Here is a 144,179-nt window from a genome sequence, read left to right as displayed (position 1 = left end):
ATTTGCAACCTGATGGAGGTCAGTATAGATGGACTAATAGAGAAAGTCCCACACACTGCTAGAAGGCCAAATATTTTTTCAGAGCTAGATGCAGACAAAAAATTATTTTCAGTTTGCAACCTGATGGAGGTCAGTATAGATGGACTAATAGAACAAGTCCCACACTGCTAGAAGCTCAATATTTTTTCAGAGGTAGATGCAGAAAAAAAATCTATTCAGTTTGCAACCTGATGGAGGTCAGTATAGATGGACTAATAGAGAAAGTCCCACACACTGCTAGAAGGCCAAATATTTTTTCAGAGCTTGATGCAGACAAAAATTATTTTTAATTTGCAACCTGATGGAGGTCAGTATAGATGGACTAATAGAGAAAGTCCCACACACTGCTAGAAGGCCAAATATTTTTTCAGAGCTGGATGCAGATAAAAATGATTTTTAATTTGCAACCTGATGGAGGTCAGTATAGATGGACTAATAGAGAAAGTCCCACACACTGCTAGAAGGCCAAATATTTTTTCAGAGCTAGATGCAGACAAAAAATTATTTTCAGTTTGCAACCTGATGGAGGTCTGTATAGATGGATTAATAGAACAAGTCCCACACACAGCTAGAAGCCCAATATTTTTTCAGAGGTAGATGCAGAAAAAATAAATATTCAGTTTGCAACCTGATGGAGGTCAGTATAGATGGACTAATAGAACAAGTCTCACACACTGCTAGAAGCCCAAAAATGTTTTCAGAGGTAGATGCAGAAAAAAATTATATTCAGTTTGCAACCTGATGGAGGTCTGTATAGATGGATTAATATAACAAGTCCCACACACAGCTAGAAGCCCAATATTTTTTCAGAGGTAAATGCAGAAAAAAATTATATTCAGTTTGCAACCTGATGGAGGTCAGTATAGATGGACTAATAGAATGATGCTATGCCCAAAAGATTTTACTTCACTAGGTGCAGTAAAAAAATTGGTATTCTATACACAGGTGGTATATCTTGCACCACAGATAGGCTACTCCACTGACTAACACACTCTGCAATAGGCCAAAAACGATTAGCTTTGCTAGATTCAGCCAAATGCTGTGAAAAAAACTTGCACAGCACTGGCACAGACCTGCCTGGCAAAAACTGATAGGAACTGATGTAACCTAGTCCTGAAAAGGACTGCAATTACAATTAGTCTTTACTCCCACAATCTATCTATTTAAGAGCACAGACCTGCCTGATAAAAGTCATAGGAAATGCTGTAACCTAGTCCTTAAAAGGACTGCAATCACAACTATTCCCTACTCCCAAGCTATCTGTAGATTTGTGCGAAAATTGGCTTGAAATTAACAAGGTATAGCGCACACAGCAACAGCGGTGCCGTCTAACACGCAGCTGCAGCAGTGAGAAAATTGTGGCGACGGGGAAAATGGCTTGGTCTTATAGGGCAAGGACATGTGACATACACTGCCAATGACACATGCCCTTGCTTGTGTGAAAAAAGCACTTCGCTCCGTGTGTGCGCTGCTGATAGGCTGACAGATTGCACCTCCCCACTGTAAATGCGGGAAAGAGAAAAAAAAATGGAGATCTTCATTATTCCTGCAGAGATCCATCCCCTGCCCCTCCCCCCACCCCGCTGTACACTCAAACTGCGTATTAACATTAATTTTCATCATTACTGAGAAAAAATCCAGTTATGATTTTGGTGCACGAACAGTTATCGAACATAACCTCGAACAGCCAAATTTTTCTCAAATCGTTCGTGTTCGCCGAACGGCTCGAACACCGCCCAAAACAGCTCGAATTTGAGATTGGCGAACAGTTTGAGTAGAACAACGCTCATCTCTATTGCAGAGTGCTTCTATGGACAGATGAGACAAAAATTGAAGTTTTTGGCAAGGGACATCAGCTCTATGTTCACAGACGGAAAATGAAGCATATCAAGAAAAGAGCACTATCCCTACTGTGAAACATGGAGGAGGCTCTGTTATGTTCTGAGGCTGCTTTGCTGCATCTGGCACAGAGTGTCTTGAATCTGTGCAGGGTACAATGAAATCTAAAGACTATCAAGGGATTCTAGAGAGAAATGTGCTGCCCTGTGGCACAAAGCTTTGTCTCAGTCGCAGGTCATGGGTTTTGCAACAGGATAATGACCGAAAACACACAGCTAAAAACACCCAAGAAATGGACTATTCTGAAGTGACCTTCTATGAGCCCTGACCTAAATCCTATTGAGCATCTTTAGAAAGAGCTGAAACATGCCGATTGGAAAAGGCAACCTTCAAACATGAGACAACTGGAGTAGTTTGCTCATGAGGAGTTGTCCAAAATACATGTCGAGAGGTGCAGAAGTCTCATTGACAGTTACAGGAATTGTTTGATTGCAGTGAGTGCCTCAAAAGGTTGTTCAACAAAATATTAAGTTAAGAGTGCCATCATTTCTGTCCAGGCCTATTTCATGAGTTTAAATTTTTTTTAAATTTCTGTGGAAGCAGGGTTGAAAAGCAGTGACTGACGTTCATTTGTTTATTTTCATAAATTTTTAATTTATTATTACTTTTGTCAGATTCAAGTTATTTCTGTGACCATTGTGAGTTTCTCTTTCATTAAAGGAGGGGTACCAACAATTTTGACCAGCACAGGAACATTTTATTTAAACACATACAATTGTGGAAGTTATTATTATTCCAAGATCTGGTGATTAAAATTAATTTTTGTTTGTGGGAAAACCCCTTCAATCATGTCAATACTGTAAAATTAAAGCACCACTCCAGCATTTTTTTATTTTAGCACTGGAATGGAGGCGTTAATGTAAGTTCCCTGACCCTAGTAATATGATTACTAGCTCAATTACTTACCCGTCTTTAGTAGAGATGAGCGTTGTTCTACTCGAACTGTTCGCCAATCTCAAATTCGAGCTGTTTTGGGCGGTGTTCGAGCCGTTCGGCGAACACGAACAATTTGAGAAAAATTCGGCTGTTCGAGGTTATGTTCCATAACTGTTCGTGCACCAAAATCATAACTGGATTTTATCTCAGTAATGATGAAAATTAATGTTAATACGCAGTTTGAGTGTACAGCGGGGTGGGGGGAGGGGCAGGGGATGGATCTCTGCAGGAACAATGAAGATCTCCATTTTTTTTTTCTCTTTCCCGCATTTACAGTGGGGAGGTGCAATCTGTCAGCCTATCAGCAGCGCACACACGGAGCGAAGTGCTTTTTTTCACACAAGCAAGGGCATGTGTCATTGGCAGTGTATGTCACATGTCCTTGCCCTATAAGACCAAGCCATTTTCCCCGTCGTCACCATTTTCTCACTGCTGCAGCTGCGTGTTAGACGGCACCGCTGTTGCTGTGTGCGCTATACCTTGTTAATTTCAAGCCAATTTTCGCACAAATCTACAGATAGCTTGGGAGTAGTGAATAGTTGTGATTGCAGTCCTTTTAAGGACTAGGTTACAGCATTTCCTACGACTTTTATAAGGCAGGTCTGTGCTCTTAAATAGATAGATTGTGGGAGTAAAGACTAATTGTAATTGGAGTCCTTTTCAGGACTAGGTTACATCAGTTCCTATCAGTTTTTATCAGGCAGGTCTGTGCCAGTGCTGTGCAAGTTTTTTTCACAGCATTTGGCTGTATCTAGCAAAGCTAATCCTTTTTGGCCTATTGCAGAGTGTGTTAGTCAGTGGAGTAGCCTATCTGTGTTGCAAGATATACCACCTGTGTATAGAATACCACTTTTTTTACTGCACCTACTGAAGTAAAATCTTTTGGGCATAGCATCATTCTATTAGTCCATCTATACTGACCTCCATCAGGTTGCAAATTGAATATAATTTTTTTCTGCATCTACCTCTGAAAAAATATTGGGCTTCTAGCTGTGTGTGGGACTTGTTCTATTAGTCCATCTATACAGACCTCCATCAGGTTGCAAACTGAATATATTTTTTTCTGCATCTACCTCTGAAAAAATATTGGGCTTCTAGCTGTGTGTGGGACTTGTTCTATTAATCCATCTATACAGACCTCCATCAGGTTGCAAACTGAATATATTTTTTTCTGCATCTACCTCTGAAAAAATATTGGGCTTCTAGCTGTGTGTGGGACTTGTTGTATTAGTCCATCTATACAGACCTCCATCAGGTTGCAAACTGAATATATTTTTTTCTGCATCTACCTCTGAAAAAATATTGGGCTTCTAGCTGTGTGTGGGACTTGTTGTATTAGTCCATCTATACTGACCTCCATCAGGTTGCAAACTGAATATGTTTTTTTCTGCATCTACCTCTGAAAAAATATTTGGCCTTCTAGCAGTGTGTGGGACTTTCTCTATTAGTCCATCTATACTGACCTCCATCAGGTTGCAATTTGAATATAATTTTTTTTCTGCATCTAACCCAGCCAATAGTTTTGGCCTAATACCACAGTTTGGCCACTCAGCTCTGCTCGGTTCCCATCCATTGTTTTTTTGTGCAAACAACTCCAGAGTTGTTAATTAGTTAACCACCAAAATGAGTGGAAAAAGGCCTGCTGCTGGTGGAAAGGGGAATAGGCGTGTTGGGAAGGGGAAAAAAGGTTGTGTTCGTGGGGTAGGTGTTAAAGCAACAGTAACATCTGCAGAAGAAAGACCATCTTCCAGCCAAACTAAAATGTCTACTTCTTTTAGCGGACAATGTGATAAGATCCCTTTCTTACGGACACGCCAATCGCTACAAATTCCAGATGAGGCACAAAAACAGCAGGTGCTTCAACGGATATCAAGTGCTCCTTTAAGTGGGCTCTCCTCCACATCAACTTCAACATCACAAATACTCCAGTCCTCAAAGGTGTCACCCCAATCGCACTTGCTTCCTCACAGCTCCCAAATCTCCAGCTGCCCGTCTGAGTATGAGGTAGAACAGATGGTTGAGTCTGCAGAGCTGTTTACTCATACTATAGCCTGGGAATCAGAGGTCGACTCTAGCGCTTCTGTGAATCCAGACGAGGAAATGATCTGCACTGATGCCCAGAATCTTTATGAGTCGGATTCAGGACCAGACGCAGAAGGTTCTGACCATAATGTAGACCCTCATTCCCAAACTGTAACTCCTGTTGGTGGAGACAATGAGGAAGACGATGATAAGACTCAAATACCTGATTGGAGCGACAACTTTAGTTTTTTGTCAGGGCAGGAACAGGTTGGCTCTGAGGACGACGGGTGTGATAACGCACAGGGTGATGATGATGAGGTTGGAGATCCCACTTACTGTCAACCCACAGTCAGCCAAGAGATGAGGTCAGCAGAGGAGGTGGAGGAAGATGCTAGTGACGACGAGGTCAGTTTGCGCCTTCCTGGACAGAGACGTAGTACTGGAAGCACGTCAACAACTGCATCCTCAAACACAACTCTGCCTCTCACCACAAGTCGTGGTGGCTCTTCAGGTCGCATGGGTGCTAAGCCTTGCATAGCCTGGGCATTTTTTCAGATCGATAAAGATGACCCAACTCGTGTTATCTGTAACATTTGTCAGCAAAAGCTAAGTAGAGGCCAAAAAATACATAGTTTGAGTACTTCATGCATGAACCGGCACATGGACATGAAGCATAAGTTGCAGTGGGAAGCTCAGTGTGCTACAATGCGGCCTAGCCGGCCGGGCCAACCACCGTCTGCCATATCTTGTGCATCCGCGGCCTCTTCATCCTCTGTGACTGGGGGGACAGCAGTCACACCTGTTTTGGGGCGCAGACCTGCCACCTCTTTACCCGCAACAGCCAGAGTGATTATCAGGTCATCATTTTCTTTGGAGGTGGTAACACCAGCTGGTGTTGAGCGCTGTCCGACATCGATAGCACCACCTTTGGATCAAGGCAACCTAACATGTCCGCCTGCATCTTCCTCACAGACCGGCAGTTTGCCGGGGACACCCTTATCAACCCCGTCTAAGCACAATAGCCAGCCCTCGGTCCCTCAGATGTGGACAAGTAAAAGACCATTTCCTCCTAGCCATGAGAAAGCTAAGAGGTTGAATTTCACCATCTGCAAGTTCTTGGCTACAGAAATGCTGCCTTTCCGCCTGGTGGACACAGAGGATTTTCGAGACCTTATGTCCGTCGCAGTTCCCCAGTACCAGATGCCCAGTCGGCACTACTTCTCAAAGAAAGGTGTGCCTGCGCGCCACCAGCATGTCGCACACAACATCACCGCTTCTTTGAGAAACTCTGTGTGTGACAGGGTGCATTTCACCACAGACACTTGGACGAGTAGGCATGGACAGGGGCGTTACATGTCGCTGACTGGGCACTGGGTAACTATGGTGACAGCAGGACAAGGGGCTGCTGTCCAAGTCTTGCCGTCCCCATGAGTTGGGCGTCAATCCTCTTTATGTCAAAGTTCCTCCACTGCTTCTGCCTCCTCAACCTCCTCTCGGTCTTCCACCTGCACCCAAAGCCTGTCTGGTCATGCCACAAGCTTTCTAACTGCGCAGAAGGGATCCTGCACACCTCCTTACTATGCTGGCAGTAGGGCTCAACGTCATCAGGCGGTTTTTACATTGAAATGTCTGGGAAATGTGAGTCACACAGCTGAGGAGTTGTGGTCAGCTCTGGAGAACCAATTTCATGAATGGTTGTCTCCACTGGACCTGAAACCAGGGAAGGCCGTGTGCAATAATGCTGCAAACCTGGGTGCGGCCCTTCGCCGGGGCAATGTCACACACGTGCCTTGTATGGCTCACGTGTTGAACCTGGTTGTCCAGCAATTTTTAGCCCACTATCCCAGACTAGATGGCCTTCTGCAGAGGGCACGGTCGCTGTGTGCTCACTTTCGCCGTTCGCATCCCGCAGCTCAGCGACTTACATCTCTACAGAAGTCGTTGGGCCTGCCACTTCACCGGCTAAAATGCGATGTGCCTACCCGGTGGAATTCAACTCTGCACATGTTGCAGCGACTGTGGCAGCACCGACAAGCCCTGGTGCAATACGTTCTGACGTATAGCCTGGGCCAACGAGATCCAGAGGTGGGGCAAATCACGCTGGAGGAGTGGTCTCAGATCAGGGACCTATGCACCCTTCTGCACAGTTTTGAAATGGCGACGAAGATGTTTAGTGCTGACGATGCCATTATCAGCATGACTATTCCGGTGATTTACATGCTGGAGCACATGTTAAACAGAATTCGGAGTCAGGTGGTGGCACAAGAGGAGGTGGAGGAAGTAGAGGAGGAGGAGTTGTATGCGGAAGGGCTAACATCTGCAAGGTCCAGACGGTCGGCAGCACCAAGGCGGCAGGCATGTGAGGGTGGGGGAGATGGTTTTACCAGGGCGCATGGTAGCAGCCAAACTAGTGAGGAAGGTGCAGGAGCCCAGGAAGAAGTGGAGGACGAACTGATGGAAGACTCATCATATGAGGGAGACCTTGATCACATTTCTGTTGTGCGAGGTTGGGGGGAGAGGACAGAGGAAGGAAGCATGATTGTTACCTCGCCACCAACACAACAGGGACTTGGGGCTCCTGGATGCGCAACACACATGAGTGCCTTCTTGCTGCACTACCTGCAACATGACCCTCGAATTGTGAGAATTAGAAATAATCCTGACTACTGGGTTGCCACACTGTTAGATCCCCGGTACAAAAGTAAATTTGCAGAAATTATTCCTGCAGGAGTATCAGCAGAGACTGTTGCAGAATCTTACATGTGCTTTTCCACAAAATACCAGTGGTGCACGTAGTGAATCTCACAGTTCCAACTTGCCAACCGTGGGACCGTCAAGTGTTCAGCACTCAAACCGTAACAGAACCACAGTATCTGCTGGTAACATCAATTTTGCGGAATCATTTCACCACTTTTTTAGCCCATCCTTTGCAAGGGCACAGGAGACAAGAAGTCTGACACATAGTCAACGCCTAGAGACGATGGTACAGGAGTATCTCCAAGTAAACATTGAATCCACGACTGTGTCACTGGACCCTTGCTCTTTTTGGGCTTCCAATCTGGATAAATGGCCCGAGCTAGCCACTTACGCCTTGGAGATCTTGTCATGCCCCGCAGCCAGCGTTCTGTCTGAACGTGTGTTCAGCGCTGCTGGTGGTGTGCTGACAGATAAGCGCACGCGGCTCTCCACTGATAATGTAGACAGACTCACGTTCATAAAGATGAACAAATCATGGATCCGAAACGACTTTTCTACCCCTGTGTCATCCTGGGGAGAGTAAAAGCTTGATGATTGGTTAAAATCACCCTACCAACCGTTTTAAGCTTTCAAATTACTAATCATGTTTATCTGTATCTTGGCTGGAAAATAATTTGGGCTTTGTAGCAGTGTGCAGCACTGATTCTATTAGGCCATCTATAATAAGCTCCACCAGATTTAAAATTACTAATCATGTTTATCTGTATCTTGACTGGAAAATAATTTGGGCTTTGTAGCAGTGTGCAGCACTGATCCTATTAGGCCATCTATACTAAAGCTTCACCAGATTTAAAATTAATAATAATTTTTAGCTGCATCTAGCCCGGAAAATAATTTTGGGGCTCCGAGATGCGCAAGACACATAAGTGCCTTCTTGCTGCACTACGTGCAGCATGACCCTCATATTGTCAGAATTCGAAGTAATCATGACTACTGGGTTGCCACACTCTTAGATCCCCCAAACTTTTCGATCAACCTTTTCATTTTAATAAAGACCAAAAAAATGGTCATTTTTGAAATTATAAGCATTAGCAGGTTGTTAGAAACTGAAATCAAACAGTTTTCAACTCAAAACTTTATTTTAGGTGATGTTACATTTTCACATAGGACCCCTTGTTCGAAAGGAGCTTCTGAACTCTCTCGTCCATTGAATTTGTCAGGTTTTGGATGGTTTCTGCTTCAATTGTTTTGCATGAGGACAGAATACCCTCCCAGAGCTGTTGCTTAGATGTGAACTGCCTCCCGCCATCATAGAAACTCCTTTTAATGATGCTCCAAAGGTTTTGAATGGGGTAGAGGTCAGGGGAGCATGGGGGTCACACCATAAGTTTGTCCCATTTTATGCCCATATCAGCCAGAGATGCAGATGTTTTATGTGCAGCATGAGATGGTGCATTATCATGCAGAAAAATGATCTTGCTGTGAAATACACGGTTCTTCATCTTGAACCATGGCAGGAAGTGCTGTTTGAGAAAATCCACATACATTATGGAGTTCATCTTTAGCGCCTTCAGGGATCCTAAAGTGGCCGACAATCTCTCTCCCCATGATTCCAGCCCAAAACATTACTCCACCTCCTCCTTGTTGGCGCTGTAGCCGTGTTTGCGTGGGGTGTCCATCAACCAGCCATCCTCCACTCCATCCATCTGGACCATCGAGCGCTGCACGGCACTCATCCGTGAACAAAACAGTTTTGAAATCAGTCTTCATGTAATGTTTGGCCCACTGGAGCCGTTTCTGCTTGTGTGAAGTGGATAGAGGAGGTCGACAGAATGGCGTATGCACAGCTGCAAACCTCTGTAGGACCCTGCATCTTGTTGTTCGGGGGACGTTGGAGGCACAAGCAGCTTCAAAAACTTGTCTGCTGCTATGACAAGGCTTTTTAGCCGCTGCTCTTTCAACCTGACGTAATTGCCTGTAGGAAAGAGTCCTCAATTTGCCCTTATCAGCACGCACACGTGTGTACTGTGAATCAGCCACATACTTCTTGATTGCCAAGACACTTCATCCTGATCATCGCACAATGTTGATTGTAGTCATGCCTTGACCTAAACACTCCACAATTTGTTGCTTCTCAGCAGCCGACACATCCTTTTTCTTTCCCATTTTGGCAGAAAATGTAGGCTGCTTAATAATGTGAGACAGCCTTCTTAAGTAGTCTTGCCTTTCATTGGACACACCTGCCAAACTAATTAGCACAGGTGTCTGCAATTGCTTACAGTGATATAAAGAGCCCTGACACACATCACCATCAATGAGTTTAACTGACAAACAAACAAATTCTTCCCTTATCACTCCTAAACACTTTTTGCATAATAATTTGGAACACAGTGTACATGTGCTTTTCCACAAAACACCAGTGGTTCACGTAGTGAATCTTACAGTTCTAACTTGCCAACCGTGGTCTGTATGGAGTTGTTCAATAAAGGGCCCAAAATTAAGATAACATAGATGGGAGAGGTCTCTATGAATAGGAATTCCTAAGTATTTGATACCCTGTGAGGGCCAGGCAAAGGGAAAGTTGGACTGGATGGAATCCTGTATGGATTTGGGGAGGGAGACATCGAGGGCCTCAGACTTCACTGCATTGATTTTAAAATTTGACCATGTAACAAAGTGATCTATTTCAGCCATAACAGCATGGATGGATATATGTGATTGAGTGATATATACTAGGACATAATCAGCAAATAGAGAGCACTTGTACTCAGTGCCTCCCACCTCAATCCACCTAATATTGGGGTTATGGCGAATTGATGAGAGCAGGTGCTCCGTCAGTAGGATGTATAAGAGAGGGGACAGAGAACATCCCTGCCTTGTCCCATTGGTGATTGTGAAAGGTGATGAAAATGTTCTGACGCGCCCCCTGGGCCTTGGGACACCCGGAGCCGGACCCTTTTTGGTGGATGCTGGTGGTTGTAGTCTCCGTGACGGCAACCCGGTTCCGTGGCTCAGGGCGGTCAAACCAGTGGCGGAACTATTTATGTGGTTTTGATGTTTAAATGTCCGACTACGCCACCCGTGGATTGCGGTCAGAGTGAACCGCCGCTCCAGGGCAGACCGCTGAGGCTGGTGTTGTGGGTGCAGCAGAGCGTAGCATAACTCCCCACGGGAGGAGTATAGCCTCAGGGCAGTGTATGCGGAGGATGGGGGTGATGGTGCAGGGCAGCAGCAGTAATGACACGGAGTCAGTGATGCAGTCCAGGGCCTTTACTCACAGTTCTTATTATCCAGACCACGTCTGCAGGTAACGGCTGCCCACGTCGTACTGTGCTCACCAGGTGAGGGGCTCAGACAACTCCCAGATAACTTTGGAGTGCTTCACAGGACCCCCTTTATGTGTCCTTTGTCTGGCCTTTCTTACCAACCCTTCTGTCCGGCTGCCTCGGGCCTCCTCTTGGTAAACTTGGCGCCAGTTTCCCTGACCCTATGTGGTGCCTTCCTAGCGGGTGTAGCGAGGGGCTGCGCCACATAAAATGTCACAGCCTCCTGTTTCTATCTGAGGGTCGTTTCCTGCCTCCACTAGTTTCGGGGACCGGTCTCCCCCTTTGGCCTGACCCCTCCACGCAGGTGGATTCGGGCGTGCGGTGGCGACTCGCCCATCCGCACCCCTGAGATCCCTTCTTTCCTCGTTCCTGGAGCCTTCTCCGCTCCTCTTCCTTCCTTCTCCCTCTTCCAGGCCTGGGCCTCTGTTACTAGGCCCGCCTCCGGAGCAGAGCTCATGCAGAGCCCCTGCTCCCTGCCACTTCTGCTCAGACTTCTCTGCACTGAACTAAGATGGTGCCCACCTTTTATACTCCCTTCTCAATGCACCCAGGAACTGCTTCCTCCCTGCTCCTGCACTACAGGGTTCCCCTTCCTCAGTGTTCCCTCCCCCCACTCCAGCCAGGGACAGGGACTGTCGTGCCCATCTCAGGGGCATATTGGTCGCCCTGCCCCACGGCAATGTGGTGTAATGCATGCAGGTGTCGGGTCCTGATCCACACTACATCCTTACCTGAGAGTGAGATATCACACCTCTGGGTGAGGTGCAATACCTCTGTAGCAACCGAGCCCTCAGGGTGCTACAGTTCCATTTATCTTCAGCCTAGGTGACGTATTGCGATACAGGGCCGTGATTTTGGCTATAAAAGGGTCCCCTAGACCCCTACCCCAAGCTTTTTAAGAGAATCATATATGGCGTGCCAGGAGACTCTATGGAATGCTTTCTCAGCATCCAACGAGAGTATCTAATTACAAATTTTTAACTGCATCTAGCCCAGGAAATACTTTGTGCCTAGTAGCAGTGTCTGCTAGTCAGCGGATTATCCCGGCTGTTAAGCAAGCTACACCACCTGTAGTTTGGACACTTCATTTTTTCAAAGGAAATGCTTCGGGACCACGGGTTACTCAGTGAAGAGCATCAGGAGGCACCCCAAGCCATAGGGGCTCTGACTGGCAGTAGGATGCCTTGCGGTGGACAGCCGAGCTCGATCCTTATAAAAGCTTTTTAACTGCAGCAGCTTTAGTGGACGCTACTGGAGCTGGAATTACGCGGCTGCTGGCATGAGACTTGCCCTCCAATAGATCCTTGTAAATGGATTTAAAGTGTATTTATTCAAATTAGAGAGACAATTTAAATTAAAAAGCTTAGAGCTGCCTCCACCACAGGGGGGCTCGCTCGACCCACCAGCGGACAGGCACCAGTATTGGGAGAGGGGGGCTGGCCGTCAGGGTTCACCGCGGCTCTGGCACAAACCCGGCGACACGGAGGTGGCACGGGCAGGAGCGGACTGAACCTGTCGGCTTCTCACTTTTTGGATTTTAGAAGGGCATGACATGCCTATATCTGTGTCTCCCCCTCCTTTTACTCCTCCACCTCTTTTCTTTTCACATGACTATATGTACTTGTCACTTTTCCATGTGTTAGTTGTGTCTTCTGAGCAGTTTGTCAGCTTTTGGACACCTTTTGAAGGTGTTTTCTATGTGTTTCTATGTGTTTTTGTTTGCCTGCCATTGGTTTTAACGGTGTTCGAAGGTGTTCGACGAACAGTTCGACGAACAGTTCGGCGAACACACGGGTGTACGACGAACCGAACCGAACTCGAACACTACGGGGGTGGCTCAACACTAGTCTTTAGCTCTTCCCAGTGCCGCATTGGTCCAGGTCCGCCATCTTGTGACCGCAACTTCTAACTGAAGTAAGAGATAACGGTCATAAGCTCTCAATGTAAGTCCATGGGAGCCTCATACTGCTCTCGTTCTGGCTCTCATAGAGTTACATTGAGAAGTGACTACCAGAAGATCCAGCAAACACAGGAGTGATCCAGCAGGCCAAAACCTCCAGAAGATGACCGGAGCAGAGCCGATAACGGATGAAAATGGCAGCTGGTAAATATAATACTGGGGGCAGGGAACTTAGGTTAGTTGCACCACTCCAGCTTTGAAATTTAAAAAAAAAAAAAACACTGTAGTGGAGCTTTAAAGAAAATTTGTCATACTAGAAAATGCTATTTACCTGTGTTAATCTGCTACCACTCACAGTATAGTGAGTGCTATGACTTTAGCCGCTCCTTATACTCCCCTATAACTGAGGGACTCTCCCGGGAAATAAGTGAATTTTCTCCTAGTAGTCGAATTTTCAGTGAGGCGTTGGAGCATTTTCACTTTTGTCTTTTTTTGGCTGCATTGTAAAACTATTTACCTGCAGATTAACCCTATATCTGCAGGTAAATAATGTTTTCCAAGGAGATAGGTTCACTATAATTCTGACCTATAATTTAAACCTTTGAAATTAATTATTTATTAAGTAAAGCACATCTATGGCTGCCACCATGGGACCGTATAATAACATTTTCAATAGCATGAAAGGTGAATCCAGTCGAGTCTACAAAGTGGTGCCTTTTAAAATGTTTAGATACTGTGACAAAGTCACTGGCAAGGTGCTGGAGGGGAAATATGTTTGAGCGAGGCTATTAGCTTCAGTGATTTGAAGCCCAGAAGTTTTGCTCTAGCACATTAAGTATTTCAAGGGGTTAAGCAGCCATTTTAAAAGGGCTGGGTTTTTGTGAATGACCATAGAGTGGGTCGGAGGTCGTTCACCATGTCTCCATCCCAGGGTGTGGTCTGGAGTTTAAATAGGCAGCCTGATGAGGCATTCAGTGTTCAGTGTATCTGGAGAGGCTAGCTCCAGAGAGGTGGTTGTGGTTATTGCTAAACTGAACCATGGGTTTGCTAAACTATGAGCAGGTGGACCCCCAATATCACAAGGACTTTGTTTTGTGTTACCACTTTGTTTTGTTTTCCTGTTTTACCCAAAGAGCCGTGTTTATTTTAATGAACTCTATGTTGGTTTATGCAACATTATAATAAACCAACAAGAAATTTAAATAGACAGCATACCTGTGTCTACCTCTGTGTGCAGTCGAGTGAGCCACTCTATCACAATACAGTGGAAGGGTTAGCTGCCTCTGAATTGGTTGAATCCCAAATGTGGAAAAATATGGATGGATGAAACCCATATTTGTTATCACATTTAGTAGAGCGTTTTCTCATACAGTGCAGACCAAAAGTTTGGACACACCTTCTCATTTAAAGATTTTTCTGTATTTTCATGACTATGAAAATTGTACATTCACACTGAAGGCATCAAAACTATGAATTAACACATGTGGAATTATGTACTTAACAAAAAAGTTTGAAACAACTGAAAATATATCTTATATTCTAGGTTCTTCAAAGTAGCCACTTTTTGCTTTGATGACTGCTTTGCACACTCTTGGCATTCTCTTGATGAGCTTCAAGAGGTAGTCACTGGAAATGGTCTTCCAACAATCTTGAAGGAGTTCCCAGAGATGCTTAGCACTTGTTGGCCCTTTTGCCTTCACTCTGCGGTCCAGCATCTTGATTGGGTTCAGGTCTGATGACTGTGGAGGCCAGGTCATCAGGCGTAGCACCCTATCACTCTCCTTCTTGGTCAAATAGCCCTTACACAGCCTGGAGGTATGTTTGGGTCTTTCTTCTGTTGAAAAATAAATGATGGTCCAACTAAACGCAAACCAGGTGGAATAGCATGCCGCTGCAAGATGCTGTGGTAGCCATGCTGGTTCAGTATGCCTTGAATTTTTCAATAAATCTCCAACAGTGTCACCAGCAAAGCACCCCCACACCATCACACCTCCTCCTCCATGCTTCACGGTGGGAGCCAGGCATGTAAAGTCCATCCGTTCACCTTTTCTGCGTCGCATAAAGACACGGTGGTTGGAACCAAAGATCTCAAATTTGGACTCATCAGACCAAAGCACAGATTTCCACTGGTCTAATGTCCATTCCTCGAGTTCTTTAGCCCAAACAAGTCTCTTCTGCTTGTTGCCTGTCCTTAGCAGTGGTTTCCTAGCAGCTATTTTACCATGAAGGCCTGCTGCACAAAGTCTCCTCTTAACAGTTGTTGTAGAGATGTGTCTGCTGCTAGAACTCTGTGTGGCATTGACCTAGTCTCTAATCTGAGCTGCTGTTAACCTGCGATTTCTGAGGCTGGTGACTCGGATAAACTTATCCTCAGAAGCAGAGGTGACTCTTGGTCTTCCTTTCCTGGGGTGGTCCTCATGTGAGCCACTTTCTTTGTAGCGCTTGATGGTTTTTGCAACTGCACTTGGGGACACTTTCAAAGTTTTCCCAATTTTTTGGACTGACTGACCTTCATTTCTTAAACTAATGATGGTCACTCGTTTTTCTTTACTTAACTGCTTTTTTCTTGCCATAATACAAATTCTAACAGTCTATTCAGTAGGACTATCAGCTGCGTAGCCACCAGACTTCTGCACAACACAACTGATGGTCCCAACCCCATTTATAAGGCAAGAAATCCCACTTATTAAACCTGACAGGGCACACCTGTGAACTGAAAACCATTTCCGTTGACTACCTCATGAAGCTCATCAAGAGAATGCCAAGAGTGTGCAAAGCAGTCATCAAAGCAAAAGGTGGCTACTTTGAAGAACCTAGAATATAAGACATATTTTCAGTAGTTTCACACTTTTTTTGTTAAGTATATAACTCCACATGTGTTAATTCATAGTTTTGATGCCTTCAGTGTGAATGTACAATTTTCATAGTCATGAAAATACAGAAAAATCTTTAAATGAGGAGGTGTGTCCAAACTTTTAGTCTGTACTGTATTAGAAATATTATTAACATATATAATCCATTCTTGCAACTGGATGAAAAACTACAAGTTAGTGAAAAATGGATGTGTTTTCACACCCTGCAGGCTCCTACTTTAGCCAACATTTTATTACCTAGTTTATTGTTAAAGAAGAATCAAACAAAACAATGGGTAAAATGTGCAGGTTTTTTTAAATGTTGCAAGAAGAAAGAAGTTCTCATGCTCCAAATTTATAATTACAACTAAAAACATTAGAGCTGCCATTAGTGACAATGCTAACAATATAAAACAATTAATACATTGAAATGTCACTTATGTGATTTATTATGCTTATTGTACAATATGTGACTTATTCTATATTGCATTGGTCCCCAACCTTTCATACCTTGTGAGCCACATTCAACTCTTAGAGATAGTCACAAGCCACATCCAGTGTCCCATTACCGGTATAATGTCTGACCAAGCATACCCAAAGAATGCACACAAAGACCATGTATCCATTATAGGTGGTATGCGTAGATCCAAAGGTTCACACTTTAGCCCCATTTGGTGCTCTGGCATCAAGCACACTCAGCACTATTGCATCAAAGAGGTTGTCCACCATTCCAGCGGTGTCCGCACTCACATTCCCAGGACACATGTGCAGTTGTTTTGACACATGGGCAATGCGCCCAATCAGTGCTGGCATCACATTGTGCATATTAGCAAACAAGAGGAAGTGAGCGGCAAACCGCAGCTCTCGCTTCCTGTTCATTACGTATACATCCAAAAGCAGGGACAGTGACACCAGCACTGATTGGGCACAGGGCTCACATGTCATAACAACCACATGTGAGCCCCAAGAAAGCGAGTGCTGACACCACTGGAACGGCGCTGGCACGGGAGGTGAGTATAGGTGTTTTTATTTCAACCAAACATTCAGATTGAGAAGGTGTAGTCCTAGTAGTGGAAAACCCCTTTAAGGACCGTGCAGGTCAGAAACATTTGGTCTGATACTCATATTTGATGTGTTAGTATTGTTACTTTGTGCTTTATGCACTCTGTTCTTTGAATTTTATCACTAAAGATTAACAAATGTGAACATTTTAATGTATGAGTGTCGGCGATTTTCTTATATTTAAGTACTGTTGTAAAGAGCCATCATACCAGGTACTCATTAGGTAAGTTGAATTGAACAATTTCAGTTTCTAATATTTTTTTTTTTTGCATTCACAAATGATAATCCAAAAATGCAAAACAATATTGAGCTATTCAATTTACTTTACATCAATAAAAAAGGAGGGTTTATATGTATGGACTCTGCAAGAAACCCATGGCCGCCATGTGATGCCATGCAGGCTGTGTTGGTGCTGTACAGTTAGACATATTCTCTTGAAGGAATGCTTGAGAAGAATACCTTTCTTTTGTATCAGAAACCTACAGAAAAAAAGTCTGTATGCTTCCATATCAAAATAGAAGACATTTAATGGTTTACTATAGGCTTCTTGCATCACTGTGGGAGAATTTCAAAGGAAAGGAACTAGAAAGGAAGAGAGTGTGTCTAAAATTAATTTTTAATTAGAAATTATTAAAATTGATAATTAAGATATTCCTCATACACATACAACCTTTGCGGATGTATATAAGATCACAGATGCTAAAGTCAACGTAAAAAGGACTGTGATCCAATAAATTTAGATGAGATCCAAAATAATTTATCAATCAAAAGAAACCTGACTCTTGTCCCTTATAAATTGTAGGTCAGGTATTTTATTTTCATATATGGAGAGCCATGGAGCTGATCACATTGGGAGTGACTGTTTAATAACTTTTATGACTCCTCAGAAGTTAGTTGATACCGTGTATGACTGACATACAGCTCCTTATGGATATATTTCATCCAAAAGTATAGGATACTGTATCTATATATTGAATTTATCACCCAAAACTCAACCCATGCAGTCATAAAGTATCTTACGTCAAATTTTATAGTCCTGTTTAATGTGATTATAAGTAATTAATACCTTGATGTTAACCTGCATGCTTTAAATTAGACCATTTTTGTAAGAGAGCAGCTATACTTCATTACATGTGTCCAGCCGATGAGAAACAATAGGTGCGGTTCACATTGTCAATCCTACATGCAGTTGTGCGGCAGGATCGCAAGTGAAGTTAAATTCTGCCGACCAAGGTGTTTCTATGCTGGGCACACAATTAGGCAATCCGCATGATCAATATCAGTGCGGACCACCACAGAGGCCACCCAAGTCGGCACGTGTCTGAGCCGGCTAAGAAAGACCCACCACGTGCAGCAAGGTACCGCTCGCACTATGCCTGCGAGCGGGCAGCAATACAAGCTCCGTGGTGCCGCCAGCTGATCCAGCCTATAGATCAAAGGCTGTCAGTACTAAAGCAGAGCTAGCTTGCTCATATGGTCATACAGCATATATTTGTTGCATCAGCTGCATAAGACTCCCACTCCCATATGTATTAATTATTTGTATTGATCACCATCTAAGTAATGTCACTGACGCGCGTTTCACTGGAATACCAGCTTTTTCACTGTGGGAGCCTACACAGACATTAGCAGGAGCACTAAAAGTGTCAGAATAGCATCACATTGGTGTCTCTCATTAAGGGGGCTCTCTTAATTAATGGGAATCTATCAGCAGACTTTTGATCTGAGGGCAGCATAATGTAGGGGCTCAGACAGATTTCAGGGATGTATCACTTATTAGACTGTGTGCTGTTGTTTCCATTCATTAAAGGTTTTATCACCAGGAGATAATCACTTCCCGGACTGATGCTTTTGTGAGCCCTGGTCCGACCACACTCCCTCCTCTGATAAGCAGCTCACTGTCAATAGGCAATGTACATAGAGAGCCTGGTGTGGGCAGGGTTAGCTTTCTGAGCTCTGCTGCATACCACATCTAAAAACTCTGATTGTGTCACAACTGCTGCACCCAGTAATCTAAGTGATACGTCTCTGGAATCAGGGTCTCTTTACCTACAATATGCTGCTCTCAGATGAGGTAGCAAAAATCAGGTGATAAATTCCCTTTAAATTTCTTAGTAATATGTAGCATATACATACACAAGGATGAACTTTTTTGAACATGCCGATATATACTGTACATACAATACTTTTACAGAAATTTTTTAATTTAATGTTTTATTTATTTTTAGTTTTCAATTACTTCTGTCTGGATGTATTTCTTCTATTTTAGAATAAATGATTTGTTTTTACTCTAGATGCTATCATGTGGATTCTTGTATTTTGAGTAGAAATCTCCTTTAAATCAGTCCAGAGGATAAAATATCTGGGAACAGACACAAAGAAGAAACTACAATAAAATTAATAACTGACACATATAGCACATAAATAAGATCAGACATGTATCCCATGGTGTTAGAAAATAATGAGCAGACGGGAATGTAGAGAGGTGATATTTATTAGCCAATACACAAAAGCATTAGATTGTCAGTCTAGAAGAGAAGTACTTTGGAAAATATGTCTTTCAAAACTACTAATTTTAAGTTAGATTCATGAAAAAGAAATGTTCAAATGTAGAGAAATCTAATAATAATTACAACTATATTAATAAAAATATATTATTATTATTATTATTATCATCATCATCTGCAATGGGGAAATATTTATTTATTACAATTTTAATCATATATTTAAGTACAAGATCAAAACTGAAAATATCCTAAAAAAAACAAGTGACTTTTCAGTAAATTAACAAAACAACATACAAAAATCTATCCTGAAATGTAACAATTATTCTAGTTAGTTGGCATCTAGGCCAATATATTGAAAATAGTGAAATTTATCATTTTTATAATTGCATTCATATACTTTCATTAACAAAATTACGTCTACTGCAAGCAGTATCTGAAGGTGTTGAAGAACAACCAAGGGGAAATCAAATTCCCTATGCTTGCCCATAGAGATTATTGGCTGCCTCTCAAGCAGTCTTAAATTTTCCTACGGGGTGCAGAAAACAGATTGTCGTAAACCATTTGTAGCCTGTCAAAAAGGTTCTAGAAAAGCTGCAGCAAATTAGATTTTCCAATTGTTGCTCTGCTCTACATTTTTAACTTGATGGTTTGTAATAATAATAATAATAATAATAATAGCATCTATGATACTAAATACTATCATTTTGGAAAAGGACTCTAGATTGTTAAAGGTAACTTGTAAAGTGATATTTATATTAGTTGTTTTTTTATCACTCCAATAAACAGTTAAAGGGGTTGTCCAGGAGAATTATATTTTTTTTTACTATGGACCTAAAAACTAACAGCCAGGTAGTTGCTAACCGAGGCAACCACCTGTCTGCTCTACCCATGTTGGCTCATAGTGGTCACTGACTACTCCTGCCGATGATTCAGCTGCTCCACGTTAACAGAACAGCTCTTCTTCTTCTGGACTGCTCTGTCGACTGGGCGTGACTGTCGACATTATTCTGATTGACAGCCAGCTCGCCGCAGTAAAGCAGTGGGGAGCCGGCTGTCAATCAGTATGATGTTGGCAGTCACTCCCTGTCAACAGAGCAGAGAGGAAGAGAACCTGTTGCTTTGTCAATTTGAAGTCAGTCGAAGCCACTGAATCGCCAGTAAAAGTGGTCTGTGACTTGGTTGTGCCGACAGACATTGAAGTGGGGCACAACAAAAGTGATAAATATTCTCTATGGGACAACCCCTTAAATTATAACCTACCCTGCACTATGTAAGGAAAATTTTAAAAATGTTGAATTGAAACTAACTATTTTAGAAATGAATTTGCTTTTCACTTTTCTTAATGTTAAAATTTCCTAGAAAATTTACTTTAACCCCTTCCCCACATGCACCATTCATGTACTGCTCTGCGGGAGCTGTGTTCCTGCAAATAGCAGTACATGTACGGCTCGGTGATTAGGCAGGCTCACGTTGAGCGCCGCTGTGATCACGTGCAGGTGCTGACACCCCGCAGCACCGATCATGGGCGTTTAACCCCTGTGATGCCGCGGTCAGTAGGGACAGCGACATCGCAGGGCATTATAGAAGGAGTGGGCTCCCTCTGTGATCCAATCAGCACAATGAGATGTGATCGTGTTGTGTTGATGATCTCCATGGTGACCCCCCGGTCCCAAGATGGCCGCGGGGTCCTTCAGGGTCCTGCAGGAAGGTGGCCACTCAATGCCTGCTCAGAGAGGAGGAGCTGAGACACCTCCTTCCTGCCTGTCAGACACTGCTCTGATGCTCTGCATTGCAGACGCATTGCAGGGCATCAGATCAGCGATTTGACAGTTTCAAGTTGATGTCCCACCCTGAGACAATGTAAAAATCTAATAAAACATTTAATAAAAATTATAAAAATATTTTTTTAAAAAAATCACAAAATAAAATAAAAAAGAAAAAATATTAATCCGATAAATATATTTATCTGGATAAAAAAAAAAACAATAAAGGTACACATATTTGGTATTGCCGAGTCCGTAACGACCCGACCTAAAAAACTGTCCCACTAGTTAACCCCTTCAATGAACACCGTAAAAAAAAAAGTAAAAAGCAAGGCAAAAACTATGCTTTATCATGATACCGCCAAACAAAAAGTGGAATAAAACGCAATCAAAAAGATGACTGTAAATAAATATGGTACCACTGAAAACGTCATCTTGTTCCGCAAAAAACAAGCCACCATACAGCTCCATCAGCAGAAAAGTAAAGAAGTTACAGCTCTAAGAATAAAGCGATGCCAAAAGAATTATTGTTTCTATAAAATAGTTTTTATTGTGTAAAAGCGGCAAAACATAAAAAAAATATATAAATGTGGTATCTCTGTAATCATACTGACACGAAGAATAAATCTGCCTTATCAATTTGATTGCAGTAAGGCTCAGCTCACATTCATCCGGTGTTCTGCGCTGAGTGCTTACACCGGGGTTTCCATGTAAATCTCTGAAATATGTGATTCAGAATGAACCCCCAGCAGAAGATTCCCTGTAATGAGGCAGATGGAGGCACTGTGGATGCCGTAGGACCTGTGATTCCACTGTGTCCATCTTTTTATTAGGTGTGCAATAAAGTGCTGTCGGCCACAGTTCTGTGCACTTCTGAAAAGAAGGACAGCGCTGAACAGAGGCCAGACGGAGTCCAGAATACCTCTGCTGCCTCATTATAAGGAATGGATCCCTTGGGTGTTTCATCTAAATCACATCACTCGGAGATTTAGATGTAAGTGCTCAGTGTAGAGCGCAGGAAAAAAGTGATCCAAAATGTTATGTAAAATGTTCCCAATAAAAGCTTCAACTTCATTCACAAAAAAAGCCCCCACTCAGGTCCGCCATCTGTTAACAATAATATAGGGGCTTCCACACTACTGGTAGCACAAAGGCTCTGGAAAAACTAAATGGCTCTTCACCCTCCAAAAGAAATCCAGCAAATTCTGAGCTCCCAAATCCAAATGTCCCCCTCCCTTCTGAGCTCCAGTGTGTGTCTAAACCACAGTTAATGTCCACATGTTTGGCATTCCTGTAGCAATGAGAGCCTGGCTAATTTATGAGTGCATGTCACCGGAAGAACAAGCTGGGCATAATGTACTGGTCACTACAATGTACTGGTCACTACAGTGTACTGGTCACTTCAACTGCAGTTTGCAATCTTCACTTAGCAACATCCACTGTGCTTGCTTCTGGAAAACACACATGGAGTCAAAATTGTCACTACACCTGTAAATAAATTCACAAAGGGGTATAATTTCCAAAATGGGGTCACTTGAGGGGGATTTTTCTCTTCTAGCATGTAGGGTCTCTGTATATGGAATCCGCAAACTATTCTAGGAAAATCTGTGCTCCAGGAGGCAAAAAGCGATCCGTCCCTCCCGAGTCTCCCCGTGTGGCTAAGCGGTACTGTACAGTCACATATGGGGTATGTCTACATTCAGCAGAAATTGTGGGACAAATTTTGGTGCCATTTTTACCTATTCCTGAGTGTGAAAATGTAAAATCTGAGGCTAAAACTAAATTTTTGTGGTAAAAATGTAATTATTTTTTCTTCACTGCCCAATGGTATAAAATTCTGTGACACACCTGTGGTGTCAATATGATCACTGCACCCTTAGATGAATTATTTGAGAGGTATAGTTTGTAAAATGAGGTCACTTATGGTGGGGGTTCAGCTCATCTGGCACCTCAGGGGCTCTACTAATGTGACATGGCACCCTCAATCATTCCAGCAAAATCTGAACTCCAATATGGTGCTTCTTCCCTTCTGAGCTTTGCACTCTGCCTCAAAAGTAGTTTTTGACCTCATACGGGGTATCTGCATACACAAGAGAAATTGCACAACACATTTTGAGATCCATTTTCTCTTGTTACCCTTGTGAAAATGCAAAATTTTGTGCTTAAAAACATTCTTGCAGGAACGTTTTTTATTTTTTTTATTTTCACTGCTCAATGTTGTAAACTTCTGTGAAGCACTTGGGGGTTCAAGGTGCTCACCACCCATCTAGATAAGTTCCCTGAGGGTTCTAGTTTCCAAAATGGTGTCATTTGTGGGAGGTTTCTACTGTTTAGGCACATCAGGGGCTCCTCAAACGTGACATGGCATCCGCTTATTATTCCAGCAAATTTTACATTCAAAAAGTCAAATGGCACTCCTTCACTTCCAAGCCCTCCCGTATGCCCAAACAGTGGTTTTTCCACACATATGGGGTTTCGGCTTACTCAGGAAAAATTGCACAACAAATGGTATGGTGTAATTTCTCCTGTTACTCTTATGAAAATGCAAAATTGGGGGCTGAAAACATTTTTGTGGGAAAAATGTGAAAATTTTATTTTTACGGCTCAATGTTCTAAACTTCTGTGAAGCACCTTGGGGTTGAAGGTGCTCACCACTCATCTAGATAAGTTACCGGAGGGGTCTAGTTTCCAAAATGGAGTCACTTGTGGGGGATTTCCACTGTTTAAGCACATCAGGGGCTCTCCAAATGCGACATAGGGTCCGCTAATTATTCCAGCAAATTTTACATTCAAAAAGTCAAATAGCGCTCCTTTAGTTCCAAGCCCTTCTGTGCGCCCAAAGACTTGTCTTCCGCCACATATAGGGTATCTGCGTACTCAGGAGAAATAGCGCAAAAAACTGTATGGTGCAATTTTTCCTGTTACCCTAGTGAAAATGCAAAATTTGGGGCTGACAAAAACATTCTTGTGGAAAAATTTGATTTCTTTATTTTCACAGCTCAACGTTATAAACTACTGTGAAGCACCTGGGGGTTCAAAGTGCTCACTACTTATCTAGATAAGTTACCTGAGGGGTATAGTTTCCAAAATGTTGTCACTTGTGGGGGGTTTCCACTGTTTAGGCACATCAGCGGCCCTCCAAACACAGCATGATGCCCGTTAATTATGCCAGCAAATTTTACATTCAAAAAGTCAAATGGCTCTCATTCATTTCTGAATGCTGCCGTATGGCTAAACAGTGATTTTCCCCCACATATTGGGTATTGATGTGCTCAAGAGAAACTGCGCAACAAATTTTGGGGTCCATTTTCTCCTGTTACTCTTGTGAAAGTAAAAAAAGGATCTAAAATAACATTTTTGTAAAAAAATTAAATGTTTATTTTTTCCTTCCACATTCCAAAAATTCATGTGAAGCACCTGAAGGGTTAATAAACTTCTTGAATGTGGTTTTGAGCACCTTGAGGGGTGCAGTTTTTAGAATTGTGTCACTTTTGGGTATTTTCTGTCATATAGACCCCTCAAAGTCACTTCAAATGTGATGTAGTCCCTAAAAAAATGCTTTTGTAAATTTTTGGGAAAAATGAGAAATCGCTGGTCAACTTTTAACCCTTAGAACTTCCTAACGAAAAAAAATGTTGGTTCCAAAATTGTGCTGATGTAAAGTAGACATGTGGGAAATGTTATTTATTAACTATTTTGTTTGACATGTCTCTCTGATTTAAGGGCATAAAGATTAAAATTTTGAAATTTGCAACATTTTCTAAATTTTTGCCAAATTTCTGATTTTTTCACAAATAAACGTAAGTCATATCAAATATATTTTACCACTATCATGAAGTACAATATGTCATGAAAAAACAATCTCAGGAATCACTGGGATCCGTTGAAGCGTAATTACCTCATTAAGTGACAGTGGTCAGAATTAAAAAACATTGGCCTGGTCAGGAAGGTGAAAACAGGCTATGGGGTGAAGGAGTTAAATGACACCTGTCAGCAGGATTGTGCTCAGTAAACTACATACGCTGTCAGGTGGGAGACATTACACCAATTAATATGATACCTTGGCTGATGAAATCCATCCTGTGGTTGTTGTGAAATCTTTGCTTTCAATTTGGAGATAATAATATGCCTGTACTTTGGGGTGGCCTGAGGGGGGCGCTCTATCTGGTGCTCTGCTTGCATATTCATCTGTATGCTCTTATGACAGCTTACTGTGCTTTCACTGACCTGCCTCCTATTTTACATAATGCATCTAGTAGTGCTGGGCTAGGTAAAATAGGAGGCAGGTCAGTGAACGATCAGTGATCTGTCATAAGAGCACACAGATGAATATGTAAACAGAGCACAAGATAGAGCGCCCCCCACAGGCCGCCCAGGAGTACGAGCATATCAATATATCCAAACTGAAAGTCAAGATTACGCAAGAACCACAGAATGGATTTTATCAACCAAGGTATCATTTTAATCAGTGTAATGTCACCCACCTGACAGTGTGTGTAGTTTACTGAGCACAATCCTGCTGACAGGTGCACTTTAAGTAAAAAATAAGACAAATTCAGACATAAAAATTTTGAAAAACTCTTAATATTAACAGATTTTTATTTTATAATAATTATTCTTCTTTGTAAGAGCAAAATACCAAATGATTCTTGTTTGTAAAAGCAAAATACTTACAAGTCTTTGTACAATTTGTCTGTACATAGTGCAATTTGAAAATAATTTATTGTTGAAAGGGTGTCAAATAATTTTAGCTATAGATTAAAGTTTTGCAATTCTCATGAAATTCTATTTGGACAGATTTGTTCAGATCAGTTGGGAAAATTGATTTGGACTGAAGAAATTAGAGGCAATTTTAATCTGTATTGCTCATACCCGTCCCACTGCTGCTAATTCTGTTTATCTGTCTTTTATCTTCTGTCATTATCCTCTAACTTCACTCTGGGTCTCCAGCCACTTTTAACCAGATATTCTGTTCATTAGGCCCAACGACATCATGTAAGGAGTGATGGACGCCTTCAACGTTAATGATCTGTGTCTGTGTGCCACATGTGATGTTGTGGAGTGTGGCACAAATTATTGACATCAGTTGTGTCCCATGTGATGGCATAAGGCCTAGTGTACGAAATGTCCGGAGGTCTGGAGCGAAGATTGAAGATAAAAGACAGCAGAGCTGATCGTTCGACTTTCAGTTGTGGTACACATATGGGAAGAGCCAAAGATAGGTGACTATAAGATTTTTTTTAATCCCTTCTCAGCCGCCATTTTTCTGGATTTGGGCGCAGCGAATCAGAAAAAAAATCAGATTCAAGCAAATCCAAGATGAATCTGATAGGCCTCAAAACTATTTGCTCTCCTCTACTGTAAGATGATTGGAACATGTATTGTTTTAAACTCTTTTGATCCTTATCACATATTAGGATCTGTAGTTTTTTTATCTTTTGGAAAACGCTACAGAACATTCTTAAATTAGATATTTTCTAATTGTATTCTTGTCACATTAACTTTTTATTAAACTTCATTGAATGGAGTAAAAGATGAGAGTGTTCCTAACAACTGAACTCAGTGTCATTGTTGAAACGAAACCTCTAATAATCTGAAAAATATGTACGTATTAACTAAACATTAGCAGATGCGGTATCATTAAATGGAAATCAATAGAATGGCTGGCAGCAACTCCAGTTTATTGACTAACTTCAGATCACTGGTTCTGTCCATTAAATGAAAATTTAAACTGCACTGTATTAACAGTTTATAATCATCACCTAATGGTAGCCAGATTCAGCTTATTTTAATTAGGTTCTTACTTATTGCATTGATACATTAGCCACACGCATTGAATCTTAACTGCTTTGAATACCATGAACTGTTCAATCGGACTTTACATTGGAAGCTCAAAATATTCAGTTTTCCAAATAAAAAGAATTTATACTGTAGTGCAAGTTTAAACTACAGTACAGACCAAAAGTTTGGACACACCTTCTCATTTAAAGATTTTTCTGTATTTTCATGACTATGAAAATTGTACATTCACACTGAAGGCATCAAAACTATGAATTAACACATGTGGAATTATATACCTAACAAAAAACTGTGAAACAACTGAAATTATGTCTTATATTCTAGGTTCTTTAAAGTAGCCACCTTTTGCTTTGATGACTGCTTTGCACACTCTTGGCATTCTCTTGATGAGCTTCAAGAGGTAGTCACCGGAAATGGTTTTCACTTCTGTCAGGTTTAATAAGTGGGATTTCTTGCCTTATAAATGGGTTGGGACCATCAGTTGTGTTGTGCAGAAGTCAGGTGGATGAACAGCTGATAGTCCTACTGAATAGACTGTTAGAATTTGTATTATGGCAAGATAAAAGCAGCAAAGTAAAGAAAAATGAGTGGCCATCATTACTTTAAGAAATGAAGGTCAGTCAGTCCGAAAAATTGTGCAAACTTTGAAAGTGTCCCCAAGTGCACTTTTGGTCTGTACTGTATATGTCCAATTGTGGCGTTAAAACTAGTAAATGGTAGTACTGGAAATGAGCAAAGCCAAATTTGCTAAAATTCAGCTTGGATATTCGATTTGCATTGAATTTATTCAATGTGAAGCTAAAGACCCCTGATTGAAAATGTCTTCTGACTCCACAGCATAATTAACGGATGGGACCGGAATGAATGATTAATAGTGTTGAGCGAGCATGCTCGACACTGCTCGTTACTCGCCCGAGCATCACGCTACTCGGGATGTTCGGCGAGCACCGAGCATTTCTGGGTTACTCGGGCGGGAGCTCGCGTCTCCGCCCTGAACGTTTGGCGCTCTTTACAGAGCCAATAAACATGCAGGGATTGCCAGCCAGTTACTGTAATGCCGCAGCCATGTTGTTTGTGGGCATTACAGTGATTGGCTGGCCGCACAGCATCACCTCGAGTATTTAAAACGGGGCGCCGCCATCTTGGACACAGTCGCTCCGGATCAGCCAGTGTAGGGTCAGTGCTGCTGAGTTAGCGAGAGATATATAGTGCGAAATAGGTAGTGTAGGGTCTCTAAAGGCTGCCAAATCAAACAAACAGTCCTTATCAGGACTAATATCCATCCCAGATATCAGGCAGGCAGGCTGTATAGGAGATGCAGTGGTTATACCAGCAAATGCTGCATTACAGTCCTGTGTGCTCCTGTTGGTCAAATTGCTAGACTTATCACCCCGGTCTCAGGGGCCAGGAAAAATTATTTTTTTTTTTCATCTAAATCCTGTATTTTTTTTTCCTCAGTCAGACTGTCCAAATACCCGTCTTATTCACCCCACAAAAAAAAAAAAAATTGAGGGTGTCTGTGACTGTTCAGACACCAATATATCTGTTTAAAAGAGTCTGGTGTAGGCTGCTCTTTTCCTAACACATTGTTTGTTATTCCTTTTATGGACTCTTTACGAATTTTTATGGTGTATCATAATATTTAATAAAATACTTTTCTACTTTCATCAAAAAGCTCCCTTTGTCTCTTGTTTCTATCTGTTTAAAAGAGTCTGGTGTACGCCACATTAGTAAAACTGTGGTTTTGCAATTCCACGGGTCAAATCTCTGTTTTAATCTGCTTTTGGCATTTTTTGCCGTAAAAAAAACTGTAATAGTGTCTCCCTGACTGGTCAGATACCAATATATCTGTTTAAAAGAGTCTGGTGTAAGCCACATAACTATAACTGTGGTTTTGCAGTTCCACGGGTCAAATCTCTGTATTATCCTGCTTTTGGCATTTTTTTCCGTAAAAAAAAACTGTAATAGTGTCTCCGACAGGTCAGACACCAATATATCTGTTTAAAAGAGTCTGGTGTAGGCCAGAAAAATAGAACTGTGGTTTTGCAGTTCCACGGGTCAAAGCTCTGTATTATCCTGTTTTTGGAATTTTTTGCCATGAAAAAAAACTGTAATAGTGTCTCCCTGACTGGTCAGGCACCAATATATCTGTTTAATAGAGTCTGGTGTACGCCACATAACTATAACTGTGGTTTTTTCAGTTCCACGGGTCAAACCTCTGTATTATCCACTTTGGGGTCTTTTTTACATAAAAAACACAGTTTGAGTGTGTCGCTGACTGTTCAGCCCCAAATATATCTATTTAAAAGAGTCCGGTTTACGCCAGTAATTTAGAACTGTGGTTTTGCAGTTCCACGGTTCAAATCTCTGTAGTATTCAGCTTTTGGCCTGTTTTACGTAAAAAAAACAGTAATAGTGTCTCCCTGTCTGTTCAGTCACAAATATATCTGTTTAAAAGATTCTGGTGTAGGCCAGACAAATAGAACTGTGGTTTTCCTCTTCCACGGTTCTAATCTCCTTTTTATTACCCTTTTTCCATTGATAGTGCGAGTGTAAGCTATTTTACTTCATTTACAATGGGCAAGGTGCGTGGCAAGGGACGTGGAACAGAACGTTCTGGTGATGGTGTGTGTAGAGGACAGGGCCATAGCCAAGGTGAAAATGTGCCATAACAGCCACATCTTCTCGCTTCCACTTCTTGACCGATTTACTAGGGAAGCACACTACAACACCAGTATTGCGAACTGATCAGTGTGAACAGGTTATTAAATGGATAGCAGATAATACTTCCAGTTACCTGGGCACCACTGCCTCTGGTCTGTCTTCCACACGGTCAAGTGTTAGTAGCCGTGAGTCTCGACCGCATACTCCTCCTCACCCTGATGCTCCTTCCTCCCACCATGCCGAGTGTCATCAGACAGCAACTGAAGAGCTGTTCACTGGTCCATTTCCTTATTTGGGCCCTTCGCCTGCTCCGCTTGAAGTGGTGGAAGAGGAGATCCCATGTAGTGATGCCCAAATATTTGAACAGCCACAGCCAGAGGAAGTCAACGCTGGCAATTTGTCACAAGAGGTGGACGATGATGAGACACAATTGCCATAAAGTGAGGAGGAGGATCGTGGTGCGCACGTGGAAGAGGAGGAGGTGGTGGATGATCTAGTAACTGACCCAACGTGGCAGGAGGACACACAGAGCGAGGCCAGCAGCACACAGGGGGAGGGAGGCAGAGTACCCCAAAAGGCAGGAAGAAGCAGTGTGGTGGCCGCACACAAAAGGTGGGCAACATTTCCCCGTAACACCACCACGAGGGACGTTGCCAGTACAACCGTACGTCTTCCAGAGTCTGGAATTTTTTTAAAGACTCTGCTGATAACCCCAAAAAGGCCATTTGTACCACCTGCCATGTCAGCATCAGCAGGGGTGACAAAACTTCCAGCCTGACCACCACCAGCATGATCAGGCACATGGCAGCAAAGCAACACCAACAAAAGTTCACTTTGGGAGTAAGAGGTGAAATATGAAGGGAGAAAACACCCCCTTATTATAAATAATTGCCTCTATCTTCCTGTAGATAATCCCAAACTGACACAAGAGGGGTTTGAATCAAAAATATATAAATTTTATTACACAATATTAATTTTATAACACATTAGCGATAAAAAAGTGTAAAAATGCATAGGGGGGGGAGAGGACAGCTAGAGAAGGCAGGGTAAGATAAAGACACCCTGCTCAGAGACTAACATCCATTGAGGCAGCTTACAATATATAACAGATGTAAATATAGGCTGTCACCTAGATAATACAATGATAGAAAATCCTGGCAGCAAAGCACCCGACTTTGTGGGGCGTACCCCAGGGTCCACGACCAGTGTCAGCGGTTGTCACCACTGCTTCTTCCACTGTTGTGCATGTGATAGAACCCCCTGTTGTGATTGCAAGGCAATCCCCTGTCCATTCTGCATGCAAAGATGCCCCCTCCTCTCAGTCTTCACTTGTTATGGCAGTTTCTCAAGAAACAGCATCAACGTCTACGTCCACATCCCACCACAGCGTTCAATTGTCCATATCCCAGAGCTTTGATTGAAAGCGGAAATTCTCAGCTAACGCCCCACAGGCAACAGTCCTAAATTCACACATTTCACGACAGCTTGCATTGGAAATGCTGCCTTTTAGGCTGGTTGAGACGAAATCCTTCTGCAACCTTATGGCGGTGGCCGTCCCTCGGTACTTGGTCCCCAGCTGACACTATTTTGCCCGATGTGCCATCCCCGCACTACACAAGCACGTGTACCAAAACATCTGCCATGCCCTCAACAACCCAGGTACTGGGAGAGTCCACCTGACAACGGACACGTGGACAAGTGCTTGTGGCCAGGGATGGTACTTCTCCCTGATGGCACACTGGGTAAACATAGTGGAAGCCGGGACCTTGGGACGGAACACATCCTCCCCACACCGAGGATTGCGGGCCCTATATCAGCCAGAGTTGCCCCCACAGTGTACAGCCTGCACATCATCCTCCTCCTCCTCCTCATGTTCAGCCTCCATCTCAGATATCACCGCATCAGTTACAAGCTGGAAGCACTGCAGTACTGCCTCAGCCACGCGGCAGCAGGCTGTGCTGAAACTCATAAGCTTAGGTGATAAACCTCACACTGCTTGTGAGTTGTGGACAGCTGTGAAAGAGCAGGCAGATCTGTGGCTGAGACCCCTGAACCTACATCCAGACATGGTCGTGTGTGACAATAGCCGTCACCTGGTGGCGGCTCTGAGGCGAGGCGAGATCACAGACATACCATGCCTGGCTCATGTGCTTAACCTCGTGGTTCAGCGGTTTCTTAAATCATACCCCAAGTTGCCAGATCTGCTCGTCAATGTACGTCGCCTGTCAGCTCATTTTCGCAAGTCGGCTACAGCTTCCGCCGCCCTTGCTGTGTTGCCGCAGCGTTTGCAGCTTCCATCACACCGACTGGTGTGTGATGTCCCCACACGGTGGATCTCTACCCTCCACATGTTGCAAAGGATTTGTGAGCAGAAGAGAGCAGTTGTGAAGTACCAGCTGCAACAAAGCCATCGATATTCAGGTCAGACTCCACACATAAGACCTCAGGAGTGGACCTGGATGCCTGACATATGTACCATCCTGACAAACATTGAGGAGTCCACCAAGATGGTGAGTGGCGGTGACACCATCATTAGCGTCAGCATCCCACTTGTCTGTCTTTTGCAATGCTCTCTGCAGAGAATTAAAGAGGAGGCATTGCAGCCAGAGTATGATGAGATGGATCAAGAAGCCATAGCTGGCGATCACACACAGCCCAGCCTCATCTCATCCCAACATGCATTGGGGGAAAATGATGGAGAGGAGGAGGAGGAGGAGGAGGAAGAACAGGAGCTGGTATCATGCACTGTAGATGGTAGTACCTGTACAACTGTCATACAGTCGGCTCAGCATGGGTGGCCTGAGGACAGGGGGGAGGAGGAGGAGGAGAGCATGGTCAGTCGTCATCTTGGTGAGGACACGGAAGTCTTGCCCGTTACCAGTCTGGCACACATGACTGATTTTATGTTGCGCTGCCTTAACCGTGACACTCGCAATGTCAAAATGTTGGGTGACAGTCATTACTGGTTGGTGACACTTTTAGACCCCCGCTACAAGTAGAACTTTCACTCTCTTATTCCTGAGGTGGAGAGGTCTACAAAAATGGGGCAGTACCAGAAGGCCCTTGCTGCAGAACTGTTAAAAAAATTCCCATCTGAACACGCAGAGGTCACAGTTCGTTGCCCAACCAAGGCGTACAGGTGAGAGAGACGCAACTCCAATCCAGCAGAGGCAGGGGAACACTGTCAACGTTCTGGGACAGCTTTCTGAGACCCGCCCAGCTTACAGGCCCTGAGGCGCGGGGTACTCACACAAGGAGAGGAAAGTTTCAAAATATGGTGAGGGAGTACCTTGCCGACCGTACCAGCGTCCTCCGTGATTCCTCTGTGCCTTTTAATTATTGGGTACCCAAACTGGACACTTGCAATGAACTCGCTCTGTATGCCTTGGAGGTCCTGGCCTGCCCTGCCGCTAGCGTGTTATCGGAGCGTGTTTTTAGTGCTGCTGGGGGAATTATTACTGATAAGCGCACTCGCCTGTCAACTGACAATGCTGACAAGCTGACCCTTATCAAAATGAACAAGGGCTGGATTGGGCCAGACTTCTCATCACCACAAAATGACAGCAGAGTAACATAAAGTCAAATCCACTGTGTTATTTAGGGAGGTGTATTCTCATGCACCGCTACACACCCACACATGGGTATACGCTTCCTCAATTCAGCTGTATTTTGCTATTCTCCTTATCCTCAGCCTCCACCACCACTATATCACCAGGGTGACCTTGGTCTATGTTGCCAGCATTGAAAGTTCCTCCATTCTAATTTTTGGCAGCTTTTGCTTGGAAGGCATAGGCAAAGACTATGGGAGATCCACTCCCCAAAATTGGGAATAAAGTTTTTAAGATGCTGTACTGCATGGCTCTTCCAAGGGGGCATATAAACCGTCTTGTTAAGCTAATGCAACCTCCACGTCTCTTCCAAGGGGAATTAAAACCTTCTTGTTAAGCTACTGCAACCTTCACTTCTCTTCCAAGGGGCATTAAAACCGTCTTGATAAGCAACTGCAACCTACACGTCTCTTCCAAGAGGCATTAAAACCGTCTTGTTAAGCTACTGCGACCTCCACCACTATTCCTAGGGGCATTGATATTGTCTTTTTATTCCACTGCGACCTCCACGTCTATTCCAAGGGGGCATTAAAACCGTCTTGTTAAGCTACTGCAACCTCCATGTCTCTTCCACGGGGCATTAAAACCGTTTTGTTAAGCTACTGCGACCTCCACCACTTTTCCCAGGAGCATTGATATTGTCTTTTTATTCCACTGCGACCTCCACTTCTCTTCCAAGGGGTATTTAAACAGTCTTGTTAAGCTAATGCAACCTCCACGTTTCTTCCAAGGGGCATTAAAACGGTCTTGTTAAGCTACTGCGACCTCCACCACTATTCCTAGGGGCACTGATATTGTCTTTTTATTCCATTGCGACCTCCACGTCTATTCCAAGGGGCATTAAAACAGTCTTGTTAAGCTACTGCATCCTCCATGTCTCTTCCAAGGGGCATTAAAACCGTTTTGTTAATCTACTGCGACCTCCACCACTTTTCCCAGGGGCATTGATATTATGTTTTTATTCCACTGCGACCTCCACGTCTATTCGAAGGTGCATTAAAACCGTCTTGTTAAGCTACTGCAACCTCCACGTCTCTTCCAAGGGGCATTAAAACTGTCTTGTTAAGCTACTGCGACCTCCACCACTTTTCCCAGGGGCATTGATATTGTCTTTTTATTCCACTGCGACCTCTACGTCTCTTCCAAGGGGCATTAAAACCGTCTTGTTAAGCTACTGCAACCTCCACCACTTTTCCCACGGGCATTGATATTGTCTTTTTATTTCACTGCGACCTCCACATCTCTTTCAAGGGGCATTAAAACCGTCTTGTTAAGCTACTGCAACCTCCACGTCTCTTCCAAGGGGCATTAAAACTGTCATGTTAAGCTACTGCGACCTCCACCACTTTTCCCAGGGGCATTGATATTGTCTTTTTATTCCACTGCGACCTCTACGTCTCTTCCAAGGGGCATTAAAACCGTCTTGTTAAGATACTGCGACCTCCACCACTATTCCTAGGGGCATTGATATTGTCTTTTTATTCCACTGCGACCTCCACGTCTATTCCAAGGGGCATTAAAACAGTCTTGTTAAGCTAATGCAACCTCCATGTCTCTTCCAAGGGGCATTAAAACCGTTTTGTTAAGCTACTGCGACCTCCATCACTTTTCCCAGGGGCATTGATATTGTCTTTTTATTCCACTGCGACCTCCACGTCTTTTCGAAGCGGCATTAAAAACGTCTTTTTAAGCTACTGCAACCTCCACGTCTCTTCCAAGGGGCATTAAAACCGTCTTGTTAAGCTACTGCGACCTCCACCACTTTTCCCACGGGCATTGATATTGTCTTTTTATTTCACTGCAACCTCCACATCTCTTCCAAGGGGCATTAAAACTGTCTTGTTAAGCTACTGCGACCTCCACCACTTTTTCTAGGGGCATTGATATTGTCTTTTTATTCCACTGTGACCTCTACGTCTCTTCCAAGGGGCATTAAAACAGTCTTGTTAAGCTACTGCGACCTCCACCACTTTTCCCACGGCAATTGATATTGTCTTTTTATTTCACTTCGACCTCCACATCTCTTCAAAGGGGCATTAAAACCGTCTTGTTAAGCTACTGCAACCTCCACGTCTCTCCCAAGGGGAATTAAAACTGTCTTGTTAAGCTACTGCGACCTCCACCACTTTTCCCAGGGGCATTGATATTGTCTTTTTATTCCACTGCGACCTCTACGCCTCTTCCAAGGGGCATTAAAAACGTATTGTTAAGCTACGGCGACCTCCACCACTATTCCTAGGGGCATTGATATTGTCTTTTTATTCCACTGCGACCTCCACGGTTATTCCAAGGGGCATTAAAACCGTCTTGTTAAGCTACTGCAACCTCCATGTCTCTTCCAAGGGGCAATAAAACCGTTTTGTTAAGCTACTGCGACCTCCACCACTTTTCCCAGGGGCATTGATATTGTCTTTTTATTCCACTGCGACCTCCACGTCTTTTCGAAAGGGCATTAAAAACGTCTTTTTAAGCTACTGCAACCTCCACGTCTCTTCCAAGGGGCATTAAAACCGTCTTGTTAACCTACTGCGACGTTCACCACTTTTCCCACGGGCATTGATATTGTCTTTTTATTTCACTGCGACCTCCACATCTCTTCCAAGGGGCAATAAAACCATCCTTGTTAAGCTACTGCAACCTCCACGTCTCTTCCAAGGGGCATTAAAACTGTCTTGTTAAGCTACTGTGACCTCCACCTCTTTTCCCAGGGGCATTGATATTGTCTTTTTATTCCACTCCGACCTCTACGTCTCTTCCAAGGGGCATTAAAACTGTCTTGTTAAGCTACTGCAACCTCCACTTCTCTTCCAAGCGGCATTAAAACCATCCTGTTAAGCTACTGCGACCTCCACCACTTTTCCCAGGGGCAATGATATTGTCTTTTTATTCCACTGTGACCTGCACGTGTCTTCAAAGGGGCATTAAAACCATCTTGTTAAGCTACTGCTACCTCCACCACTTTTCCCAGGGGCATTGATATTGTATTTTTATTTCACTGTGACCTCCACGTCTCTTCCATGGGCCATTAAAACCGTCTTGTTAAGCTACTGTGACCTCTACCACTTTTCCCAGGGGCATTGATATTGTCTTTTTATTCCACTGCAACCTCCACATCTCTTCCAAGAGGCATTAAAACCGTCTTGTTAAGCTACTGCGACCTCCACCACTTTTCCCAGGGGTATTGATATTGTTTTTTTATTCCACTGCGACCTCCACGTCTCTTCCAAGGGGCATTAAAACAATCTTGTTAAGCTACTGCGACCTCCATTACTTTTCCAAGGGTAATTGATATTTGTCTTTTTATTCCACTGCGACCTCCACCATTCTTCCAACGGACATTACATTTCCTCCTAATTTTAGTCAGCTTTTGCTTTTCAATGCATAGGCGAACACTAAGAGAGACCCACTCCCCAATAATGGGTAGATAGTTTTTAGTATGCTGTAATCCACGTCTGTTTCAAGGGGTATTGCAGTTCCTCATAATTTTTGGAAAGCCTTCCATTCACTGCTTAGGCCAACAGTGCACAGGAGACCCAGTTGCTATAAATGGAAAAAATGTTTTAGTTAAGGCCCTCTGACTTCCATGTCACTTCCAAGGGGCATTGGAGTGCCTTGAAATTTTTGTTAGGCATTGCACTCACTGTATGCCCTATAACTGTGTAACCGAATCGCTCCTTTTGGTACAGAAACATATCCTACAAGACATGTGTGGTTGACTGACCTGATATTGATGTGAATGGTCCATGTTCCTCCTGCTCTTTCTCCTTTGCCACAACCTCATCCATCATTCATCACCTGAAGCTTTGTTTTAGCAGGAGTCATGGAACTGGGATAGTAGCAGGAAAACATCCAGCAATCCTCGGAGGAGGTAGGATATGCGCCGAAACGCTGACCACCTCAGGACGAGCCGCTACTACATACATGCGCTTGCATTCCAAGAAAACAAAGCAGACGCTAACTTCTATCATCATCATCATGCTCCTCACCTTTGCACTCTCAACTCCTCTGATGGAGAAGCCAGGGCCCACCGGAGGAGTCTGGTTCTCTAGTGGGCTCATCTAATGCTGTCCTAAAGCAGGCCAGGCTATGAAAAGTGTGGGGGAAGTTCAGCGGAGAAATAGGGGCGGCTGGGAACCGTTTATGGACACCCGGCCTCCCCCAGGCGACTGGGGACCGTGTGTGGACACCCGGCCGCGGGGCGGCTGGGGACCGAGTATGGACACCCGGCCGCCCCCTGGTGGCTGGGGACTGAGCCGGGACACGCGGCCGCCGGGCAGCTAGGGACTGAGTATGGATACCTCACTGCTGAAGCAGCCATGAGGTAGTGGCCAGCTTCAGCCTCCTCCAAACTAAAAGGCCCCATTTCAAGTTCAAGCTAGCAGTATGGTATTGCAGCCTGGAGGTGGGTGGGTGGCAGGTTGCACACTTACACACTTTGCATTCCAACAAAACAAAGCAGATGCTAACTTCTATCATCATCATCATGCTCCTCACCGTGGCACTCTCAACTCCCCTGATGGAGACGCCAGGGCCCACCGGAGGTGTCTGGTTCTCTGGTGGGCTCGTCCAATGCTGCCCTAAAGCAGGCCAGGCTAAGAAAAGTGAGGGGGAAGTTCAGCGGAGAAATAGGGGCGGCTGGGGACAGTTTATGGACACCCGCCCCCCCCCCCTGGCGGCTGGGGACCCAGCGTGGACACCCGGCCGCCGAGCAGCTGGGGACTGAGTATGGATACCAGGTCGCCGACGCAGCCATGACATGGTGGCCGGCATCTGCCTCCACATGCCTAAAAGGCCCAATTTCAAGTGCAAGCAAGCTAGCAGTATGGTATTGCAGCCTGGGGGTGGGTGGGTGGCAGGCTGCATACTTGCGCTTGCATTGCAAGGAATTGGGGAGGTACAATTGAACACTGCTCTGGGACAAGGACTTGCACGGGGATAGTTGCAAGTCTGCATCTTCTGATGCGGCAAGGATCACTTCTGATGGGCACACTTTTAGGCAGTGACCTGGGTGTCAGAGATGTTTCCAGGGGTCTTCCCCATGCTGTTCCCATGTCTTTTCAGCACTGTATGCATGTGTCACACAGCACATGGCCAGATAAGATTGTAAAATGTTAAAATGACATTTCCCGGTGAATGCATTTGTCACGGTTGAAAGCAATACAAAAGTGCAAAAACGCATAAAAAATGCTACTTGTGAACATAGCCCAAGGTGTGGAGGAGTATTTTTGTTTTTAGTTATTTATTTTACCTTATACACAAGTCTTTACCCTGGAAAGGAAGTTCCTTAACATATTTCACAGGAAAGCACTTTCAGTTTCGTTTTTGAACGTTTTCTTGTGAGCCCGTAAAAGTGGCTTAATACCTCTGACCATGTTGTTGACAGCAGTGACATGGGCGTCAGAAATGCTTCCTGGGGCGATGCCCATGCTGTCCCCATGTCTTTTGAGCACTGTCACTATCGTTTTGGGCACTTTTTAGGGTTTCTACAGACTGCCGGGGGTGCCGCCGCAAAAATGCTCGGGTCTCCCAAAGACTAACATTGGGCTCGTTGCTCGGGACGAGCACCCGAGTATCACGGTGAGCTCGGCCCCAGCTACGAGCACACGAGCATTTTAGTGCTCGCTCAACACTAATGATTAACAATAAATTCTCATACTCACCTGACCCTGTTGTGATTGCTCCCTATTTGTCTTTCTATGGCTCTCTTAAGCACCTGCTCCAGTTCTGGTCTCCTCTTCACTCTTTGCTAGCTCTTCTAATGCTGCCTAGACCTCACCACACATTATGATATAATGACTATAGTGGACTATATGTGGCTACACATGTAACAAGGCATAGCCGCTGAAAGCAGTAGCGTCAAAGAGTGAAGAGGAGACTGGTGCTGGAGTGGAATGAGTGACCAAAGAAGTTATCAGAGAACTGATAGAGAGCTGAAGAAGAAGGGACAAATGACAGGCTAGGTAAGTATGATAAGTTGCATTTTGAACTTTTCTTATCCTACAGCTCATAATTGTAGCAAAAATAGCTGTCAATTTGCTGGATTTGCACAAACCGAATTCTCAAAAAATATGGATTTGCTAGAAGCCTCAAATTTTGGAAAATTCTAAGTGAATTTGATTAGTTTAGAATAAATTTGCTGATCTCTATTCTGTAGTACCTATAAGTAAAGCTTACTGCTCTTTATCCATTTCAAAAGATCCTCACCGACACTGCAGCAAATATATACCACTGGAGTATGCAATGCTGGTTAAAATAGAATGGCAAACGTGGTGGTGCTCAACTGTGAAGCAATACAATTTTCCAAAATTATGAGAAGAGAAGAAAATAAGTGGTACTCACCACTAGCAAATTATTTTGTGCGTTTTTTATTTCAAGATCACATAGGAATACTGAATAAAGACACACAGACTGGGCTTATTTCCAGAAATTGAATTCTCAAAAATTTGGATTTGCTAGAAGCCTCAAATATGGGAAAATTATAAGTGAATTTGACTAGTTTAAAATCAATTGGGAAAATTGATTTGCACTGAAGAAATTAGATGCAATTTTAATCTGTATTCCTCATACCTGTCCCACTGCTGCTAATTCTGTTTATCTGTCTTTTATCTTCTGTCATTATCCTCTAACTTCACTCTGGGTCTCCAGTCACTTTCAACCAGATATTCTGTTCATTAGGCCCAACGACATCATGTAAGGAGTGATGCACCCCATCAACGTTAATGATCTGCGTCTGTGTGCGACATGTGATGTTGTGGAGTGTGGCACAAATTATTGACATCAGTTGTGTCCCATGTGATGGCATAAGGCCTAGTGTACGAAATGTCCGGAGGTCTGGAGCGAAGATTGAAGATAAAAGACAGCAGAGCTGATCGTACGACTTTCAGTTGTGGTACACATATGGGAAGAGCCAAAGATAGGTGACTATAAGATTTTTTTAATCCCTTCTCAGCCGCCATTTTTCTGGATTTGGGCGCAGCGAATCAGAAAAAAAATCAGATTCGGCCAAATCCAAGATGAATCTGATAGGCCTCAAAACTATTCGCTCTCCTCTACTGTAAGATGATTGGAACATATATTGTTTTAATCTCTTTTGATCCTTATCACATATTAGGATCTGTAGTTTTTTTTATCTTTTTGAAAACGCTACAGAACATTCTTAAATCACATATTTTCTAATTGTATTCTTGTCACATTAACTTTTTATTAAACTACATTGAATGGAGTAAAAGATGAGAGTGTTCCTAACAACTGAACTCAGTTTCATTGTTGAAACGAAACCTCTAATAACCTGAAAAATATGTACGTCTTAACTAAACATTAGCAGATGCAGTATCATTAAATGGAAATCAATAGAATGGTTGGCAGCAACTCCAGTTTATTGACTAACTTCAGATCACTGGTTCTGTCCATTAAATGAAAATTTAAACTGCACTGTATTAACAGTTTATAATCATCACCTAATGGTAGCCAGATTCAGCTTATTTTAATTAGGTTCTTAATTATTGCATTGATACATTAGCCACACGCATTGAATCTTTGCTTTGAATAGCATGAACTGTTCAAACGGACTTTACATTGGAAGCTCAAAATATTCAGTTTTCCAAATAAAAATAATTTATACTGTAGCGCAAGTTTAAAGTATATGTCCAATTGTGGCGTTAAAACTTGTAAATGGTAGTACTGGAAATGAGCAAAGCCAAATTAGCTAAAATTCAGCTTGGATATTCGATTTGCATTGAATGTATTCAATGTGAAGCTAAAGACCCCTGATTGAAAATGTCTTCTGACTCCACAGCATAATTAACGGATGGGACCGGTATGAATGATTAACAATAAATTATCATACTCACCTGACCCTGTTGTGATTGCTCCCTATTGGTCTTTCTATGGCTCTCTTAAGCACCTGCTCCAGTTCTGGTCTCCTCTTCACTCTTTGCTAGCTCTTCTGATGCTGCCTAGACCTCACCACACATGATATATTGACTGTAGTGGACTATATGTGGCTACGCATATTAATTTGTCATGATGTCATAACATGTAACAAGGCATAGCCGCTGCAAGCAGTGGCGTCAAAGAGTGAAGAGGAGACTGGCGCTGGAGTGGAATGAGTGACCAAAGAAGTTATCAGAGAACTGATAGAGAGCTGAAGAAGAAGGGACAAGTGACAGGCTAGGTAAGTATGATAAGTTGCATTTTGAACTTTTCTTATCCTACAGTTCATAATTCTACCAAAAATAGCTGTCAATTTGCTGGATTTGCACAAACCGAATTCTCAAAAAATATGGATTTGCTAGAAGCCTCAAATTTTGGAAAATTCTAAGTGAATTTGATTAGTTTAGAATAAATTTGCTGATCTCTAGTCTGTAGTACCTATAAGTAAAGCTTACTGCTCTTTATCCATTTCAAAAGATCCTCACCGGCACTGCCGCAAATATATACCACTGGCGTATGTAATGTTGGTTAAAAGAGAATGGCAAACGTGGTGGTGCTCAACTGTGAAGGAATACAATTTTCCAAAATTATGAGAAGAGGAGAAAATAAGTGGCACTCACCACTAGCAAATTATTTTGTGCATTTTTTAATTTAAGATCACATAGGAATACAGAATAAAGACACACAGACTGGGCTTATTTCCAGAAATTGAATTCTCAAAAATTTGGATTTGCTAGAAGCCTCAAATATGGGAAAATTATAAGTGAATTTGACTAGTTTAAAATCAATTCGCTCAACTCTAGTCCCTAGTACCTATGAGTAATGTTTAACTGCTATTTTCCTTCCTAAATGTTTGGTCTTTGGCTACGTTTTAGCTCATCTCATTTAGGATAGAGCTACAACAGAGCTTCTGTGTCTACAGAAAATCAGGGGGATTCTAAAACACACCTCCTCTCTCTTTTTAGATTGGCTGCAGTGTACATACTGTACACAAGGTCATCATCTAAAAACTGTTTCAGGAAGAGTTTTCAGTAGTGTCATTATCATTACAGGCAGGATCACAATGACGGATAACACCGCGTTCACAATTCACAATAGGTCACAGCTCTCCCTTCTCCCCTTTCTTCACAACAACCTTTGCATATGGTCTGAGTAAGTCTGTTATTATTAATGTACATGTGGATTTCCTGAAAGAGCAGAAAGTAGGAATGTAGAATAACCCTGGTGGCAAGTGTGAAAATTGCAACATTTTTAACTTTATTTAAATACAGATTATGATATGAAAAAAAAAACTTTACCAAAAATGTTCAAAAATAAATGGAACATAAAAACCTGTTTTAAATATTAGGTCACTTTCTGATAGCACAAGCCCTTAAAATGGATTTTTTTTAATCTTAAAGTGAATCTGCCACCAGGTTTTTGCTACTTCATATGAGAGCAGCATAATGTAGGAAAAGAGACCCTTATTCCAATAATGTATCACTTAGTTTTCTGAGTGCAGCAGTTGTGGCACAATCAGTGTTCTTAGATGCAGCATGAAGCTCAGAAAGCTAACCCCACCCACACCAGGCTTTCTATGTACATTGTGTATTGACAGTGAGCCGCTTATCACAGGACGGGGTGGAGTCAAACCAGCTCTAGTCCAACCAGTGATAAGGTTCTGGTCAAAATACCTTAATTGTAAGTAAACAACAGTACACAGCTTGATAAATGACACATCACTGAATTCAGTGTTTTAACCCCTATAGCATGTGGTCTTCAGATTAACTAGCAAAAATCTGCTGGCACATTCCCTTTAACTGGAAATATATAACCAGCACAACTTTTGGACAGAAGTAGTGATGTGTAAGATTCAGAGGGAGTGTTAGCAATGTACAGAGCACTGCAGGCTATTCTCTCAAGTATTTCCTACTGGTAGCTAAAGTGAGAAAATCGCTATAAAGTCTGTTAAATGTGTTTAAAAAGAATGAAATGCATATTTAAATATATTTATATAGAGAGATACTTAGAATATACAGTATATATGAATACAGACACACAAACACACAAATAGTATTTATGTCTTGTATTGCTTCATCATAACTAACTCTAGAGTTTGCCTGTTTATCAGAATTCCAATTTTTTTTAGTTATTGGAATATGCTATCGATGCTGTGATTAAAAATTGATGACCATGCCTTACCTTTCTATAAAAAAGGGTTTTGCACACATAAATTTCACTGACTTTCTCTATAAGTGTTAGGGTTGCTTTTTTGATCTAATCGGGCTAAATAATGTATGAATCTAGAGAGACAAACGCTGTATTTCATTTCAAGATTTTCCCAGTAAGGTTACTTACAGTACCAAAGAGGCAGCCAAAAGCATTAAATCTTCCACAGCCAAACCCCCATGCACCATGCTATCCATTACATTGCTCAACAACACACTGAGACATTATTTTTTAAAGTATGAAGGCTTAATAGAATCTCAGACAAAGTATGGGGGAAGTCTTGAGTGTAATATTAATTAATTGCATCAGAAATATGAGAAACATAGGAAATTAGGAAGTAAAATGTACATGTTCAAATTCAGTTGCTGGATAGAAGATGGGATACTATTTGTACTGATGTTCAGGCTATATGGTAGCATGCTATAATGTGTGTCAGAGGCCATCGGCTCAAAAAGGCTAGCTTGGATGGACTTGGCGTTAGCTACTTCACCTGGCAAATTTAAGAGGAACTCTGGTCTTTGCCCTTTAACCCCAGTACAGAGGTCTGGTCTTACAATGGGTTCCACTGATTTGCTTCCACAGAGGAGTGAACCAGAGGCAAGAGATATTAAGGTAGTCAGATCAAAACCAGAAAGGCAGTCGGGGTACAAAATATGAAGACGTGGCACTGCCAAGTGACCAAAATGAAAATAGAGGGGATAGGTACTGATCTGGATGTTACACCTTCAAAGTAGACATACACAGGCTAAGGGATAAATAGTTATGTGAAGGGGTATTAAAAAGGATATTTATGTGATTTTACCATTTACTATTCAATATGCATTACTGAGTTCTACTGCATTACTGCATATTCATCCATAACATTGAGCTTTATAACCAAGGGCAGAAGTGTAACATAAAGTTTCTGTGTTTCAATGCTATATCTGTAACATGACCACCTACTTACTATGTGACATCTATATTACTTGTGTACTCTAATGTGCCTGGAGCCTTGAAGCATTAAGACCCAGGCGCAAATGCTATTTCTTAACCACTAAAAGCTGTGACAAAAACTACAAACTACTAATGTACACATTTCCCTCATTTCAGTTTTCTTTTCTGTTCTTTCCTTGGTTATTAATTATTGGCCACTCACTGGGTTAACCATGCTTTTGTTAAATTCTGCATAGTCCATTTCACCAATATAAATTCACTATAGACTGCATTTATTAACAGTTTATATTTTGGAAAACTAATTCAGATTACAAAGAATATAATTTTGGTGGGACTCATGGCATCATAATATTGTACATATTTGAACTTAAAGGGGTTGTCCACTATTCAGGCAACCCATTCTCTATCCCTGTTTCCCCCTTATAAAATAACAGCTCTCACTTCCTCCGGATGTATATGATCTGTCCGAAGGCAGGCTGATTGGCCACAGGGATCACATGACACAACAATGTCACATGACCCCTGGGAGAGGCAGTGCCGACACCTCTGGAACAGTGCAGGCATTGGAGGTGAGTATTAGAGTTGTTATTTTACAAGGGGAAAACATAGGGATTGAGAAGGTGTTGTCTAAGTAGTGGCTGTGAGAATAGGTAACTGTGCATGGAAGAGTTACAGTGAGTCAGCCCTGCAGTTGAGAAGAGTCTTGGGAGATGTTACTAGGTGGTTCAGTGCTCAGTGCAAACTCTGCTCTATATACCATACACTGTAATTGTAGTACATGTTTTCCAAGCTGGGCACTGTATAGCGAGGTTTTGGCATCACCCACTGCTCATTGTTAGTGCCTGAGATATGACTGAGCATTATTTGAATATTTAGAACATTCTGTAAGTGGGGGAGTTGTGTAGTCTATAAATAGACCCTTGGGAGTTGTTGGAGTTCAGTTGGGAATTGAGAGTTGAAGAGAAAAGAAGTGAGAAAGTGAGAGTATAGGTCTCAAAAGTGTGTGACAAGAAGAAACACGGGTAGCATGGAGGTAATTGATTGAGAAGTGGCTGTTTGGATCTCAGACACGGTAGGAACTCCCTTGTTGCCAATGGAAAGTGGGGCAAATAAAAATGAAAGTAGTTGTTACAGAGACTAGGAAGGCATAGCTGTTGATTTGTGGGGACACTGAGACAGCCAAGGTGAATTTGGGACTGAAGCAAGATGTAGGCCAGACCTAGAGGTGTTAGTAAAAGTAGACTGGATTTTCCAAACCAGTGCACAGGTACTGAGCAGAAAAAAGTAAGGGTGTCTGAAAGTAGGGGGGTCTCCGATCAGATATGACATGTAATTGAATTCTTGCTTATAAGAAAGGTGTCACCACAAGTAACTGTTACCGTTAAGCTTACGTCTCTGTTGAATACAGTAAAATGTAACCACTAAGCTTTGTCCCTGTTCCTAATTGCATATATGTTTCATCAAGTTTCACTATAAATTCAAGTTTATTTTTATAGAGTGAACTGACTCCTAGCTTCTCATAATTGTGACTGCTTGGCTTATAAACTATATTAATATTAAAGTATGTGGTCACAGAGGGAAATATTTTCACACCTACCTTGAAGAACCTATTTCACTGGTGTTTAGGGTAGCAATGAAACACCTTTGCCTGTGCAATTTTTAAATGACTATAGTAGTAACGTATATATCCATGGACAAGGCAAGAATAGTCTGTCTTTCTGTCTATACTGTATATTCTTTTGAAGATTAAAAAGAGACAACTCCTACCTTTCTAATTCAAAGATCAACTTCCTGTCTCAGGTTGCAATAGGAAAAGCAGCTCTGGAGCACAAACAATATGTGAAATGTTAGTAGTTTTTATTTCAAAGTCTTATTTTTCAAGCATTTTGCTAATGATTTAAAAAACAGGATGAGAAAAAGCTTCTATCTACCAATGCAAGATATTGTCATATTAATTTATCTGTTAGTTTTAGTGCTTTTGATACTTTGCAATTTTACATTTGCATTTATTTTTTACAAAGTTCTCTCGCGATGAGTGCAATAAGTACTATTAGCAAACAAATGAAAGCCCCAGTGGTCAAGAGTGCAGTGGATAGACTATGATTGTTGAGTGTGAGAATTTACTCCCAGAAACTTGTACAGTGCAGGACTGCAATATTTAAGACTTGCTGAGTCCGTACATCATACTGCACCATTTACTACAGCATAAAAATTGATAACAGAGATAAAAACCCCATGCAATCTTCAGTCATGCCTGACATCCTATTTGCTGATCTTATTTCTAATAAAAATAAATCCTTTCATACAGCAGTTTGATGTTGTTTTTTTATTTGTCCATCCCACAGCTATTCTACATGACATAAGATTTAGTATAAGCTCCAATAATTGACTAAATAATTATATTAAACACATCTATCTATCTATCTATCTATCTATCTATCTATCTATCTATCTATCTATCTACCTATCTATCTATCTATCTATCTATCTATCTATCTAGCTTTATATATCTATGTATATCCATATATATAGATCTATATCTATAGATATAGATCTATAGATATATAGATTTATATACTGTATATACAGTGGAACTAAGCATTCTACACACCTCAGTTAAAATGCCAGGTTTTTGTCATGTAAAAGAATTGTACCAAGAAGAATCCTTTCAAACCTTTTTCTAATTTTAATGTCACCTAAAAGTTGTGTCTGTACAATTTAACTGAGAAGCAAAATAAAATAATTTCTAGGTGGAAAACTAAAAATAAAGAAGTATAATTCTGTGGTTACATAAATATGTCTTAAACCAAAACTTTGTTGAAGTACCCTTCGAATTTCTGACAGCATTTGGTCTATATAGGTTGGAAGTCTTTCAGCATAACACATCTTATCTTTAATCTATCTGTTATCTATCTATCTATCTATCTATCTATCTATATATCTATCTATTATCTATCTATCTATCTATATATCTATCTATTATCTATCTATCTATCTATCTTCTATCTATCTATCTATCTATTTATTTATCTACTGTATATATCTATCTATAGAGAGATGTAGTACTGTGTTAAAGTTTGGCATTGCACACGTTCCAATCAATATTGACAACATCAGACTGTATTGGGAAAAACCTTGCCAAAGGTAATAATTTACCACTAGTAAACAAAATTGTAAGGGGTTGGGAAATGGAACTCCTTCACTTTTTCTGTTTTTGCGCTTCCGTTTTTTCCTCCCCTTCTTTCAAGAGCCATATATTTTTTATTTTTCTGGCCATATGAGGGTTTGTTTTCTGCTGGACAAGTTATACTTTTCAACGACACCATTCATTTTACCATATAGTGTAGTGGAAAATTTTGTTTACCATGTTCACTATATGGTAAAACTGACCTGGCAATATGATTCTCCAGGGGTCACTATGAGTACATAGATACCAAACATGTATAGTTTATTTTTTATTTAAGTGGTGAAAAAAAAATCTGAAATTTTTTGAAAAAAAGTGTTTGCTTTTGTCGCCATTTTCATTTTCAGAGAATGAGGCTCCATAGGCTCTAGCACCAGCCACTCTGGGTCCAGCTGCACTCCACAAGACACGGCAGCTGTGATGAACAGTGACGTCAGTAACTACACCGCTCATCAGAGTCGCCGAGTCCTCTGTATTAAGGCCCCATATAGTGCTCCACAGTATAATGGCGTCATATAGTGCCCCACAGTATAATGGCCCTATATAGTGTCCCACAGTAAAATGTCCCCACATAGTGCCTCACAGTATAATGGCCCGATATAGTGCTTCAAAGTATAATGGTATAATGATCCCATATAGTGCCCCACAATATAATGGCTCCATATAGTGTCCCACAGTATAAATGCCCCATATAGCTCCCAACAGTATAAAGGCCCCATATAGTGCCCAACAGTATAATGGCACCATATAGTGCCCCACAGTATAATGGCCCCATATAGTGCCCCACAGTATAATGGTCCCATATAGTGTCCCACAGTGTAATGGCCACATATAGTGCCCCACAGTATAATGGCCCCATACAGTGCATCGTGGTATATGCTCCCCCATCTTGGTATATCGCCCCCATCCTGGGTATATGGTCCATATCCTGGTATATGGAATATGGCCCCCATCCTGGGTATATGACTAGAGATGAGCGTTGTTCGACTCGAACTGTTCGCCAATCTCAAATTCGAGCTGTTTTGGGCGGTGTTCGAGCCGTTCGGAGAACACGAACGATTTGAAAAAAATTTGGCTGTTCGAGGTTATGTTCGATAACTGTTCGTGCACCAAAACCATAACTGAATTTTTTCTCAGTAATGATGAAAATTAATGTTAATACGCAGTTTGAGTGTACAGCGGGGAGGGGGGAGGGGCAGGGGATGGATCTCTGCAGGAACAATGAAGATCTCCATTTTTTTTTCTCTTTCCCGCATTTACAGTGGTGAGGTGCAATCTGTCAGCCTATCAGCAGCGCACACACGGAGCGAAGTGCTTTTTCTCACACAAGCAAGGGCATGTGTCATTGGCAGTGTATGTCACATGTCCTTGCCCTATAAGACCCAGCCATTTTCCCCGTCGCCACCATTTTCTCACTGCTGCAGCTGCGTGTTAGACGGCACCGCTGTTGTTGTGTGCGCTATACCTTGTTAATTTCAAGCCAATTTTCGCACAAATCTACAGATAGCTTGGGAGTAGGGAATAGCTGTGATTGCAGTCCTTTTAAGGACTAGGTTACAGCATTTCCTGCGACTTTTATCAGGCAGGTCTGTGCTCTTAAATAGATAGGTTGGGAGTAAAGACTAATTGTAATTGCAGTCCTTTTCAGGACTAGGTTACATCAGTTCCTATCAGTTTTTGCCAGGCAGGTCTGTGCCAGTGCTGTGCAAGTTTTTTTCACAGCATTTGGCTAAATCTAGCAAAGCTAATCATTTTTGGCCTATTGCAGAGTGTGTTAGTCAGTGGAGTAGCCTATCTGTGTTGCAAGCTATACCACCTGTGTATAGAATACCAATTTTTTTACTGCACCTAGTGAAGTAAAACCTTTTGGGCATAGCATCATTCTATTAGTCAATCTATACTAACCTCCACCAGGTTGCAAATTGAATATAATTTTTTTCTGCATCTAGCTCTGAAAAAATATTTGGGATTCTAGCAGTGTGTGGGACTTTCTCTATTAGTCCATCTATACTGACCTCCATCAGGTTGCAAATTGAATATAATTTTTTTCTGCATCTAGCTCTGAAAAAATATTTGGGCTTCTAGCAGTGGGTGGGACTTGTTCTATTAGTCCATTTATACTGACCTCCATCAGGTTGCAAATTGAATATAATTTTTTTCTGCATCTAGCTCTGAAAAAATATTTGGGCTTCTAGCAGTGTGTGGGACTTGGTCTATTAGTCCATCTATACTGACCTACATCAGGTTGCAAATTAAAAATAATTTTTTTTCTGCATCTAGCTCTGAAAAAATATTTGGGCTTCTAGCAGTGTGTGGGACTTGTTCTATTAGTCCATCTATACTGACCTCCATCAGGTTGCAAACTGAATATATTTTTTTTCTGCATCTATCTCTGAAAAAATATTTGGGCTTCTAGCAGTGTGTGGGACTTGTTCTATTAATCCATCTATACTGACCTCCATCAGGTTGCAAATTAAACATTTTTTTTCTGCATCTAGCTCTGAAAAAATATTTGGGCTTCTAGCAGTGTGTGGGACTTGTTCTATTAGTCCATCTATACTGACCTCCATCAGGTGGCAAATTGAATATAATTTTTTTCTGCATCTACCTCTGAAAAAATATTTGGCCTTCTAGCAGTGTGTGGGACTTGGTCTATTAGTCCATCTATACTGACCTCCATCAGGTTGCAAATTGAATATAATTTTTTTCTGCATCTAGCTCTAAAAAAATATTTGGGCTTCTAGCAGTGTGTGGGACTTGGTCTATTAGTCCATCTATACTGACCTCCATCAGGTTGCAAATTAAAAATAATTTTTTTCTGCATCTAGCTCTGAAAAAATATTTGGGCTTCTAGCAGTGTGTGGGACTTGTTCTATTAGTCCATCTATACTGACCTCCATCAGGTTGCAAATTAAAAATATTTTTTTTCTGCATCTAGCTCTGAAAAAATATTTGGGCTTCTAGCAGTGTGTGAGACTTGTTCTATTAGTCCATCTATACTGACCTCCATCAGGTTGCAAATTGAATATAATTTTTTTCTGCATCTAGCTCTGAAAAAATATTTGGGCTTCTAGCAGTGTGTGGGACTTGGTCTATTAGTCCATCTATACTGACCTCCATCAGGTTGCAAATTAAAAATATTTTTTTTCTGCATCTAGCTCTGAAAAAATATTTGGGCTTCTAGCAGTGTGTGGGACTTGTTCTATTAGTCCATCTATACTGACCTCCATCAGGTTGCAAATTGAATATAATTTTTTTCTGCATCTAGCTCTGAAAAAATATTTGGGCTTCTAGCAGTGTGTGGGACTTGTTCTATTAGTGAATCTATACTGACCTCCATCAGGTTGCAAATTAAAATTTTTTTTTTCTGCATCTAGCTCTGAAAAAATATTTGGGCTTCTAGCAGTGTGTGGGACTTGTTATATTAGTCCATCTATACTGACCTCCATCAGGTTGCAAATTGAATATAATTTTTTTCTGCATCTACCTCTGAAAAAATATTTGGGCTTCTAGCAGTGTGTTGGACTTGTTCTATTAGTCCATCTATACTGACCTCCATCAGGTTGCAAATTAAACATTTTTTTTCTGCATCTAGCTCTGAAAAAATATTTGGGCTTCTAGCAGTGTGTGGGACTTGTTCTATTAGTCCATCTATACTGACCTCCATCAGGTTGCAAATTGAATATAATTTTTTTCTGCATCTACCTCTGAAAAAATATTTGGCCTTCTAGCAGTGTGTGGGACTTGGTCTATTAGTCCATCTATACTGACCTCCATCAGGTTGCAAATTAAAAATAATTTTTTTCTGCATCTAGCTCTGAAAAAATATTTGGGAATCTAGCAGTGTGTGGGACTTGTTCTATTAGTCCATCTATGCTGACCTCCATCAGGTTGCAAATTGAATATAATTTTTTTCTGCATCTAGCTCTGAAAAAATATTTGGGTTTCTAGCAGTATGTGGGACTTGGTCTATTAGTCCATCTATACTGACCTCCATCAGGTTGCAAATTAAAAATAATTTTTTTCTGCATCTAGCTCTGAAAAAATATTTGGGCTTCTAGCAGTGTGTGGGACTTGTTCTATTAGTCCATCTATACTGACCTCCATCAGGTTGCAAATTGAATATAATTTTTTTCTGCATCTAGCTCTGAAAAAATATTTGGGCTTCTAGCAGTGTGTGGGACTTGGTCTATTAGTCCATCTATACTGACCTCCATCAGGTTGCAAATTAAAAATATTTTTTTTCTGCATCTAGCTCTGAAAAAATATTTGGGCTTCTAGCAGTGTTTGGGACTTGTTCTATTAGTCCATCTATACTGACCTCCATCAGGTTGCAAATTAAATATAATTTTTTTCTGCATCTAGCTCTGAAAAAATATTTGGGCTTCTAGCAGTGTGTGGGACTTGGTCTATTAGACCATCTATACTGACATCCATCAGGTTGCAAATTAAAAATAATTTTTTTCTGCATCTAGCTCTGAAAAAATATTTGGGCTTCTAGCAGTGTGTGGGACTTGTTCTATTAGTCCATCTATACTGACCTCCATCAGGTTGCAAATTGAATATAATTTTTTTCTGCATCTAGCTCTGAAAAAATATTTGGGCTTCTAGCAGTGTGTGGGACTTGTTCTATTAGTCCATCTATACTGACCTCCATCAGGTTGCAAATTGAATATAATTTTTTTCTGCATCTAACCCAGCCAATAGTTTTGGCCTGATACCACAGTTTGGCCACTCAGCTCTACTCGGTTAACATCCATTGTTTTTTTGTGCAAACAACTCCAGAGTTGTGAATTAGTTAACCACCAAAATGAGTGGAAAAAGGCCTGCTGCTGGTGGAAAGAGGAATAGGCGTGTTGGGAAGGGGAAAAAAGGTTGTGTCTGTGGGGTAGGTGTTAAAGCAACAGTAACATCTGCAGAAGAAAGACCATCTTCCAGCCAAACTAAAATGTCTACTTCTTTTAGCGGACAATGTGATCAGATCCCTTTCTTACGGCCACGCCAATCGCTACAAATTCCAGATGAGGCACAAAAACAGCAGGTGCTTCAACGGATATCAAGTGCTCCTTTAAGTGGGCTCTCCTCCACATCAACTTCAACATCACAAATACTCCAGTCCTCAAAGGTGTCACCCCAATCGCACTTGCTTCCTTACAGCTCCCAAATCTCCAGCTGCCCGTCTGAGTATGAGATAGAATAGATGGTTGAGTCTTCAGAGCTGTTTACTCATACTATAGCCTGGGAATCAGAGGTCGGCTCCAGCGCTTCTGTGAATCCAGACAAGGAAATGATCTGCACTGATGCCCAGAATCTTTATGAGTCAGATCCAGGGCCAGACGCTGACGGTTCTGACCATAATGTAGACCCTCATTCCCAAACTGTAACTCCTGTTGGTGGAGACAATGAGGAAGACGAGTGTGGGTGTGATAACGCACAAGGTGATGATGATGAGGTTGGAGATCCCACTTACTGTCAACCCACAGTCAGCCAAGAGATGAGGTCAGCAGAGGAGGTGGAGGAGAATGCTAGTGACGACGAGGTCAGGTTGCGCCTTCCTGGACAGAGACGTAGTACTGGAAGCACGTCAACAACTGCATCCTCAAACACAACTCTGCCTCTCACCACAAGTCGTGGTGGCTTTTCAGGTCGCATGGGTGCTAAGTTTTGCATACCCTGGGCATTTTTTCAGATCGATAAAGATGACCCAACTCGTGTTATCTGTAACATTTGTCAGCAAAAGCTAAGTAGAGGCCAAAAAATATATAGTTTGAGTGCTCCATGCATGAACAGGCACATGGACATGAAGCATAAGTTGCAGTGGGAAGCTCACTGTGCTACAATGCGGCCTAGCCGGCCAGGCCAACCACCGTCTGCCATATCTTGTGCACCCGCAGCCTCTTCATCCTCTGTGACTGGGGGGACAGCAGTCACACCTGTTTTGGGACGCAGACCTGCCACCTCTTTACCCGCAACAGCCAGCGTGATTGGCAGGTCATCATTTTCTTTGGAGGTGGTAACACCAGCTGGTGTTGAGCGCTGTCCGACATCAATAGCACCACCTTTGGATCAAGGCAACCTAACATGTCCGCCTGCATCTTCCTCACAGACCGGCAGACACCCTTATCAACCCCGTCTAAGCACAATAGCCAGCCCTCGGTCCCTCAGATGTGGACAAGTAAAAGACCATTTCCTCATGAATTTCACCATCTGCAAGCTCTTGGCTACAGAAATGCTGCCTTTCCGCCTGGTGGACACAGAGGATTTTCGAGACCTTATGTCCGTCGCAGTGCCCCAGTACCAGATGCCCAGTCGGCACTACTTCTCAAAGAAAGGTGTGCCTGCGCTCCACCAGCATGTCGCACACAACATCACCGCTTCTTTGAGAAACTCTGTGTGTGACAGGGTGCATTTCACCACAGACACTTGGACGAGTAGGCATGGACAGGTGCGTTACATGTCGCTGACTGAGCACTGGGTAACTATGGTGACAGCAGGACAAGGGGCTGATGTCCAAGTCTTGCCGTCCCCACGAGTTGTGCGTCAATCCTCTTTATCTCAAAGTTCCTCCACTGCTTCTGCCTCCTCAACCTCCTCTCGGTCCTCCACCTGCACCCAAAGCCTGTCTGGTCATGCCACAAGCTTTCTAACTGCGCAGAAGGGATCCTGCACACCTCCTTACTGTGCTGGCAGTAGGGCTCAAAGTCATCAGGCGGTTTTTACTTTGAAATGTCTGGGAAATGTGAGTCACACAGATGAGGAGTTGTGGTCAGCTCTGGAGAACCAATTTCATGAATGGTTGTCTCCACTGGACTTGAAACCAGGGAAGGCCGTGTGCGACAATGCTGCAAACCTGGGTGCGGACCTTCGCCGGGGCAATGTCACACACGTGCCTTGTATGGCTCAAGTGTTGAACCTGGTTGTCCAGCAATTTTTAGCCCACTATCCCGGACTAGATGGCCTTCTGCAGAGGGCACAGTCACTGTGTGCTCACTTCCGCCGTTCGCATCCTGCAGCTCAGCGACTTACATCTCTACAGAAGTCGTTGGGCCTGCCACTTTACCGGCTAAAATGCGATGTGCCTACCCGGTGGAATTCAACTCTGCACATGTTGCAGCGACTGTGGCAGCACCGACAAGCCCTGGTGCAATACGTTCTGACGTATAGCCTGGGCCAACGATATCCAGAGGTGGGGCAAATCATGCTGGAGGAGTGGCCTCAGATCACGGACCTATGCACCCTTCTGCACAGTTTTGAAATGGCGACGAAGATGTTTAGTGCTGACGATGCCATTATCAGCATGACTATTCCGGTGATTTACATGCTGGAGCACATGTTAAACAGAATTTGGAGTCAGGTGGTGGCACAAGAGGAGGTGGAGGAAGTAGAGGAGGAGGAGTTGTATGCGGAAGGGCTAACATCTGCAAGGTCCAGACGGTCGGCAGCACCAAGGCGGCAGGCATGTGAGGGTGGGGGAGATGGTTTTACCAGAGCGCATGGTAGCAGCCAAACTAGTGAGGAAGGTGCAGGAGCCCAGGAAGAAGTGGAGGATGAACTGATGGAAGACTCATCAGATGAGGGAGACCTTGATCACATTTCTGTTGTGCGAGGTTGTGGGGAGAGGACAGAGGAAGGAAGGATGATTGTTACCTCGCCACCAACACAACAGGGACTTGGTGCTCCTGGATGCGCAAGACACATGAGTGCCTTCTTGCTGCACTACCTGCAACATGACCCTCGAATTGTGAGAATTAGAAATAATCCTGACTACTGGGTTGCCACACTGTTAGATCCCCGGTACAGAAGTAAATTTGCAGAAATTATTCCTGCCATAGAAAGGGATGCACGCATGCAGGAGCATCAGCAGAGACTGTTGCAGAATCGTACATGTGCTTTTCCACAAAACACCAGTGGTGCACGTAGTGAATCTCACAGTTCCAACTTGACAACAGTGGGACCGTCAAGTGTTCAGCACTCAAACCGTAACAGAAACACAGTATCTGCTGGTAACATCAATTTTGCGGAATCATTTCACCACTTTTTTAGCCCATCCTTTGCAAGGCCACAGGAGACAAGAAGTCTGACACATAGTCAACGCCTAGAGACGATGGTACAGGAGTTTCTCCAAGTAAACATTGAAGCCATGACTGTGTCACTGGACCCTTGCTCTTTTTGGGCTTCCAATCTGGATTAATGGCCGGAGCTAGCCACTTATGCCTTGGAGATCTTGTCATGCCCCGCAGCCAGCTTTCTGTTTGAACGTGTGTTCAGCGCTGCTGGTGGTGTGCTGACAGATAAGCGCACGCGGCTCTCCACTGATAATGTAGACAGACTCACGTTCATAAAGATGAACAAATCATGGATCCCAAACGACTTTTCTACCCCTGTGTCATCCTGGGGAGAGTAAAAGCTTGATGATTGGTTAAAATCACCTCACCAACCGTTTTAAGCTTTCAAATTACTAATCAGGTTTATCTGTATCTTGGCTGGAAAATAATTTGGGCTTTGTAGCAGTGTGCAGCACTGATTCTAATAGGCCATCTATACTAAGCTCCACCAGATTTAAAATTACTAATCATGTTTATCTGTATCTTGGCTGGAAAATAATTTGGGCTTTGTAGCAGTGTGCAGTACTGATTCTATTAGGCCATCTATACTAAGCTCCACCAGATTTAAAATTACTAATCATGTTTATCTGTATCGTGGCTGGAAAATAATTTGGGCTTTGTAGCAGTGTGCAGTACTGATTCTATTAGGCCATCTATACTAAGCTCCACCAGATTTAAAATTAATAATAATTTTTAGCTGCATCTAGCCCGGAAAATAATTTTGGGGCTCCGAGATGCGCAAGACACATAAGTGCCTTCTTGCTGCACTACCTGCAACATGACCCTCAGATTGTCAGAATTCGAAGTAATCCTGACTACTGGGTTGCCACACTCTTAGATCCCCCACACTCTTCGATCAACCTTTTCATTTTAATAAAGACCAAAAAAATGGTCGTTTTTTAAATTATAAGCATTAGCAGGTTATTAGAAACTGAAATCAAACAGTTTTTAACTCAAAACATTATTCTAGGTGATGTTACATTTGCACATAGGACCCCTTGTTCGAAAGGAGCTTCTGAACTCTCTCGTCCATTGAATTTGTCAGGTTTTGGATGGTTTCTGCTTCAATTGTTTTGCATGAGGACAGAATACCCTCCCAGAGCTGTTGCTTAGATGTGAACTGCCTCCCGCCATCATAGACACTCCTTTTGATGATGCTCCAGTGGTTCTGAATGGGGTAGAGGTCAGGGGAGCATGGGGGTCACACCATAAGTTTGTCCCCTTTTATGCCCATATCAGCCAGAGATGCAGATGTGCTATGTGCAGCATGAGACGGTGCATTATCATGCATAAAAATGATCTTGCTGTGGAATACACGGTTCTTCTTCTTGAACCATGGCAGGAAGTGCTGTTTGAGAAACTCCACATACATTATGGAGTTCTTCTTTACCCCTTCAGGGATCCTAAAGGGGCCGACAATCTCTCTCCCCATGATTCCAGCCCAAAACATTACTCCACCTCCTCCTTGTTGGCGCTGTAGCCGTGTTTGCGTGGGGTGTCCAACAACCAGCCATCCTCCACTCCATCCATCTGGACCATCGAGCATTGCACGGCACTCATCCGTGAACAAAACAGTTTTGAAATCAGTCTTCATGTAATGTTTGGCCCACTGGAGCCGTTTCTGCTTGTGTGAAGTGGATAGAGGAAGTTGACAGGATGGCGTACGCACAGCTGCAAACCTCTGAAGGACCCTGCATCTTGTTGTTCGGGGGACGATGGAGGCACCAGCAGCTTCAAAAACTTGTCTGCTGCTATGACAAGGCTTTTTTGACGCTGCTCTTTTAACCTGATGTAATTGCCTGTAGGAAAGAGTCCTCAATTTGCCCTTATCAGCACGCACACGTGTGTACTGTGAATCAGCTACATACTTCTTGATTGCCAAGACACTTCATCCTGATCATCGCACAATGTTGATTGCATTCATGCCTTGACCTAAACACTCCACAATTTGTTGCTTCTCAGCAGCCGACACATCCTTTTTCTTTCCCATTTTGGCAGAAAATGTAAGCTGCTTAATAATGTGGGACAGCCTTCTTAAGTAGTCTTGCCTTTCATTGGACACAAATGCCAAACTAATTAGCACAGGTGTCTGCAATTGCTTACAGTGATATAAAGAGCCCTGACACACATCACCATCAATGAGTTTAACTGACAAACAAACAAATTCTTCCCTTATCACTCCTAAACACTTTTTGTATAATAATTTGGAACACAGTGTACATGTGCTTTTCCACAAAACACCAGTGGTTCACGTAGTGAATCTTACAGTTCTAACTTGCCAACCGTGGTCTGTATGGAGTTGTTCAATAAAGGGCCCAAAATTAAGATAACATAGACGGGAGAGGTCTCTATGAATAGGGATTCCTAAGTATTTAATACCCTGTGAGGGCCAGGCAAAGGGAAAGTTGGACTGGATGGAATCCTGTATGGATTTGGGGAGGGAGACATCGAGGGCCTCAGACTTCGCTGCATTGATTTTAAAATTTGACCATGTAACAAAGTGATCTATTTCAGCCATAACAGCAGGGATGGATATATGTGATTGAGTGATATATACTAGGACATCATCAGCAAATAGAGAGCACTTGTACTCGGTGCCTCCCACCTCAATCCACCAAATATTGGGGTTATGGCGAATTGATGAGAGCAGGTGCTCCGTCACTAGGATGTATAAGAGAGGGGACAGAGGACATCCCTGCCTTGTCCCATTGGTGATAATGAAAGGTGATGAAAATGTTCTGACGCGCCCCCTGGGCCTTGGTAAACCCGGAGCCGGACCCTTTTTGGTGGATGCTGGTGGTTGTAGTCTCCGTGGCGGCGACCCGGTTCCGTGGCTCAGGGCGGTCAAACCAGTGGCGGAACTATTTATGTGGTTTTGATGTTTAAATGTCCGACTACGCCACCCGTGGATTGTGGTCAGAGTGAACCGCCGCTGCAGGGCAGACCTCTGAGGCTGGTGTTGTGGGTGCAGCAGAGCGTAGCATAACTCCCCACGGGAGGAGTATAGCCTCAGGGCAGTGTATGCGGAGGATGGGGGTGATGGTGCAGGGCAGCAGCAGTAACGACATGGAGTCAGTGATGCAGTCCAGGGCCTTTACTCACAGTTCTTATTATCCAGACCACTTCTGCAGGTAACGGCTGCCCACGTCGTACTGTGCTCACCAGGTGAGGGGCTCAGACAAGTCCCAGATAACTTTGGAGCACTTCACAAGGCCCCCTTTGTGTGTCCTTTGTCTGGCCTTTCTTACCAACCCTTCTGTCCTGCTGCCTCGGGCCTCCTCTTGGTAAACTTTGTGCCAGTTTCCCTGACCCTATGTGGTGCCTTCCTAGCGGGTGTAGCGAGGTGCTGCGCCACATAAAATGTCACAGCCTCCGGTTTCTAGCTGAGGGTCATTTCCCGCCTCCACTAGTTTCGGGGACCAGTCTCCCCCTTTGGCCTGACCCCTCCACGCAGGTGGATTCGGGCGTGCGGTGGCGACTCGCTAGTCCGCACCCCTGGGATCCCTTCGTTCCTCGTTCCTGTAGCCTTCTCCGCTCCTCTTCCTTCCTTCTCCCTCTTCCAGGCCTGGGCCTCTGTTACTAGGCCCGCCTCCGGAGCAGAGCTCATGCAGAGCCCCTGCTCCCTGTCACTTTTGCTCAGACTTCTCTGCACTGAACTAAGATGGTGCCCACCTTTTATACTCCCTTCTCAATGCACCCAGGAACTGCTTCCTCCCTGCTCCTGCACTACAGGGTTCCCCTTCCTCAGTGTTCCCTCCCCTCACTCCAGCCAGGGAGAGGTACTGTCGTGCCCATCTCAGGGGCATATTGGTCGCCCTGCCCCACGGCAATGTGGTGTAATGCATGCAGGTGTCGGGTCCTGATCCACACTCCATCCTTACCTGAGAGTGAGATATCACACCTCTGGGTGAGGTGCAATACCTCTGTAGCAACCGAGTCCTCAGGGTGCTACAGTTCCATTTATCTTCAGCCTAGGTGACGTATTGCGATACAGGGCCGTGATTTTGGCTTTAAAAGGGTCCCCTAGACCCCTACCCCAAGCTTTTTCAGAGAATAATATATGGCGTGCCAGGAGACTCTATGGAATGCTTTCTCAGCATCCAACGAGAGTATCTAATTACAAATTTTTAACTGCATCTAGCCCAGGAAATACTTTGTGCCTAGTAGCAGTGTCTGCTAGTCAGCGGATTATCCCGGATGTTAAGCAAGCTACACCACCTGTAGTTTGGACACTTAATTTTTTCAAAGGAAATGCTTCGGGACCACGGGATACTCAGTGAAGAGCAGCAGGAGGCACCCCAAGGCATAGGGGCTGGGACTGGCGGTAGGATGCCTTGCGGTGGACAGCCGTGCTCGATCCTTATAAAAGCTTTTTAACTGCAGCAGCTTTAGTGGACGCTACTGGAGCTGGAATTACGCGGCTGCTGGCATGAGACTTGCCCTCCAATAGATCCTTGTAAAAGGATTTAAAGTGTATTCATTCAAATTAGAGAGACAATTTAAACTAAAAAGCTTAGAGCTGCCTCCACCACAGGGGGGCTCACTCGACCCACCCCAGCGGACAGGCACCAGTATTGGGAGAGGGGGGCTGGCCGTCAGGGTCCACCGCGGCTCTGGCACAAACCCAGCGACACGGAGGTGGCACGGGCAGGAACGGACTGGCCGTGTCGGCTTCTCACTTTTTGGATTTTTGAAGGGCATGACATGCCTATATCTGTGTCTCTCCCTCCTTTTACTCCTCCACCTCTTTTCTTTTCGCATGACTATATGTACTTGTCACTTTTCCATGTGTTAGTTATGTCTTCTGAGCAGTTTGTCAGCTTTTGGACACCTTTGAAGGTGTTTTCTATGTGTTTCTATGTGTTTTTGTTTGCCTGCCATTGGTTTTAATGGTGTTCGAAGGTGTTCGACGAACAGTTCGACAAACAGTTCGGCGAACACACGGGTGTTCGACGAACCGAACCGAACTCGAACACTACGGGGGTGGCTCAACACTATATATGACCCCATCCTGGCATATGGAATATGGTCCATATCCTGGGTATATGCTCCCCATCTTGGGTATATGGCCCCCATCCTGGGTATATGGCCACAATCCTGGGTATAAGGCCGACATCCTGGTATATGGAATATGGTCCCCATCCTGGGTATATGTCCCCATCATGGGTGTATGCTCCCCATCCTCGGTATATGGCCCCATCCTGGGTATATGTTCCCCATCCTGGGTATATTTTCCCCATTATGGGTATATGCTCTACATCCTGGGTATATGGCCCCATCCTGGGAATATGGCCCCATCCCGAGTATATATCCGCATCCTGATAAATGGAATATGGCTCCCATCCTGGATATATGGCCCCCATCCTGGGTATTTGATCCCCATCTTGGGTATTTGGAATATGACCCCCATTCTGGGTATATGCCCCCATCCTGTTATATGGAATATTGCCCTCATCCTGGGTATATGGCCCCAATCCTGGGTATATGGCCCCGTCCTGGGTATATGCCCCCATCCTGGGTATATGGAATATGGCCCCCATCCTTGGTATATGGCCACCATATACTCAATGCAAAAAAAAAACAATAAACACTTATACTTACCTTCCTTGCACTCCCACGCAGCGCTGTGTCTTCCGTGTACTCTGAAGATGTCGTCGGTGTGTGGTGATCACAGCTGAAAGGCTGAGATCACCCCTGCTGCAGATACTCACCATGGACCTTCATTCCCCGGCAGTTCCTGTCATGGCACGCACTGACTGAGCAGTGCGTGCGATGACAGAGGGAAAGTGCAGCTTGCAGCTTACACTGCGGGCCCCACAAAGATGGCCACGATCTCCTCCCACCTCCCAGGGGGCATGCCCAGGTCGCAGCTAAGAGGCAGGAGGAGAGGCCTCTAATGTAAAAGATGCGATCGCTATCCGACCGCAGTCTCTTATGTCCATGGCTGCGGTAAAGGAGGTAAGAGTCCTGCTTAGACTCTTACACAACCCCTATATTACAAAGGCAGCCCCCAGGGTCAAATATAAAAAATGAATAAATAAAAAACTAATAAAGTGGTACATTTAATTTTGTATTAAAAAGAATTGATTATATAATCAATAATTATTAATACAAAATTAAAAATTGCGGCACCTTCCCTTTAAATATAAGAGACGTCACTCTAATCATCCAATAAGGTGATAACATGGTACATCATGGGTACCAACCAGATGGATTAGTCATCAGAACTGATTCTTGATTGGAATGAAATTGCTTCAAACGTCTGGATTTGGAAACCTTCCAGGAGAAAAATGAACTTGGATTTATATGAAATCAAAATGTAATTCTCCATGTCTAGATGTAGTATTTTCTTCTATACATATGAATAATGAATAGTCATTATCATGACCCTCCAGGGTCAAAAAAGCAACTCAGATCCTCTGTTTTTTACTCCTCTATTGCTGGTCAAACCCTTTAATGCTGAAGCATCTTTTCAAAACTAAACAAGCTGCAAAGGTATAATGTAACAGAAGCTCCTGGTTGATCTAAGGCTCACAGGGAAACATCAGTTGCACTTTTATATCACATCCATTGGTCTAAATCTAGAGTAATAAATAATTTATTAAAGAAAAGGATGAGGTAAACAGTTGCCCATATAAAGTATGTAAGTATTGGGTTGAGTGTGAAAATAACCTTTGAGTATTTAGGCATCTGTACACAATGAGGAAATTGTAAAGGCTGGTGTTTATTATGCCTGTCTTAATATGGTGTGTTGGAATATTGTATATTTCATGAAAAGGTACTTTAAGGTAGCGCTATTCATCACGCTGGGGTACTCACTTCACCGGCTCAATTAAAGCACACATGCAACGTTTTCCAGTAATATGTAGTCCCGAAGTTTATTACACATCATAAACCACACATAACATAGTCCATCTCAGTGGCTCGCAGGAATGTTATACATGTATCCTAGAGCCTTTTCCGTGGCAGCTATGCCCTCTTGGCTTCAAATACAGACTTCAGCAAGGTACAGCAACAATATTCACTTATAGCGCTGATTTACCTTTGCCGGGAACATTTATGACCTTCCATTTGCCAAAAAGTCAAAATCTATAATACCTATGAGCAATACTAAGTTTGTTAGACTGTCATGATAAATCATTTAGATATCAGTGATAGATTCATTGCAAATTGAATTTGTGGCAAATTTTAGGAAATTCGCTGGATCTGGTGAACCTGAACAATTTAAGATTTGTGTGAATCTTAAAAAAATGCCTGCCACCATTTTACACATTGCAGAAGATTGTATCAACCAGAGAAGATGTTAGGTTTGGCCCTAATGCCTTCCAACTATCACTTCCCAGGGTATAGCACAGTCAATCATAAGGAACTATCTTAGTCTATATAAAAGCTGAGGCAGATAATGAAGCAGCCATTTTAATGTGAATCTAGAAAGTGAGATGTCATTAGTCCTCACAGCTTAAAAATACAAATAGAGAGAGAAAGCCATAAAACATTGGTCAAAGACTATAAATCCTGTGTATTGTACAACTGCAGTAGAGAAGAAAGTTAGTGTAGTAGTTTGAGATTTCAATTGATTTGGAAAAGAGAAAGGAGAGCTTGTAGCAGCAGAAACAGAAAATGATCACACAGTTATTTAGTGTAGCTTGCAGTTGCTGCATTTCAGATACATATTTTTTCATTATTCATGCAGTAGCAAGCAGTAAGCCAACACAATATTTCTTAAAGAGAAAGAAAATCTATACTCTGTGTCTGTCAGAGAAAGGGTACTTGTCACAAGCAACTATATAGACTTTTTGCATTACTTGTTCAGTGCATTTCTTGTTCACTACATTTTGGGAAGGGGGAATAGGTGTTTTAAAAATACAAAGGAAAATTATAAAAAATCCAAACATTTATTTATTAAATAAGAAAATGGAACAGCACTAGACATGAAAATGGGTGCATAGCCTCCCAGACAATGATCCGTTTGTCCAATATATATAGCGCATAAGAAGAAGAGGCAGCACCCCAAAAATTGTGAAGAAAAGGGGACTTTATTAGTCCATCAGATGTGGCAATATTTTGGCTGAGCACAGCCTTTTTCAAGCAATGAAACATGGCTAGTGAGGTAGTTATATAGCAGCAAATTAAAATATTACAATAATAGTAAATTTATCATAATATACATTTTTCACAATAATAGATGTATATAATTATAAATTGTACACAGTCATTGAGTCATATAGAACAATTCAAATAATTTCATTATAATTGCAATAGAAAATGTCATCATCATTATATATAATAAAGCGCTTAGGTGCTTAATTAATATAAATAGTGCACCTGTGTTTAATTATTATAGAAGATGGACTCACCCATATAATGTTTCTAAGTATAACAATAGCTCAACGCCGCAATCAGGCGTCCCGAAGTGTACTACTGGGCACGTCTATGCGCATCAATATAGTCTAACCAGTCATGAGTGTGCTGGGGTCGCATGAGCTCCCACACCTGCGCACTGCTCAAGATTGAGTAGTGGGCGCCATCTTTAAAATGGGAAATCTGATATTGCGCATGTCAGTGTGCGTCATTGACAGCTAATCAATCACAAATGCGCTGGGCTCGAACTACTCCCGGCGCTTGCGCGTAATTTATGCATGGATAGCAAAAAACATTTTAAGATTTGGAAATATTCCCTTACATACTCTCCATAATATTAATGCATCTGCAATATATGCAGTCCTGGGGAATACGGAATATGGAATATTTATTTATCTATTTCTGTCACTGGCTCTTTGAACGCGCATTTCCCATTTCTTGTTCAGTTCTTTTTGGGAAGGCGAAAATAATTGATATTAAAAACTGTGACAAAAGTTAATTATAATGTAGTAAAAATGCATGATAAAAGTGGCAATGTCAATGAATGGGGTAATATAAAGGAAAAAAAAAACTTACCATGGTATTTGACAAAAAATGCAAGCAGCAGTATCAGCTCCATCACTGGCACCAGCCATCTGAACATTAGTGCTAATGCAGGTCACAATTGCCATCCTTTGCCTCTTGTCAGCATACCAGTGGGGAAAAAAGAAGAGAACTATTTTGGACTACGTGTCAAATCACTCATTTACGTTTCAGTAGAATGAGCGTATTTCTAACAGTGACACTGTAAGTTTGAGTCTGAGTTCTGCATAGTCCTCTTCCCTCGACACCATAACAGTAAATCTTTTACATTGAATACTTTTAATTCCATCAATCAGGGGCAGACATATCATTGCTGCAACCTGTACGACCGCACAAGGGCCCAAGAGGTGAGGGCACTCATTTCTACCTTCAAAGTAGGTGGAATTGTACATTATAACGAGCTATTGGACTACCAAGGGCCCATATATTGTTCTTGCACAGGAGCCCTCTTCTGTCTGTGTTCACCAGTGCCGTCAATAACACCTCAATCTTTTCTGTAACTTAATCCCCTGAGACACAGCACATCAGAAGATAAAGAAGATATTTCCCATGAACAGCTTTTATCAGCTGATTTATTATCTAGTATAAGATCATACGGAGGGGATGACATAACTGAAACACTTAGCTTTGTTGGTTCCTCTGTCAGCCAACCTACTAGGGTAACTATCAGTGGCAGCCAAGGTGGTAGGGGCACTTTGAGGCAGGGCAAATCTAGAACTATATCTTCCTGAGGAGGGCAAATATTTTAGGTAATTCCCTTCACTAAAGCAACTGTAAGCTATATCAAGAATGATGGTGATAATTATTTGGTTGACAAGACATGAGAATCAGATCAGGGTCCCGAGGAAGTGATGCCATTAGAGGAGGGAGGTAGTATCTGCAAAAAAAAAGCGGTCCAAATATCTTCCAGGGCAGTTCTACTTCTTCTGAGGTCATCTCAGGAGCAGCAACTGCAGTTGGTGGAGAATTCTCAATAGTACCTGAAACCTCTGCTAGTGAATGTGGTAGTGGTGAGTCCTACATGTGGGCATCTCAGGTTTGGAAATTCTTTTCCACAATGCCAGCTGACAATTCTTATACAGTGTACAGTCTTTGCAGGAGGAAAATAAGTGCTGGACCTCAAGGTTCAAATAAATGAGGAAGTAAAGTTCGCCATCAGCACATGAAGCGGTATCACCTGCTCATCTGGGAAATACAAGCCAGCCAGCAATATGAGCTATGCCCAAGCTATACTCCTACCCCAGTCATCTGCTTGTATTCCAGATAATATTAAAAACTACCGCACTCCTGGTATAGGTTGGTGCACAAGTAGGGTCCAAAGCCAATAGTGTATAGTATAAACTTGGTACTCGTATGACTCAATGATTACTTTTTGTAAATTTTAATAAGGGTTTGTTCCATGTGGTGTCACATGGAACAAATTGTGGATACTGTGTTCCCACGTTCAGGACTTCCTCTCTGTACTCTACTTACACCAGAGCTACCGCACATTTTTGGACATCTGTCCACCACAAGCTTACTGGCTACGCATTACTGTACACTGATGAAGGTCAATTGTGAACAAAACATTTGTTTTCTGTACTGCATTTTCCCTTATTAAAATTTACAAAAAGTAATCATTGAGTCATACGAGTGCCAAGTTTATACTGCTTGTGTTCCGTCTGGTCAAGCAGCTGATGAAGCAGTTATTGCCATAACAGTTATTGGATTCCACTGACTTTTAACGTATATTTTCAGGCTCTCAGCCTCACTGTAAGATACTCCGTCATCATTTGTTCCTAGAAAATGGGGTGCTTACTGTTTGCTCTAAAGTGAAGTAGAACATTGGCTGCTTTATAAATTTGGCATTGAACTAAAAAGTGCACTGCACAATTGATGAGTGAGTGTCTTTCATGGTTCAATCTACTGGTTCAATGTTGTGAGTGGCAGTAACGCACCATTACAACAGGATAAGTGGTGAGGAAGCTCACAAGCAGCAAAAGTGCACAGTATAGATAAAACATGATGGATGTAGCGTCGGCGTCCCTGCCCTCTGCTAGGCAGGGACGCTGTTCCCCTCACCTCTCTGCTCCGAGCCCGGCGTCCTCCTCCCGCTCTGCTGGCAGCACGCGCTCCTTCCCGGCCACTGTGCTTAGGGCGCGCGCGTGCTCCCTCCCTCTTAAAGGGGCCGCACGCGCCGTCCTAAGGAGTCCCCGGCCAATGGCCGGAGGACTTCACCATATATAAGGCACCTCCTCCAAAATGGAGGTGCCCGAGCAATGTTGTTGCACTGTTCACTACTCTGCTTCAGCCCTCAGGTCCCGTTGCCAGTTACCTGCCTGATTCCTGCCAGAGTCCTGCCAGTTTGCTGTCTGTCTATGGACCAGCTTGGCCGCTCACCTGGGAGCGCACATCTGCTACCTGCCTGCTAGCCTTCCTGGAGGCTCTGCCGTCACGTGCTGTGACCACCTGCTATTCCAGAGACTCCTGCCCGCTCACCTGGGAGCGCACATCTGCTACCTGCCTGCTAGCCTTCCTGGAGGCTCCGCCGTCACGTGCTGTGACCACCTGCTATTCCAGAGACTCCTGCCCGCTCACCTGGGAGCGCTCCTCCGCTACCTGCCTGCTTGCCTACCTGGAGGCTCCGCCGTCACGTGCTGTGACCACCTGCTATTCCAGAGACTCTTGCCCGCTCACCTGGGAGCGCTCATCTGCTACCTGTCTGTTGGTCTTCCTGGAGGCTCCGCCGTCACATGCTGTGACCACCTGATTATCCAGAGACTCTCGCCTGCTCACCTGGGAGCTCACGTCTATCATCTGCCGCCACAGGTCGTACCAATCCTTTACCCAGAGACTGCCCCGGTCACTTGCCGTGACCTCCTGCCCGTTCATCCAGAGACTGCCCCGGTCACTTGCCGTGACCTCCTGCCCGTTCATCCAGAGACTGCCCCGGTCACTTGCCGTGACCTCCTGCCTGTTCATCAAGAGACTGCCCCGGTCACTTGCCGTGACCAACTGCCCGTTCATCCAGAGACTGCCCCGGTCACTTGCCGTGACCTCCTGCCCGTTCATCCAGAGACTGCCCCGGTCACTTGCCGTGACCTCCTGTCCGTTCATTCAGAGACTGTCCCAGTCACCTGCCGTGACTGCCTGCCCGTCTACCCTGGTTGCCACCCGCTCCCTTACAAGGACCGCCCCCTTGTATAGTAGCTCAGAGGTTCCGCCTCCCAGACCCGTTACAGTTTGCTCGGGCCATGGAACCCGGTGGCACCCAAGCTCCCTCGCTCTCGGACCTCTGTCATGAACTGTCCCGTCAGAGGTCTCAACAGGAGTCCATCCTGGGTCACCTGCGGAATGTCTATTCTCGTCTGGACACTCTGACTGCTCCACACGCAACCACCGCCAGTGCCATGACTCGCAACCCGGCAGCTCCGCTGCCTACCAATACCATGGTATCCTACCCCGGACCCCGGCTTTCTGCACCTCCTCGCTTCGGAGGCGACTCCGCCCAGGCTCGGGGCTTCATAAATCAGTGCACCCTGCACTTTGAACTCCTGTCCCACCAGTTTAACTCCGACCGGGCCAAAATTGCCTTCATCATGTCCCATCTCACCGGGGAGGCCCTGGCCTGGCTAAATCCTCTATGGGAGAGAGGAGACCCCCTGGTGTCCGACTTGCCTGCCTTTCTCATGGCTTTCCGGAAAGTCTTCGACGAACCCGGACGGAAGACCTCATCCGCATCATCTCTGCTACGCCTCCGTCAGGGAAGTCTCACCGTGGGCCAATATGCCATACGGTTCCGTACCCTTGCCTCGGAGCTGGCCTGGGATAACGACGCTCTGGTATCCGTCTTCTGGGAGGGTCTGTCCGGCCGTATTAAAGATAAACTTGCCGGTCGGGACATTCCTACCACTCTCGATGACCTAATAACTCTTGCCACCCGGATTGACCTACGGTTCCAGGAGCGTGCCAAAGAGGTCACCCGTGAGACGAGGTTTCCACGTCTAGCTCCTACTTTTCAGAAATCCGTCTCTCCCCAGGTACACTCTCCTGAGCCTATGCAGGTCGACCAGACCAAGATGGTCAAAACCCGTCAGGACTTACGCCGTGCCGAAGGGAGCTGCTTCTACTGTGGCAGTAAGGAGCACCGGATCCGTACCTGCCCGGAGAGGTCGGGAAACGCCTGTGTCTAGGTTCGCTCAGAGAGGTCAACCTAGACAAGAATAAATCCTCTCCATCTCTGCTACTGTCAGTCTCTATTATCTGCAGGGAGAATCGTTATTTCGAACTAGCCCAACTTGACTCTGGAGCGGCCGGGAATCTTATCTCACAGTCCCTGGTAGAAAAATACCGCATTCCCACCAAACCTCTGGCTGTACCAATATCTGTCGCTGCTGTGGATGGGGGCCTCTTACCACGTCCCATCCAACTCATCACCGAATCCGTAACTCTGCAGGTGGGAATGCTGCATTCTGAGAGCATCTCTTTTCATGTTCTGCCTGGACTCTCTCACGCCCTCTTACTAGGTCTACCTTGGCTCCAGAGACATGCACCCGTGCTTGACTGGCAGACCGGAGAAGTCCTTCGCTGGGGACAGGACTGTCATAAGACTTGTTTGGTTCCTGTTCATCCCGTCCGTCCTTCTCCTACCCCAACTAATCTACCTGGACTTCCGATTCCCTATTGGTCATTCGCTGATGTCTTTAATAAAAAGGAGGCAGAGACATTACCCCCTCATAGACCATACGACTGTCCTATCGACCTGTTACCCGGTACTACTCCTCCCCGTGGGCGTATTTACCCATTGTCCGCTGCTGAGACCCGGTCGATGTCCGAATATATTGAGGAGAATTTGGCCAGGGGATTCATCCGGAAATCTACCTCCCCGGCGGGAGCAGGCTTCTTCTTCGTAAAAAAGAAGGACGGCTCTCTCCGTCCCTGTATAGACTATAGAGGCCTTAACCAGATCACGGTGAAGAATAAGTACCCCCTTCTGCTCATTCCAGAATTATTTGATCGCCTGAGGGGGGCTAGAGTCTTCACCAAACTGGACCTCCGTGGGGCGTACAACCTGGTCCGTATCCGTCAAGGGGATGAATGGAAGACTGCATTCAACACCCGGGACGGCCACTATGAATATCTGGTAATGCCCTTTGGTCTCTGTAACGCTCCTGCCGTCTTTCAAGAGTTGGTCAATGACATCTTCCGGGACCTTCTCTACTCCTGCGTTGTGGTGTACCTGGACGACATCTTGGTCTTCTCTTCGGATCTCCAGACTCACCGGAGGGACGTTCGTCAGGTCCTGCTCAGGCTCAGGCAGAACCACCTCTTCGCTAAATATGAGAAGTGCCTCTTTGAGCAGACCTCGCTTCCGTTTTTGGGCTACATTATTTCTCAGACCGGCCTACGAATGGATCCAGAGAAACTGTCTGCCATCGAGAAATGGCCCCGACCGGAGGGGTTGAAGGCCATTCAGCGGTTCCTGGGCTTCGCCAACTACTACCGCCTCTTCATACCGCACTTCTCTTCCCGGACTGCCCCAATTTCCGCGCTCACCCGTAAGGGTACTGATCCCAAAGAGTGGCCGCCCGAAGCAGAGGAGGCCTTTCTTTCCTTAAAACAGGCCTTCTCTTCCGCCCCGGTGCTGCATCGTCCGGACGGCAACAAGCAGTTCTTTCTGGAGGTTGACGCCTCCTCCTCTGGAGCCGGAGCTGTACTTACTCAAAAATCTTCTTCCGGGAGGATGGTAACTTGCGGCTTCTTCTCTAAACTCTTCTCCTCCTCAGAGCGCAATTATTCCATAGGAGACCGAGAGTTATTGGCCATCAAGCTGGCATTGGAGGAGTGGCGTTACCTACTCGAGGGGGCTCTTCATCCGGTAATAATTTACACTGACCACAAGAACTTGGCTTATCTCCAGCATGCCCAGAGACTTAATCCACGCCAAGCCCGGTGGTCCTTGTTTTTTGCTCGCTTTGATTTTGTTCTACATTTTCGCCCGGCTGACAAGAACATCAAAGCAGACGCCTTGTCCCGATCCTTTCTGATATCTGATCTCGAGGAAGAACCTAAACATATCATCGATCCCGCCAGAGTAATGCAGGTGGCTCCCGTGAGTCTAAATCGTCTCCCTCCCGGTAAGACGTTCGTATCGGTACCTGATCGGGAGAAGATCCTACACTGGGGTCATTCGTCTAAACTAGCTGGCCACGCCGGTCAGAAAAAGACCCTCCAGCTTATTTCCCGGCACTACTGGTGGCCTAACCTGCGCAAGGATGTAATAGACTTTGTTTCTGCCTGTGTGTCCTGTGCCCGCAACAAAGTTCCGAGACACCTGCCAGCCAGTCGCCTTCTTCCTCTGCCAGTACCTGCTGCCCCCTGGCAGCATATAGCGATGGACTTCATAACTGATCTTCCCGTCTCTGCCGGTTGTACGGTCATTTGGGTGGTCGCTGACCGCTTTTCCAAGATGGCTCACTTCATTCCCCTGCCAGGCCTCCCGTCTGCACCCGAGCTGGCTAAAGACTTTATCCGCCACATCTTCCGTCTTCATGGCCTGCCCCGTCACATCGTGTCGGATCGTGGGGTACAGTTCACTTCTCGTTTCTGGAGAGCCACTTGTAAATTGCTAGACGTCACCCTGGACTTCTCCTCCGCTTACCACCCACAGTCTAATGGTCAAGTGGAGCGGATCAATCAGATCCTGACCAGTTACCTCCGGCACTTCGTTAATGCCCACCATTCTGACTGGGTGGATCTCCTGCCATGGGCCGAATTCTCGTACAACAATCACGAGAGCGAATTTTCCTCCAAATTCCCGTTTTTTGTAGTCTTCGGTCAGCATCCTCGGATCCCGTTTCCCGTCTCCACCTCGGTGGACAATCCGGCTGCGGAATCTCTTGTTAACAAATTTTCCTCCACATGGGAGAGTACCCGGTCCGCACTCCTTCTGTCATCCGAGCGTATGAAAAGACATGCTGACAAAAACCGTCTGGATCCTCCTCAATTCCGTCCAGGGGATAAGGTCTGGCTCTCGTCCAAGTATGTCCGGCTCAAGATTCCTTCCTATAAGTTAGGGCCTCGGTTCATCGGTCCTCTGGAGGTCATCAGTCAGATCAACCCGGTGGCCTATAAATTGAAACTCCCGGCCAACTTGCGGATCCCTAACTCCTTCCATGTATCTCTCCTCAAACCTGTGGTACTTAACTCTTTTTCCAAGTCTACAGGCACGCCTCCTGCTCCGGTTTCCGCTGAAAACGAATTTGAGGTAGAGAACATTCTGGCCACCAAAAGGGTAAGAGGGAAGACCTTTTTTCTAGTAGATTGGAAGGGGTTTGGTCCTGAAGAGAGAACATGGGAGCCCCGGGAGAACATCCATGCCCCTCTCATCCTTGCTAAATTTCTGTCTGGCCTAAAAAAGGGGGGGCCTAAAGAGGGGGGTACTGTAGCGTCGGCGTCCCTGCCCTCTGCTAGGCAGGGACGCTGTTCCCCTCACCTCTCTGCTCCGAGCCCGGCGTCCTCCTCCCGCTCTGCTGGCAGCGCGCGCTCCTTCCCGGCCACTGTGCTTAGGGCGCACGCGCGCGCGCTCCCTCCCTCTTAAAGTGGCCGCGCGCGCCGTCCTAAGGAGTCCCCGGCCAATGGCCGGAGGACTTCACCATATATAAGGCACCTCCTCCAAAATGGAGGTGCCCGAGCAATGTTGTTGCACTGTTCACTACTCTGCTTCAGCCCTCAGGTCCCGTTGCCAGTTACCTGCCTGATTCCTGCCAGAGTCCTGCCAGTTTGCTGTCTGTCTATGGACCAGCTTGGCCGCTCACCTGGGAGCGCACATCTGCTACCTGCCTGCTAGCCTTCCTGGAGGCTCCGCTGTCACGTGCTGTGACCACCTGCTATTCCAGAGACTCCTGCCCGCTCACCTGGGAGCGCTCCTCCGCTACCTGCCTGCTTGCCTACCTGGAGGCTCCGCCGTCACGTGCTGTGACCACCTGCTATTCCAGAGACTCTTGCCCGCTCACCTGGGAGCGCTCATCTGCTACCTGTCTGTTGGTCTTCCTGGAGGCTCCGCCGTCACATGCTGTGACCACCCGATTATCCAGAGACTCTCGCCTGCTCACCTGGGAGCTCACGTCTATCATCTGCCGCCACAGGTCGTACCAATCCTTTACCCAGAGACTGCCCCGGTCACTTGCCGTGACCTCCTGCCCGTTCATCCAGAGACTGCCCCGGTCACTTGCCGTGACCTCCTGCCCGTTCATCCAGAGACTGCCCCGGTCACTTGCCGTGACCTCCTGCCCGTTCATCCAGAGACTGCCCCGGTCACTTGCCGTGACCTCCTGCCCGTTCATCCAGAGACTGCCCCGGTCACTTGCCGTGACCTCCTGCCCGTTCATCCAGAGACTGCCCCGGTCACTTGCCGTGACCTCCTGTCCGTTCATTCAGAGACTGTCCCAGTCACCTGCCGTGACTGCCTGCCCGTCTACCCTGGTCGCCACCCGCTCCCTTACAAGGACCGCCCCCTTGTATAGTAGCTCAGAGGTTCCGCCTCCCAGACCCGTTACAATGGACAGGCTGGAGATGTCCAGCTGGGTGAGGGAAATCAGGAAATCCTGTCCTGGTGACAGGAGAAAAGTTTAGAACACAATGGACATGTAGGTACATGCTATGGCTGATCTAATCATTGGCATCAGCCATAAGTGAATAAAAATGAGCACTGATCCATGCCTGATTCATTTTGAAAATTGTAACATTTTCTACACTTGTAGAGTAATAAAGCCACCTACTGTACTAATTACTATCTCTAAAAGTACACAGGAGTCAGAACATGACAGTATGCCTGTGAGAAACTGAGTTAATTCTTACCACTGGTCTAATCTGCTGACTCAGAAGTTCACGGGGTCAGGATGAAGGGTATGTGCTAGAGCAGGGTTCCCCAACTCCAGTCCTCAAGGCCCACCAACAGGTCATGTTTTCAGGATTTCCTTAGTATTGCACAGGTGATGGAATTATTGCCTGTGCAGGTGATGCAATTATCACCTGTGTAATACTAAGGAAATCCTGAAAACATGACCTGTTGGTGGGCCTTGAGGACTGGAGTTGGGGAACCCTGTGCTAGAGAAAGCACACAGTTCAGGTGCGACTGAACCTGGCTGTTCAGCCAGTGAGTCATTTGGTTCATTATGTCATATATACTGTACTATAATTAATGCTACTGATTCAGCTAATTGTTGCAGCGCTAAGGCTGGCAAAGGTGGTAGAGCTTTGGCTCTGTGGGGAGTGCAAAAGGAAGTCCTGGTCACATGTGTGGCTGGTAGACATTTACTCAATGAACACTTTGCCAAGCAGAAAATGCATCAATTTTGACTCCTTTTCAGAAACCGGAGAAAATGTCCCCATTTTACTTTTATAGCAAGGCTCTAAAAGCATAATAATCCAAATGGCATCCATATGCCTGTCATTCCACAAACAATTAAGTATGCATTTTACCTTGTAAACCAACATGATGAAGGGCTCCATTGGTTCACTTTCTGCATCTAACTGTGACAACTTGGTCATCATAGCCAGTGTCATCATCATCATCAATTTCACACTAACAGTCTCACCCCTTGCCTGTACTTGGGATAGATCAATGTCTCCCTACATATCCACCTTATGCTGCTAATCATCCTTCCTTTCCTTCCACAACAAGCTGTATGTAACATTGACCTTGAGGATCCCCAATGGCTCCACAAACTTGATGAATATTTAGAAGTTGATTTTCTTTCTCCATCCACAAGTATTTATAATTAAATTACTTTTTTTAACATTATAAAACAATTTCTTTAACAAACTTCTCTTACAATTCCTAAAAAGGATGTAACAAGAAATGTTAGGTAGGTAAATACATGTCCAAAGAGCCAACAACTTTCAGCAACAAGCTGCTGTATTGGCATGATGCATATGGGTATCAAATTGGACAAGTAAAACAGGTGTTCAAAGACAGACATGTACAGTTAAATGTCTTGATTGTTTTGTAACATTTTCTCCAATTTTTTTTAAACAATTTTCTGCACTTCCCAAAAAGTGTGATGTAACAAGAAATGTTAGGTAGGTGAGTATACATCCAAAGAAAACAGCAGCTGCAACATTTGTGTGTTGCATTGTAAAATTGGAGTAGTAAAATAGGTGTGCAAAATTAGACATGCACACTGAAATGTCAGGATTTTTTAGTATTTTTTGCTATTTTTTAAACAATTTGCAAATGCAAAGTAAAAAGAAACACGTCTAAAAATCAAGCAAATGCAACAGGCCATTGTATCGATGTGACATGTACGGACATGAAATTTTACTAATAAAACATGTGTACTGTTCACTGAATCATTTTTGATAAAATATACTTCAGTATGTTATTTTTGATAAAAAAAATATACTTCAGTGTACAATCAAATTGCTTGAGTCTACAAATAATGTATCTTCGTTCCGCAGCAGAGATTTTCTAGACAATATGGACAGACCCCTAAGGGTCTGTCTGAGAAATAATAGATAGAACGGCAACCTTTATTGAAGTCAGAAACAGAATAAGACCTGCTAATCTCATTTTAAATCTTTAATTTTCAAATTATACAGTATAAATGGGTTATTGTATTTACTAATCCAGAGAAACATATAATGGTACATCTTTCTCCATATGTATCACAATTACCTCCCTTTTTGTTGGTAAGATTAATAGCACATTACCTAGACTCATTTCCTTCATATTGGAATCTGCAAAAAGACCATGAAAAACATCTGAGAGTTGTTACCTACACATAAAAATAAATGAAATTGATTATTTTGGAATTTCATAATTTCAGTGGAGAATTCAAAGCTCTTTGTGATAATCTATTACGTACTTACTGTGGATGGTATTGGCTTGCATTCATGCTATTAAAAAGAATTGAATGGGTAACCGCCAGGTTACGTGCTCCTGAAATTGCGTGATATATTTTATTTTGATTTGGTTATCTTTCGCTTGCAATAAGTTATTTACTTTACAGGAATATCGCAAAGCAAAATCGCTAAAACAAAATCACCAGTAATTACTATGGCAGAAATATGTCTTGTAAGAAGTCTTCTGATGAATTAAATTGCATTTGCTAGCAAGATACAAGATAACGCAGGCTTCCTTTCATCTTGCTCTATCCTTGTAGTGAACAGCTTTAAGATCAATACTAAAATAATACATTTTAAAGGCTGGACGCTCAACCTTAAATGTTTACTTGGTTTTCGAACAATAAAATATATTTATATGAACCTTAACAAGTGAAGTGCACAAAAGCTTTATAGTAAGGAGAACCTGACTGTAAACATGTGTTATATAAATGACTGGTAGCATTTTATAGATAATTTTTGATATGCCGCCTAGATTTAGTACAAAATCTCCTCTGCATTAGAATGCATTGCAACCTTTCTTGTAATATTAGTGCTGGTAAAAAATAAAATAAAAGGTAGTTTAAAATTTTAAGTGTAAAAAAACATTAATTAAAATATGTCCTTATTGAAGTTGCTTGAAATAATAAAAAAAAGTCCGTAATTTATTTTTTTTTCCAAAGAGTGCCACTCTTGTCCATAGATTGTGTCTGGTATTACAACTTACTTTAGAGAAGAGCAAATCTTTTGAAATTCTAAATCACCTGATTTAATAATAAAATTCAATTTGCAGCCAATTGAATCAAAAATATATCAAAGCCTCCAATTATCCTGAAAAGACATATGTGACACACTGAAGTTTTCTAGGACTGTATCCAACATATTTAAGCTCTCTAATGCAAACCAATCTCTTAGTAGTGTCAATGTGACATCAACGTATATGGCAATGGGAAAACGGAGGGTAATACCTTATTCACCAATGTATCTAGACAGTTTTTTCAGTGCTTTATGGCTTTCTCTTCCCATCTCTATGGTTAAGCTGTGAACTGTGTCATTCTATTACTGTCCAGATTCACCATAAAATGGCCACACAATTTCCTACTTCTAATTTTATAGAATTGATAGTCCTTCATGATTGGCTGTTTGAATTTGCTGGATTCAGCACATTTTTAAAATTTCAGCACGTATTCAATTCACATTAAATTTATTTGCTTGTCTATAGTTACTGTGCATACAGTAAGTGGTATTGTAACACCAGGATCTAGAAATGTTGGGAATATAAAGGAATAAAGGATTTCGCTTAAAGAGGTATTCCCATCTCCAAGATCCTATCCCAATATGTAGCAGGTGTAATAATAATAGAAATGATATTAGCAAATACCTCAAATTAGAAATGTAGCATAGTTTTTTTTGATTCGCTCTGTCTCTTACCTCATGTGAAGCATTGCAGGACCTTAGGTATCCATGGTTACGACCATTAACAACTAGCTAACTAACTGTCACTATATCAGTGGTCGTAACCATGGATACCTAAGGCCCTGCAATGCCTTCATATGAGGAAAGAGGCTTAGCGAATCAGAAAAACGATACTACATTTCTATTTGAAGGTATTTGCTAATATTAATACACCTAATACATATTGGGATAGGATCTTGGAGATGGGAATATCCTATTAATTACTGGTTACATGGTAGTAGGCATTTAAGTAGGAAAATTAGCAAAACTTTGTTCATAGGAACAAATCATCATGTGTTTCAAAAAGGAAGCAAATTCATTAGTCATATTTAGGCTAAGTATTGGACACTTTTAATTATCTGGTTAGAAAATGATGAAAACCATTGGAAAAATTTGCCAGAACAGAATGAGAAAGACTTTAAGTGGACAAATAGATAAAGTAATGAATCACCATATAAGAGGCATACAAAATGATAAGATACCATCACAAATTGTCCAATAAGTAGTAGGTTTCAATAAGTGGTATGCTTTGTCCATCGCTTAGTACCTGCTGTTGCTGGAGCAGTTTTCAGCTGATCGGCGAGGGTGGCTAGTGTCAAACCTCAAAAATCTCATTTTGATTACGTTTCCTATGGATAGTTCTTTAATAGTACAGTACAGTTCTAGACAACACCTCCAAGGCTAAATTCTCACGTCTATATGAGCGTCACCATCTTAGAGAAACTGACTGATTTTTTTCACAGTAATCAACCTAATTGTTTTCTAGTTGAATCAGATTTTTTCTGATCCCTCTTTTCACTGAAGCAGGTACATTGTTTGACCTTTTTTATCAATTGACTATTAACAATGGATCAGTTAAAAATGGGTGAAACTAGGATGGAACTCTAAAATATCAAGCATGTCTTCCTAGTTTCATCCTTGTATCACAGTCGGATCTTCATAGATTTTAATGGTTTTGTCTGATCCGTAAAATTGATGAGACTATGACATGATCTGAGTCTCATGGTCCGGAGACAGGAACACGTTTTTAAAACGAATGTGTATATGGCTCAATGAAATTCTATGAGTCGGTATCCTGTCAGAGAAAAGAATGGACAGCACTAGGATGTGTCACATGGATGTGTGAATTTAGACTTAGGCCACGTTCACACATTCAGTATTTGGTTAGTATTTTACATCAGTATTTATAAGCCAACATCATGAGTGGGTGAAAAATTCAGAAGTGGTGACGTGTTTCTATTATACTTTCTTCTGACTGTTCCATTTCTGATTTTGGTTTACAAATACTGATGTAAAATACTGACCAAATAATGAAGGTGTAAATGTGGCACCCCAGGGGTCTGGTTTCCACAGTAACAGCAATGTTATGTCTGAGAGCAGGTGGGAGGTCTCTTGGTCAGGGATCCTGTGCATGCCACACCTCCTGCCCAGTCCTGGGAGGGGAAGAACTTCCCCTATATAAACCTAGGGCTGAGGCAGGGTTAGTGAGTAGAGAAGAAGTAGAGACAGAGAAGAGAAGCAGATATAGAAAAAGAACATCAGGAGTTCTGTGGGAGCAGTGCTATAAGGAGTCAGGGGCTGGCAGCTGCAGAGCTCGCCCTGACTGAGAAGCTATCACCGGACCCGGAGTCCGAGGCTGTGGGGACTAATCTTTACCCAGCAGCAGAAACCGCCCGGCAGGGGATTTCAGGTCCTCTGGCCAAGAAACCCGAAGGCACGGTCACACGCGTGGGACCAGCACCGCCGTCGTGGAGCGGTCGCCACTAGAAGGCCCCCGAGTCACCGGCCATACGGGTGAGCACCACACGGTACACTCAGGGACGTGGGCTACTTATACCCGCCTCTAGCAAGGTAGCCAGAAGAGTACAGTCAGTTTGGGAGGCCTACAACTCCGCCTGGCCAGGGGCGATCCCATCTGCTCAAGGACTGACCAGGCCCCGATCGCTAGCCAGTACTCCGGGAGGGTCTATCTTTATCACCAGTAAAGACCCTGAATTACACTGCATCGTCTCTGAGTGATTCCTGCTACCCCATCATCCACGTCGGCTGCCCTGAGGCCATACCCCTCCCGTTGGGGGTGATACTATCACGCTGCACAATCCTACCACCGGCCTCAGCGGTCTGCCCTGCAGCGGCAGCTCCTTCGCTGCATTCAACGGGTGGCGTAGTCGTCCAACATCTACCGCTAATACAGCGCCACTTAGTCTGACTCCCTGGGCACGGACCGGGTCACCGCCACGAGACTACAACCCTCAACAGATCCGGCTCCGGGTAAGCTCCCGCGTGCGCAACGCTGCGCGACACAGGCCCAGGGGTGCGTCAACTTTTGGCGTAGTCGGCAGGATCTCGTGCCCGCAACCACCGGGTACTGCGTGCCTGAAAAAGACTGTTCAAACTTACCAGTGGTGAAGATTCCCGCCATCCGGCGCCATCTTCTGTCTTCTTCCCGCCATCCGCGAAGTTTTCCCGCCATCCGGCGCCATCTTCTGCCTTCTTCCCGCCATCCGTGGAGTTTTCCCGCCGTTGGACGCCATCTTGAAGACGCCGCGCGGGAAGAAGAGGGGCGTGGACTCCGAAAGCGCGCGAGAACTGAAGCCCCGCCTCACGTCCGGACGTTGCGTAAGGTCCTGGAAGGGGCCCAGCAGACGCCGACGTCACAGGAGCGCGACGGAAGGTCCTCAACCCTGACGATCCACTGCGGAGCCGCGGCCTATGGAAGAGGATCATCGCAAGGTAGGCCACGGTCCACTAGGGGGGAGGAAGATGTCGGATACGGAGGAGAGCTTCACTGCCTCAACCCCCGCCAGCGCCACCGCTGCTGCAGTCATGCCTTTCACCATGCCCTATATCCCGGGAGCGGCCTGGCTACCCCAGTACTCAGGGGAGTCACATACCCTGCATGACTTTAGAGAAAAGCTGGATAGCCTCTTTCAGGTGTATCCCCTCACAGAAGAGCAAAAAGTGAGCATCCTGGTGGCCCAATTAACCAGGGCAGCCCAAAGGGAGGTAAAGTCCTGGCCACCTGGGGGAAGGACTGTTGCAGGGATACTAACCCGGCTGAGGGACACCTTTGATACCCGCACCTCAGCCGAGATCAAGCTTAGATTCTACGGGTGCAAGCAGCGAGCACGCGAGAGTATAAGGGACTATGCCCTGAACCTACAAGAGGCCCTGAGAGCCATTAAGCAGACCGACCCTGACGGCGTGGGAGACGAGGACAGGCTGTTGACTGAACAATTTATAGAGGGTTTATATTGCAACGCCCACCGAACCCAGTTGCGGGCAATGGCCTTACAGGACCCTCATCTGGGATTTGCACAGTTCAAGGACAGAGCCATCCGGGTGCTCCGAGAACCGGCACCAGGTGGCGTTGTGACCCACAGACGCCCCACTACCACTTACCACCAGGAGGCGGCACCCTTGTCGGCAGGGCCTGTGGGAGCTGATGCGCAGGCTTTGAACAATGACCCGGCTCCAGACCTGCACCATCAGGTCCAAGAGCTAGCTAAAAGCGTTGCCGCGCTAACCCGAACTGTGCAGTCTTTACAGGTTTCCACTCCAGGGAAGATCCAGCTGGCATCCGGACCGGAGGACATCCCGTGGCGTCGACCAAGGAGGACCCCACCGGCCAGAGGAAGACCCAGCGACCGATACAACGAGGACAGACAACCCATCTGCCGCCGCTGCAATCAACCCGGACATATGGCAAGGTACTGTCCTTTAAACTGGCACAACCTGGGGTAGAGGGCCAAACCCCAGGAAAAAGATCATCAGGCCCATCGAACTGGCGCGACAAATATGTGGGAGGACGTCCAGTCTTGCCCGTGGTACTGGATGGCATCCCCATGAGTGCCCTACTGGACACCGGGTCACAGGTTACCACTATCCCGTACGTGCTCTTCAAGCAGTACTGGAATGACTCGGATATCACCCGCTACCCTGACGACGACTTGAGTATCATCGCCAGCAATGGTCAGCCCGTGCCACAGATTGGATTTAAAGAGGTGACCATTAAAATCGGTAGAGTCGAATTGGCGGCACAGGGACTGATCATTGTAGACATTGACAAGCGCGAGAGTCACCCAAAGATAACTCTAGGAACTAATGTAATTGAAAATTGTCTTGCAGAGGTGATTTTCCTTTTACAGCAGGTTGCCAAGAACGCCAGCTCCGGCCAGCAGTGAGTGCTCCAGAAAGAGATCCGGGCACTGATGCGACGGCAACAGATAGAACTCTCCGGTGGTGAGATTGGTAGCGTAAGAATGTGTGACCCTTTCCCTATTGCCATGCCCCTAAAAAGTGAAATGATGATTTGGTGCCGGGCAGCTATTGGTCTGAGAGGTAGAGATTACCAGGCAATGGTAGAACCAGTTTACTCAGACAGTAGGCCCACCATTTTGACAGCACGGGGGGTGGTCAATGTACGCCATGGGAGGGTGCCCGTTCGCATAATAAATATCGGGAAGAGGGAAGTGTACCTGCCCCGGTATGCCACGCTAGCCAAATTGTATACCATCAATCAAAATTCCATACAGTCCGTAGAACCCTTGCCTCCATCTTCCCCGGAGGAAGGTAACGGCTCTAAGGAAACAATGGAGGACTGGTGTCAGCAACTACATTTGGGTACTGACTCCACTCCCTCACACCAGAAACAGGGAGTCTATCGGGTGGTTCAAGAGTACGAGAGAGTGTTTAGTAAACACCCGTTAGACTTCGGGCGAGTCAAGGGGGTAGAACACCACATCCCCACGGGAGACCATCTTCCTATAAAAGAGAGGTATCGACCCGTACCCCCTGCACACTACTAACACGCCAAGGGGATGCTTAGGGACATGAAGGAGGCTGGGGTGATCAGGGATAGCTGTAGCCCCTGGGCAGCTCCACTAGTCTTAGTCAAAAAGAAAGACAACACCATGAGGATGTGTGTAGATTACCGGAAAATTAACCGTATCACACACAAGGATGCATACCCCTTACCAAGGATAGAGGAGTCTTTGGCTGCTTTAAGATCTGCTAACTTCTTCTCTACCTTGGATCTCACTAGCGGGTACTGGCAGGTTCCTGTAGCAGAGGCGGACCGGGAGAAGACCGCATTCACCACCCCGATGGGACTTAGCGAGTTTACCTGTATGCCGTTCGGACTCTGCAACGCACCGGGAACCTTCCAACGATTAATGGAGTGCTGTCTGGGCCACAGAAACTTCGAGACGGTCCTGTTGTACCTGGACGATGTCATCGTATATTCCAAGACTTATGAGGACCACCTGAAACACCTGGCGGAAGTGTTCGAAGCTCTGGCAAGCTACGGCTTAAAGGTAAAACCCTCCAAGTGTCACCTCTTGAAACCAAAGGTGCAGTACCTGGGACACGTGGTGAGCGCTGACGGAGTGGCTCCCGACCCTGATAAGATCACCGCAATTAAAGAATGGCCAAGTCCCTCCAGTGTAAAGGAAGTGCGGCAGTTCCTCGGGTTGGTAGGCTATTACCGCAGATTCATCCCCGGTTTCACCAAAAAGGCAGCTCCTATGCAGGACCTCCTGATAGGCCAGTCCCGGAAGGCCAAGAACCAGAAGCCGCCCTTCAAATGGGAGAAGTTAGAAGAAGTGTCCTTCCGCCAGCTGAAGATGGCCCTCACGGGGGATGAAACCCTGGCGTACCCTGATTACAGCCAGCCCTTTATCCTCTACACCGACGCAAGTAACATCGGGCTAGGAGCCGTACTGTCCCAGATCCAGCAGGGGAAAGAACGAGTAATCGCTTACGCTAGCCGAAAACTGCGACCCACCGAAAGAAACCCTGAGAATTACAGCTCATTTAAGCTAGAGTTCCTGGCAGTGGTGTGGGCAGTCACCGAACGCTTTAAGCACTACCTCGCTTCTTCCCGGTTCACCGTGTACACGGATAACAACCCGTTGACACACCTGGACACGGCAAGACTCGGTGCCCTAGAGCAGAGATGGATGGCCCGTCTGTCCAACTACGAGTTCACAATCAAATACCGGGCAGGACGCTCCAATACCAACGCGGACGCCCTGTCGAGGATGCCAAACCTACCGGACGTAGGAGAAGATCCAGAGGGACTGGAAGAAGTCGAACTCCCCGCGTTCCACCGTCATGGGACTATACAGTATTCCCATCGGGTAAGGAGTAAGCAAGCCGCTACGTTTAACCCCTTGCCTCACTACAACTGGGAGGAAACGCAAGACAGTGACCCTGCCGTCCGGCTGGTAAAGGAGATGCTGACTCGGCCAGAGGCTCGCCTTGACCCAGACGCTCTGGAGGAAGCCAAGCAACTGTGGGCTGAGAAGAGTCGACTGTTCCTTTACAAGGGGAAGTTGTGCCGTAGAATGGTTAACTCCCGGACGCATGAACTAATCTGGCAAGTAGTGGTGCCACGGAGAGACGCAGCCATGGTGATGGAGGCATACCACGACGGGGCTGGACACTTCGGATGGAAGAAGCTGGAGTTCCTGCTGCGTGGGCGGTTCCACTGGGTAGGCATGAGGGGAACCATCGAGAAGTGGTGCAGAGACTGTGGCCCGTGCAACCTAAGAAGGAAGGACCGTGCCAGCCAGAAGACTCCCCTGCAGTCCATCGTCACCCGGCAGCCGTTGGAACTGGTAGCCTTGGATCATGTAAAACTGACCCCAAGCAGAAGTGGCTACGTCTACGCGTTAACCATTGTGGATCATTACTCCCGGTTCTTGGTTGTCGTCCCCGTTAAGGACTTAACGGCTCAAACAGCAGCTAGAGCCTTCCAGCAGCACTTCTGCCGTCCACACGGGTACCCGGACCAAGTGCTGACGGACCAGGGACCTGCCTTTGAAGCGGAGGTCTTCCAGGAATTCTGCAATCTGTATGGCTGCCGGAAGATAAGGACGACACCCTATCATCCGCAAACTAATGGACTTTGTGAGAAAATGAACCAGGTGGTAATGGATCTCCTGAAAACGTTGCCCCTGGAAGAACGCAGTCTGTGGCCTGAGAAGCTGCCCGATCTAGTGGACCTATACAACCACATCCCGGTAGGTTCCACCAACTCTACCCCGGCTTACCTAATGAGGGCGAGACCTGGTAAGTTACCTGTTGACCTGGAAATGAGAGTCCTGACACCCGAGGACACTTCACCAGAAGCAGACTGGGACACAGAGAGGCAGCGGCAGTACCGGAAAGTACAGGAGAGCGTGGAGCGAAGTCTCTGTCAGGCTAGGGAAAGACAAGAGAAAACTTACAACCAGTATGCTCCCGCTGTTCCCCTGGTACCCGGAGAGCAGGTCTTGAAGAGGAAAAGACGGCTCCACAAGTTGGACGACCAGTGGGAGAAGGACCCGTACACCGTACTGCCCTCAAGCCACGAGAACCCGAAAGTCTGTACCATCAGTAAAGACGGAGGGGAGACCATAGCCATTGTATCCCGGGATCACCTGAAGAAGTGTCCTGAACAGCTACGGAACCCTGAAGAGGAACAAGAAGACCATCGACCCGTAGAGAAAAGGGAAGATATGGTTAGTACTGTGCTCGGAGACTTCCCTCGGTCCTGGACTCAAGTCAATGGTTCAGTTGTGGTACCCGTCCTCACGTTCCTCCAACCAGCATCCCAAGTGCCTACGGAGCAACAGGTAGAGCTGGAAGAGCAGCCGGTCCAGGAGGCAGAAGACTCCACACAAGCAGAACAGGAGGATCAACCCTCTGCTTATAGTGAGCCTGCCGTACCCCTAGTGAGCCAAAGAGCCGGTAGACAGCTGCCCAGTTTACCCTTGACAGCTCCTACACCCTGTAGTTCAGGGTTAGACAGTCAGCTCCGTAGGTCCACTAGGGCCACTAGAGGCCAGTTACCCGCACGTTGGAGGATTTGAAGTGTATAAATTGTTTTATTTGTGGTTACCTGTTTTTCTTGTTGCTTGTGTATAATTATGTGTTTCTAGTTATTTATAGGAGTCCTTGGTGGATTTACCGGGAATCCTTGTACATGGTTGGAGCGTAACCTAGGAATGGACTAAAGACTGTTAAGGACTCGGGGCAGGACAGACCCCTACCTGGTTACGTCTCCCTGTTTCGGTGAAATGGACACCTTGCTTTTCTTCAAAAACTGCACCCGGTTGCGGACACGCCGTAACCATCTTTATGTGTTTTTCTTATTGTATTATTATTGTTTATACCTTGTTATGTTTTTCTAAAAATATGTTTAGTCCCGGAGTACTAAATTTCACTAGGGGGGAATGTGGCACCCCAGGGGTCTGGTTTCCACAGTAACAGCAATGTTATGTCTGAGAGCAGGTGGGAGGTCTCTTCGTCAGGGATCCTGTGCATGCCACACCTCCTGCCCAGTCCTGGGAGGCGAAGAACTTCCCCTATATAAACCTAGGGCTGAGGCAGGGTTAGTGAGTAGAGAAGAAGTAGAGACAGAGAAGAGAAGCAGATATAGGAAAAGAACATCAGGAGTTCTGTGGGAGCAGTGCTATAAGGAGTCAGGGGCTGGCAGCTGCAGAGCTCGCCCTGACTGAGAAGCTATCACCGGACCCGGAGTCCGAGGCTGTGGGGACTAATCTTTACCCAGCAGCAGAAACCGCCCGGCAGGGGATTTCAGGTCCTCTGGCCAAGAAACCCGAAGGCACGGTCACACGCGTGGGACCAGCACCGCCGTCGTGGAGCGGACGCCACTAGAAGGCCCCCGAGTCACCGGCCATACGGGTGAGCACCACACGGTACACTCAGGGACGTGGGCTACTTATACCCGCCTCTAGCAAGGTAGCCAGAAGAGTACAGTCAGTTTGGGAGGCCTACAACTCCGCCTGGCCAGGGGAGATCCCATCTGCTCAAGGACTGACCAGGCCCCGATCGCTAGCCAGTACTCTGGGAGGGTCTATCTTTATCACCAGTAAAGACCCTGAATTACACTGCATCGTCTCTGAGTGATTCCTGCTACCCCATCATCCACGTCGGCTGCCCTGAGGCCATACCCCTCCCGTTGGGGGTGATACTATCACGCTGCACAATCCTACCACCGGCCTCAGCGGTCTGCCCTGCAGCGGCAGCTCCTTCGCTGCATTCAACGGGTGGCGTAGTCGTCCAACATCTACCGCTAATACAGCGCCACTTAGTCTGACTCCCTGGGCACGGACCGGGTCACCGCCACGAGACTACAACCCTCAACAGATCCGGCTCCGGGTAAGCTCCCGCGTGCGCAACGCTGCGCGACACAGGCCCAGGGGTGCGTCATAAACGTGGCCTTAAGGTGATAGAATTGAAAGATCCAGTATTAGATAGGGATTATGTGTTAAATCATATGGCCACCTTAGCGCTAAATGATAAAGGACTCTTTGGATTATTTTACAACAGAATTTGATTGAAAGAAGCACTGTTCAGTTTTGTCTTGTATAATGAAGTATACCTTTGGGCACGGGTAATGTGCAAATTCCCCCAGAGCTGATATGTGTGCTAAGGGGGGAATTTATCAAGACTGGCATTTTGGATTACCAGCCTAGGACCTATTGCTCGCTGGAGCACGCCTCTTAATAAATGTGGGCTGTCCATGCACCAGAAAATGAAACATAGACCAGCCATGAGATTGCATTTATTTAAACTGCAACGTGTACAACCTGTTCACTAAAAGCTATTTTTATGTCTTTTTAATTAAAACCAGAAATAAAGACTGTGTCAAGCATAACACCTCAAGGGTGTGAAATCTTAATTTTCTGGACAGCTTCTTAGACAACAAGACTATGTGATTACAACATTATTTCACTGGAACTTCCACCAACCCATTATCTTTAAATTTCCTGTGAGGCCTTACTTTAGCCCATGACCATGGTAGCGAATCACTAGCCTAGACTAGAGATGAGCAAAACTCCCAATATTCATTTTGGGCAGATTTGCTCGAATAGGCCAGCAGATTCATTTCAGTCTAAATAAATTATATCCCAAAAGTGCTCAAATTGCCATTTATTATGCTATGAGGTCTCTCTAGAGTCTAGACCCAAAGCACAAGAGACGTAGAGCTGGGAAAATATTATTAAATAATAAAATATTATACTTCTCTTTCCCCTTACCTGTCCTATCAGTACAGCACCCTGCCTGGTCCTCCTCTATGTTCAGAATAATGATCATTCTTGGGTCTTCTGCTGCTGACCTGGTCTCACATTGTCCTAAGCAGTAGTGTGGGAAGAAATGCACTTCAATTGACATGTGCCACTGCCTGCAGTTTCCCATTTGCTGGATTGATGCCAATCTATTGAATTTTTGCAATTTTTAATTTAAATTGATTTCCTCTACTCTAATTCTAATGCCTTTAAAGGGAAACCGTCACTCGGTTTTCCCCATATAAAGTACGGCCAGCACCTGTAAGTTCTCTTTTACAGCATTCAAAACAGACCTCTTATTATAGTCATAGGTGCAGAGAGCAGTGCGCCTGCACAGGAGCGCGATGAAGGACACTGTGTGGATGCTGTAAGAAGCATCCCACACAAAGCAGGGAAGGAGGTTGGCAATCATAAGAAGAGAGGAGATGCCGGATCAAGACCAGAGACGCCCATCGACCGGACCGTGACATCTGTGAGTATAATAAAAGGTCTTTTTTATGCCATGTATAGTATAAGCGACATACATAGAGCATTCTTGAATTCTGTAACAGAGGGCTTGCAGGTGCTGGCCCTACTTTATATGAGGAAAACCTGGTGACTGGTTTCCTTTAACTTAGTGAAATAAAAAATGAATTTTCAAGATATTAAAGTGATTCTTCATTTTGGACAATTTCTTAACCGTTTCTTGTTAGTGTGGCCTCTGACAATAAGCTGATCAGAGGGTTTCAGGAAAAAATCCTATTGGTCAGCTGTAATAAGTGGAGGAAACTACAGCAAGTGTTACAAGTATTCAGTGCACCTCCACCATATGGAAAATGAAGCATTGCACTATTTAAATTGTAATCAATGATAAGTCCAAATACTGTGAGAGTTTGGCAGGTCCCCTAAAGTGAGAAATACACTTTGTAGTGAACAGAGGGGTATAAGAAGGGAAGAGTCAGCTCACCAAGTAACTGCAATACCTGATATTCTGTGAGTTGATCGCCGGGAGCCGTCCTAGTCTGAAACGAGGATGAATGCAAGCAAAAAATAAAAAAAATCCTCCAGTAAAGATATACTGTATATGTTAAAAATAGAATTTATTAATCCAAATAGGGATGAATTAAAACGTGTTAGACACCACTAGAATTCCAAAAAAGAAACACAGACCGACGCGTTTCAGCAATAAGCCTTAATCATGGTTAAGGCTTATTTCTGAAACGCGTTTGTCTATGTTTCTGTTTTGGATTTCTATGTGTCTAACATATATTAATTCATCCCTATTTGGATTAATACATTCTATTTTTTACATATATTTTTTCACTGGAGGATTTTCCTTATTTTTATGCTGAAATACACTTTGTAGCTATTTTCTGCACTGGTTAATAGATGAGGATCCTGCATGGACAGCTACCGGGTAATCCCCCCAGAGAAAAGTTTTTCTATCAAATTATATAACCCATGAAAGTTTAGAACCAAATACTGTACTGCAGAATATTCAACAGCTTAAGTCTTTAATCAACTGTGTTCTTACGTATCGGCTTGTTACAGTAATGCTATTAATAATGAACTGTGCTCACATCACATTCATTAATTGTCTAGATACAATTGGCTTTTTAGTCTATATTTTCTTTTTCTTGTCTTCCAGAGGTTCATTACAATACTTTTCCTAAAATACTAATACAGAAATTCCAGCCTAAAGTGCAAAAACTTCCAAAATTGCAACAAAGGAAAGATATATAAATGACACCATATGACCCTTTACTCTGTGAGGCAGCAAAGAAATCATTAAAAAGAAATAGCTTCCAACTCATTGGTATAATAGAGATTCTTCAGTAGATAAGGCAAAGATCTAAGAAAAAAATACACACTACCTCTATTGATAGCTCAACTACACAGATGCTTGGTATACATTAGGATTGAAGGGAAAGAACATTTGCTATACTTTAACCATCGAGAACATAGAGAGATTACTATTGACTATTTCTTCAGAGAGATGAGAAAAGAACCTAAAGGATTGGTGTGTTTATAAGAGTCTACATGAGACACCCAACAAAATGGTTACAGCAAGTTATAAAGTGCTTAGAGTCATCTGGGTTGTTTTAAAAAAAATCTTCTAAAAAAAGATCCGCAAGGAAAAGTTAAACATGTAAAAAAGTTTGTGGTTTAAAAAAAAAATTTATAGTTTATATAAAGTTTAGTATATACTCTAATTTATACTAAACTTTTTTATACTAAATTTCTATATTCTCCCAGCGTTTTCACGAGTTTTGCGATTTTCTCCCACACTCCAAAGACATACTGATAGGGAATCTAGATTGTGAGCCCCAATGGGGACAGTGATGATGATGTCTGTAAAGTGCTGTGGAGTTAATAAATTCGCGTAACTTAATTTATAGACATCTATGCTTTGATTTCTTTGCCTGTGTGGATTGGACGTAGGCTGCTGCGTCTGAGTGTCCGCCTCCTGTGGGCGTACACTCCCAAAAAAGTGCACGGCAGAGCTCACGTTCTCTCTGCCGTCACCATTGCAGTCTATTGCCCCCATCAGCGCATACGTCCGGAACCCATTTTGTAGGGAATTTTAGGACATATGCCCCGACGGGGACACAAAACGCAATGTGAAAGCACCCTAACAGAAAACTAAAGTACAAAAGGAGAAAAGTTAATGTTGATGAGTAGCATAGATTGCGCAAGAGATTCTGTGCACGAGTCAAGTAAAGCCCAATGTTAGGAATTAGCTCTTCTTTTGAAAAGGCCATCAATGTGTATTGAGTAATTGTCCACCCTTCAAGATCCATTCCCTTCAGTTGTACAAAGAGAACACAGCCTTTATTTTAGTACCCTGGGCCTCTTAATATATTTCCTTCATGCAGTTTTGCCTGGTACAGCAGATTGTCTGCACTAATTGTAGCCCCTTAATACTGGTGATTGGTTGGCATCCTGGTGGTATCACATATTGATGGTCCATTCTAACCATTAATGTGCATTTCTGGAAACCCGCTTTATCTTTTATTTTAGCATTGTATTGGCTCTCTCCATTAGTCTCATAGACAATGAATGTAAAGTCATAGTTCATATGGTACCATAGACCTTTTCTTAATTCAACAGTAGCTAGAATGAATGGGGGGCTTAAAGCCCTTTTCTTTTAATAAGTAGGTGTCCTAGTGATGTGGATCCCTTTAGTCCTTTGGTCAAAGTTCATATCTACAAATCTGATTGCAGTAATACAGTCTATAAATGTAAGAAAGAAAGAGGAGATTGAGGTTTCTACTGCAGATTCTGTCTATTTCTACAACATTGTTTGCAGTAGAGCAGAGGTCCCCAACCTTCCTGACTTTGAGATCCACATTCAGCTCTGAGAGAGGGTTGCGAGCCACATCCAGCTCCTGCCCCACTCACAGTAGTAACACCCAGAGCCCCCATTACCGGTATAATGACAATCAAATCTTTTCCACTGAAATCCCACCAAGGCAGTATGCCAAGCTCCAGGGTTTACCATAAAGCAATGCAAGAGCACAACAGAGTCTTATCCACTTTTAAAAGATTGATGAATAAAGGTACAATCGCTCACCATGTATGGTTGTGTGAGACACAACACTTAAAGAGCTTGAGAACCAGATGCAGCAGCTTCCATGGACAAAGTAGATTTAAGGAAGAGGATTGGAAGTATTTCTGCTCTCTCTGGAATACGGTGTTTTGACTGTTCAATTGTCACAACTATTTTTTGTTCATTTACATATGACATTGATCATAATTAGTGTTGAGCGAGCACTAAAATGCTCGGGTGCTCGAAGCTCGGGCCGAGGTCACCGTGATACTCGGGTGCTCGACCCGAGCAACGAGCCCAATGTTACTCTATGGGAGACCTGAGCATTTTTGCGGTGGCACCCCCGGCGGTCTGTAGAAAGCTTAAAAAGTGCCCAAAACGATAGTGACAGTGCTCAAATGACATGGGGACAGCATGGGGATCGCCCCAGGAAGCATTTCTGACCCCCAGGTCACTGTTGTCAACAACGTGGTCAGAGGTATTAAGCCACTTTTACGGGCTCACAATAAAACGTTCAAAAACAAAACTGAAACTGCTTTGCTGTGAAATATGTTAAGGAACATCCTTTCCAGGGTAAAGACTTGTGCATAAAGTAAAATAAATAACCAAAAACAAAAATACTCCTTCACACCTTGGGCTATGTTCACAAGTAGCATTTTTTATGCATTCTTGCACTTTTGTATTGCTTTCAACCGTGACAAATGCATTCACTGGGAAATGTCATTTTAACATTTTACAACTTTATCTGGCCATGTGCTGTGTGACACAGGCATACAGTGCTGAAAAGACATGGGAACAGCATGGGGAAGCATCTCTGACACCCAGGTCACTGCCTAAAAGTGTGCCCATCAGAAGTGATCCTTGCCGCATCAGAAGATGCAGACTTGCAACTATCCCCGTGCAAGTCCTTGTCCCAGGGCAGTGTTCAATAGTACCTCCCCCATTCCTTGCAATGCAAACGCAAGTATGCAGCCTGCCACCCACCCACCCCCAGGCTGCAATACCATACTGCTTGCTTGCTTGCACTTGAAATTGGGCCTTTTAGGCATGTGGAGGCGGAATCTGGCCACCACGTCATGGCTGCGTCGGCCGCCTGGTATCCATACTCAGTCCCCAGCCGCCCGGAAGCCGGGTGTCCACGCTTGGTCCCCAGCTGCCAGGGGGTGGCCGGGTGTCCATACTCAGTCCCCAGCCGCCCTGCAGCCGGGTGCCCACATGGTCCTCAGCCGCCTGGGGGTGGCCGGGTGTCCATAAACGGTCCCCAGCCGCCCCTATTTGTCCTGGTGCGCCTTATACACAAGCGCGCATACCAAAACATTACCTGTGCCCTCCCCAGTGCATTTAGTGGGAAGGACAGCCTAACCAAAAACACATGGACAAGCAAATGTGTCCAGGGATGGTCCATCTCACTGACGCCTTCACACTGGGTTAATATTGTGTAAGCCAGGACACAGTTGGACACTGGGATGCAACACGTCCTCCAGACATAGAGGATTGCGGGTCCTGGGTAAATCAGGCTTCAACACAAAGTTAAGAAGGTAGACAGCAGCAGTGGTTGGCCTCTTACACAATGAGTAAATTATTCATGATCATGAGGCCATCCATCTCCTTAGCTTTCTGTTCCTTGGAATGCAAGCGCACGCATGTAGTGGCCGCTAGGCCTGAGGTGGTCAGCGTTTTGGCGCATATCCTACCTCCTCCGAGGATTGCTGGATGTTTTCCTGCTACTATACCAGTTCTATGACTCATGTTAAAACAAAGCTTCAGGTGATGAATGATGGAAGAGGTGGTGGCAAAGGAGAAAAAGCAGGAGGAACAGGGACCATTCACATCAAAATCAGGCCAGCCAACCACACATGTCTTGTAGGATATGTTTCTGTACCAAAAGTAGCAGTTAGGCTTCACAGTTATAGGGCTTACAGTGAGTGCAATGCCTACCAAAAATTTCGAGGCACTTCAATGCCCCTTGGAAGTGACATGGAGGTCAGAGGGCCTTAACTAAACCTTTTTTTCCATTTATAGCAACTGGGTCTCCTGTACACTGTTGGCCTAATCAGTGAATGGAAGGCTTTCCAAAAATTATGAGGAACTGCAATGCCCCTTGAAACAGACGCGGATTACAGTATACTAAAAACCTTCTACCCATTATTGGGGAGTGGGTATCCCTTAGTGTTCGCCTATGCATTGAAAAGCAAAAGCTGACTAAAATTAGGAGGAAATGCAATGCCCGTTGGAAGAGTCGTGGAGGTTAAAGGTAATTAAAAGCAACATTTCAATGCCCCTTGGAAGAGCTGTGGAGTTCAGAGTGGTTTAACAAGATGGTTTTAATGCCCCTTGGAAGAGACTTGAAGTTCAGAGTGATTTAACAAGATGGTTTTAATGCCCCTTGGAAGAGACGTGGAGGTCACAGTAGCTTAACAAGATGGATTTAATGCCCCTTGGAAGAGACGTGGAGTTCAGGGTGATTTAACAAGACGGTTTTAATGCCCCTTGGAAGAGTGGTGGAGGTCACAGTGGAATAAGAAGACAATATCAATGCCCATTGGAAGAGTGGTGGAGGTTACAGTGGAATAAAAAGACAATATCAATGCCCCTTGGAAGAGTGATGGAGGTCAAAGTGGAATAAAAAGACAATATCAATGACACTTGGAAGAGACGTGGAGTTCAGAGTGGTTTAACAAGACGCTTTTAACGCCCCTTGGAAGAGACGTGGAGGTCACAGTAGCTTAACAAGATGGTTTTAATGCCCCTTGGAAGAGACGTGGAGTTCAGAGTGGTTTAACAAGATGGTTTTAATGCCACTTGGAAGAGACGTGGAGGTCACAGTAGCTTAACTAAACAGTTTTAGCGCCCCTTGGAAGAGACGTGGAGTTCAGAGTGGTTTAACAAGACAGTTTTAATGCCCCATGGAAGAGACGTGGAGGTCACAGTAGCTTAACAAGATGATTTTAATGCCCCTATGAAGAGACGTGGAGTTCAGAGTGGAATAACAAGACAGTTTTAATGCCCCTTGGAAGAGACGTGGAGGTCACAGTAGCTTAACAAGATGGTTTTAATGCCCCTTGGAAGAAACGTGGAGTTCAGAGTGGTGTAACAAGGTGTTTTCAATGCCCCTTGGAAGAGACGTGGAGTTCAGAGTGGCTTAAAAAGGTGGTTTTAATGCCCCGTGGAAGAGACATGGAGGTCACAGTAGATTAGCAAGACGGTTTTAATGCCCCTTGGAAGAGCTGTTGAGTTCAGAGTGGTTTAACAAGACGGTTTTAATGCCCCTTGGAAGAGACGTGAAGGTCACAGTAGCTTAACAAGACGGATTTAATGCCCCTTGGAAGAGTGGTGGAGGTCGCAGTGAATAAAAAGACAATATCAATGCACCGTGGAAGAGACGTGGAGGTCACAGTAGCTTAACAAGATGGTTTTAATGCCCATTGGAAGAGCTGTGGAGTTCAGAGTGGTTTAACAAGACGGTTTTAATGCCCCTTGGAAGAGACGTGGAGGTCACAGTAGCTTAACAAGACGGTTTTAATGCCCCTTGGAAGAGTGGTGGACGTCCCAGGGGAATAAAAATACAATATCAATGCCCCTTGGAAGATTGGTGGAAGTCGCAGTGGAATAAAAAAACAATATCAATGCCCCTTGGAAGAGACGTGGAGGTTGCAGTGGAATAAAAAGACAATATCAATGCCCCTTGGAAGGGACGTGGAGGTCACAGTAGCTTAACAAGATGGTTTTAATCTCCCTTGGAATAGTGGTGGAGGTCGCAGTGGAATAAAAAGACATTATCAATGACCCTTGGAAGAGACGTGGAGGTCACAGTAGCTTAACAAGACCATTTTAATGCCCCTTACAAGAGCCATGCAGTACAGCATATTAAAAGCATTATTCCCATTATTGGGGAGTGGGTCTCCCATAGTCTTTGCTTATGCCTTCCAAGCAAAAGCTGCCAAAAATTAGGACGGAGGAACTTGCAATGCCCCTTACAAGAGCCATGTAGGACAGCATATTAAAAACATTATTCCCATTATTGGGGAGTGGGTCTCTCATAGTCTTTGCCTATGCCTTCCAAGCAAAAGCTGCCAAAAATTAGTATGGAGGAACATGCAATGCTGCCAACACGGACCACGGTCACCCTGGTGGTATAGTGGTGGTGGAGGCTGGGGATAAGGAGAAGAGCAAAAAACAGCCGAAATGAGGAAGCGTATACCCATGTGTGGGTGTGAAGTGGTGCATGTGAATACACCTCCCGAAATAACACAGTGGATTTGACTTTATGTTACTCTGCTGTCATTTGGTGGTGATGAGAAGTCTGGCCCAATCCAGCCCTTGTTCATTTTGATAAGGGTCAGCTTGTCAGCATTGTCAGTTGACAGGCAAGTGTGCTTATCAGTTATAATTCCCCCAGCGGCACTAAAAACACGCTCCAATAACAAGCTAACGGCAGGGAAGGCCAGGACCTCCAAGACGTACAGAGCGAGTTCATTCCAAGTGTCCAGCTTGGATACCCAATAATTAAAAGACACAAAGGAATCACGGAGGACGCTGGTACGGTTGACAAGTTACTCCCTCACCATCTTTTGAAATTTTCCACTCCTTGTGAGAGTACCCCGCGCGTCAGGGCCTGTAAGCTGGGCGGATGTCAGAAAACTGTCCCAGAATGTTGACAGTGTTCCCAAGCCTCTGCTGGATTGGAGTTGCGTCTCTCTCGCCTGTACACCTTAGTTGGGCAACGAACTGTGACCTTTGCCGCTAGCGTGTTCAGTTGGGAATTTTTTTAACAGTTCTGCAGCAAGGGCCTTCTGGTACTGTCCCATTTTTGAAGACCTCTCCACCTCAGGAATAAGAAAGTAAAAGTTCTCCTTGTAGCGGGGGTCTAAAAGTGTCACCAACCAGTAATGACTGTCACCAAACAATTTGTCAATGCGAGGGTCACTGTTAAGGCAGCGTAACATAAAGTCAGCCATGCGTGCCAGACTGGTAACGGACAAGACTTCCGTGTCCTCACCAAGATGACGACTGACCATGCTCTCCTCCTCCTCCTCCTCCCCCCAGTCCTCAGGCCACCAACGCTGAACCGATGGTATTACAGTTGTACAGGTACTACCGTCTATAACGCATGATACCAGCTCCTGTACTTCCTCCTCTTCCTCTCCCTTATTGTCCCCCAATGCACATTGGGATGAGATGAGGCTGGGCTGTGTGTTATCGCCCGCTACGGCTTCTTGATCCATCTCATCATACTCTGGCTGCAATGCCTCCTCTTTAATTCTCTGCAGAGAGCGTTGCAAAAGACAGACAAGTGGGATGCTGACTCTAATGATGGCGTCATCTCCACTCACCATCTTGGTGGACTCCTCAAAGTTTGTCAGGATGGTACATATGTCAGACATCCAGGTCCACTCCTGAGGTCTTATGTGTGGAGTCTGAACTGAATATCGACGGCCTTGTTGCAGCTGGTACTCCACAACTGCTCTCTTCTGCTCACAAATCCTTTGCAACATGTGGAGGGTAGAGTTCCAACGTGTGGGGACATCACACACCAGTCGGTGTGCCAGAAGCTGCAAACGCTGCTGCAACACAGCAAGGGTGGCGGAAGCTGTAGCCTACTTGCGAAAATGAGCTGACAGGCGGCGTACTTTGACGATCAGATCTGGCAACTCGGGGTATGATGTAAGAAACTGCTGAACCACGAGGTTAAGCACATGAGCCAGGTATGGTACGTGTATGATCTCGCCTCGCCTCAGAGCCGCCACCAGGTTACGGCCATTGTCACACACGACCATGCCTGGATGTAGGTTCAGCGGTCTCAGCCACAGATCTGCCTGCTCTTTCACATCTGTCCACAACTCACAAGCAGTGTGAGGTTTATCACCTAAGCTTATGAGTTTCAGCACAGCCTGTTGCCTCTTGGCTGAGGCAGTATAGCAGTGCTTCCAACTTGTAACTGATGTGGTGATATCTGAGATGGAGGCTGAACATGAGGAGGAGGAGGAGGATGCGCAGGAGCTGTACACTGTGGGGGCAACTCTGACTGACATAGGGCCCGCAATCCTCGGTGTGGGGAGGATGTGTTCCGTCCCAAGGTCTGACTGGGTCCCGGCTTCCTCTATGTTTCTCCAGTGTGCCGTTAGGGAGATGTACCATTCCTGGCCACAAGCACTTGTCCATGTGTTCATTGTCAGGTGGACTCTCCCAGTAACTGCGTTGTTGAGGGCACGGCAGATGTTTTGGGACATGTGCATGAGTAGTGCGGGGATGGCACACCGGGCAAAATAGTGTCAGCTGGGGACCGAGTACCGAGGGACGGCCACCGCCATAAGGTTGCAGAAGGATTTCATCTCCACCAGCCTAAAAGGCAGCATTTCCAACGCAAGCAGTCGTGAAATGTGCGAATTTAGGACTGTGGCCTGTGGGGCGTTGGCTGCGAATTTGCGCTTTCGTTCAAAGCTCTGGGATATGGACAATTGAATGCTGCAGTGGGACGTGGACGTGGACGTTGATGCTGTTTCTTGAGAAACTGCCAGAACAAGTGAAGACTGAGAGGAGGGGGCATCTTTGCATGCAGTTTGGACAGGGGATTGCCTTGCACGCACAAAAGGGGGTTCTCTTACATGCACAACAGCGGAAGAAGCAGTGGTGACAACCGATGACACTGGTCGTGGACCCTAGGTTTCGCCCCACAAAGTCGGGTGCTTTGCTGACATGTGCGTGATCATGCTGGTGGTGGTCAGGCTGGTAGTTTTGTCACCCCTGCTGATGCTGGCCTGGCAGGTGGTACACATGGCCTTTTTGTGGTTATCAGCAGAGTCTTTAAAAAATTTCCAGACTCTGGAAGACCTGCCAGTTGTACTGGCAACGTCCCTCATGTTGGTGTTACGGGGAGCGGTTGCCCGCCTTCTGTGTGCAGCTACCACAGTGCTTCTTCTTGTGTGTTGGGGTACTCAGCCTCCCTCCCCCTGTGTGCTGCTGGCCTCGCTCTGCGTGTCCTCCTGCCATGTTGGGTCAATTACTAGATCATCCACCACCTCCTCCTCTTCCACTTCCGCACCACGGTCCTCCTCCTCACTTCGTGGCAATTGTGTCTCGTCATCGCCCACCTCTTGTGACAAATTGCCAGCGTCGCCTTCCTGTGGCCATGGCTGTTCAAATATTTGGCCATCGCTAAATGGGATCTCCTCTTCCAACACTTCAAGCGGAGCAGGCGAAGGGCACAAATATGGAAATGGACCAGTGAGCAGCTCTTCAGAGTGTCCAACTGTGGGATCAGTTGCTGTCTGAGGACACTCGGCATGGTGGGAGGAAGGAGCATCAGGGTGAGGAGAAGTATGCTGTCGAGACTCACGGCTACTAACACTTGACCGTGTGGAAGACGGACCGGAGGTGGTGGTGCCCAGGTGACAGGAAGTATTATCTGCTATCCAATTAATAACCTGTTCATACTGATCAGTTCGCAATAGTGGAGCTGTTGTGTGCTTCCCTAGTAATTCGGTCAAGAACTGGGAGCGAGAAGATATGGCTGTTGGTTGTGGCACATTTTCACCTTGGCCACGGCCCCGTCCTCTGCACGCACCATCACCAGAACGTCCAGTTCCACGTCCCTTGCCAAGCGCCTTGCCCATTGTAAATGAAGTAAAATAGCTTACACTCGCACTATCTATGGCAAAAGGGTAATAAAAAGGAGATTTTAACCGTGGAAGAGGAAAACCACAGTTCTAGTTATCTGGCTTACACCAGAATCTTTTAAACAGATATATTTGTGTCTGAACAGTCAGCGAGACACTCAAAATGTTTTTTTATGGAAAAAAAGCAAAAAAAGTAGATAATACAGAGAATTAAACCGTGGAACTGCAAAACCACACTTCTAGTTATCTGGCCTACACCAGACTCTTTTAAACAGATATATTTGTGTCTGAACAGTCAGCGAGACACTCAAAATGTTTTTTTTATGGAAAAAAGGCAAAAAAAAGTGGATAATACAGAGATTTGAACCAGTGAACTGCAAAACCACAGTTCTAGTTATCTGGCCTACACCAGACTCTTTTAAACAGATATATTTGTGTCTGAACACTCACAGAGTGAGTGGGGGGGGGGTAATACCAAAAGGTTAATAAGACGGGTATTTGCACAGTCTGACTGAGAAAAAAAAAAAAAAGAAGATTTAGATGAAAAAAAAAGGATTTTTCCTGGCCCCTGAGACCTGGGGCTAAGTCTAGCTATTTGAAAAGCAGTACACAGGACTGTAATGCAGTGTTTGTTGGTATAACCACTGCATCTCCTATACAGCCTGCCTGCCTGCCTGATATCTGGGATGGATATTAGTCCTGAGAAGGACTGTTTGTTTGATTTTGCAGGCTTTAGAGACCCTACACTACCTATTTCGCAGTATAAATCTCTCCCTAGCTCAGCAGCACCCTACACCGTCTGATCCGGACCGACTGTGTCCAAGATGCCGGCGCCCGGTTTTAAATACTCAAGGTGATGCTGTGCGGCCAGCCAATCACTGTAATGCCCACAACCAACATGACTGCGGCATTACAGTGACTGGCTGGCAATCCCTGCATGGTCATTGGCTCTGTAAAGAGCGCCAAACGTCCAGGGCGGAGACCCGAGCTCCAGCCCGAGTAACCTGGAAATGCTCAGTGCTCGCCGAACATCCCAAGTAGTGAGATGCTTGGGCGAATGTAGCGCCCCGAGGGTTCGGTTGCTACAGGGGTATTGCACCTCATCCAGAGGTGTGATATTTCACTCCCAGGTAAGGATGGAGTATGGACAAGGGTTCAGATAGCTGCATACACACACTCACCCCATTTCCTGGGGACAGCTCGATGGTGCTCCCATTTATATATATGCAGACTGACCATGTCCCTGGCTGGAGTGGGGAGGGGGGAATGAACCCTGTGATGTAGGAGCAGGAGGGGTCGGTTTCTGGAGCATAGGAAGGAGCTCATTGGATGCAGGTCACCTGAGCTCAGACACAGTGAAGCAGATAAAAGGTGGGGGCCATCTTAGGAGAGGAGTGAGTTGAGAGAGAGAAGGAGTTCAGCCAGAGAGGGCTGACATGGAGCTGTGGCTCAGCCTGAGCTCAGCTCCACGAGGCAGGCCTAGGGTGAAGGCCGGAGCCAGCAGGGAGAAGAGGAGAAGGAGAAGGAAGAAAGGTGGAGAGAAAGAGGAGTAGAAAGGCTCCAGAAACAAGAAGGCAGAAGGGACCCTAAGAACCCATGAGATAACGGGTGAAGGGTCGGGCAGAATAAGGGTACCGGATTCCCAAGTTGGTGGAGGTAAATCATCCCTCAGCCAAAGACCGGAGGTCGTGATCATCTATTGGTGCGACCCCCTGCTACACCCACTAGGAAGGCACCACATAGGGTCAGGGAAACCGGCGACAGGTTTCACCAAGAGAAGGCCCGAGGCAGCTGGACAGGAGTGTGGTCACTGGTGGGGCACAAGAGGCCAGAGAAAGGACAGAAGGGGGTCCTGTGCCATACTCCTGAATTGCCTGGGGGTTGACCGAGCTCCTCACCTGGTGGATGCAGCTAGGCTCGGGCAGTCATTCCCTGCAGAAGTGACTCGGATAACAACTGTGAGTAAAAGACCCTGGACTGCATCACTGACTCTGTGTGATTTGTGCTGCGCCTTCACCATCACCCCCAGCATCCTATTACACTGCCCCGAGGCTACACTCTTCCCGTGGGGAGTTATCCTATCCCTGGGCTGCACATCTACATCAGCCTCAGCGGTCTGCCTTGCAGCGGCGGTCCTTCCAGACCGCAATCCACTGGTGGTGTAGTCGGACATTGAAAACCTACAAATACACTGCCACAGCATTTGGTCTGACCACCCTGAGCCACGGGATCGGGTTGCCACTACTACCCCCAACATTGCACTGAAGCCCGGTTACGGGTGCCCCACGGCCCAGGGGGCGAGTCACGAGTACCGAGCAATGTCGAGCATGCTCGCTCAACACTAATCATAATCATAAATCAAAACTGTAAATGCCCAGGAAAACAGATGCCGAAACTCAAAACAACTGAGAGAAGCACATCTGACCATCAAATATCCTAATATTGTAGCATTTGTATAGCGCTAAATACAAATAACATATAGAGGTTTTATTTGGTGACTCCATGATGGTATTATTTCAGTAAGGGATATTTACTTAGTATTCAGTGGTTTAACTTGAAGCTTATGGGCTGAAATGTAAAATCACCAACAAGGCCCCCAATTCTTATAGTATACTCTAGTGTTGGTGTTTCCATAAGGTTCAAAGAAATCTTTTAGGCTTCCCTTGGCTCAAAGGCCTGAGTGCGACTGCAACTTCTGCACACACTATAGTTAGGCCCCTACTAACACTACTATAGTAATTAATTTTTGATGTTTGATTGTGGCATCACTGTATGGTATTGTATATTTATTGTAAATATGCTGAGTTTATGGAGAACTCTATGCACTGAGTACTATGGTTATTTGCACACAGTAGGATTAGTCAGTTTTACCACTTTTTATTACTTCCGGCTATTGGCAAAGGTCAACTGTGGACTTTTTATCATCCATCCCTGCAGCTCATTTTAGTCACAAAAATTATTGTACAAAGGAATTTACAGGTTTACTAGAATTTGGGAAGATCAATTATATGTAACTTATCGGAGCTGTTTGCCTCTGAGCCTCATGTTGTCACATTATTAAAAGATATAAGTGTTATCAACATGCTAAATATTGGAGATGAAAGCTGCTTATAAAGTTTAGTATTTTTTATATGCTGTTGTCTTATTAGTGTCAGAGGACTGTCACCACTATTGCAGTTCTGAAAACTATTTTTTCAAATGAAAAAATAGTAATATACAAGGGGGTATCGAAAAATAATTGGGAATTACTTATTTATTTTTAATCAAGATAATATCTTGAATACATTAATCCCTTTCAAAATACTGTCCATTAGATGATGCGCACTTGTCCCAATGGTTTTTCCACTGTTCTAAAAAGTCTTTATATTCTTCTAAACTAATGCTGTTAAGTGCCTCCAGCGATTTGTTTCTTAACCACTTCTACGTCCTGAAATCGCTTTTCCTTTAGGTTTTTCTTCATTCTTGGGAATAAAAAGTTGCAGGTGGATAGTTTGGGCATCTAAGGGAGGTGAGAAACCATTGTCATGCCATTTTTTGCCAAAAACTGTTTGAGTTTCAACGCTGTGTGGGCAGGCGCATTGTCATGATGAAGTAGCCAGTACCCCGATTGCCACGAATCAGGTCCTTTTTTTCTCACTGCTTCACACAATTGCTTCAGCACTTGCAGAAAGTAAAGTTGGTTCACTGTGGTGCCCTGAGGAATGAAGTCAATGTGATCAACTCCTTTGATGTCGAAAAAACAAACCATCATGGACTTCAAATTTGATTTCACGTGTCATGCTTTTTTTGGTCTGGGCGATGAAGCTGTCTTCCACTGGCTGGACCGCTGTTTTCTTTTAGGATCATAGGCGGAACACCAATATTTATCCTCCGTGATGACTTTTGACCAAAAATCAGGGTCAGTTTGTGCCTCTTCCTTCAATTCCTGACACACTCTTAGATAGTCCTCCCTCTGATTATTGGAAAACAGTCGTGGAACAAAGTTTGCTGTGATGCATCTCATGTTCAGGTCTTCAGTTAGGATTCTTTGGCATGAACTCCAGGAAATTCCAGTTATTTCCTCAAAGTCGTCAAGTGCTTTGCGATGTCCAAACATGATGGCATAGCACACATTTTTGTCAGTTCTGGATGTTTAGAGGTGACCTGAGTGGGATGCATCTTTAAGTGACATTTGGCCACTTCTGAACCAGGCAAACCACTCATAAATTCTTGCCTGGCTTAGAGTTTCCTTTCCATAAGCTTCCTGAAGCATTGAAACTGTTTCTGCCGCTGTCTTCTTTAACAGGAAAAAGAATTTCATGTTGTCACGTTGCTCCTTAAAGTTTGCTATTGCAAAATAGGCGAGAGCATTGGGAGGAGCTTTAGAAAACAATCACTCAATCCGCTGCAATGGTTTCTCATGAACACTACTTGGCCAACTGAGCAGGGAGAGTGTCTAGTAAGCTTACCTAGTGGGAGAGGGAAGCACTGCTAACCCACTTTCCTACAGAAAATAATTCTCATTTTTTTTGGATTCCTCCTTCGTATACAGTTAGAAAATATCTTTAATATGTAAAGAGACAAATAAATAGCAATTTTTTTTTTCTTAGCATCCATAGTCAGGAGGATCTGGCAACACCAGAGTAGCAGCGCTGATAAAGCACTCACAGAATAGTACATGCACATGCACGGGATCCAGATTCCTGATGTCTCACTGCATTTAAACAAGATTTTAAAGCAGCAGCTGCTTTTCATGGTCTGAGGACATTGAAAAGCAGAGCAATGTAGCAGAAAACCCCAAGAGAGTAGATGTCACAGCCGTCCCCCTAGTGGTGCATGTCTCAAAATGAATCAGGTGCGTCTGAAAAGTGGCATGCACCTTGCAAAAAATTTTCCTCCAGTCAACATCAATTTTTATCTTCACTTTTTATTCCTATTTATTCCCATTTTTATTCGATTACTTGTTCTTATTCTATAAAGATCACCAGAGGCAATTTAGATAAAATGTATACATTTCCGTGGAAGGATGGCAACAAATTCATTATGTTCTAGGGAGAATTTTATATCCAATTTTTTTAATAAAAACAAATAATCTTTAACCACTTCGCACCAAAGCCTGTTTTTGCCTTCGTGACAGGGCCAATTTTTTCAATTCTGACCACTGTCATTTTATGAAGTAATTACTCTGGAATGCTTCAACGTATTCCCCTGATTCTGAGACTGTTTCATCATGACATATTGTACTTCATGATAGTGGTAAAATTTCTTCAATATAACTTGCGTTTATTTGTGAAAAAATCTGAAATTTTGGCGAAAATTTTGAAAATTTTGCAATTTTCAAACTTTGAATTTTCATGCCCTTAAATCAGAGAGATATGTCACACAAAATAGTTAACTAATAACATTTCCACATGTCTACTTTACATCAGCACAATTTTGGAACCAAAATTTTTTTTTGTTAGGGAGCTATAAGGGTTAAAAGTTGACCAGCGATTTCTCATTTTTCCCACAAAATTTACAAAAACATTTTTTTAGGGACCACATCATATTTCATAGAATCATAGAATGGTAGAGTTGGAAGGGACCTCCTGGGTCATCTGGTCCAACCCCCTGCTCAAAGCAGGATTCACTAAATCATCTCAGACAGATGTCTGTCCAGCCTCTGTTTGAAGACGTCCATTGAAGGGGAACTCACCACCTCTCGTGGCAGCCTGTTCCACTCATTAATCACCCTAACTGTCAAAAAGTTTTTTCTAATATCTAATCTGTGTCTCCTCCCATTTAGTTTCATCCCATTGCTTCTAGTCTTTCCTTGTGCAAATGAGAATAAAGATGATCCTTCTACAATGTGACAGCCCTTGACATATTTGTAGACAGCTATTAAGTCTCCTCTCAGTCTTCTTTTTTGCAAGCTAAACATTCCCAAATCCTGCAACCGTTCCTCATAGGACATGGTTTGCAGACCAGTCACCATTCTGGTCGCTCTTCTCTGAACTTGCTCCAGTTTGTCTATGTCTTTTTTAAAATGTGGTGCCCAAAACTGTACACAGTATTCCAGATGAGGTCTGACCAAAGAGGAGTAAAGACCGATAATGACTTCACGTGATCTAGACTGTATGCTTCTGTTAATACATCCCAGAATTGTATTTGCCTTTTTTGCTGCTGCATCACACTGTTGACTCATGTTCAGTCTATGATCTATTAGTATACCTAAGTCTTTTTCACATGTACTGTTGCTTAGCTCTATTCCTCCCATTCTGTATATGCTTTTTTCATTTTTATTGCCCAGATGTAGTACTTTGCATTTTTCCCTGTTAAAAACCATTCTGTTGGTTGCTGCCCACTGCCCAAGTTTATTTAGGTCTTTTTGAATCCTCTCTCTCTCTTCTCTAGTATTAGCTATCCCTCCTAGCTTTGTGTCATCAGCAAATTTAATCAGCTTACCCTCAATTCCTTCATCTAAATCATTGATAAAGATGTTGAACAATACAGGTCCCAGGACGGAGCCCTGTGGTACCCCACTTGAGACATTCATCCTGCTGGATGTGAAGCCATTTACAACCACCCTTTGAGTCCGATCACTAAGCCAGTTATGAATCCACCTAACAGTTGCCTGGTCCATTGCATACTTGGTCATTTTTTCAATAAGGATGGTGTGAGATACTTTGTCAAATGCTTTGCTGAAGTCAAGATATACTATATCTACAGCATTTCCCTGATCCACCCAGTCAGTGATTCTGTCATAGAAGGAAATTAAGTTAGTCTGACATGACTTGTTAGTTACAAACCCATGCTGACTCTGGTTAATCACTTCATTCTTATCCATGTACTTACATACATGTTGTTTAATAATTTGATTTTATAATATTACATTTTAATAATTTAATATTTGAAGTCACTTTGAGGGGTCTTTTTGACAGAAAATACCCAAAAGTGACACCATTCTAAAAACTGAACCCCTCAAGGTGCTCAAAACCACATTCAAGAACCTTATTAACCCTTCAGGTGCTTCACAGGAATTTTTGGAATGTGGAAGAAAAAAATTAACATTTAACTTTTTTCACAAAAATGTTATTTTAGACCCAATTTTTTTTATTTTCACAGGGGTAACAGGAAAAAATGGACCCCAAATTTTTTTGTGCAATTTCTCTTGAGCATGCTGATACCCCATATGTCAGGGAAAACCACTGTCTGGGCACACTGCAGGGTTCGGAAGGGAAGGAGCTCCATTAGACTTTTTGAATGTAAAATTTGTCTGAATAATTGGCAGACGCCATGTTGCGTTTGCAGAGCTCCTGATGTGCCTAAACAGTGGAAACCCCCCACAAGTGACACCATTTTGGAAACTAGACCCCTCAGGGAACTTATCTAGATGTGTGGTGAGCACCTTGAACCCCAAGGTGCTTCATAGAAGTTTATAATATTGAGCTGTAAAAATAAAATTTTCACATTTTTCCCACAAAAACGTTTTTCATCCCTTAACTTTGCATTATCATAAGGGTAATAGGAAAAATTGCACCATGAAATTTGTTATGCAATTTCTCCTGAACACGCTGATACCCCATATGTGGAGGCAAACCACTGTTTGGGCGCACGGTAGGGTTTGAAAGGGAAGGAGCGCCATTTTACTTTTTGAATGTAAAATTTGTTTGAATAATTAGCGGACACCATGTTGCATTTGGGGAGCCCCTGATGTGCCTAAACAGTGGAAACCCCCCACAAGTGACACCATTTTGGAAACTTGACCCCTTAGGGAACTTATCTAGATGTGTGGTGAGCACCTTGAACCCCAAGGTGCTTCACAGAAGTTTATAATATTGAGCTGTAAAAATAAAATTTTCACATTTTTCCCACAAAAACGTTTTTCATCCCTTAATTTTGCATTATCATAAGGGCAATAGGAAAAATTGCACCATGAAGTTTGTTGTGCAATGTATGCTGAACACGCTGATACCCCATATGTGGAGGCAAACCACTGTTTGGGCGCACGGCAGCGTTTGAAAGGGAAGGAGCGCCATTTGACTTTTTGAATGTAAAATTTGCTTGAATAATTAGCGGACGCCATGTTGCATTTGGGGAGCCTCTGATGTGCCTAAACAGTGGAAACCCCCCACAAGTGACACCATTTTGGAAACTAGACCCCTTAGGGAACTTATCTAGATGTGTGGTGAGCACCTTGAACCCCAAGGTGCTTCACAGAAGATTATAATATTGAGCTGTAAAAATAAAATTTTCACATTTTTCCCACAAAAACGTTTTTCATCCCTTAATTTTGCATTATCATAAAGATAATAGGAAAAATTTCACCATGAAGTTTGTTGTGCAATGTCTCCTGAACACACTGATACCCCATATGGGGAGGCAAACCACTGTTTGGGCGCACGGCAGCGTTTGAAAGGGAAGGAGCGCCATTTGACTTTTTGAATGTAAAATTTGTTTGAATAATTAGCGGACGCCATGTTGCATTTGGGGAGCCCCTGATGTGCCTAAACAGTGGAAACCCCCCACAAGTGACACCATTTTGGAAACTAGACCCCTTAGGGAACTTATCTAGATGTGTGGTGAGCACCTTGAACCCCAAGGTGCTTCACAGAAGATTATAATATTGAGCTGTAAAAATAAAATTTTCACATTTTTCCCACAAAACCGTTTTTCATCCCTTAATTTTGCATTATCATAAGGGTAATAGGATAAATGGCACCATGAAATTTGTTGTGCAATTTCTCCTGAACACGCCGATACCTCATATGTGGAGGCAAATTACTGTTTGGGCGCATGGCAGGGTTTTAAAGGGAAGGAGCGCCATTTGACTTTTTGAATGTAAAATTTGTTTGAATAATTAGCAGACGCCATGTCGCATTTGGGGAGCCCCTAATGTGCCTAAACAGTGGAAACCCCCCACAAGTGCCACCATTTTGGAAACTCTACCCCTTAGGGAACTTATCTAGATGTGTGGTGAGCACCTTGCACCCCCAGCTGCTTCACAGAAGTTTATAATATTGAGCCGTAAAAATAAAATTTTCAAATTTTTCCCACAAAAAATGTTTTTCATTCCCCAATTTTGTATTATCATAAGGGTAACAGGATAAATTGCACCATGAAATTTGTTGTACAATTTCTCCTGAGTACGCTGATACCCCATATGTGGGGGAAAACCACTGCTTTAGTGTACGGCAGGGTTCGGAAGAGAAAGGAGTGCTATGTTGGCTGGGATAGGCAGCAGACACCATGTCACATTGACATGCCGAAACAGCAGAAGCCCCCACAAGTGACCCCATTTTGTAAACTACACCTCTCAAGGAATTCATCTAGGGAAGTAGTGAGTATTTTTTAATTTATACCATTGGGCAGTGAAAAAAGCATAATTATATTATTACCACAAAAAAATGTTTTACCCTCAGATTTTACATTTTCACACAGGGCAATGGGTAAAAATGGTGCCGAAATGTGTCACACAATTTCTTCTAAAAGTAGCAATACCCCATATGTGGCTGTATTGTACCGCTCAGCCATATGGCGAGATCTGGGGGGGACGGAGTGCTATTTGACAATTGGAGAACAAATTATTGTAGAATAGGCATTTGGATTTGGGAGCACAAAATTTTCTGAATTTCTTTTGGGGGGCTAGGGCCATTTCGCTTTTCCAGAGCCTTTCTACTACCAGTAACTTGGAAGTCCCTTATATTTTTAACAGATGATGGACCTGAGTGGGGACTAGCTTTTTTTGAGGACTGAGTTGAAGCTTTTATTGGTAACATTTATCCGGCGCTCTAGGCTGAGCACTTACATTGGGGTTTCCATCTAAATTTCCAAGTGATGTAATTCAGATGAAACCCCTGCCGGATCCATTTACTGTAATGAGGCAGCAGAGTTACTCTGGACTCCGTCTGGCCTCTGTTTAGCGGTGTCCTTTTTTTCAGAAGTGCACAAAACTGTGGCCAACCGCACTTTTATGCACGCCTAAAAAAACTGACACCGTGGGATCACAGGCCAGACGGCATCCACAGTGGCCTATATCTGCCTCATTACAGGGAATCTTCCGCCGGGGGTTCTGGCTGAATCACATATTTCAGAGATTTACACGGAAACTCTGGTGTAAGTGCTTAGCGCAGAGCGCAGGATGAATGTGGGCAGAGCCTTACTGCGATCTTTGGGAGACATAATAAACAAATCAGTAGCAGGTGAAGAATTGGTTTTATTTATTTTTTACGCCGTTCCTAGTGTGATATAACTGATTAGATTACTTTATTCTTCGGGTCGGTGCGATTACAGAGATACCAGATTTATTTCGGGTTTTTATGACTGACAGCTGTCATACACTAAAAGACGCTTTTTTTTGCAAAATCTAGTTTTTGCATCACCACATTTTGAGAGCTATAATTTTTCCATATTTCGGCAGACAGAGTCATGTGACAGCTTGTTTTTTGCCGGACGAGTTGACATTTTTACTGGTACCATTTTTGGGTACGTGACATTTTTTGATCGCTTTCTATTCTGTTTTTTGGGAGGTAAAATTAACAAAAACAAACAATTCAGGAATTGTTTTTTGAGGTTTTTTTTATGCCGTTCTGCGTGTGGTAAAAGTGATCAGGCAGCGTTATTCTTTGGGTCAGTACGTTTACAGCGATACTACACTTTTACACAATAAAACAATTTTATAGAAAAAAATATTTTTTTTGCATTGCTTTATTCTGAGTGCTATAACTTTTTTATTTTTCGGCTGATGGAGCTGTATGGCGGCTTTTTTTTGCAGAACAAGATGTCGTTTTCAGCGGTACCATTTTTATTTCTATTTTGTTTTTTGATCGCATTTTTTTCCACTTTTTGTTTGGCGATATGATGAAAAAGCATATTTTTTTGCTCCGGTTTTTATTTATTTTTATTACGGTGTGCACAGAAGGAGTTAATTAGTGTGACAGTTTTATAGCTCGGGTTGTTTCGGATGCGGCGATACCAAATATGTGTACTTTTTTTTGTTTTGTAAAAATATACGGATTTATTGGTTTAATATTTTATTTATTTATTTTTATTTATTTTGTGATTTTTTTTTAACAGTTTAAAAACTTTTTTTTTACTTTTTTTTACATTTTTACTTAGTCCCTGTATGGGACATTAATTTTTATTTTTCTGATCACTGATCTCATGAAATGTAATAGACATGTATTACATTACATGAGATCTTCGCTGACTGTTTCACAGTCAGTCTCCTGCCTGGCTTCAGCTGCAGGCTGAGCCAGGCAGGACACCATATATGGCAGATCTGGAGGGGGTCATGTGACCTCCAGCTGCCATAGCAACCCCAGGTCCTGGAAGCTATCAGGGGTCATCGGAGAGGTAAGTAAGACAACCCCTTCTCCTCCTTCTATCTTCTATATGCCACGATCACTGTAGATCGCGGCATATAGAACATAGGAAAGGGTTAACATCACTGGGACCTGATCCAGTCAGGTCCCGATGATGTCCCCTGTCGGAGCTAATGCTCTGCACCGGAATCGCAGTGCTTGCAGGACCCTGGGGGTCCTGAGTGCTGCGAGACCACCCACCGTTTTTAAACGTCGGCGCTGCACAGAGCCCAGCAAGCGCCGACGTTTATCTACAGTGGGCGGTCGGGAACCGGTTAATATTTTAACTATTTCATATACACTTATTACTTTATGATTCTTCATAGCTGTCTTCCACATCTTTTCTATGGGGTTTTACTAATTTTCCCTCCCCTCATATGCTCCCTTCCGGATGGTCAGGGCACTGCTAATTAGCTATTTAATCCTGCTTTACCTGGGTGGGTCACACCCTGATGAAGAAGGACTACGTCTCCTTCGAAACGCTTCGGTTTAGTGGCCGCACCGAGATCCCGTAGTCTGTGTGGCTGTGACATCACTCTTTGACATGTCCCCCACTAGTGCCGTCAATCAGCAGTAGCGCTTCCGGCCAGAGCATGCTGCGATTCAAACGTCCTCTGAGAGACATGAGGAGGGGAATCCATGGGAGGACTCTTCCGCAACAGACCTCCGCTTTTTAGGAGCTGCTGTGAACATTACACCATCTTGGGAGCTGCATGATTTTGAGTAGCAAGTACCCTATTTATAGCAGGCTCCGCACCTGTTTTGATGTATGCACTGTGTTTTAAATACAATTCAGCAGCCTTCCTTAGGCTAATCAGGGGATATCTTGGACCCTGAGATCCCTTGCTTCATATTACTTTTTTCTCTGGGCACTTATTTTGGCTATATACCAGTGGAGTTTTTTTATGCCCATTGGAGGGTGCTATTATAAGTTGCAGAGCACACATGCACTCTTTTTGGTGAAACATCAGCTTATCATTTCTATATGTGCTCCACCCACACATTTGGTTTCTAGTTGACTGTACCTTATACCTTATCTGCCTTATTATCTCTAGTAGTGCGGTAGTTTATCCTATTCTCATGTATGTTGAAAACACATTGGTTCCGATTAATCAAAACCGGTGCAAGTCTTGATGATGGGGTGTGGTGGAATGCCTAAATCATTAAGAGGCACGCACCTCTTAATGAATCTAGCTATATGAAAAGTGGTGTGCGCCTCCTTGTGCACCTCACCACAAATGTTACTACAGTCGGTGAATAGAGTAGGCTTTGTTGCCCAAGGTACATCACCAACCATCATCTATTTGACAAGCGGGGATTACCATTGCGATCTATCACCTCCGCCCACTTTGTGAAGCTGGGCAAAAAATTCCAAAAGTTTTGCAAAAAATGTTAACTTTTCAAAGCTTTTTACATCTGTTTTCTGGTATAAAATCTTTGATGAATTGGTGCCCTAGCCTTCAGTGACCAGCGGCTATCCTTGGTGAAATAAGAGTATTCATTATTGCTAAATTAGATTTTGGTTTAACCTCCTATAAGGCGTTGATTTTTCTTTTGTTTCACTTTTTTCTTCCCCTTATTCCAAGAGCTATAACTTATTTTTATTTTTTCCCTTGACATAGCATTATGAGGAATTTTTTTTAAGTGGGAGGAGTTGGCGTTTTCAATGACAGAACTTATTTTTCCACCTGCTATTGTTTTTGGGTTACATTTTACTGTGCTCAGTGTGTCCTAGCAAAATGATAGCTGCTATACCAAATTAATCTATATTTTTAAAATTATTTTAGAAGAATTCAAAAGATAAAGGTTAGAATCACCTTTTTCTGAGAACCAAAACTTTTTTTCATTTTTCTGTCGATTGACCTCAATGAGGGCTTTTTTTTGCAAGGTGAGCTATAGCTTTTATTGGCAACTTGTTGGAGTACATACAATGTTTTGATCCCTATGTACTGTATTATTTTTCTAGAAGAGGCAGACACTAAAAAAACGGCAATTTTGTTATTTAAATTTTTAATTTCATATGGTTACCATATACATATTTTTATATTTCGATAGATCAGACTTTTATAAGCATGACAATAACATATACATCTTTTGTTCTTTCTTCATTATTAATTAAGGAAAAGTGGAGTGGTTAATATTTTTTTATGTCTTCAGTATTGAAATATATAATACAAATTAAACTCCCCTATGAACCTGAGCTTGTGGCTTTAGCTTCCCGGGGCAACAAGATGGTAAGTAACCCATCAGCACCCAGAGATCTCACTGCGGGAGTGCCGATGGGCATATGAATGGATATGGGAGAACATCACAGCCATTTAAATGTTGCTTTCAAAGATTAACATTTCCATTTAAATGCATCAAAAGGAGCAAACAGAGCCAACACTTGCTGCTGTTGTTATAGAAAAATGCCATCTGTACAACACAACCGGCAACTGCCGTGTGTCGGGCGGCCTCAACTCCTGTGCCCGAATAATAAAACCCACACGTGACCTGTGATGAAAATATTAAGATTAAAGGAAGGTTAAATAAATTGTTCCCTTTTAAAGAAATTTTCAACCACTGGCGCAGTTTGGTATAAAACAACTCACCTTCCCCAATGCATCAGTGTGTCTCCACCGCTGCTCCTGGTGTCTGGTATTGGCTGCAGCACTGATGTCATGTGGACAGCCCAGCAGCCAATCACTGAGCTCAGTGTAGACGGAGCCACTGAGATGAAAATTTCTTGAAGGAGGACAATCACCTTAATGCATAATATACACAATTTACTTAAAGAAAAGAATTGCTTACTGAAAATATTCTAAAGAGAAATTTCAATGATCTTTCAGTTGTCAAATTTTCTTCTGTATTTTTACCAGCATGAATGCCCTTTGGGTTATATATTTCATACGAAAAAACATCGCTCAGGAAAATTAATGCAATTTACCACATTTGTACATCATTTTTTTTTTGTGCGATATGATTTTAGTTTTTTTAAGTAATTGTTTTGATGTGGTTGGGGCTGGATATACATCTGATTTAGTTCAGTGTTAATTACAGTCTACAATATTTTATCTGATTTTCCCCTATGCACCTCATGGAAGCATTTCACAAGTTCCTTATGATGATGTCGGAAGTAAAAGAATCTGTAGAAGACACAATTTATCTGTTTCTAACTTCATTCATTAAAATGACCATTAATCCATCATGTTCAGGCAGAACAGAAGTCTTTCATCTACACAGTTACAAAACTGGGACATGGTAGAATAAACACAATTTCTGAGTTAAGAATTCTAGCAACTCTGGAATGAGATAGATAGCTATTCCCATCTTGATTACTCTAAAGGGAAAGATTACAAGTTAGAGAAATGATTTGGGACTGTTTCAGTTCTGTAAGAAAACGAAAAACTTGCTGAACTGTGTGTGTATCCCAAGAGATTTTCTACTCATTTAGCAAATTGTGCCAAAATTCAGTAGCAGTCTGCATCAAAAAGATGAGTGACTAATTTCTTATCTGTTTTAGATGAGAAGCAAAATTGTAAAGAAAAATGGCTGCGACCAAGGGCACATTTACAATAGATGATATGCAGCATTAAATGATGGCTGATCAATACACATTTGTCGATTGGCAGTCATTTAATAGCCTGTTTAGATAGACTGACTGCATTTAATATGCACAAATATTTATTTATTTATTTATTTATTTATTTTACTCACTTATATAGCGCCATTAATTCCACAGCGCTTTACAGACATTATGAACACTGTACCCACTGGTGCTCACAATCTACGAGGGTCAGTCAATAAGTAATGCCTCCTATTTTTTTTCTCCTTTTAATTGGCAAGAAATTCAAATGCAATTACATAGGTTGAAAACCACAACATTAACGATTAATTTGACACTTTTCAATATAATCGCCATCCATTTCCATAGTCTTGGTCCACCGTTTAACAAGGGCATGTATTCCAGCATGGTAAAAAGCATTCTTGGGACCCACCGTGCACAAACTTTTCTGTATCACAGTTGTCCAATAATTTTCATCACACTGCCTTTACTGAGGCTGATAATGCCACACAATTCATCTGCCGTCACCCGGCGGTCACCACGAATGATGTCATCGACTCGCTGAATGTTGCTTGGAGTCACTGCGGTTACTGGCCTGCCACTCCGCATTTTGTCAGCCAACAGTGATGGCCCTTCAGCTGTGTTACAGTGACGAACCCATCGTCTAATAGTACATTTTTCGGTCTCTCATGAATTCGAATGGGCGTTTCACCTTCTGCATGCAAGAATTCAATCACAGAATGTTGTCTAATACGAACATCGATGTCAGCCATTTTGCAAACGGATACAGTCCTGCCACCTGCTGTGGATTGGAGAAGAAGGTTTGAGGAATTTTGCCAAATTCGAATATTTAACATAACTACCTTATTTAAGGAGAAAAAAAATAGGAGGCATTAATTATTGACTGACCCTCGTAAATTCCCAATCAGTATGTCTTTGGAGTGTGGGAGGAAACAAGAGAACCCAGAGGAAGAGACACAAAAAAATGGGGAAAACATACAAGCTCCTTGCAGATGTTGTCCTTGGTGGGATTTGAACCCAGGACACCAGCGCTGCAAGGCTGCAGTGCTAACTAGGGATGTTTCAATATTCGATTCGGATTATGATCGCTGAATTTGCGATATTCAACAATTTATTTGTCGAATGTTCGACGAATGTTACAGAACGGATTCAATGGGGGGACAAAAAAAACGCATACGCAACACCTTAAAACCTGCCCAAAAGCTGCCAAAACACATTAAATTAGGGGTAGAAACCTGGAAAGTGTCATCAATTGATCCAGAGTACAAGTACTATAATTATTATTACTATTACAATGACATTTATTCCGTGGCCTGTTACATGTCAAAAGGGGTCACCGACAGGTACAAGAGTAGAGAGGAGCCGGCACGCAAGGGCGCACAAACAACCTACAAGGGATGGGTGAGGATACAGTAGGTCAGGGTACAGCAAGTCGTGCAACGGTATGCTGGAGCGAGGGTTATCGCAGATTGTATGCTTGTCACAAGAAGTGGTTCTTCAGCTTCCTTCACAATGTTTCCACGGTAGGCGACAGACTGATGTGTTGGGGTACAGCATTATCACAGTAGGGGAGATGAATGGGACAAATCTGTCGAGAGCGTAAATCACATTCAACTTCCAGTAGCTCACAACTGAGCAGATTAACCCCTGCACTGATTAATATGAAGGCATAAGGCTTCTTTTTAATGACTGCAGGAGTGGGAGGAATCAGACGCTGCGGTCTTCTGGCTCCTCTCTGTCACGGTAAACCCGTGACATCTTGCAAGCTTCAACAAAATGTTCACAAGGTAGACAGCAGCGGTGGTCGGTATCCTAGCCAACGAGCTAACTCCTTTATAATGATAGAGGACAACACCTCCTCAGTAAAAAAGCAGCCATATAGGAGTGTTCACAAATCAAAAAATTAGGGCCTGACACCATCATTTCTGTGGCCAACAGATTGGAGATGGTGTATTTCCACCTCCTAGCTTTGTCATGTGTGGAAGGAAACAATTTTTTACGTGACCACCAATGTGGGACCGAGGGCTGGCTGCGGTGCTGAGAGAGGGCGGACTGCAGTGAAACGGACAAACTGCTGGACTGTGAGTAAGGTGCAGGGCGCCATGTTACAGTGGATTGAGAAATATGTGGTGTGCTTGGTGAAACAAACACAGCATGCATGTCCACTTCCCTTACAGCTGATGGGCTTTCACTCAGCCTGACTGGAGCAGGTAGAGAAGCTGGGGTTCTGCAGTGGGAGATCTGGATGCCAATATTCGGCATAGTAACAGAGGAGGAGGAAGAAGCAGCGGATGCAGTTGATGAGGCAGCTGATGGTTGTTGAGGTCCGCTGGTCCGCATTTTATCACAGTGAGATTGCCAGAGTAATGGATGTTGATTGCGCATGTGAAGGTTCATGCATGTAGAAATCAAATTATTGCACTTTTTCCTGCTACTAAGTTTTTTATCGCAAAGTTTTCAGATAACGTGAGTTGGCTCATCCTTTGCGGTCTCAAAATAGGCCCAGGTTAGGCAACCCTTGCCACCCCTGCAAGCTGCAGACCAGCAAGCGCTGCTGGTCACTGCCACGGTTGTGGCTAAGGATATAGTGCTCCTCGTGCTTGAATCACTCCGTGTCTGCACCATAAGATGCAACGTAACCTCCTTGTCTTCCTCCTCCACCTCCTCAGATGAGCTACTCAGCTACGTGCCTCTGGGTTCACACCAAGTTGGATTTGCAACCTAATCTTCTTCCAATGTGATATCCCATTCCTCGCCTTCAGAGTCACCCTCCTCTTCTTCTTGCCCTGACAGCACAGTACAGTCGAGGTTCAGGAAGTTGCTTGGACCCAACCTTTTTTTTCCCCCTGTGGGGAGAAGAATATCTACCCCAAATAATTTTAAGCTGAGATGCAGTCTGCTTTGTATACCCATGTTGAGTTTAACAGGTCTGTGTACCCTGTGTGGAGATCAATATCTGCACCAAAAAATTATTTTCACTAGATTATAACTATTGTAAAGGAGACCAAAACCTCTTCTCCTGCACCCAACCCAGCACATGGAGACCCAATCAGGAGTGGCCACACTTCCCTAAATTAGGGCCTTACACCACCGAAGTGGCATCAATTTCAGTACAGCAGCAATTGTACAATTAGGAACGACACCTCTTCCCCTACAGCCAACACAGTAGATGGAGACCCAATCAGGACTGTTTCCATTTGAAAACAATTGGGCCTAAAACCACCAAAGTGGCATCAATTTCACTAGAGTATAAGTAGTATAAATGGGGACCGACACTTGTTCCACTACAGTCAACCCAATAGATGGAGACCCAATCCGGATTCCCCCATTTCCAAAAATTACTGGCAGACACCAACAAAGTGGAATTAATTTCAGTACAGTAGCAATTGTACAATTAGGAATGACACCTCTTCCCCTACAGCCAACACAGTAGATGGAGACCCAATCAGGACTGTTTCCATTTGAAAACATTTGGGCCTAAAACCACCAAAGTGGCATCAATTTCACTAGAGTATAAGTAGTATAATGGGGACTGACACCTCTTCCACTACAGCCAGCCTAATAGATGGAGACTCAATCAGAATTCCCCACATTTCCAAAAATTACTGGCAGACACCAACAAAGTGGCATCAATTTCAGTACAGTACAAATTGTACAATTAGGAATGACAATTCTTCCCCTACAGCCAACACAGTAGATGGAGACCGAATCAGGACTGTTCCCATTTGAAACCATTTGGGCCTAAAATCACCAAAGTGGCATCAATTTCACTAGATTATAAGTAGTATAATGGAGACTAACACCTCTTCCACTACAGCCAGTCCAATAGAGAGAGGGCAGAGTACAGAGTAATGGATAAACTGCTGGACTGTGAGTGAGGTGTAGATGTTACGGTGGATTGAGAAACATGTGGTGTGCTCAGTGAGACAAACACAGCAGGCATTTCTGCTTCCATTACAGCTGACGGGCTATCACTCAGCCTGACTGGAGTTGGTAGAGAATCAGAAGTTTTGCGGTGGGAGACCGGTGTGCCAATACTTGGCACGGTAACAGAGGAGGAGGAAGAAGCAGAGGATATGGTTCATGGGGCAGCTGATGGTTGTTGAGGTCCGCTGGTTTGCAATTTAGCGCAGTGAGATTCCCAGAGTAACGCATGTTATGTGTGCATGTGAAGGTTCATGCATGTAGTAGTCAAATTATTGCACTTTTTCCCTCTACTGAGTTTTATCTTGCAAAGTGTGCAGACAACGTGAGTTGGCTCATCCTTTGCGATCTCAAAAAAGGCCCAGGCTAGGCAACCCTTGCCAACCCTGTAAGCTGCAGACCCGCGACCGCTGCTGGCCACAGCCACAGTTGTGGCTAAGGATGCTTGCTTGTGCTTGCATCACTCCGTGTCTGCGCCATAGGGCAGAAGGTAACCTCCTCGTCTTCCTCTTCCACTTCCTCAGATGACCTAGTCGGCTGCGTGACTCTGGGTTCACACCAAGTAGGATTTTCAACCTTGTCATCATTCAATATGTTATCCCATTCCTCACCCTCAGAGTGACCCTTCTCCTCTTGTTGACCTGACAGCACAGTACAGGTATCTGAGTCTCATCGGGATCACCTCCCTCCCCTGTGGTTAATGTCTGGTGGAGGGGGTCAGGAACCTGCTCGGACCCTACTTCGTCCTGCCCCGAATCCAACATAAAATAAGTTTGGGCATTGGTGCCGATGCTTTCCTCCTCTTCTTGACTCTGTGAATGTTTGGAGTACACTTCGGATGCCCATGGTATAGAATGGGTGAAGAGTTCTACAGACTCGCCCATCTGTGGTTCGCTACAGTCAGTTGGGTGCTTGGACAGTTGTGACATGGGGGAAAGCAAGGGTAATTGGGGTGCCAACTCTGTGGAATGTACTGTGTGTGATGTTGAGGTGGAGGAAGAAGAGGAGAGGCCACTTGAAGCAGTGTTTGCCATCCACTGGAGCACCTGCTCTTTCTGGCCCTTATCAACAAGGCATATCGCTATGCGGCTGCCAAAGAAAAGGAGTGGAGTGCCCATCCAGTAACAGAAGTTGTCAGTTGTCTTTGGATAGGACATGACGGTGTTGGTTCACTAGTGCAATACCACATACCCCACGTATGCCTTGAACACCAAGCCTATTCCCCCTTCCACTACAAGCTCTTTATTTCTCACTCTTGTTGCTCAGATACTGCAGTATGAGCACGCTATTTGCAAAATAAAAATAGATTTTTTCCTCTACAACAGCTCTGCACACACCTGAATTTCAGCGGCACTAAATGACAAGGTAAGATATGGATTGCTGTATAACGTTACTAACCGAACAAAGTTTTTTTTTACTGTGGATGACGCCTATATAACATAGGAGATTTTCTCCAAACTATTTCAAACTGAGATCTTCCTGCTGTATAGTGTTAAAAACTGAACAAAGTATTTTTTTTTCTGGGGATGAATCCTGTTTAACATAGGAGATATTCTCCAAACTATTTCAAACTGTTCATAGTTCATAGAAGCACCATCTTCTGGCGCTGTACCCAACTCATCCAGGGCCCTGGTGCAGTGGCTCACTGGGTAATAAGGGGGTTAGGGCCAGCTTGGTATTATCAGCTGGCCCTAAGCCAGAAATTCATGGGGTCACGCCAATATTAGACATGACCACCATGAATTTCTAGTAAAGTATTTAAAAAAAACAGAACACCCAGAATAAAGTCCTTTAATTGAAATTAACACACAATTCTTTAATGTTCTAAATTAAACCATACTTACCATCACGCCCATTCCAGCTGAAGCCAATGTCTTCTGCAATAAAAGTAAAATAATAAACCAACCTCATCCTTACCTTTCCATGGTTCCCAGGACAGCTTCACCTCTGCTACATTGACATGACAGGCTGGATCGCAGCAGAAAGCTGCCATCCAGATTGCCATGCCGCAGACACTGAGAAGAGCAGGCATGCTTGCGCTCCTCAGTGTCTCGCTGTGACGGCATCCAGATGAGCCGAAATCATGTCCAATGAACTCAGCTCACCTCATGCACGTCACTGACAGCGTAGGAAAATTCTCCTGTGCTTGCCGTGAGCGCAGGAGCATTTTCCCATGCTGTCAGTGACGTGCATGAGGTGAGCTTAGATCATTGGACATGTCCAATGAACTCAGCTCACCTCATGCACGTCGCTGACAGCGTGGGAAAATTCTCCTGCGCTTGCGAGGAGCGTGAGCGAATTCTCCTGCGCTCAAGGCAAGTGCAGGAGAATTTTCCCACGCTGTCAGTGACGTGCATGAGGTGAGCTGCGTTCATTGGACATGAATTCGGCTCATTTGGATGATGTCACAGTGAGACACTGAGGAGCGCAAGCATGCCTGAGCTTCTCAGTGTCTGCAGCATGGCAAGCTGGATGGCAGTTTTCTGCTGCGATCTAGCCTGTAATGTGAATGTAGCAGAGCTGGAGCTGTCCTGGGAACCATAGAAAGGTAAGGATGAGGTTGGTTTATTATTTTACTTTTATTGCAGTAGATCGTTGGCTTCAGCTGGAATGGGCGTGATGGTAAGTATGGCTTAATTTAGAACATTAAAGAATTGTGTGTTTATTTCAATTAAAGGACTTTATTCTGGGTGTTTGCGTTTTTTTTAACTTTGACTATGGGGTTAGTAATGGGGGTGTGTTATAGATGCCTCTCCATTACTAACCTGGGCTTGATGTCAGCTGGCATTATAAGCTGACATCAACTCCAGCCCTATTACCCCACTGCCACCGCTACAGGGCTGTGGGAAGAGCGAGGCTAAGTGCCAGAGTTGGCGCATCCTATGGATGAGCCATTTCTGGGGCGGCAGACGGCTGGTGTTTCTAGCCTGGGAGGGAGCCAATATTCATGGCACCCTTCCTGGGCTATTAATATCAGCCCCCAGCTGTGTGACTAGCCTTTGCTAGCTATTAACATAGGGGGGACCCCACGTCATTTTTTTTGGGTCCCCCTTTTTAATAGCTAGTAAAGGGTAGGTATTCAGCTGGGGGCTGATATTAGTTTCCTGGGAAGCTCCGTGGGTATTACCCCCTTCCCAGGCTTCAAACATCTGCCCCAGCCGTCTGCTTAACCTCCGCTAGAGACTAAAATTACGGGGAACCCCACGCCAATTTTTTTTTAAGCAATCTAGTGTTGAGCGAACATGCTCGACACTGCTCGGTACTCGCCCGAGCATCACGCTACTCGGGATGTTCGGCGAGCACCGAGCATTTCCGGGTTACTCGGGCGGGAGCTCGGGTCTCCGCCCTGCATGTTTGGCGCTCTTTACAGAGCCAATGAACATGCAGGGATTGCCAGCCAGTCACTGCAATGTCGCAGCCATGTTGGTTGTGGGCATTACAGTGACTGGCTGGCCGCACAGCGTCACCTCGAGTATTTAAAACCGGGCGCCGCCATCTTGGACACAGTCGCTCCGGATCAGACAGTGTAGGGACAGCGCTGCTGATTTAGGGAGAGATATAAACTGCGAAATAGTTAGTGTAGGGTCTGTAAAGGCTGCCAGATCAAACAAACAGTCCTTCTCAGGACTAATATCCATCCGAGATATCAGGCATGCAGGCTGTATAGGAGACGCAGTGGTTATACCAGCAAACGCTGCATTACAGTCCTGTGTGCTGCTCCTGTTGCTGAAATTGCTGGACTTAGCTCCAGATCTCAGGGGACAGGAAAAATCCTTTTTTTTTTTATCTAAATCCTCTTTTTTTTTTCCTCCTTCACACTGCACATATACCCGTCTTATTAACATTTTGGTGTCCCCCCCCCCAAAAAAAAGCGTGTCTCTGATTTTTCAGATGCAAATATATCTGTTGAAAATAGTCAGGTGTAGGCCAGAGAAACAGAAGTGTTGTTTTGCACTTCCACGGTTCAAACCTCTGTATTATCAACTTTTTGGCCATTTGTATCTAAAAATAAAACAGTTTGAGTATGTCGCTCACTGTTCAGCCGCAAATATATCTATTTAAAAAAAGTCTGGTTTACCCCAGTAAACAATAACTGTGGTTTTGCCATCCCACGGTAAAAAATCTCTATTATTCAGGTTTTGGTATATTTTCCGTAAAGAAAAACAGTAGTGTCTCCTGACTGTTGTGACACAAAAATATATCTGTTGAAAATAGTCAGGTGTAGGCCCGACAAATCCCAGTGTGGTTTTGCAGTTCCATGGGTCAAATCTCTGTACTATCCAGTTTTGGGCCTTTGGTATCTAAAAAAACACAGTTTGAGTGTGTCACTCACTGTTCAGCCGCAAATATATATATTTAAAAAAGTCTGGTATACCCCAGTAAACAATAACTGTGGTTTTGCCATCCCACGGTAAAAAATCTCTATTATTCAGGTTTTGGTATATTTTCCGTTAAGAAAAACAGTAGTGTCTCCTAACTGTTGTGATACAAAAATATATCTGTTGAAAATAGTCTGGTGTAGGCTTGACAAATCCCAGTGTGGTTTTGCAGTTCCACGGGTCAAATCTCTGTACTATCCAGTTTTCGGCCTTTGGTATCTAAAAAAAAAGCAGTTTGAGTGTGTCGCTCACTGTTCAGCCGCAAATCTATATATTTAAAAAAGTCTGGTATACCCCAGTAAACAATAACTGTGGTTTTGCCATCTCGCGGTAAAAAATCTCTATTATTCAGGTTTTGGTATATTTTCCGTAAAGAAAATCAGTAGTGTCTCCTGACTGTTGTGACAAAAAAATATATCTGTTGAAAATAGTCAGGTGTAGGCCAGAGAAACAGAAGTGTTGTTTTGCACTTTCACGGTTCAAACCTCTGTATTATCCACTTTTGGGCCATTTGTATCTAAAAAAACAACAGTTTGAGTGTGTCGCTCACTGTTCAGCCGCAAATCTATATATTTAAAAAAGTCTGGTATACCCCAGTAAACAATAACTGTGGTTTTGCCATCCAACGGTAAAAAATCTCTATTATTCAGGTTTTGATTTATTTTCTGTAAAGAAAAACAGTAGTGTCTCCTGACTGTTGTGACACAAAAATATATCTGTTGAAAATAGTCTGGTGTAGGCTCGACAAATCCCAGTGTGGTTTTGCAGTTCCACCGGTCAAATCTCTGTACTATCCAGTTTTGGGCCTTTGGTATCTAAAAAAAAAACAGTTTGAGTGTGTCGCTCACTGTTCAGCCGCAAATCTATATATTTAAAAAAGTCTGGTATACCCCAGTAAACAATAACTGTGGTTTTGCCATCCCACGGTAAAAAATCTCTATTATTCAGGTTTTGCTATTTTTTCCGTAAAGAAAAACAGTAATAGTTTCTCCATGATTGTTCAGATTGTTTAAAAGAGTCGGGTGTAGGCCAGAGAAATAGAACTGTGGTTTTCCTCTTCCACGGTTATAATCTACTTTTTATTACCCTTTTTCCATTGATAGTGCAAGTGTTAGCTATTTTACTTCCTTTACAATGGGCAAGGCGCGTGGCAAGGGACGTGGAAGTGGACGTTCTGGTGATGGTTCGTGCAGAGGACGGGGCCGTGGCCAAGGTGAAAATGTGCCACAACCAACAGTCACATCTTCTCGCTCCCACTTCTTGACCGAATTACTAGGGAATCACAGAACAACACCCGTATTGAGAACTGATCAGTGTGAACAGGTTATTAATTGGATAGCAGATAATACTTCCAGTTACCTGGGCACCACCACCTCCGGTCTGTCTTCCACACGGTCAACTCTTAGTAGCCGTGAGTCTCGACCGCATACTCCACCTCACCCTGATGCTCCTTCCTCCCACCATGCCGAGTGTCGTCAGACAGCAATTGATCCCACACTTGGACACTCTGAAGAGCTGTTCACTGGTCCATTTCCATATTTGTGCCCCTCGCCTGATACGCTTGAAGTGGCGGAAGAGGAGATCCCATGTAGCGATGCCCAAATATTTGAACAGCCACGGCCACAGGAAGTCGACGCTGGCAATTTGTCACAAGAGGTGAACGATGACGAGACACAATTGCCAGGAAGTGAGGAGGAGCATCGTGGTGCGCAAGTGGAAGAGGAGGAGGTGGTGGATGATCTAGTAACTGACCCAACGTGGCAGGAGGACAGCAGCACACAGGGTGAAGGAGGCAGAGTACCTCAACAGGCAGGAAGAAGCAGTGTGTTGGCCGCAGACAGAAGGCGGCCAACCGTTCCCCGTAACACCAACAAGAGGGACGTTGCCAGTACAAGCGGTAGGTCTTCCAGAGTCTGGAATTTTTTTAAAGACTCTGCTGATAACCCCAAAAAGGCCATATGTTCCACCTGCCATGCCAGCATCAGCAGGGGTGACAAAACTACCAGCCTGACCACCACCAGCATGATCAGGCACATGGCAGCAAAGCACCCGACTTTGTGGGGCGAAACCCAGGGTCCACGACCAGTGTCAGCGGGTGTCACCACTGCTTCTTCCACTGTTGTGCATGCAATAGAACCCCCTGTTGTGTGTGCAAGGCAATCCCCTGTCCATACTGCATGTAAAGTTGCCCCCTCCTCTCAGCCTTCTCTTGTTATGGCAGTTTCTCAAAAAACAGCATCAACGTCCACGTCCACGTCCCACCGGAGTGTTCAATTGTCCATATCCCAGACCTTTGAACGAAAGTGGAAATTCGCAGCTAACGCCCCACAGGCCACAGTCCTAAATTCGCACATTTCACGACTGCTTGCGTTGGAAAGGCTGCCTTTTAGGCTGGTGGAGACGGAATCCTTCCGCAATCTTATGGCGGTGGCCGTCCCTCGGTACTCGGTCCCCAGCCGACACTATTTTGCCCGGTGTGCCATCCCCGCACTACACAAGCACGTGTCCCAAAGCATCTGCCATGCCCTCAACAACGCAGTTACTGGGAGAGTCCACCTGACAACGGACACGTGGACATGTGCTTGTGGCCAGGGACGGTACATCTCTCTGACGGCACACTGGGTAAACATAGTGGAAGCCGGGACCCAGTCAGACCTTGGGACGGAACACGTCCTCCCCACACCGAGGATTGCGGGCCCTATGTCAGTCATAGTTGCCCCCACAGTGTATAGCTCCGGCGCATCATCCTCCTCCTCCTCCTCCTCATGTTCAGCCTCCATCTCAGATATCACCACATCAGTTACAAGCTGGAAGCACTGCAGTACTGCCTCCGCCAAGCGGCAACAGGCTGTGCTGAAACTCATAAGCTTAGGTGATAAACCTCACACTGCTTGTGAGTTGTGGACAGCTGTGAAAGAGCAGGCAGATCTGTGGCTGAGACCGCTGAGCCTACATCCCGGCATGGTCATGTGTGACAATGGCCGCAACCTGGTGGCGGCTCTGAGGCGAGGTGAGATCACACACGTACCATGCCTGGCTCATGTGCTTAACCTCGTGGTTCAGCGGTTTCTTAAATCGTACCCCGAGTTGCCAGATCTGCTCGTGAAAGTACGCCGCCTGTCAGCTCATTTTCGCAAGTCAGCTACAGCTTCCGCCGCCCTTGCTGTGTTGCAGCAGAGTTTGCAGCCTCCGGCACACCGACTGGTGTGTGATGTCCCCACACGTTGGAACTCTAACTTCCACATGTTGCAAAGGATTTGTGAGCAGAAGAGAGCAGTTGTGGAGTACCAGATGCAACAAGGCTGTCGATATTCAGGTCAGACTCCACACATAAGACCTCAGGAGTGGACCTGGATGTCTGACATATGTACCATCCTGACAAACTTTGAGGAGGCCACCAAGATGGTGAGTGGCGATGATGCCATCATTAGTGTCAGCATCCCACTAGTCTGTCTTTTGCAACGCTCTCTGCAGAGAATTAAAGAGGAGGCATTGCAGCCAGTGTTTGATGAGATGGATCAAGAAGCCGTAGTGGGCGATTACACACAGCCAAGCCTCATCTCATCCCAACGTGCATTGGGGGACAATGAGGGAGAGGAAGAGGAGGAGGAGGAGGAAGAACAGGAGCTGCTATCATGCGCTGTAGACGGTAGTACCTGTACAAGTGTCATACCGTCGGTTCAGCGTGGGTGGCCTGAGGACAGGGGGGAGGAGGAGGAGGAGGAGGAGGAGAGCATGGTCACTTGTCATCTTGGTGAGTACACGGAAATCTTGCCTGTTACCAGTCTGGCACGCATGGCTGACTTTATGTTACGCTGCCTTAACCGTGACCCTCGCGATGTCAAAATGTTGGGTGACAGTCATTACTGGTTGGTGACACTTTTAGACCCCGCTACAAAGAGAACTTTCACTCTCTTATTCCTGAGGTGGAGAGGTCTACAAAAATGGGGCAGTACCAGAAGGCCCTTGCTGCAGAACTCTTAAAAAAATTCCCATCTGAACACGCTAGCGGCAGAGGTCACAGGTCGTTGCCCAACCAAGGAGTACAGGAGAGAGAGATGCAACTCCAATCCAGCAGAGGCAGGGGAACACTGTCAACGTTCTGGGACAGATTTCTGACACCAGCCCAGCTTACAGGCCCTGAGGCGCGGGGTACTCTCACAAGGAGTGGAAAGTTTCAAAAGATGGTGAGGGAGTACCTTGCCGACCATACCAGCATCTTCCGTGATTCCTCTGTGCCTTTTAATTATTGGGTATCCAAGCTGGACTCTTGGAAGGAACTCACTCTGTACGCCTTGGAGGTCCTGGCCTGCCCTGCCGCTAGCGTGTTATCGGAGCGTGTTTTTAGTACCGCTGGGGGAATTATAACTGATAAGCGCACTCGCCTGTCAACTGACAATGCTGACAAGCTGACCCTTATCAAAATGAACAAGGGCTGGATTGGGCCAGACTTCTCATCACCAACAAATGACAGAAGAGTAACATAAAGTCAAATCCACTGTGTTATTTCGGGAGGTGTATTCACATGCACCGCTTCACACCCACACATGGGTATACACTTCCTCATTTCGGCTGTTTTATGTTCTTCTCCTTATCCTCAGCCTCCACCACCACTATACCACCAGGGTGCCAGCATTTCAAGATCCTCCGTCCTTATTTTTGTCAGCTTTTGCTTGGAAGGCATAAGCAAAGACTGTGGGAGACCCACTCCCCAATAATGGGACTTATGTTTGTAATATGCTGTACAGCATGGCTCTTGTAAGGGGCATTGCAATTTGCTCCATCCTAATTTTTGGAAGCTTTTTCTTGGAAGGCATAAGCAAATCCTATGGGAGACCCACTCCTCAATAATGGGACTTATGTTTGTAATATGCTGTACTGCATGGCTCTTGTAAGGGTCATTGCAAGTTGCTCCGTCCTAATTTTCGAAAGCTTTGCTTGGAAGGCATAAGCAAATCCTATGGGAGACCCACTCCCCAAAAATGGGACTTATGTTTGTAATATGCTGTACTGCATGGTTCTTGTAAGGGGCATTGCAAGTTGCTCCGTCCTAATTTTTGGAAGCTTTTGCTTGGAAGGCATAAGCAAATCCTATGGGAGACCCACTCCCCAATAATGGAACTTATGTTTGTAATATGCTGTACTGCATGGTTCTTGTAAGGGGCATTGCAAGTTGCTCCATCCTAATTTTCAGAAGCTTTTTCTTGGAAGGCATAAGCAAATCCTATGGGAGACCCACTCCCCAATAATGGGACTTATGTTTGTAATATGCTGTACTGCATGGTTCTTGTAAGGGGCATTGCAAGTTGCTCCATCCTGATTTTTGGAAGCTTTTGCTTGGAAGGCATAAGCAAATACTATGGGAGACCCACTCCCCAATAATGGGACTTATGATTGTAATATGCTGTACTGTATGGCTCTTGTAAGCGGCATTGCAAGTTGCTCCGTCCTAATTTTTGGAAGCTTTTGCTTGGAAGGCATAAGCAAATCTTATGGGAGACTCACTCCTCAATAATGGGACTTATGTTTGTAATATGCTGTACTGCATGGCTCTTGTTAGGGTCATTGCAAGTTGCTCCATCCTAATTTTCGAAAGCTTTGCTTGGCAGGCATAAGCAAATCCTATGGGAGACCCACTCCCCAATAATGGGACTTATGTTTGTAATATGCTGTACTGCGTGGTTCTTGTAAGGGGCATTGCAAGTTGCTCCGTCCTAATTTTTGGAAGCTTTTGCTTGGAAGGCATAAGCAAATCCTATGGGAGACCCACTCCCCAATAATGGGACTTATGTTTGTAATATGCTGTACTGCATGGCTCTTGTAAGGTGCATTGCAAGTTGCTCCATCCTTATTTTTGGAAGCTTTTGCTTGGAAGGCATAAGCAAATCCTATGGGAGACCCACTCCCCAATAATGGGACTTATGTTTGTATTATGCTGTACTGCATGGCTCTTGTAAGGGTCATTGCAGTTCCTCATGATTTTTGGAAAGCCTTCCATTCACTGCTTAGGCCAACAGTGCACAGGAGACCCAGTTGCTATAAATGGAAAAAAAGGTTTAGTTAAGGCCCTCTGACCTCCATGTCATTTCCAAGGGGCATTGGAGTGCCTCGAAATTTTTGGTAGGCATTGCACTCACTGTATGCCCTATAACTGTGTAGCCGAACTGCTCCTTTTGTTACAGAAACATATCCTACAAGACATATCTGGTTGACTGGCCTGATATTGATGTGGATGGTCCCTGTTCCTCCTGCTCTTTCTCTTTTGCCACTACCTCATCCATCATTTATCACCTGAAGCTTTGTTTTAACGGGAGTCATAGAACTTGGATAGTAGCAGGAAAACATCCAGCAATCCTCGGAGGAGATAGGATATGCGCCAAAACGCTGACCACCTCAGGCCTAGCCGCTACTACATACATGCGCTTGCATTCCAACAAAACAAAGCAGATGCTAACTTCTATCATCCTCATCATGCTCCTCACCTTGGCACTCTCAACTCCCCTGATGGAAAAGCCAGGGCCCACCGGAGGGGTCTGGTTGTCTGGTATACTCGGCCAATGCTGCCCTAAAGCAGGCAAGGCTAAGAAAAGTGTGGGAAAGGTTACCGGGACAAATAGGGGTGGCTGGGGACCGAGTATGGACACCCAGCCGCTCCCTGGAGGCTGGGGAGCAAGCGGGGACATCCGGCCACCGGGCGGCTGGGGACTGAGTATGGATACCAGGCCGCCGACACAGCCATGGCGTGGTGGCCAGATTCCGCCTCCACATGCCTTAAAGTGCAAGCAAGCAAGCAGTATGGTATTGCAGCCTGGGGGTGGGTGGGTGGCAGGCTGCATACTTGCGCTTGCATTGCAAGGAATGGGAGAGGTACAATTGAACACTGTCCTGGGACAAGGACTTGAACGGGGATAGTTGCAAGTCTGCAACGACAGGTGCAGGGAGGGAGGCATCTTTACATGTACCATGAACAGGGGTTTGGCATGCACATACTACAGCGGAATAGGCTCTCCTTCCCACTAAATGCACTGGGGAGGGCACAGGTAATGTTTTGGTATACGCGCTTAATATTATGTATAAGGCACACCAGGACAAATAGGGGCGGCTAGGGACTGAGTATGGATACCTCGCTGCTGAAGCAGCCAAGAGGTAGTGGCCAGCTTCGGCCTCCTCCAAACTAAAAGGCCCCATTTCAAGTGCAAGCTAGCAGTATGGCATTGCAGTCTGGGGGTGGGTGGGTTGCAGGCTGCACACATACACTTGCATTAAAAGAAAACAAAGCAGATGCTAACTTCTGTCATCATCATCATGCTCCTCACCTTGGCACTCTCAACTCCCCTGATGGAGAAGCCAGGGCCCACTGGAGGAGTCTGGTTCTCTGGTGGGCTCGTCCAATGCTGCCCTAAAGCAGGCCGGGCTAAGAAAAGTGTGTGGGGGGATGTTCCAAGGAGAAATAGGGGCGGCTGGGGACCGTTTATGGACACCCGGCTGCCCCCAGGCGGCTGGGAACCGTGTGTGGACACCCGGCCGCGGGGCAGCTGGGGACAGAGCATGGACAACCGGCCGCCGGGCGGCTGGGGACTGAGTATGGATTCCAGGCCGCCAACGCAGCCATGACATGGTGGCCAGATTCCACCTCCACATGCCTAAAAGGCCCAATTTCAAGTGCAAGCAAGCAGTATAGTATTGCAACCTGGGTGTGGGTGGGTGGCAGGTTGCATACTTGCGCTTGTATTGCAAGGAATGGGGGAGGTACAATTGAACACTGCCCTGGGACTAGAACTTGCATGGGGATAGTTGCAAGTCTGCATCTTCTGATGCGGCAAGGATCACTTATGATGGGCACACTTTTAGACAGTGACCTGGGTGTCAGGGATGCTTCCAGGGGTCTTACCCATGCTGTTCCCATGTCTTTTCAGCACTTTATGCATGTGTCACACAGCACATGGCCAGATAAGGTTGTAAAATGTTAAAATGACATTTCCAGGTGAATGCATTTGTCACAGTTGAAAGCAATACAAAAGTGCAAAAACACATAAAAAATGCTACTTGTGAACATAGCCCAAGGTGTGGAGGAGTATTTTTGTTTTTGGTTATTTATTTTACCTTATACACAAGTCTTTACCCTGGAAAAGAAATTCCTTAACATATTTCACAGGAAAAAGGTTTCAGCTTCGTTTTTGAACGTTTTATTGTGAGCCCGTAAAAGTGGCTTAATACCTCTGACCACGTTGTTGACAGCAGTGACCTGGGGGTCAGAAATGCTTCCTGGGGCGATCCCCATTCTATACCCATGTCATTTGAGCACTGTCACTATCATTTTGGGCACTTGTTAGGCTTTTAAAAGACTGCCGGGGGTGCCACCGCAAAAATGCTCCGATCTCCCATAGACTAACATTGGGCTCGTTGCTCGGGTCGAGCACCCGAGTATCATGGCGAGCTCGGCCCGAGCTTCGAGCACCCGAGCATTTTAGTGCTCGATCAACACTAAATAAATCCTTTATTTTAACACTAAATGACAAGTACAGTAATCAACACTATCACTGTACTTATTATATATGTGACTGGCATGTTTCTATCTAATCTATGTGTGATGCTCTATTCTTTCTCTTCTAAATTGTCGGGTACAGATGCTGAATTGCCGGCCGGCTTTTCTAAAGAGACGGTGCATGAAAACACTATTATTTTTTTTAATAAATCCTTTAACGCTAAATGACAAGTACAGTAACCAACACTGTCACTGTACTTCTTATATATGTGACTGACATGTTTCTTTCTATCTAATCTATGTGTGATGCTCTATTCTTTCTGTTCTAAATTGTCGGGTACCGGTGTATGCCGCTGCTTAATTGCCGACATCTTTCTCTATGAGCACTGTTCCCATCGATTTGGGCAACCACTGTAATGCCACAACCACCATGGCTGTGGCATTACAGTGAGTGGCAGACAATGCCTGCATGATGTGAAAAAATCCAGTTACACTTTTGGTGCACGAACAGTTATCGAACATAACCTCGAACAGCCGAATTTTTTGCAAATCGTTCGCGTTCGTCAAACGACTCGAACACCGCCCAAAACAGCTCGATTTTGAGATTGGCGAACAGTTCTAGTCGAACACCGCTCATCTCTAGTTTTGAGCTCTTTGAGGGGTGCAGTTTTTAGAATGGTGTCACTTTTGAGTATTTTCTGTCATAAAGTCTCCTGGAAGTCACTTCAAATGTGATGTGGTCCCTAAAAAAATGGTTTTGTAAATTTTGTTGGAAAAATGAAAAATCGCTGGTTAACCTAAAAAATTTTGGTTCCAAAATTGTGCTGATGTAAAGTAGACATAAGGGAAATGTTATTTATTAACTATTTTGTGTGACATCTCTCTGATTTCAGGGCATGAAAATTCAAAGTTTGAAAATTGCTAAATTTTTGCCAAATTTTTGATTTTTTCACAAATAAACATCAGTCATATCAAATAAATTTTACCGCTATCATGAAGTACAATATGACACAAAAAATCAGTCTCAGAATCAATGGGATCCATTAAAGTGTACCAGAGTAATTACCTCATAAAATGACACTGGTCAGATTTGTAAAAATTGGCCTGGTCATTAACATGCAAACATTCTGGGGTAAAGGGGTTAATATAGTTCTTACCTTTTGACATACATGTGTGAAGAAAAAGACGTAAAACTGCTGTAGCAATTTTAACAAATACATAGAGAAAAATACTTTTATTGTTTTTTGTTTCTTTTTCATTTCTCTGAAAATATGGTTGAAAAATAAAGTTATGGTACATTTATAGAAGAAACATGAGGCTAAAAACAACATAAGGAATTTTAAACACATATCTTAAAGTTATCTCTTTAAACCTTTCCCAGACCATGATCCTAAAAGTGATCGTCTTCTAGATCTGCAATGTGGCTACAACATGCACCGGCGTATTTATCTAGGAAAATTATGGCGTTTGTACGCAAACTTGAGAAGGGTTCCCATTTGGAACCGAAATATCGCCATTATGGGCACTTTTTTAACTTTTTCAATGGGTGCGCTGCCTTCATTTTTTTCTAAATATAATCAAGGCATGGTCTTTGTCTGGAAGGCTTGACACCTTAACTCCATTTCTGGCGCTGTTACTCATTTCTTTCTTTTTATATATAAACCAGACGCTGCATGTGTTCTTCAACTCATGCAAGGTCCACATTACTATATGTTTGCTGCTAATGTACAAATGCAGCCGGTGGGTACAATATATGTAATAGTAGCAGAGGCTACTCATATGCTGAATGCTTGGAAGAAAGCAATATTTCATAATTACAAAAGAAAAGAACAATGCAACAAGACTCCTTATGCCAACGCTTCCTCTTTGTTGTCTTGGCTCATTTCAGTTTGTTTAATTATTGACATATCTATACAGTTAGGTCCATATATATTTGGACAGAGACAACATTTTTCTAATTTTGGTTCTAGACATTACCACAATGAATTTTAAACAATAAAATTCAGATGCAGTTGAAGTTCAGACTTTCAGCTTTCATTTGAGGGTATCCACATTAAAATTGGATGAAGAGTTTAGGAGTTTCAGCTCCTTAACATGAGCCACCCTGTTTTTAAAGGGACCAAAAGTAATTGGACAGATTAAATAATTGTAAATAAATTGTTCATTTCTAGTACTTGGTTGAAAACCCTTTGTTGGCAATGACTGCCTGAAGTCTTGAACTCATGGACATCACCAGACGCTGTGTTTCCTCCTTTTTGATGCTCTGCCCGGCCTTCACTGTGGTGGTTTTCAGTTGCTGTTTGTTTGTGGGCCATTCTGTCTGAAGTTTAGTCTTTAATATGTGAAATGCATGCTCAATTGGGTTGAGATCAGGTGACTGACTTGGCCATTCAAGAATATTCCACATCTTTGCTTTAATAAACTCCTGGGTTGCTTTGGCTTTATGTTTTGGGTCATTGTCCAGCTGTAGTATGAAATGACAACCAATCAGTTTGGCTGCATTTGGCTGGATCTGAGCACACAGTATGGCTCTGAATACATCAGAATTCATTCGACTTCTTCTGTCCTGTGTCACATCATCAATAAACACTAGTGACCCAGTGCCACTGGCAGCCATGCATGCCCAAGTCATCACACTGCCTCCGCCGTGTTTTACAGATGATGTTGTATGCTTTGGATCATGAGCTGTACCACGCCTTCGCCATACTTTTCTCTTTCCATCATTCTCATAGAGGTTGATCTTGGTATCATCTGTCCAAAAAATGCTCTTCCAGAACTGTGCTGGCTTTTTTAGATGTTTTTTAGCAAAGTCCAGTCTAGCCTTTTTATTTTTGATGCTTATGAGTGGCTTGCACTGTGCAGTGAAACCTCTGTAGTTACTTTCATGCAGTCTTCTCTTTAAGGTTGATTTGGATATTGATACGCCTACCTCCTGGAGAGTGTTGTTCACTTGGTTGGCTGTTGTGAAGGGGTTTCTCTTCACCATGGAGATTATTCTGCGATCATCCACCACTGTTGTCTTCCATGGGTGCCCAGGTCTTTTTGCATTGATGAGTTCACCAGTGCTTTCTTTCTTTCTCAGGATGTACCAAACTGTAGATTTTGCCACTCCTAATATTGTAGCAATTTCTCGGATGGGTTTTTTCTATTTTTGCAGCTTAAGGATGGCTTGTTTCACTTGCATGGAGAGCTCCTTTGACCGCATGTTTACTTCACAGCAAAACCTTCCAAATGCAAGCACCACACCTCAAATCAACTCCAGGCCTTTTATCTGCTTAAGTGAGAATGACATAACGAAGGGATTGCCCACACCTGTCCATGAAATAGCCTTGGAGTCAATTGTCCAATTACTTTTGGTCCTTTTAAAAACAGGGTGGCACATGTTAAGGAGCTGAAACTCCTAAACTCTTCATCCAATTTTAATGTGGATACCCTCAAATGAAAGCTGAAAGTCTGAACTTCAACTGCATCTGAATTATTTTGTTGAAAATTCATTGTGATAATGTCTAGAACCAAAATTAGAACAATGTTGTCTCTGTCCAAATATATATGGACCTAACTGTATATATATATATACGTCTAATTCTGTCTTTTCGTCTGTAACAGAAATCCCGCGTAACTGATTGGTCGCGCCAGCTGCCTGCGACCAATCAGCGACAGACACAGTCCGGCCGCGAATTGGAGCAGGATTTGAACCACGCTTCGCTGATTGGTGGTGCCCGGCCAGCCGCGACCATTCAGCGATATTGGCGTGGATACTTTAAATTAACCCCCCAATGTATCCTCCCGGGGCCCCTAATGAATTTTGTAAATACCTCATGTTGCCAATACCTCCTGAGCACGGCACTATCGCTGACCACGCACAGGCAGCACGGGTTGTGGGCGTGGTTATCCCCATCGCGTCACACCCGGCATCCACCGCACGCTCTCTCAATGGATGGGCACGTGGTGGATGCCGGGTGTGACGCAATGGGAGATAACCCCGACCACAATCTGTCACTCACCATGGAACGCAGAACAGGAGACCCCTGAATGCAGCCGCAAATAGTCATGACGTAAGCGGAAGCAAGAACCGGCTGCAGTCGGGGGTCACGTGCTGCCTGTGCGAGGTTAGCGATAGCTCCGCGCACAGGCAGTATTGGCAACATGCGGTATTTACAAAATTCATTAGGGGCCACGGGGGGATTCATTGGGGGGATTAATTTAAAGTAGTGGACAACCCCTTTAAACCCCGGCCGGCCGCGACCAATCAGAGATATTGGAGCGGAATTTAATCCCCAGTCACAGCGCGACGTATTTCACACACGTTTACTGAACAAGCTCTGTCAGTCATAGTGCGACATAGTTTACTCACGTTTACTCAACATGTTCTGTCAGTCACAGTGTGATGTAGTTCCCTCACGTTTACTGGACAAGTTCTGTCAGTCACAGTGCCACGTAGTTCACTCATGTTTACTGATCAAGTTCTGTCAGTCACAGTGCCACGTAATTCAGTCACGTTTACTGAACACATTCTGTCAGTCACAGTGCCACGTAATTCAGTCACGTTTACTGGACAAGTTCTGTCAGTCACAGTGCCACGTAGTTCACTCATGTTTACTGATCAAGTTCTGTCAGTCACAGTGCCACGTAGTTCACTCATGTTTACTGATCAAGTTCTGTCAGTCACAGTGCCACATAATTCAGTCATGTTTACTGAACACGTTCTGTCAGTCACAGTGCCACGTAATTCAGTCACGTTTACTGGACAAGTTCTGTCAGTCACAGTGCCACGTAGTTCACTCATGTTTACTGATCAAGTTCTGTCAGTCACAGTGCCACGTAATTCAGTCACGTTTACTGAACACATTCTGTCAGTCACAGTGCCACGTAGTACAGTCACGTTTAATGAAGAAGTTCTGTCAGTCACAGTGCCACGTAGTTCACTCACGTTAGATATTTATGTAATGGTTTATATATTTTGATGATCTGTTTAATAATTTTTTTCAGTTGTATTAAGTTCTATGAGCAATAAAATTTAATGATAATGTATATATTTTACCCGGAAAATTCTGTGTATTCATTGCATTATTCTAAAATCTTCATAAATAAACTACATACATATTCTAGAATACCCGATGCGTTAGAATTGGGCCACCATCTAGTTATTTTATATTTCCAAGGTTTACCATGACTTCTAGGCTGTCTGCAGGCATATATAACTCTATCCTCTCTGATTATGTACCTCTCAGCTGCCGTCTCTTCGTACTTCTAACTTCCACGTAGATAAGATGGAATTTGGCTTTTGCCCTTAACACTTCTCAGAAACAGTTCCTACTATAGTGGCTAATGATTTCATTAGAAGTAATACATGGTCCATTATCCCTTATTAATTTTCATTGACCTATATTGCATCTGCAGTTTATGCAGAGCTGATCATCAGACATTGTGATGCAAATCTTTTTTTTTTCCTTTGTTGGGGGGGGGGGGGGATTTGGATTTCTTTTTGTATGTACATCGAAGACTAAATCCACACATGGGGATTTTACTTTAGGAAGGCAATGTGGAATTGTCCAGCTGCACATAGGCTCCAATATATGCAACTAACTGTATGCTATTCTATATGACATCGACTCCCATAAAAACACAAGTGTTGACTTGTGTTTACCTAATATAAGTCGATGGGCTAATTGGGGGTATGGTAATAATTTGAGACATTCGGAGGTACATTGGGGTACTTATTCTAGTGTATATACCTAGTATAAAAAGAAAAAAATTAAGTCAACTCAGCTTATAGGGATCCTGCATTAGATTCTTGCTGCTTGATTCACAGGCAGATCGAATTGGTTGCACAATGGTATCCAGCGGCATTTCAGAGCAAATATGGTTTAAAAAGCCGACCGGAGACTATATGGAGAGACCTAATTAGTCCATAAGTATGTCAGTTAACTGGAGAGGTGAAGGGAGAAGCCAGCCAGGTACATTATGGGATGTCTAGTCTCTCCCCATGGTCCCCTGCCTGCTTTTTAAACTTTGTAACATAGTAACATAGGTTGAATAAAGACCTAGGTCCATCAAGTTCAACCTTTCTCCCCCAATTGTACTCCTTACACTAACTTACTAACTTACTGGAGCTAGGCCTTTCAAATGTCTTACCATTTTTATCATTACTGCACTATTACAATTACAAATGAACCAGTTTAGAATTTTTTTAATTAGTTTTATTTTTTGGGTTACTCTTATGGTATTACTAAAATCCCTGTACCTAAATCTGTTGATCCAGAAGAAGGCAAAAACCCAAGGACACATTCAGCCAATTTGCATTTCTCTGAAATGCTACAAAGCCAAGCTCTGATTCATGCAATCTGTGGTTCGGGCAGCATGAATCTAATGTCAGGTTCCCGTTAAGGACTCATACAGACATAAGTGATTTTTTCCCGTAGCCAAAAAAAACAGACTTTCATCAGTGTTTTAGACCACACTTTCATCAGTTTGGTAAGTGTGCCAGTTTTTGCCATCAGCAGGTTTTTAGCGTATGATAAATTATTTCAAACCTCACCTATCAAACAAATATGAAAATAGGACAGAAAGAGATGGCACACGGATAGCATCTGAGTGCTGTCTGATTTTTTTCATGCAGCCACAGACTTATATTGCTGAGTTTGATGTCTCCATGTGAAAAATATAGATAGAACTCATACGTAAAAAAACCAACGTCTCAAGGAGGTCTAGAGCAGACCATTCAGCATCCAATTTTGGAGATCCTTCAGCATGCTAAAGGCCAATCAAAATTAAATAAGAGCAACATTTGAATAAAAGCTACTGTTTGTACCTTTTACTTTAGCATCCAATAAATGGCATGCCCCAGCACTCCCTCAACTAGGAAAAAGTCTTAATGCATAAATAACAACCAGATTGCCCCATAAATGCCAACTATAGTGTCTCCGTAATAAAAAATGAGCCACAGCATAAGTTCTTATATGTTCAATGTATAAGAGCATGTGTTATGATCTGCAACATATACTAAGGAAAGATAAGGGAAAGCTATCCCTACAGTAAGACTAAGCTGAATCCCTACGATGTAGCTGGCTGCCTGTTCCTTGTGAACAGACCCACCTTAGTCCTCGGCTAGTCTGAACAAAGACCTATAGAATTAAGTGAGGGGTCCCTAAAAGAACTAAGGACTGGGACAAAAGAGGGACACCTTATAAACAGAAGTTGTTGCAGAACACAAAAAGACAAACTGACAAACAGTACTAGAGGTCCAAGAGGACCAAGCGAACTTGACAGAGAAAGGCACAGAAGCACCAGGCTAGAGAGACAGTAGAACACTGAAGTCCAGCACAGCCAGAAGGGCGGAGATGGAATATTAAGGCAGATGGTCACATGACCACAAACCACAAAATAGAAAAACTAACAGGAGGGTTCTAACAGCATGTTCATACTGTGGCCATTTCACAAAAAAAAAACACCGACAAAAAACAAAAATGAGCATATACCCTGTAGTAAGTAAACAAGTGAATATTAATAGTACTTGTAAATGTAAGGGGGTACTTAGCTAAAACCATTTTAATCATAAAAGCATAAAAGTCATTCCACCACGACATGGTGTACCCAATCGAGATGCTCCTAATTTTGTCGGTTGTACTAAAACCTCACCTTTGTGTCAGCCAACCTCAATATGCTGTAGATAAGGGCAGAGCAGGACAGGCGCCTGATTGCTCAGACACCTGCCCATGGGAAACTTTATAGATGAAATACATAGTTCAGAAAGAGAGACCACACCCCTGTTTGTACAAGGTACAAGAAACTACAACAAAACCAAAGAAATGAGCCAGAGCATGAGTTGGTATACATTCAATATGTAAGAGAACATTCACACTGTGGCCATTTCACAGACAAAACAAAAGAAAAAACAAAACAAAATGAGCAAATACCCTGTACAGGGAAAATATATATTTTTGTACCGTGTTAGCCAATAGATGCATTATTTCCGTGTCCTATTATATATAAATATGTGACTCTTCAGATTTTGTGTTATACTATGCCTGATGAAGAGGCTTGAGTAGCCTCGAAAGCTTGCAACTTGTTACTGTCTTTTCAGTTAGCCATTAAAAGGTATCAACCACTGAGGACTCTCAAATCTTAATATTTTTCCATATACTCTGTAGTAAGCAAATAGTAATAGCACATATAAATAACTTTGGGTACTCAGTAAACACTATTTTGACCAAAAAAGCATAAAGGCCACCCCTCCCCGCGAAAAGGTGTACCCAACCGGGATGGTCCTATCCTGTTTGTAAGCCCCGACACTTTGATTGACAGCTGGCTCTGAAGTGCATCAACGAAGTGAGCTGTCAAAGAGCTGGAGTGTGCTTACAGACACCCCTTACTGTATAATGAGTGGTGCTGTGAATGGTGACTGTAGCCACACTGTTCAAATCCCCATGACTGAAAACCAGCAGCTCTCAAGAAATAAGCTTTCTCCCAGTAGCTGCACTTTCAGTAAGGCAGCTGGGCGGCATTGTAACCCTTTATCCGAAGGTAAATGACGTTTTCCAAAGTGACAAGTTCCTTTTAATTTGCATCTTTTATTATAGTAAGTTTACCTGGTTTCATTGTTATTCAATTGTTTTTAGTCTAATTCATTCTTTGAAATTTTTTGAAATGTCTCCAAATTTTTGGGCAGTTGTACTCCAGGAAATCAGTGCCTTACAAATATAACTGTATTTTAAAAAAAAAATTCACACTTCAAGACTAACGTGATGTTTTGAAACTTACTGAAATGTTCGTGCAAATTCATCAAGTGCTAAAATTTAATTTTTTATAAATTTGGCACAAAATCCTGTAGTGCAAAAAGAGAGACAAGCGAAAGAAAATAACTGAAAATACGGTAAGTAATGAATCAAGAGGACCAGAGTTTTTAAATGAAGTAGTTTTGCTTCAATCTTCTTCCTTCCTTCTACAAACTAAATTCATACAAATCTTTTCTAGTATTTGTGATTATTAATATTTGTCTTGATCTCTTTTTCAGATTTGTCTCTTTATGATCTGATTTTTGATTCATATAAAGTATTCTATCTTTTTATGTACCTGTTTTCTTGACAGTTGTACACGTGCTGTAGGACTTTGCTGGACCTGGGGTCTATTTATATTTACAAAAGACCACCTGCTACTAGGACTTCTGATCGACTTCCAGGCCAGTTTCTTTGCTTTTCATTCGTACCGATGGGATGAATTACTGGCCGAGTATCCTATACCAGCTGCTATATGTGAATATGTTTCTTGTATAATATTATTTCTTATTGCTCTTTCCTCTCTAAATAATTCATATAAAAACTGTAATTTCAATATTTAATTAAATACTTTATTTTTTATGTATTTTTAATGATCTTATGTTATTGCATAAGAAATACACATGCATTTTTTTCTGCTTAAACTACAATAAACTTTTGCATGTGGTTGCCAGGTTATCAAAAATTAAACAGTTGTCCAGAGGATATATTTAAAAAAAAATGTTAATGTTTTTTTTAAGCCACTCACTCTCACTGATCTCCACTATTCCTATTCTAACTGATCAATTCCTACTGGTCTCATCTCAAACATTAAAGGCGATGTTATATACATATAAAAAAAAAGCCAGAAAACTCTATGTAAATTCTATTATGCCAAAAAAATAAACCACAAAAGTATTCTAGGAGTGATACATTTTAAAAATTATATAAACTTGCCAGATGAAGGGGCCTATTTGCTTTGAAACGTTGCAAAAAAAATTTTTCTGGTTAGCCAATAACCAATTATGGCATTTTTGGCATAAACTTCAAAAACAAAATGTGTCTGTTCATAAGCCAATTCCTGCCAGCTATTTGAACGATAGAGTAAGCGCACAAATAGGGTAAAATAATAATAATATAATAATAGTTTTTATTTTTATAGCGCCAACATATTCCGCAGCACTTTACAAATTTTAGGGGGGACATATACAGACAATACAGAATAAGCATATCTCATATCGAAATGAGTGAGGGCCCTGCTCGCGAGCTTACAGTCTATGAGGAATTGAGGAAGACACAAAAGGTAAAAAGTACATATATTGTATAACGCAGCTTTGATATACTGAATAGGATAAATAATAATACATGGACTGGTCGCCTGCCAGTATGTGTGCAGTCCTGACAGAGGCTATTATGTGCATGGTTGGTATGAACCCGAAGTTGAAGAAGATTTTAATATGAGGGAAAACTGGGACGGACAGAGTCTAAAGAAATGTATATATAGGAAATAAATATATCAATCAGAGGTGCTCACCAGGGGCAGTTGTGAGAGACACAGCCACTGAGAAGGTAATAGACAGCCAGCTGCTGCTTATGACTGCGGGAGTAATTCCGCCAGGTACAATTGCATAAGTAGGCGTTATTTGCTGTTTGTGGTGTGCAAAAACAAGACTAGAAAATAAAAATTAGAACGAACTGCGTATGTCTCAAACAAAACTGTAGTTTTAGTAGTTTTCTGCTAGAAGGTTTGGTATACATTGATAGAAATCACCGCTAACTTATTAGGCTCATACTCAATGATTTACAAGCCTCCCTTTTCTAGTATGCATACAGTGGTCAGTCACTCAGTAGTGCTGTCTTCAGAACTAAAGGTGCTTTTACACCGCCTGATTATCGGGAAGGCTTGTAACTCAACAGCTACAGGCTCCCCTTGCTGGTCTGGAGCCAGGAAAGTGTTGCATGTTTAGTATACCTGACTAGGGGACCCCTGCTTGCTTCCAGGCATGGCATTACCTCTTTTGAGGGAGGCAATGCCAATGTGGCAACCATACCCCTGGGGTGCCACACTACCATGGTGTTTCACTCAAATCCTGATTTTCCAGGCTTAAGGGCTTCAGACATATAAAAGTGTTGTCCACCCAACTTGAAAGAAAGTCTCTTGCTGAGAGCTGGAAGAGCTGGAAAACAGTGTGACGATTTCTTCTTTAAAAGCAGAGAATAAAGTTTATTCAGAAATACAGTACGTGGCAGAACAGTTCAGAAAGCAGGCAGGGAAATTACACAGGCACGCGCAGGTAACCAGATTCACCAACATGGCATTTGGGTATCTGGCGATGCTCTGGCCATGATGTGGCGGTGGACTGGCGATGGTGTGGCCCCAAACAACAGTATCAGGGTCTTTTTATACATAGACAAAGAAAGCACAAGGAAATGAAAGGGCATATACCTGATAACCTCATACTGCAGATGAGAATTTGCATTTTAGAATAAAGAAGAGGATGACACAATATAACAACAATAATGAACATTTCCCCAAACTACATTAAAAACCCATGAAACTTCATGTTCTTCTGAGATAATATCGTTAATCACATCACTGCTAGTGTTGAGCCACCCCCGTAGTGTTCGGGTTCGGTTCGGTTCGTCGAACACCGGGATGTTCGAGGAACTGTTCGTCGAACTGTTCGTCGAACACCTTAGAACACCGTCGAACACCGTTAAAACCAATGGCAGGCAAACAAAAACACATAGGAACACATAGAAAACACCTTCAAAGGTGTCCAAAAGCTGACAAACTGCTCAGAAGACGCTTTCTTTAAAAAAGCCGGCCGGCAATTCAGCAGCGGCATACACCGGTACCCGACAATTTAGACATGAAGGAATAGAGCATCACACATAGATTAGATAGATAGAAACATGTCAGTCACATATATATGAAGTACAGTGACAGTGTTGCTTACTGTACTTGTCATTTAGTGTAAAGGATTTATTAAAAAATATAATAGTGTTTTCGTGCACCGTCTCTTTAAAAAAGCCGGCCGGCAATTCAGCAGCGGTACCCGACAATTTATAACAGACAGAATAGAGCTTCACACATAGATTAGATAGATAGAAACATGTCAGTCACATATATATGAAGTACTGTGACAGTGTTGCTTACTGTACTTGTCATTTACTGCAAAGAATTTATTTAAAAAAATAATAGTGTTTTCATGCACCGTCTCTTTAAAAAAGCCGGCTGGCAATTCAGCATCTGTACCCGACAATTTAGAATAGAAGGAATAGAGAATCACACATAGATTAGATAGATAGAAACATGTCAGCCACATATATACGAAGTACAGTGACAGTGTTGCTTACTGTACTTGTCATTTAGTGTAAAGGATTTATTAAAAAATATAATAGTGTTTTCGTGCACCGTCTCTTTAAAAAAGCCGGCCGGCAATTCAGCAGCGGTACCCGACAATTTATAACAGACAGAATAGAGCTTCACACATAGATTAGATAGATAGAAATATGTCAGTCACATATATATGAAGTACTGTGACAGTGTTGCTTACTGTACTTGTCATTTACTGCAAAGGATTTATTAAAAAAAATAATAGTGTTTTCATGCACCGTCTCTTTAAAAAAGCCGGCCGGCAATTCAGCATCTGTACCCGACAATTTATAACAGACAGAATAGAGCTTCACACATAGATTAGATAGATAGAAACATGTCAGTCACATATATAATAAGTACAGTGATAGTGTTGGTTACTGTACTTGTCATTTAGTATTAAAATAAAGGATTTATTATTAAAAAAAATTGGCGTGGGGTTCCCCGTAATTTTAGTCTCTAGCGGAGGTTAAGCAGACAGCTGGGGCAGATGTTTGAAGCCTGGGAAGGGGGTAATACCCACGGAGCTTCCCAGGCTACTAATATCAGCCCCCAGCTGAATACCTAGCCTTTACTAGCTATTAAAATGGAGGACCCCCCAAAAAAAATGACGTGGGGTCCCCCCTAATTTAATAGCTAGCAAAGGCTAGGCAGACAGCTGGGGGCTGATATTAATAGCCCAGGAAGGGAGCCATGAATATTGGCCCCCTCCCAGGCTAGAAACACCAGCCCTCAGCCGCCCCAGAAATGGCGCATCCATAGGATGCGCCAATTCTGGCACTTAGCCTCGCTCTTCCACGCTGCCCTGGTGCGGTGGCAGGGGGTAATAGGGTTGGGGTTGATGTCAGCTTATAATGCCAGCTGACATCAAGCCCAGGTTAGTAATGGAGAGGCGTCTATAAGACACCCCCATTACTAACCCCATAGTCAAAGTTAAAAAAAAAACACAAACACCCAGAATAAAGTCCTTTAATTGAAATAAAGACACAATTCTTTATTGTTCTAAATTAAACCATACTTACCATCAAGCCCATTCCAGCTGAAGCCAACGATCTCCTGCAATAAAAGAAAAATAATAAAGCAACCTCATCCTTACCTTTCCATGGTTCCCAGGACAGCTCCAGCTCTGCTACATCGAGATGACAGGCTGGACCGCAGCAGAACGCTGCCATCAAGCTTGCCATGCCGCACACACTGAGAAGCGCAGGCATGCTTGCGCTCCTCAGTGTCTGACTGTGACGGCATCCAGATGAGCCGACAATGAACTCGGCTCACCTCATGTACGTCACTGACAGCGTGGGAAAATTCTCCTGCACTCAGCGCTTCAGCGTGAGAATTTTCCCACGCTGTCAGTGACGTGCATGAGGTGAGCCGAGTTCATTGGACATGACCTCGGCTCATCTGGATGCCGTCACAGCCAGACACTGAGTAGCGCAAGCAAGCCTGCGCTTCTCAGTGTCTGTGGGATGACAGGCTGGATGGCAGCGTTCTGCTGCGGTCCAGCCTGTCATCTCGATGTAGCAGAGCTGAAGCTGTCGTGGGAGCCATGGAAAGGTAAGGATGATGTTGCTTTATTATTTTACTTTTATTGCAGGAGATCATTGGCTTCAGCTGGAATGGGCGTGGCGGTAAGTATGGTTTAATTTAGAACAATAAAGAATTGTGTGTTTATTTCAATTAAAGGACTTTTTTCTGGGTGTTTGTGTTTTTTTTAAATACTTTACTAGAAATTCATGGTGGTCATGTCTAATATTGGCGTGACCCCACGAATTTCGGACTTAGGGCCAGCTGATAATGCCAAGCTGGCCTTAACCCCTTTATTACCCAGTGAGCCACCGCACCAGGGCCCTGGATGAGTTGGGTACAGCGCCAGAAGATGGCGCTTCTATGAAAGCGCCATTTTCCGGGGCGGCTGCGGACTGCAATTTGCAGCGGGTGGGGCCCAGAAAGCTTGGGCCTCCCTGCGCTGCAGATTCCAGCCCCCAGCTGCCTAGTTGTACCTGGCTGGACACAAAAATAGGGCGAAGCTCCACGTATTTTTTTTTTAAATTCATGAAATTCATGGAATAATTAAGAAAAAAAGGGCTTCCCTATATTGTTGTGTCCGGCTAGGTACAAATAGGCAGCTGGTGGTTGGGAGCAGCCCGTTCCTGCCTGCTGTACCTGACTGGACACAAATATAGGGCGAAGCCCCACATCAATTTTTTTTTCATTATTTCATGAATTTCCTGAAATAATTTAAAAAAAATTGACGTGGGGCTTCGCCCTATATTTGTGTCCAGTCAGGTACAGCAGGCAGGAACGGGCTGCCCCCAACCACCAGCTGCCTATTTGTACCTGGCCAGACACAACAATATAGGGAAGCCCTTTTTAAAAAAAATTATTTCATGAAATAATTAAAAAAAAATTGACGTGGGGCTTCGCACTATATTTGTGTCCAGCCAGGTACAGC

This window comes from Phyllobates terribilis, unplaced genomic scaffold, assembly GCF_046119375.1.
Source record: "Phyllobates terribilis strain yellow unplaced genomic scaffold, ASM4611937v1 Scaffold_3__8_contigs__length_932513732, whole genome shotgun sequence".
NCBI lineage: Eukaryota > Metazoa > Chordata > Amphibia > Anura > Dendrobatidae > Phyllobates > Phyllobates terribilis.
Note: the sequence above shows the minus strand (reverse complement) of the source record.